Source organism: Sminthopsis crassicaudata, chromosome 3 (genome assembly GCF_048593235.1).
Source record: "Sminthopsis crassicaudata isolate SCR6 chromosome 3, ASM4859323v1, whole genome shotgun sequence".
NCBI classification, from domain to species: Eukaryota; Metazoa; Chordata; class Mammalia; order Dasyuromorphia; family Dasyuridae; genus Sminthopsis; species Sminthopsis crassicaudata.
The window spans coordinates 216286416-216408311 of record NC_133619.1 but is presented as its reverse complement, the minus strand read 5'-3'; the positions used below and the strand labels follow the sequence as shown (position 1 = coordinate 216408311).

Below are 121896 nucleotides of genomic sequence, written 5' to 3'. Positions count from 1 at the left end.
ATTTATTTCAGTGCACCTAAATCTTTGACATAGGATGGAAGGAAGGCTGTAGCAGCTGGGGAAATCAGAAGAGGGTTAATGTTAGAAAGTGGTGATTGAGCTGAAACTTGAAGAAAACAGGTGATTCTAAGAGGTGGGGGTGAGGATGTTATATATTCTAGGCATGACAACTTGGGATTTCATCCTCAAGCTGAGTTGAAAGGCTTCTGACAAATGGCAAACTAATTGACTTTATCTAGCTTGCCCCAAACTATTCTTCATAATCATCCACTTTCAGATGTCTTGGAATATTTTGTCATCAACTCTACTCGACTATTTATCTCAACTCCTAAGACTCCTTGCTATAGGAACTGAATCAAATACAACTCCAACAATAAAAACTACTGCAAGGCCAAAGGGCTACTCTCCTCTCCCTCTTCTAAAGACTCAGTATTGTCTTGTCCAAATAGGTTTGTTCTGAGAGAACTTGACCACTTAAAACAAACTTATATTAAGAAAGGTTTATTTTATTTTATCTTTTTTTTTTTTTTTTTTTTTTGCTGAGGCAATTGGGGTTAAGTGACTTGCCCTGAGTCAAATAGCTAGGAAGTGTATCTGAGACCAGATTTGAACTTGAGATCTCCTGATTTCAGGGCTCTCTCCGCTGCACCATCTTGCTGCCCCGTAAAGATTGATTGATTAGACAGGCACTACTAATAACTTAGATCTTCCTTTACAAAGATCCTAAGGATGTTTTCACATTAATTAAAAATAATCTATAAATAGGATTCTCTTCTCTTTCAGGGGATGTTTTTCTTCTTTCCTTTAAAATATAATGAAATACTTCCTAGCTGTGTGACTCTGGGCAAGTCATTTAACCCCAATTGCCAGAGCAAAAAAAAAAAAAAAAAAAAAAGGAATTATAACATGGGGTATTGTCACATCTTATGTCAAATTCATTTCACAACTCTTTATCAAAGTCTATTTAAGAACTGAATAGGTGTAAATTGTATGCTGATAGCTAGAACGCCAGGTAATTAATATTGCCACATAAACACCTTACCAGTAGCATATAATGCACAGAGAATTGTGCTAAGTCTTGGGATAAGTACAAGATACAAGTTTAAGTCCCTGTCCTAGAGTTTAATTAAGATGAAAAATGCAAATGCAAACTATTTCATGTAATATATGATAACTGATTTATATATATATATATATATATGAAATAAAGTGTTATGTGAAGCAGATATCAACATTAGGAAAATCTTTATAGAGGTTTGGGGAAGAAGGGGTAGGGAGGCAGGATTCCTAGAGTAAAACTCACTATTCTTGTTTGTCCTTTGTTCTCAAAGAGGAACATTACATCAGGGAGGTGATGCCATAACATGCAAGAGAATTGGATTTAGGGACAAGTCAAATCATTTGCCTGAATAAATTTTCAAACAGACATGTCCTTAGAAGCAAAAACTCAAAATGAGTTTAGTTCTTCAGCTTTTCAATTAATACCCAGTGACCTTTACAAAAGTACACTAGACACAAAATTTACCCAGAAACAAGCTTTCACCATAAAAAGAAAATACTAGAAGTATAAAAAAAAAAGTTAGAAAGGTTTTTAAATGTACTAGTATCAAATTTCTATAGTATATGTTGTTTTATTGTTATTACCTTTTATCATAATTGTTTTAAGATATTTTAGTAAAACTGGCAGTAAGAAGTTATTTTGAATATTCTATAATCTCAAAATTAATGTGATAAATCTTTTTACTGAGATAAAAATTCTTACATTCTTCAAATTCATGTTTATACCTTTTAGATGCATTTTGAATTTTTTGACTCAAATTTAATCATGCTATGTTCTTCAAAACCATCAAATGGCATGGATGGGGAATTAACATTTATGCAAATAATATTCAAATACATGCCTCTCTTTGCCCTCCCTAGTTGTCATCTTTGTTGTATAAATCAAATTTTAACCTAAGTAGGCCAGACTCCCCTTGTTTCAAACCCCCAAATCAGTTTAGTGACATATTTCAATGCCATTTTGGATCTGTTCTTCAGTGTAAAATGACACTTTCTTTCAATTCAATGTTACTTTTAACTATTTATGCCATTTGTAGTATAATGCTATCATTTTTCACCCTTCATAAAATTCAGGAACATTTTCCTATTTTTGTTACTAAGATATGTGTTAATAAAGTAGTTGTTTACCAAATGAATTACTATTACATTCTTTTGAAAGGCTAATTTCATTCATTTATAAGCCATTTGCGACGTATTCAAATTTAGAGATTTGATTAAATATTTCTCCTCTCTGTAATTTCTTTATTCTTTTTCTAATTCTCTAGTCTCCTCAAATTTAAACATTGAATACATGATACTTTAATTCACACAGTTCATATATTTCATTTGAACTGCTGGCGGATGTGATTTATATTCTAACTCATTGTTCTCTTTCAATATACATTCTAATATCACATTGTGCAGTTCCCAGATTTTCCCTAATTTCTCTAAACCATCTTCCTTTTTATTTATGGAAAAATAGATTTATATAGTTTTTAATTCACTACAGATTCTTACAAAAACATGTCACAGTCATATGTAATGACAGTCATAAAGCATCTATCAAGAAACTAAAGAAGGAACTTATTTATCGAAGAGCAGGAGTCCCTATGTTCCTCAGTATTCTGCATTTTGTTTTGTACGTGGTACATGCTCAAAACCTTTTTTTTTTTTTAAGCTGCTAAACCATGGATCATAAATAAATTCTTCTAGAGCTTACAGAAAAAAATAGCATTCCAGAATTCCAATATAGCTTTCAGTCCCTCTGGTCTCTTTTAACCATTAGTTAACAACTGTTTCTCTCAAAAATAATTATGAGACATTCCTGTAACTTGTTTTGTGTAATTTCCTCTTCCTTCTTTCCCTATCTCTTATTCCTCTGGATGCCATTTTTTTTTTCCACCACAGAAGAATGGATCACAGGATAATACATTTAGAGTTGGAAGAGATCTTATATGTCACTTAATTCAGACTCATCCTACAGATGAGAAAACTGAAATCCAATGTGGTTAAGTGAGACTAAGGTATGACTAAAATCAAAGAGCTATTAAACATGGGCAAAACTTGAATATGCATCTTTCTGATTTCAAATTTTGCACTTTATTCACTAATTTACAATACTACACTATCAAATTTTTGTTTCTTGCAATGTTTTCCTTCATTGCTTTTTTGAAATAACTTTTCGCTCAATGAGATTTTCAAAGTGAAATTTTGAATTTCAAATGGAATTATACAAAATCTCAAGGAATTCAATATACTTCAAGCTATTTCAGTTGTATTTCTATATTGTCCTACCAAGAGTTATTTTAATTCTAGATGATTTAAAGATATTTTAAATCAATAAGAATTAAGATTTGTATGGGTAAACCATTTAAAATAATATACATCTGAAGAATATGACATTAAACTTCTGAAAATGACATTTCAATGATGCATTCCAGTTGACGTTAAATTAACAAGACTTCAGTTATAAAGTTCTTTTTTAGTCACTTTGCTAATTAGATTATATTCTATAAACACATATATCACATTCCATGCAAACCTGAAACTTAAAAGAGTTTCTTAATCTTTTCAGTCACTCCCTACAAAGAATTAGTTTTCAGGAAATCTGAAGTGGGGCAATAGTGAAGGTTAGATGTCATAGTTATCAAAATTAAATTTAAAACAAACATTAACATCATGTGATTTTTGATAAGCTATTTTTTTTGTGTAATACTAAATATAAGGGAATCAAAAAATTAGGACTTTTTTATTTTTCCAAAGGGATCAGCCCCCTCATGATGTAAAACAAAAATAAAACACAAATTATTGGCAAGTTAAACATTTTATGTATATAACATTTAATTATTCAATTTCTGAGCAGCTAAGTCTGATTCCAGCTGAACCTCTGCTACTTTCAAAGTAATTTCTCTGTAAATAGCACTGCTCAGTGTTAGATTCATGCCCCACGTGATTTGTTCCTTTTCTTGTTGAAGCTGTTCTCTGATCCACTGAACTGTTTCCTCTGTGCCCGTGGAGGTAACCTTTGGCATGCTGCTGCTGTTAGTGTTTTTCTTGACTGTTTCACACCTTTGTGCCAAGTTGCTTTCAATTTCAGATATGGCTGAAGAAAAAGAATTCTTAAGAGTAATGATTTCCTTCTCTAAAAATAGAGCCAACTGGTTAGTAAGGAATTCCTTGCTTCCTAATTTTAGTTGCTTTATCACACAGTTCAAAGGGAGAACTTGGGTGAGATTATGAAGGCACTGGAACAAAGTTGTTTGATTCCTGGAATAAAGAAAAAATATTTTATAAAAATCATGAAGCTGAGTTTCTTGTACAACGTCTTTAACACATTACAAATTTTCAATTAGTAATTTATAATCAATAATGAATAGAATTAACATCATATACTTGAGGTAGGCTGCTAATAAGACAAATAAGACCCACAGAGATAAAATCCAATTGAATTTTGCTATTGATTATCTAACAAATGACTTCCTAAACTCTGAATCAGGTAAAGTTAAGTAATTTACCTTTCCAGTTATATGTAAATGCTTTCTGATATAAGCTATAAATTCATAAAATCTGGAAGAAAAAAATTCACATCTTTGGAAAGTATTTTGTTTATAGATTTGCTCCTCTCCCATTTTATTCTGTATCATATTTGTTTGTATAAATGTCTTTTAAAAATACTTAAATAAGCATCTTACTTTTTAAAAAGTTCATCTATTAATCTCTAAAAATTGGAAATGTTTTCCTCTTTCGGCTTCACTAATTTCATCAATTTCCTTTCCCCATCTGACTATGTGTTAGCATTAATGTACACTTACAAAACAAAAGCACATTCAGAACTTAGAATATAGAGTTCATTCTTCCTTCTTTTTAAAGTGCAACAGTACCTACTCTTTCAATAGATATAAATTGTAATAACTTTGGTGTTTATTATATATCTTGGTTTAATATTCAATTTTCTGTTCTAGAAATGGTTTAAAAGAATTTAAAGTTGAAAAATAACTGACAAATTCTGCTAAGTATTTCACTAAAAATGTGGTGGATGTGCTTGTACATATAAGTAAATTAAAGAATTAGGAACAACAAGGAATAAACATAATTTTCATTCCTGGTAAATTTATCAGGCCATTTCACCATGACATGATGCTGTCTATTCAATATTAAACAGATATTCTGTTTAGTAAAACATGTTTTTAGGAACTCATGTTAGTAGCAGGTAATCATAAGCAAATATACATATACATGAATGTATGTTTCAATATTCAAGTAGACAAGGGTCAGGAATTCTGGTTTATTTTTTTCCCATGTAGTCATTATTCTGGTCTTTTTGTGAGTATCAAGAATATATAAGAATTGACATAAACACAAATTTAAAATCAATCTTTCAATTGACTGGGATAAAAGATTATCACCCTTTTTATTTAAAAATGAAAAATACCATTTCCCCCAACAGTGGATGAGATAGGAAGAAGACAAGTTTAATTTCTTCTTACTTGTTTCCTTTAAAGTTTTGTTTTCAAATAATGACTTTTTTTCCTACATAATATTTATGTTCAAATATATTCCTATCTTCCATTCTTTATCTAGTCATCTTTTTCTAGAAACAAAAGGTTTACAAAAGAAAAAATAATTTAAAAAGACAACCAGTACACATACAATGTCAATCTATGTAGTATTACAAATATTTACAGTACCTAACTTAGAGCCAAGTTTAATTTTTAAGCATCCTATTACAAAGGAAGAATATTTCTTCATCAATAGCAACTTTCTTAAAATTAAGGAACTTTCTTCTATCAATAATCACAGGCCCATCAACTTCTAGTGGGACAAATGGTGGGTAAGAAGCACTCTTATCCTGTCTCTGATCCTTTCCTTAAGCAAAATAATTGTAGCCAAGCAATGTTAATGTTTTATGTTATCTCCTTTCTGGGTTGGTTCCCCTTCAACCTCTCATTATTTTTAAGTCTTCTTTGTTGGATCTTCCTCCAGGTCACTTTCACGAACAATTGCTACTCTCCATATCTCCACTAAGCACTAAAAGTCTAACAGAGATCTGGAACAGGATGTCTCACAGACAACTCAAACAACACATAAAAACCTGAACTCGTTATCTTTCCCCACAAACTCTTCCTTTTTTTTCTAATTTCCCTATTAATAATCAAGTATATCACCAATAGTGTCTTAGTCACCCAGGCTTAAAACCTCATGTCATCTTTGAGTCCTCCTCATTGATATCTAACTAATGTTTATCAATTGATTGATTAATCCCCATAAACCTAATATATTGTTAACTTTTGTGTCTACCTTCAGAACATCTTTCATATACGTTATATGGGCTCCTCACCTCATGCCTGAACTACTGCAGTAGACTGCTGGCTGCTGTCCCTTTCTCAGGTCTCTTTCCACTATAATCCATTTCTTATTCATCAGCCAAAGTTATCTTCCTAACGTACAGAAATAACCATGTCATCCTCTCTATTCAATAAATTCCAGTAGCTCCCTGTTGGCTACAAAATCAAATAGGAAACCCACTGTTTGGATTTTAAAGCTCTTCATAACCTAACCCTTTCCTACCTTTTCTAGTCTCTATAATTTACTCTGCTCCCAATCATAGTGATTTAGAACATTTGTTCCATATGACTATAGATAGCTTTGGTTTCTTCTGAAGACCATCAATTCATATCCTTTGACTATATATCAACTGGGGAATGACTTGTATTTTTATAAATTTTACTTCATTCTCTATATATTTGAAAAATGAGGTTTTTATGAGATAATTGTTGCAAGATTTCCCCCCTAGTTTTCTGATTTTCTTATAATTTCCATTGCATTGGTTTTGTTTGTGCAAAAACTTTTCAATTTATATAATCAAAGAGGATTCTGGGAAGAGACAGGATAGGCTGGTAAATTTCAAGCTCTCAAATTTCCCCCCAAAACAGAACAAATTTATGCCTGGTAAAAAACTAAGACGACTTGGGGATAGAACATAGATACTCTAGATATAACCCAAAAAGATCCCCCCCCCAAAAAAAGACCCCTAGGTTGAAGATTAAGGATTATGAAGTGCAAAAACCTCCAGGTTAGCTTCACAGAAACACCAAGTGGAAAACCCTGGGGCTACCTGGGCTTAGCTGGAGGCTCAACAGAACCACAGAAATTTGTACTTCCCTGATAGCTGAGGAGTCCAGGGAACACTGAGGGAATCAGAGTTGCAGCCCTGGGTGAGGAACCAGTACAGCCAGAGAGTGCAGAAGCAGTTGGGGAGAGACCCTGATGGTTGGGGTCACCTGCAAGAAGGGGGAGTTTTTGGTTTGGGGTTTCAGGTCAGAAGGGAGAACAGAAGTGAAGCCAGAGGCACCATCTTCCCATCTCCCATGCAGAGGTGATTATACTAATACTACTCATTTAAAAAAATAAATAAATAAACTGGCTAAGAAGAAAAAACCCAACCACAGAAACTTAATATAGGAACAGGGAAGACCAGGGTTCATCTTCAGAAGTCACAGAAATAAAAGAAGCTTCTTCTATCCCAAAGAATAATGTTAAATTGCTCCCTGCCCAAAGAGAAATTATAGAACTCAAAAAAGAACTTAAAAATCAAATGAGAGACAATGAGGAAAAAACTTTTTAAAAAATCCAAGTAAAACAAAAAGATTGTGGGGGAAAAAAAAGTTAACCAATTAGAAAGAAACATTGGAGCAGCGTTAAGGTAATTATAGTAATTATATTATATAATTGAGGTATAGAAGAACAGATACAGAGGCATTAGAGGTAGGAGGGCTTGCAATTCTGAAAGCCTACTCACTTTGGGAATGGGTTAAATAGGCAAAGCTACAGATATACCAGGAAGGGTATAGTATCTTTCAAAATCTGTAAAGAAATAACGGGGAAAGGATGGGTGAAGGAAGAACCAAAGGGTGGGGGAAGAAGACAAGGGAATAATCCATGGGTTGAGGGAAGTTTGAGTAAATACTAAGGCAAGTTAAGGAGTAGAATTAAAGCAAAGCGTTAGCAGAGATAAGAAATATGTGTGTGTGAGAGTATGTGTGTGTGTGTGTGTGTGTGTGTGTGTGTGTGTGTGTGTGTGTGTGTGTGTGTGTGTGTGTGTGTGTATACATGGGGGAGATGAGGGAGAAAGGTATGCATATGTGTATGTATTTATCTACATATGTATATATAAATATATCCTTGCTCAACCATAGCCTGTTTGGAGGAGGTGAGGGAGATGAAAGGGGAAAAAAAAGGATAAAGTAAAAAATGTGTACAGCACAGAACAAAAGAACAACCTACAAAGAAGTAAAGAAAAGACGGACACTTATGAATATAATTTCTTCCATTATTATATATCATTTCTTGAACCAGTAATTTGGTTTTTTTTGTTTGTTTTTGTTTTTTGCTGGGGCAATTGAGGTTAAGTGACTTGTCCAGCTAAGACACTAGGAAGTGTTGTGTCTGAGGCCAGATTTGAACTCAGGTCCTCATGACTTCAGGGCTGGTGCTCTGAGCCACTTAGCTGTCTCAAACTAGTAATCTGTTGTTACATATTTTGAATTTTCTCTGATGTTCTGCTGGGTACATGACAATGTTCTGTTTTATTTTGTATTCCTTTTCTGTTTCTTTTTTTTTCAATAGAAGAAAAAAAAATTAAATATATAATTGAAATTATCTATTTTATATTTTGTAATAATCTCCATTATTTTCTTTGGTCCTAAATTCTTTCCTTACCCATAGATCTGACAAAGAATTATTCTATACTCTCCTAATTTGCTTATGGTTTTATTTTTTATGTGTAAATCATGTATCCATTTTGATCTCATCTTGGTACCTGGAAAGATTTGCATGAACTGATGTAAAGCAAGTAAGCAGAACCAGGAGAACACAGAACATAGTAATAGCAACTGTTCGATGAAGAATTGTGAATGATCTAACTAAAACAATCCCAAAGGACTAATGATAAAGCATATTATCCACATCCAGAGAAAGAATTAATATTATTGGAATACATACTGAAGCATGATATTTTTCATTTTTCTTTCATTCTTTCTTTTATTCAAATCTCCTACAAAATGACTAATATGGAATTTTTTACATGATTGCACATGAATAACCTATATCTGACTGCTTACCACCTAAGTGAAGGAGGGAGGGAAGGATAGAATTTGGAATGAAAAACTTAACAATTGTTTTAACATGAATTGGGGGAAACTTATACATACATACACACACACATAAGCATACACACCTATATATGTGTATGTGTGTGTATATATATACATAAATATATATATATATACACACATATAAACACATACAAAAATATATACATGTACACACATACACAGACATATTTTACATCCCTCCATGTACTTAGTGATCTAGTGATACTAGCCAACTAAGCCTTTTTATTGGCTTTCCCCCATATCTGGAGTTTTCCCTTCTAACTTTCACAGGCCTAGCCTTCCTTCTCAGTTCAAATCCCACTTCTTCTAAGAGGCCTTTCTTGGTTCCTTCCTGCTACTCCCCCTAAAGTTAGAGTCTTCCCTCAAAGATTATCTTTCATTTACATTGAATGTGTCTTTTACATACATAATTGTTCACCTGAAGTGTCCCCACCAAGAATGTAAGCCATCTGGGGGCAAGGAATTGTGTTTCTGTTTTTGTTTTACATATACTTAGGCTTCATAGCTCTTGATAACACATGTTGTAAGTGCTTAATAAATGCCTGTTCACTGACTAACAGTAGTTGCAAAGATCGAACATATGTAAAGTCTTTCGTATACCTTAAAGTACGACATAAATATTATTTATTGTTTTCTATTTTATAAATAACACTCAAAGCATGTAAATGTCAAGCTTTATATTAATTTACCTGCAATATATGGTTAAAATTCCTTCAAAGGGCGTTTTTTGTTTCCAGTTGAAGATTGTCCCATGCAAAGCCCCTAGAATTGTACAAAGGAAGTTATCTGGAAATTCTTTGATTGTTTCACATCCCATGTGTTCAAAAAGCCAGGTTTTCACTGAAGTCAATGTATAATCAGGTGATGTTATTTGGAAACAAAATTTGTGAAATACTGCAAGAAGTGCAAAGAGATCTTCAATAGGTTCTATAAGAAAAAAAAAAAAAGGCATGAACTAATAATCTAAATTATTAAGCTTTTAAAATGTTCAGTCACCTAGAAAGATTATGAAACATGTCCTAATAAAAAAATTACCTTTAAAAGATTTGCTTTTCTCTGGTAAGATTACTGAATGTTTTCCACTGGAAATGTCTTCCATACTTAAAGAAAGTCTCCCACAAGGCACAGTACAGCTCTCTCCAAACTGGCTGTGGGTTTTTTCCCACCTGGCATGTAGCAACACAATACAACAAAAATTATGGAATGCCAAAAGTGGTGAAAGTGCTGTAACAGCTGTAAATACCTGGATGCACTCAGACTCTGATGACTGTTTATGAAAATTGTTTTTTCTTTCTTCATTATGAAGGATCAATTTAATTCTTTTTGCTCCTGATTCAGTTTCACATGGAGATGACAATGTGGTAGGAAAAGACACCTTATCCAACTTGATCATACTGTTTTTACATTGAATAAGTGGAGGGTTGGAAGTATAGGCTTGATCCATTAACAATGATAAAGTTACATCTTTTAGAAATCTGTAAAAATCATAAAGATTTGTTGTAATCCAAGCTCTTTTTATTTTAGAAAAAGCAAATAAAAATAATGGAGAATTAGGCAAAGATGTATTCTGACGTTCTGGGGCTGTAGATTTTTTTTTTTTTTCTCTTTTCTTTTACTGAGAAGTGTTACTGTAAAGTATGTTAACAAGTAAATAAAATAGAAATACTAATCAAAACACTAATCATGCCTTATCCTATTTTCCCTATTTTTGTTGAAAGCTCACCCAGTTTCACAATTTCAGTCATCCTTCAATTTTCATCATCCTTAGTCCTATCCTTTTTATATACAATTATCTATCAAATCTTGTCAATTTAATCTCAACAAGTCCTTTCCCTTTTCTCTACTTACATAATTACCACCCTATTTTGGGCTCTTGCTTGGACTACTAAAATTATTTCATTAGTCTCCTTGACTGAAGTCTCAATTCTTCCTATTCCACATCCATACTTTCACACAATTGTCAAAATAAAGTTTCTTTTAAAAAACAGATCTAACTGTGTCACCGCTAAATAAACTTTGGTGACAGTTTATTACCTTAATACAAATTCTTATTTGGTATTTATAGTTCTTCATAACCTAGCTCCAACTTACTCTTTGACTTTATTATACATTAGTCTCCTCCATGTATTCTGTGACATAAACTGGCTAACTTGTTTTTTTTTCTCTTGAGTACATTTATTCTTATCATAGAATGCATAGCTAAATTAACATTACATAATAAAAATTTTAAAGAGATAACAAAAACAGATCAACAGCCTACTGCACTCCTGGATATTCTCCCATTTCCCAAGAGTATAGAAGTTGCTACAAACCTAGAGGTTGTAAGAAAGGCACATTTTTGGCTTCTCTTCTGAATATACAAAGGAATGTTATCGACTCAGTTTTCAAGGACTATCTGGCTCAAGATAAAAGATGCAGAACTTCTGTATTCAGGATTTTATCTTAGACTAGGGATACTAGCAAAACTTGATTAGTAACACTCAAAATATTTTATATAATGGGGGCAGCTAGATAATGCAATATAGTAGATAGACGGCCCTATAATCAGGAGGACCTGAATTCAAATTTGGCCTCAGACACTTAATACTTCCTAGCTGTGTGATCCTGGGCAAATCACTTAACCCCCCAATTGCCTCAGCAAAAATAATAATAATTATTTTTTTTTAAATTCTGGTATATACTGCAACTCTTTTTCCTGGTTTTAAAGAAGGATGTATTTTCAGTTTTAAAAGTCTATTGCTAGGCTATTCATAGCAAGAGAGGTTAAGAATGAAAGCAGATAAGTGTAACGGACCATAGACTAAATTATAATAAACAAGAGTTTATAGTTTAGGCAATCACAGAAATAGGGGCTGGAAAGGCCTTCAAAAATCATAGAATTCAATCTCCTAAATTTATGGGAAACAAATACCAAGTGACAGAGTCAATAAAGGCTCCTGATTTCTACGTCAGTGGAGGAAGTGCTCCCTCCATTAACCACACTAGTTGTTCAGGAGCTCTCCCTCTGTCCAATTTAACAGAGGCAGACAAAGAAGAGAAAATTTTCTTTTTCATGGCTACAGATACAATATTATTTTGATAATTCTTTTGCATTTCTGACCTATCATTAATATCTTAAAAGACTACTGACATCCCTGAATGTCCTAAACAAATAACATTTGACTTTATCTTTGTAGTAACATTATTACCCCACTTTTCTAGGCAAGAAGTAAGTTGACTCAGCAATTTCCAAACATGTGATGTATCTAAAAACTTTATGACAAAATAATTTATTCCTAGAACATTAAACAATATAACATGATGATATCATATCAAAGTTTATATTAACTTACAATATAAAAGAATTCTTGATTTCTACTCCAACAACCAAGTGGTCATCCAGCACACGATACCACATTTTCTCTATTATATGTTTTGAATCATGAGATGTGTCTAATAGTTTTTCATCCAACGAATGGGCAATGTGTTTTTTATCACCACAGAGAGAAACAAGAATGTCCTTGGGGGGAAAAAAACACCTCTTTATAGTTTGAGTACATTCAATAAAAAGCAACTAGTTTGTTCAGGCCTTAGAATTTACTTTTTTATCTAATATTTTATTTCCTTAAAAATTTTCACATAAGTCAAATATATATCTCTTTTAGAGTGAGAAAACTAAGTCAACAGGGGAAAAGGAGAAAGAGTATGAAAATTTGATGACCTTTTTTTAAACCGATCAGGAAATCTAATATAAATACAAAAATACAAAAAGGAAAGATTTCTCCACATAAGTAATAATAAATGGAACCCCAAATTCCAATTTTGATGAGTGAGAGACAGATTTTAATTTTCAGAATTTTAACTATCAATTTATTTTATAAAACTATTTTTCCATGTAATTACCTTTCTATTTGCCTAGGCCTCTCCTTAGATCAATGTCAATTAAAACAATTTCTTAGAGGTAAAACTTATCTTACAAGCTAATCAGGCCTATGAGACAAAACTATCTAAAATAAAATAGGTCCAATCCTCAAATTAACACAAAAATATTTAAAAATTCTTAAGTAAGCCAATAAGGCACTATATCAGAAATCCTTAGATACCATGTCCTTTACCAAAACTATCCTGAGATGAACAACATATGTGCAAAGTGGGAAAAAAGCTGCCAAGGCTCTCAGGTAATGTAAATAAAAAAGAAAAACAAAATGGTCCCTACCAAAGATGTACCTTAAAAAGTTCCTGTTGGTTTCCTGGCTACTTTCTTAGCTTCCTTTCAATCTCCCAAGCCTTGCAGGGGGTTGCTTGAACCTACAAATTTAGGACCAAAGTGAGTTTTATAAATTGATGTTATATTTTATGGTGCCTTAGAAGTCTCTGATAGGTGTTTGCTCTCATGTCTATAAAGAATTAGTTTAAAAATGTTACATTATATAAAAATGTTAGTGAAAAATTTCTTGAAAGATTATTTTTACATTTGTCTTTATATCCCCAGACTTCAGCACAGATCCTTTAAAGAGGATAAATTAATAATGTTTAATTAATAATAATGTTTGTTGGACTGGAATTAAGAGATAATTCTTAGATAGATAGAAAAATCTATCTTTTCAAGAAATAGTCGAGTTTGATTTAGCAGTCAATTTATGCTACACAACTCACTTTCTGCTGAATTTGTAAGATTAACCAACTAACAAGGCTGGGGAATCTAAGGACTGTGCCAGAATAATTCAGAAACTATAGTTTGGCCAACTCAAAAAAAAAAACTAATTATGAAAAATCACTCAAAAGATCCAGACATAGAAAACTAAACAAAATGTTTTAGGGAAGACTGACTTAATATACCTATTTATCTTACTGAAAATTCTCTTTATAATCATGATGTGACCCAGAGCATATTTAATACAAGGTTACAAAGATTACAGCAATTGAAAATTTAATCCTAAAAGCTACCAGATGATAAATTCATGCATTCTATCATTTTTTAAGTTCCTAAATTTTCTGGGCAGAAATTAGTTTTGCAGGTTGCAGATTTTTTTTCTTTTTAAGATTTCTGAATTTAATTACATAGGTTATAACTGTAGAAAGCAAAAACAGACTATAATATTTAGGGGGAAAAGACACAATTTAATTAAATTGGATATACATAGCAAACAACTTTATTTTTCTTGAAATGATTAAAATCCAGAAAAGCAAAACAAAAGATAATTCAAAAGCAATCAAAATGGCCCCTATACTAAAGCTGTCCTAAATAAGGGACCCTCACTCAAGAGAACATTTTACTTTCTTTATCCACAATCCTAATGTGTTTGGTGCTTTAAAAAAAAAAAAAAAAGTTATTGCTGTGTTTTATTTTTAAATCTATTGTTCCCAATATATTACTTTGTCATATCCCTCCCTGACTACTATTCTTTAAAATAAAGAATAAGAGGAGTAAAAAGTTAAGCAAACTTAAACAACAATCTTAAATCTATTGTTTACATGCATGCTTGATTTATAAGTCCCCAAGAGATTTAGAAACAACAGAAATTAGAAAGTGGGAAGGGAATGTTAATAAGCAAGCATACTAATAGCATCATGACACTAATAGCAAAGAATGAATCACCAAAACAATAAAAAGTAGATGCAATAAAGAAAAAAAAAGTCCCCACAATCTTAGGCCAGTTACTGTAACGGCAAATGAACTTACAGTACAGTACAGATATCATTTTAACAAGACAAGTATACACAGAATATATTTTTATTTATTTATTTTTTTGCTAAGGCAATCAGTTGGAGTTAAATGACTTGCCCAGGGTCACACAGCTAAGATATGTTAAGTGTCTGAGACCAGATTCGAACTCAGGTCCTCCTGGCTTCAGGACTGGTGCTCTATGCACTGTACCACCTAGCTGCCGCTTTTAAAAAATTTTTTAGCATATATTTTAAAAAGCTTTTTTATAGTAACAGGTAAAAGGGTTTTTTTTAGGACTTAATTGAATGAAACCTCAGTTCTTCAGTAAATTTGATTATTTCTAATAAAAGCTTTCTTGAAGGTTCTGCAATCATAATGCATTAATATTTATAAGTTACTAGTAAAAAGTCAATAATTGTCCTCTTAGTGAATTGTGCTTCCGTAATGTATAATTTTCTAACATATACTCTAAATAATACTTCACCTAAATACTACAGTTTTTTCATATATATCTTAATTTTCCATTTTATAAAATGTCATAATGGTGATATGATTAATCTTACCTCTTCTTCACATGGTGGAATATATTCTTTCCTTTGAACAAGGCCTACTAAAGCTTTGCAAGATTTTGAAATAACTCTTTCCTTAAGTAGGAGATGCTTCTGCAATTCTTGAATCGATGCCAAACCAACCTGTAGAGTTGAAATAAAGTTACCCATAGTTAATCGTTTTTAAATTTTTATTTGAAATTTAAATACAAAATGAGAAAAAACAAAACAGAAGAAAGAAAAAGGAAAAAAAAATGTTATGCATCCAGAACATTAGGAGGGATTCAAAATATGTAACAAATTTCCATTTCAAGAAAGCATATATATTTTAAGGCATTATATTCATTTTTCTCTCTTCCTTTTGAGTTACTCTTCTATTTTCTGTTGTACACTTTTTGCTTTATTCTGCATAATTATAATCTGAATAGAAGATAAAAGTATTTGGTCAAAACTAAGAGTTCAAAAGTCTTATTACATCATTTTTCAAACATTTCCATATTTAAAGAAAACCTCTATTTTTCCAATCATTCAAGTCATCTTTGAAGAGTCTTTTTGTTTTGCCAGTCAAAAATTTGTCAGTAGAAAAGTATTTATTAAGCACCTAAATATAACAGATACTGTGCTAAGTGCTGGAGATTTAAAAAAAGAAGCAAAATGATAGTTTCTGCTATCAAACAGCTTAAAATCTAATGGAAAGATACAAAATGAAAATAACTATACACAAACAAGTTACACTTTGTTACACAATTTTGTTGTTGTTTCTTTTTAACAGAGGGAAAGTATGAAAATTTAAAGGGATCTGAAAAAGTTTCTTGTTGAAATGGGCTTTTAGCTAAGACTTGAAGGAAGCCAGGGAAGCCAAGAGGAGATGAGGAAAAAGAGCACCCCAGGCATGGTGTGGGACAGCCAATGAAACAGAGAGCATGAAGGAGAGGGAGTGTGAGAGGGGGTAAGGAGTAAGATTGGAAAGGAAGGGGATTGCAAAGGCATATCATGAAGAGTTTTGAACTCAACAGAGGATTTTACATTTGATCCTGGAGATGACAGGTAGTCAGTAGAGTTAACTGAGTAAGGGAGTGAGTGACATAGCCAGAACCTGTGATTTATGAAAATCATGTCGATAACAAGCTGAATGGAGGATTATCTGGAGTGGAGATGACACTTCTAAGCAGAAAGATTAACTTGTGGGTAATTGCAATGGTCCAGGCATGAGGTAATAAGGTCTGCACCACAGTGATGACAGTATCATTGAAGAAAAGGGGCACAGCTGAGCAATGTTAGGAAGGTAGAAAGGCCAGGATTTAACATTTGATTAGATAAAGGGGGAGGGAAGGAGGTGTTAAGGATGATTCTTAGGTTTTGAACTTTGATGAATGGGAAAATGACAGTACCCTCTGCAATAACAAGGAAGTTTGGAAGAAGGGAAGATTTAGAAGAAAATAAAATGTCAAAATTTCAGACGTGGTTAGTTTAAGATGTCTAAAGGACATATGGTACAGAGAAGTCCAACAGGGAGCTAGAGATGCATTTCTGGAGATCATCAGAAAGATTAGGGTTGAGTAAGCAGAGGTAAGTGAGGTTCATAAGCAACTTAGAAATAGTACCTGAGTCCATGAGAACTGATAAAATCACCAAGTAAAATAGCACTAAGGGGCGAAAAGGTCTAAGATAGAACCTGTAGTGTTAGGTTCTTACTAAGTGCTAATGAGATAATGAGATATTAGGTTCTTACTAGGTGCTAAATCGGAACTTAACAATTCTCTAGTTCTGGCCTTTGGGGGGAGTTTTACCCCTTTGAACTTCTGGGGAGGAGCTTACATGCTTAGGAGGAGCAAGTTCATTGGTTGAAGTATTTTTTCCCAGAAGCCTCTGAGTTATTCCATGCCCATTCTCTGGGAGGATAAAAGAGGGCGGCACTCTGGAGGAGGAGAAGTCTCTATTCTGGGTCAGAGTTGGTGGCTGAGAGATTGAGTTGAGACAGCAGATCTCCTCCCAGAGAACGATCGGCAGTTTGTGGAGACAACAGAACATTACACTGTGGGACTTGCATGGTTGGGGGTAGGGTGGTTTGGATGAGGATCAAGCTAAGAAGAAGGACGTCTGATAGGTAGGAGGAGAAGGAGACAAAGTGTCACAAATTTAGAAAGGAGAGAATCAAGGAAAAGAAGATAAGAGTCAAAAGGCTAAAGAGAGGTAAAAAAGGATGTGGATTAAAAAAAGTCACTGGTTTTGGTATCTAAGAGGTCACTGTTAATTGTGGAGAGAGCAGTTTTAGTGGAATGATCATCCAGTGGATGAACACTGGAAAGGGTTAAGACAGTGAAAGAAAAGGAAGTAGAGACATACTGTATTAGACTTTCTTTAAAGGAGTTTAGCCACAGAGGGCACAAAAGATCTAGGACAACAGCAGGGATGGAAGGATCAAGGGAGGATGTTTTAATAAGGGAGATATGGGTATATTTGTAGGCAGTAGGAAATGAGCCAGTAGACAGGGAGAGACTGAAAATAAGTGATAGAGTAGAAATGGAATGGAATAGTTTAGCCTTGGTAAAGATGGGTGAAGAAAAAGAGAGTGGCATAAGGTTATCTGGGAAGCTACAAAAGGAAGAATGAGCACTTAGTAAATGGCCTTCATCTTTTTCAGTTAAGTAAAGGGCAAGATTCTTAGTTGAGAAGTGGCGAGAAGATAAGAGTTCTGGGAGGTTCAAGGAATTAAAAGATTTGGAAGTTGCTATGGAGAATGGAATAGTAAATTAATTAAGATGGTGTAAAAGCATGGCCTCATGGCAGGGACACCCCAAATGAGGAATGTAACACAAATTTTAAATGGCCAATTAGCAATTTCATGATTTTCTCCACCTTCTTTCAGCAGCAGGTGAAAAGGAGTGAAGGCAGCAGATGGTATGTGTAAGCCTAAACTGAGTTTTAGCAAGGTAAGATGGGTGATATGATAAAGGGCCTAGAGATTCAAGTAGACAGTGTAAAATTTTAACAGGAATGGGAAAATGAGGACAATGTTTAGCGAACAGTTGATGGCCTAAAGGGTTGGAGGAGCCAATATGAATAGTTACCAGTATGCAAAGCAGAGGGAGAAGTAGTACGACTCTAGATTGTGATTAAATAAGGAAATTTCAGAGATCATGAATATGAAAATAGTGCATTTGTGGGCCAAGGCTAGATCTGCATGGAGGAAGAGTTGGTCATGTGAAATTAAGATGAGGAACTGTGAAATTAAGACATTTGAAAAAGTTATCAGTTTATATATTGAAGTTCCCTTTTGTGAAAGCAGAAGTTGGTGAAAGGCTGTGAGAACTCACTGAGGAAAGAAAGGGAGTGTCCTAGAAGTCAGCAGTTGCTATCAGAATTTGGATGTGTGGTCCATATAAACTGAGTAAATCTCAAAGGAGCAGAGGTTACTGGATGAGAGTGTTGAAGGAGAACCAGGAAAGGAGAAGAAAGAATATTCCAGCTCTCCTACCTCAACCAGTGTTGGGGTATTGAATTAAAAGTGCAAGTAGTAATTAAAGGGCAGCTAGGGATGCTGCATCATCAGGAGAAAGCCAGTGAGAGCCAGAAAATAAAAAGGAGTGGAAAAGAAACAGATTTAAGGTTTAAGGTTAATGACATAAGGTTTAAGGTTAATGTCATTTAAGGCAAGTTTGTTACCCATGGAGTAGGCATTCCAGAGAACAGAGGAAGAAGAGGGATAGTGAAAAGCATGGGAGTAGTGAAGGGGATGGAAATCAGGGATTAAACAGTGACAAGAAAAGATGTTTCAGCATCCCTGAGATTGCAAGGCATAGCCAAGGAAAATTTGTAAGGGGAAGAGTTTTGAATTTTTTTTTTTTTTTTTTTTTTTTGCTGAGGCAACTGGGGTTAAGTGACTTGCCCAGGGTTTCATAGCTAGGAAGTGGTAAGTGTCTGAGAACAGATTTAAACTCAGGTCCTCACAACCCAGCTGCCCCTGGAAAGATTTCTAATTCCATAGGCTTTGGCCTCAGGACAGAGCACTCTTATGGCCTTAGGCAGTTCAATCAAAGGAACCAGAACTTGGAGCTGAAGGAATGGTATTACTCTCCTTCCCTCAAGTAGGAAAGCAAGACTTTAGGGTGACAACTTCATGGAATGGTATTCCTCCTCTTCTGAGAGGGAGGAGTCTGGTGCTTAATAGAATCACGTTTCTTTTCTAGCAAAAGACTGGTCACAAAGAAGGCATGTTGCAATGGCACCCTCACAACAGTGGCAGGAGAGAGTACAATAAAATGGCAGCTCTCCTCTAACCAGAAAGGCTTGAGGTCATTTTCAAGTTAAGATTCAACCAACTTATGACTACTATCTATACTAGAAACTATATCTCCCAGAAACTGTGCCCTTTCTTCTAGTTCTGCTACCACTATCCTTTTTGAGGTGCTCATTATTTCTCACTTGCAATAGCTTCCCAACTGGTCTGCTTGCTTGCTTCTTTTTCCATTTCAAACCACCTTTTTGCCTATGTCATTATGTTACTCTAAACCTTTAAATAGTTCCTCACTATCTTGACATCCAAGGCCTTCTGTGATATGTCTAGTTTATTGTTCCAATCTTATTTTCCATCACCATCATTATCTGTACCATTTCCTCTTCCCAGAATTTTGGTTTCAGCCAAATTGAATTGCTTATCTATATCCCAAAATTTATCTCTCTATTAGTGACTTTTCTCCAAAAAGTCAGTGAAAATCCTAAATCAAGACCCAGATCAAAAATTTAATCTGCAGTTTTCTCTAATTTTCCCTTACCTTCATTCTTACATTTCACACAACTCTCACACTATTTGTCACATTTTATGTATTAAATTGCTGTGTATGTCTTATTTCTTTTATTAAACTGTACCTGTTTGGAGCTCTTAACTTGGTTATCTGCGAACTTTTAAAAAATATTTTGATAACTATATTTTAATACAATTAATTTAGTTTGTATAATTTTTTTATGCATTTAAAAGCACTATTTGGTGAAGAGATCTATGAACTTCACTGGATTGCCAAAAGGAGTAAAAAAAAAAGTCAAGAACCCTTGACCTAGAGAAGAAGAGGTGAGGATGAAACCAGAGGAAAAAGATCTCACTGGCCTTTAAATTCCAAATGTTATCTAAAACACTAAATAAAGTCTTGCAAAAAGAATATACTCAATAATTTTTTTTTAATTACTTAACATCCTCAATATCAAGGAGAGATTGATTCTCCCCTCCCCCCATACTAGTAAGTAGGAGTGAATAGCTGTAATTCTAATTTTTTTTGCAGTACAGCTGATTCATGAAGATTTTTCTCAAGGTGGAACAAATTTATTTTCCACAGGAAAATTGAAATAAAGCAAGATTTACAATTAGGTCTTTAAATTAAAAATACTAAACTTTTTTTTTTTTTTTTTTTTTTTTTTTTTTTAAGGGAAAAATAGAGGCAGCTAGATAGTGCAGTGCATAGAGCACCAGTGCTGGAATCAGAAGTATCTGAGTTCAAATCCAGACTCAGACACTTTGAAACTTAATAGCTGTCCTGGGTCAAGTCATTTAACCCCAATTGCCTCACCCAATACACACAAAAAAGGGGGAAATAGTATAAATATCTATTAATAATATCAAATATGAAAAAGAAGTCTCCTATATGCTCAACAAAGTTCTATTAATTTCAAATAAATAAAAAGTGGAACCACAATGTAAGAAACTATTTTAATGCCAAAAATATGCTTCCTCATCTTGTCATACTGTAAAAATCATGAGTAATGACTTGATATAACAGCAACATCTTATAGAGATTCAATCAGCAGCCTGATTCGTAGAATCAGGAGATCATAAGTATTTTTACCTACAATAAAAACTGACATTTATATAGTTCTTTATAGTTTTCAAAACTTTTTTACATATATGATATCATTTGAGCCTCTAAAAGTTTAAGCAACTTGCTCAGTCATATAAGTAATCAACAGCAGATAAGATTTGAACTCTAGTTTTTGGACTGCAAACCTAGCAAAATAGTAAGATCACATCAATTCCTTTCCTAGGCCACAGGAAAGATAGTGTAGACTAATATCCACTGGAGTCCACTAAGAAGCTACATTTCTAAATGGTCGGACAAATTTTATTTAATTAAACAAGAAGTATTTATCAAGAGTCTTTGTCAGGTATGATGCTTAAAAAAAAAAAAAAGTCTGTTTTCATTTTTTTGCAATTCTTCTATACTTATTTCCACAATTATTATGCTACACAAGAAAAGTCAGATCAAAAAGGAAAAAAATTGAGAAAAAAGAAAATGCAAGTGTGAACAAAAATAATGTAAATACTAAGATTTGACCCATAATCAATCCCCACAGTCCTTTCTCTGGATGCAAATGGCCCTCTCTAACAAAAGACCATTGGAATTGGCCTGAATCACCTTGATGTTGAAATGAGCCACATCTGTCAGAATTGATTATTGAATAATCTTGTTATTTCTGTGTACAATGTTCTCTTGGTTCAGCTCACTTCACTTAGCATCAGTTCATTAAAGTCTTTCCAGGCTTTTCTGAAATCAGTCTGCTCATCACTTCTTATAGAACAATAATACCCCATTACATTCACATATCATAACTTATTCAGCCATTCTCCAATTGATAGACATTTTTATGCAAATAAGCATCTAGAGATATAAAACTTTTCCTAAGAACTGCTTTGGTTGTATTCCATAAATTTTGCCAAGTATCATTATCATTCTCTTGAATGAAATTACTGATTGTATCTATTTGTTATTTCACCCATTCATTCTTTAGGATTAGATTATATAGTTTCTGATCAATTTTTAGTCTATTTTTCCCTAGTCCTTTTTTATACATGTAATTTTTATTGCATCATGATCTGAAAAAAGACGCATTTCCTATTTCTGCATTTGATTTTGAGAGTTTTATACTCTAATACATGTCAATTTTTGAATATCAAGTTTATTTTCTTTCTTGACATAACATTTATATGTTACTAAAAGGTTTATAAGAATATCAGTTTTGGGAAGTTGATGGTATAAGTATGATTTTACTGGTGATGAAACTGAAGGTTAGGGAGGAAAAAGTGCTTTACCAATGACTATGACTTATATGTTCTGAGGATCTGCTTTAGAGTCAGCAAGACCTGAGTTCAGATCTTCAGATTATGACACTATGATATTTCTCCATAGGCAAATCACTCAATATTGTCAATGATCTAGACAATTCTCTAAGACTCTCAGTCACTGAGAAGCTGAAAAATAATGATCTTACAGTAGGGGTGCTTTCCATATTGGGAGTTCCTTTCCACTACAAAATCCCCTGTCATTTTTCCCCCTACCCTCCTTTGCCCTTGCCAATATTTTCATTTACATTACAGGCCAGATTATTCATATATATATGAGAGAACATATAGGAACACACACACACAAAAAGGAAGCTTATAGACTAACTTGCAATCTTCTTTCCAGAGCCTGGATTGTAAGAGCATAATTTTCTTGCAGGTTGTCTTCAACTAAATTATTTTCCATGGGATCAAAAGCATCATTCTAAAAAAGAAGATAGAGTGAAACCATAAAAACTACATTAATACACATAAAGCAATTTGCTGGTACAAAGAGTTTTATACGGCTCAAATGACTTTTCATAACCTTGTTAAATCAGTTCTCCAAATATTATGTACTCCTAATATTATTATACCCATTTTATGGATGAGGAAATAGTGAAAAAAATCTTAGATGTTATTATACAGATACAATCTGAAGATTAATCTTGCAATTTCTTGTTCATCTGCTGGTCCCCAGAAAACAAGTATTATAATGAATGTTAGTAACAACATATATAACCATGAGCCTTTATGACAATTACTCCAAGTATCAATAAGGTATCAAAATGTTATCAATTGTTTTTAAGTCAAAGAGGGACCAATGCCTGTATAATTGCATCACTACACTAGGATACTATTGCTAATGAGTAAATTTTACTGTTATTCTGGTGTCCACAGTAGTTTTCTTATTTCACTTAAGATTATTTTTATAACGTATCACAATGAGAGTCAGCAGAGGGCATCAAGTAATGTTTACTTTAAACATGTTTTTTAACAAATTTAAGCTTCTCCCCTTACTATTAAACTATCAACACTTTTAGAAAGAACATGAACATAAAAGTTTAAAAATACCAATAAAGAGAACTTACCGAATAGTTCACATCACTAAGATCTGTTATCTTGAATGAAGTCAGACAATTTGTATTGAATGTATCTTTAAAAACTAGCAACAATTGTTCAGTTCCAGTGCCAATAAAGTCATCTACCAGGACTGATTTAACTTTTTGCCACTTGGATGCAACCTGCAAGGGGAATTCAGTGAGATGATATAAAGAAACAATGGCTAGAGACCATTAAGAGCAGTCAAAGCCATGAGGGCCTTAAAAGAGTCTGTTGATAGAGGCATGGTGTCCACAATGAGGGAGGTGATAATTTCATATTAATTGCATGATATTTGATCAACACGGCATAGTTTTTTTGCTTCTGGAACTCACTTTTTATGATAAACATTAACAAACTAGAGTTCAAAGGAAACCAGGATGGTAAGGTCATATGAGAACTGGTTGAAAGGATACAGGATTTTTAGACTGGAGAAGACAAGACTTGGCAAGGGAAAGTGGGAAAGGTTGTCATAAAGAAATATTATATATAAGTATTATATGTGTTTTGCTTGAGAAGATAGGAGATAGGGGACACTTGGTAGATTTAATAGTTCATTTTTATTTATTTACCTCTGTAGTAATGCACGGGCTAAAAAGAAGTTTAGTTGCCTAACTCGCATTTAAAACAATATCACATTCTTACTTAAAACATTTAATATTTACCATTTATTGTTAAAAAAAAAATTACTTACCTTATGTACCAAAAGCAATGTGAGGTTATTTTGATTAGTTATGATATACCATAATTAATTATGATTTACTATAAAATAAATTTTGTATTCTTTACAAGTTTTTTTTTAAAGTAAATTAAGGCAGTTAACATATTTGTACTCTTAAAAAAGCATTTGAGAACACTTTTAGCATCTTCAGAAGTCATGAATTTGGTTCAATGGCGATTATCATAAAGTGAGTTGTAAAGCTAGTTTCTAAGCAGTAAAAGCTTTTGCTTATTACCATCACTAGGAAAATATACTGACAAAGTAAAAATATGTAGTTGGAACTCTCTAGTTTATCAGTCAATGATCTTCAGTAGCAAATTAGAGTAGATTCTGAGGATCAGATTTAGGGGTAAAAAAAACTTTGGGTGTTATCTACTCTAATACTCATTTTGTAGATAAGGAAACTGAGATCTAAGAAGCATTGACTTACTCAAGGTTCCAAAAATGGTAGAGATTAAAATCAAATCCATGTTGTGAACCTCCAAATTCAGCACTCTTTCTATTGTCACATGGATTCTATCAAAGTTGCAAAGTGTTCCTGAATGATAAGTTGCAGAAGATAATATCCTATCATGTGCTCTGTATTTTGCCTTTTTTTTTTTTCTGGGGTACATGGGGGAAGTTGTATGTAGTATGTCTTACATTGTTTTGGGGATGTCAATTCTCTAGAGTAAGACGTGCTTTGCAAAATGCATAGTTTAATTCTGTAACACGAGAATGCTTAAATATTAAGTGTGCTGAAATAAGGGAAACAAACACTTTAGTACGAAGCAGAAGGAAATACCCAAAATACACCATTTTACTTCTCTATTTCTCTACATTTGTACACAGCTATTTAATTTTTAAAATTTTTTAAAACTAACTTCTAAAGAGAAAGATTATATTTTAGCCTTTTGTTAAAAACAGAAAGATGTACAGATAACCATTAAATAGATATATAACTATTGACCATCATTTTCTAAGCAAAACAAGAATAATGAAAAGGCTCCTGGTAAAGTTTTTGAAAAATATTTAACATTAACTATCACCATAAATAACAGATTATACAATAAATTTCTTTAGTTTTCAATAAATGTCTTACATTCAGAGAGTACAGCAAAATAAGTAACTATGTAAGCTGATCTATTGAAAATTTTTAAGCTAGAATATGACTGACTTTGTTTCCATAACATGGTTTCTATAATAGGTAAATCCATATGGTATTTTCTTATAAATAAAATAATCTACTATCTTATAAATAAATGTTTATTATATTATAAATGTTATCATGTTATTATGAAAATAAAATAAAATGCATTTTATAAATAAAAAACTTAGAAATATGAGCCCAAATTCAATGCCAATCAGTTATCTTTTTTGAAAAAGAAAGTCATATAAAAAAGGACAAATTTATTTTTGAAGAGGCAAACTGTTCATTGAAAATATATTAAGACTAGAAGCAGCTAGGTGACATAATCCTGAAGCCCTGAAGTCAAGAGGACCTGAGTTCAAATTTGACCTCAGAAACTAAATATTTCCTAGCTGTGTGACCCTGGGCAAGTCACTTAACCCCAACTGCCTCAGTGCCAAAAAAAAAAAAAAAAGATATAAATTTAAAAAAAAATCTATCAGTATAAATGAGCAAAATAAATAAAATTTTATAAGAACAGTTATTATACCTGAAAGCTTTTTTTCCAGATGGCACAAACATCATTGGATCTAAATGATACAATATAGAGTAAGTCTCCTCCACCTGAAGCCATAACTTGTAATGCACAGGGATCCTGAAATGGAAGCTGACATAGTCTTTTAGGGATACCATCTTGGAACCAAATAAGTTGATTCTTTTCAGTTAAAGCAATCAGTGAAATCCTTAACATAGTGTTCACTACTTTAATTGTACAAATATATATACATGTTACCACACTGGCATAAGCATGAGGCAAAAAATATGCACTACTTAATATTTTTTGATCTTCAATAGAATATGCACAAAATTCAGTACCCCAAATTATATAATCTGACTCTGAAAACCTCTGGCTATTTTCTCTCTTAGTGGAATGAGGTTCTTCTACTCCAAATAAAATAATACCTAGATTTTCAAACTCTCCTGCCCACTTGATGGAAGAAAATTTAACTGGAACACTGATAATTCTGTCATTTTTGGAAGAAATATAAAAGAAAGTTCTGTTATGTCTCCATAAGATTGATGGGCTATTAAGTATCTTTATGTCATCCTTCATCTCATAGTCTAATGTAAAATTCATTCGCTGTTCAAACTTATTAGAATTGTGAAGTAACAATAAAAAATATTTGAAAATACTTTTCTTTTTGTTTCTTCTTATCAAAACACAAGGGAGATTAATTCCTGTTCTGAAGTCTGCTGCACAGCTGCAACAGATTATTTCAAAACTTGAACGTTCTCCATGAAAGCTAAATATACCAGTGGACTTCTGAATAAATGCTCTTGTGCTTCTATCAAATGTCATTCTTTTCACATGTAATTTGGATGTTTTTGTAATCCCTTCTTCTGCCAAGTCTCCTTGTGACAGTTGAAAAATAAGGACTTCCCCATTGTAAGATAAAAGATTCTCTTGCTCATTAGATGACATTGCTCTTCTGCTGTTTTCTTTCAACAATGTCAAATCTTCATGTGAATTTGATTTTGGGGTACAAACTGTCCCAAAGAGGATTCCAATCTTAAAAAAAAGAAACATTGACATCAATTAGAAATATTGTTTTTTAAAAGAATGTTAAGTACTCCCTATAACAATGTTCACATTTACCAGAAAAATAAGATCCATAAAGTTGTTATTGTAGTTTCTATCTTAATTATGTTTTTTAAACCTTTAATTAGAAGACAAACTGACAATCAGAAAATGAGTTATGACAAATGAGTATATATGCTTAAGGAAATAAAGTTTCAGCAAATCCCTAAGAATTTCAACATACTGATATTTATATGTTAATGTTATAATTTTTATGGTTATAATAATATCAGTTACTATAATTTTTAAAAATCATAGTAGAACCACAGGTATTTAAGTGAATGAAATGTCTTGCTTTAGTCAGAAAATAATGTCTTTAGATTTTGATGTTAATGATTAGCCATTTGTAAATAGAGAAAAAAAAAGCTGACTTTCCTGTGTCAAAGGGAATTCATTATCATGTGAGGGAAAATCCAGATACAATACCAAGCATTATTAAATGTTTTTGGAAAGATGATGTCAAGAGAGAAATGGGATAAATGAAGTGGATAATTAAATTCCAGTTTATTGCATTTATCTGTTACTTTTTATTTTGAATGTTATCCCCAGTTACTTGTAAAAAACAGTTAACATTTATTTAAAAAAATTTGGGGGTTCCAAATTCTTTCTCTCTCAGTTGCAAAAGATATTTCTATATTAGGTTGTGAAAGAAAACACAGAACTCCCCAAAAAGAACAACAAAAACTCAATTGAAAAATAGTATGCTTCAAACTACATTCAGTTTCCATTATCTCTCTCTGAAGTTGGATGGTGTTTTTCATCACGAGTCCTTTGGAATGGTCTGGGATCATTGTATTGCTGACATAACTGAGTCATTCACAATTGATTATATTATTACTATGTACAAAGTTCTTCTGGTTCTGCTTACTTTACTTTGAATTGGTTCATGTAAATCTCCAGGTTTTTCTGAAATCCTGCTCATTTCTTATAGCACAATAGTATTCTATCACAATCATACACCACAACTGTTCAACCATTCCCCAATTGATGGGTGTCCCCTCCCTTTCCCCATTCTTTGCCACCACTAAAAGAATTGATATTTAAAAAAAAACAAAAAAACAAACAAAAAAAAAAAACCTTTTCCATGAGGAAAAAAAAAATGAATGTAACGTGTTGATTTACATTAAATTTTCAAAGTTTTCTTTCTGGATGCATGCAGATGGCATTTTCTATCCAATGTTTATTGGAATTGCCTCACTGAACTTCTGAGAAGTACTAAATCTTTCATAATTGATCATCACACAATCTTGATGTAACTGTGTACAATATATTCTTAGTTCTACTTGTTTCACTCAATATCAGTTCTTGTAAATCTTACCACGCTTTTCTAAAATTATCTTGCTGTTCATTTTTTATAGGACAATAATATTCCATTTCTTTTCATAACATTCCATTCCATAACTTATTCAGTCATTCCCTCAATGATGGACATTTACTCATTTTCCAATTCTTTGCCACTACAAAAAGTGCTACTACAAACATATTTTTTGCACATGTGCATCCTTTTCCCTCCTTTATGATTTCTTTGGGATACAGACCCAGGAGTGGCACTTGGGCACAGTTCCAAATTGCTCTCCAGAATGGTTGAATCATTTCAAAATCCTACTAACAATGCATTAGTGTCCCAGTTTTCCTGTATCCCCTTCAACATTTATCATTATCTTTTCCTGTTACCTTAGCCAATCTGACAAGTGGGAGATAGTACCTCAGAGTTGTTTTAATTTGCATTTCTCTAATCAATAGTGATTTAGAGCACTTTTCACATGACTATAGTTAACTTTAATTTCATCATCTGAAAACTGTATATTCATATTCTTTGACCATTAGTTAATTGGAGAATGACTTGTATTCTTATAACAATAGTTCTTTATATATTTTAGAAATGAGACCTATATCAGAAACATTGACTGTAAAAACTTTTTTCCCAGCTTTGAACTTCCCTTTTAATCTTGTTTGGGTAGGTTTTGTTTGTGTAAGCATTAGTTTTAAATAACACATTTGCCATAGGCTTGCTACATATACAGAAACTACTTGATAGATACTTTCTTATGAATTGTGAATATAGCAATTCTCAAAATAAATTAACAAGTTTAATTTTTTTCCATTTAAAGAGCTTAATATAAAAAAAGATTCCACATAATCATAGAATTCTCACTTTAAAAGACAAATTCAGTCATCTGAATTCTGAATATTATGTTAGATGCCTTAGCACATTTAACTTGTTTATGAAAGTGAATGCTTCAAATTTTCTGTTCATAGCACACTGACCATTTCAATGCTTAAGGAACATATAAAACTGAAGCTAAAAAAAGCAATTCTTCTGCAGCACTGGTTGGAAGGCCAAGGGTTTTACAAATATCCCTCAAAATTAAAACCCCTTAAGTTAATGCTATAGTTCAAAACACGGAGTCAGAAATAGCCTAACTTCTCGAAAAACACTAAGTAAAACTTAATTCAAAAGTCCATAACAGAGGCAACCTTTATTGTTCTGAGGTTGACTTTCTGGATAATAGGCCCTCTCTGTTCTTCCCTATTCCATTAGTAACAAAGAACATATAAAACAGAGAACATATAAAACGAAAATCTAAAATCTTTGCTGCACAACTAAATTCTATAGCAAAAACCTTTGAGAAGTTAAAATAGGTGTTGGGGAATAACTGTGAAATTATTATCAAGATTCCTTCTATTTTTCATGACTACATATGCCCGTTGATAATGTTTTAGGTGGTAAAATGAAACTAGGAACAGATGTATGACATTTTATTCTTCAGTTGATCAATGGTCAAAGTATATGAACAGTAAGTTTTCAGAAGAAATCAAAGCTATCTACAATTATATGAAAAAAATCACTAAGTTACTATGGATTAGAGAAATGGAAATTAAAACAACTCTGAGGTATCACCATACTAGCTGATATGACAGAAAAAGAAAATGTTAAGTGTTGAAGAGAATATGGGTTAGGACACTAATGAACCATTGGTAAAGTTGTGAACTGATCCAACCATTCTGAAGAGCAATTTGGAACTATGCCCAAAGACATTTGCAGCAATACTACAACTAGATCTGTATCCCAGAGAGTGGTTTTTGTTTTGTTTTGTTTTAAAGGGAAAAGGACCTACTTGTAAGAAAATATGTATATCAGTTCTTTTAGTGGTGGCAAAGAATGGGGAAAGGGAGGGGACACCCATCAATTGGGGAATGGTTGAACAGTTGTGGTGTATGATTGTGATAGAATACTATTATGAACCAATTCAAAGTAAAGTAAGCAGAACCAGAAGAACTTTGTACATAGTAATAATATAATCAATTGTGAATGACTCAGTTATGCTCAGCAATACAATGATCCCGGACCATTCCAAAGGACTCATGATGAAAAACACCATCCAACTTCAGAGAGAGATAATGGAAACTGAATGTAGTTTGAAGCATACTATTTTTCAATTGAGTTTTTGTTGTTCTTTTTGGGGAGTTCTGTGTTTTCTTTCACAACCTAATATAGAAATATCTTTTGCAACTGAGAGAGAAAGAATTTGGAACCCCCAATTTTTTTTTAAATAAATGTTAACTGTTTTTTTTACAAGTACTGGGGATAACAATAAAAAGTAACAGATAAATACAATAAACCGGAATTTAATTATCCACTTCATTTATCCCATTTCTCTCTTGACATCATCTTTCCAAAAACATTTAATAATGCTTGGTATTGTATCTGGATTTTCCCTCACATGATAATGAATTCCCTTTGACACAGGAAAGTCAGTTTGGCATTAAAAGTATTGGACAGAAGTCAAAAGACTAGGGGTTTATATCCTAGTTTTTTCACATTTTAATTATGTGATCCTGATTACTGAATAATTAGGACCTCACCTTCCTCAAGTAGGAAATGGCAAAAATTACTGGAAGAATTGGAAGAAGACAATTATCAATGTGAAAAAAATGAAAGAAACTAGGTTAATGACCCCTAACTATATATAGTATCAATGTGAAAAAAAAAATGAAAGAAACTAAGTGAATGACCCCTAACTATATATAGGCTGAGTGACCTAGCTCTAACTACTTATGAAAAATTGGTGAATCTTTGGAAAATAAGTGCACACACTTGGACAACACGGGTGGTAGGAAAAACAATGAAGCTAGGAGTCAGATAATACAAGAGTTCAAAGTTTGGTTCTACTACTTAATTACAACCTGCTAGGACACTGGGAGAATCTTATAACTTCATCACTTCTGTTTGTTTCCTCATTTGAAAAATGTGAATGATCTTAGTCTTTTCCAGTTCAAAATTTAATGAATTGCAGAGTGATGTACAATCTTTTAAAATACCACTTAAATCTAAATTAAAGAATTCAATTCCACAATATTGAGCATCTACAATGAAAGGCAATGAAGAAAAACTGATGGTCTTGGAATTTAGGAAACCTGAGTTTTAATTTTGCCCCTGATACTTATCATGACACTATGGATAAGTCACAGCCTTTCATGAGGTTTCTATACTACTTACTTCATAGATTTGTAAATGTCATTTTGACAGGGTTCATATACATGCATGGTCTGGAGACATGCCAGTACCCTGATATTATTCTTATATTTTAGCATTATATGCACAAGTGATTACATTAACTTAATTAAATAAAAGTATTATGATGTAAGCATCTTCACTGGTGACTCACACTGAAAGCATTCTTGGTATAGCTCCAGTTGATGACAGAACAACAAGGATGATGTATACACCTCAGCCTGTTCCCACATGACTTTAATATCTCTGATGCATCTCTAGATTTTGAAAGTTTTTCATTTCATGTAGCTCGAAAATTTTAAGTATTTGGAATGGCAACATTTACTAAAAATCATTGCTTTTAAATTTTCATGAATTAACATTATGTCCAGGTTATTTTGACTAATTAATTTGGACAATGAGAATGGTCAGGTTCTAAACAGTTTACAGGTTGAATTCTCCAGCTTAAATTTGTAGCATGAAAATCTGCCATGAATGTTCACATATGACAATAAGCTCTTAATTTTAACCACCAGTTAATGTCATGCTAGGTATTAAAAATAAAAATTATTTTTACAATTTGCAAAAAAGTTTCCAGTATTTTATTGTATAAATTTCACTGATAATAACCCTTTTATAATTTATGGTGGCAATGACCTGATACTTGTCATATTAATTCCTTCTATTTGCACAAATCCATATGATTCAACCATTTGCTCAATGTTTTTTGTTGTTGTTGTTTTTTGTCAACATATTGTCTGTGTTCATGTGGATATTGCCCATGAAAGACCTTTTGATTCCACTCTTAGATTTTAGCTATTTCATAAATTCCATCCTGGGATAAGCCATTTTTAGTTAGATTCAACAAATCCAATGTGTATTTTAACAAACTTGATGCCGTGGTTCAGTAAAATGATATATACAAGTTCCAAACATAAGACCTATTTATCTTGAACACTAAAAATGGATATTTATCCTCTTCTTTTTAGTAAAGAAATATTCATCTCTCTACATCTACCTCAAGGAATGGGTTTCGTGGTTCATTAATACTATAGGGATTTTTGTAAAGATAGATAGCTTCTGTTAAGGTACATTCTCCAGTTTGAAAAAAATGCATTGAATGGTATTGCATCAAGTATTGATTGCTTTATAGGTACTCTTCCCACTCAACTTTGATTTCAGGGTTCTTTATATCTTATAACATGTGTAACTTGCCTGAAGAATTCCAATATACTATTGTTGTTCTTATTACTATTCTCCTGACATGGGAAGTCCTGTATGAAAACTTCCTCTTCCAGTGCAGATAGACAACTGTTTTATGACTTTCAATATTAGAAAGTAGCCTGATGTATTGAAATGTTAAATAATTTGCTTAAGTCACATAGCCAATTTGTGGACTAGAACTTACACCTTCCTGATTCAAAGGTCAGCTCTCAAAACACATTTTTTTAAAGCAGGAAACTGTCTGAAAGAGTGTTATATATCTACATAGTCAATTTAAAAAAAGAAAATAAAACATGGGATATTTAAAAGTACACTAACAAAAATATAATTTCACTAAAATCATCTCTAGTCTAAGAGTATTTTATATTTAACAATACACACATATCTGTTGAAATGAATAGATAACATCTAAAGAGTACATTCTGAATGAAGATCTGATGTGCATTAGCTTCTATTACTTCAGTGTAGAAAACATAGCATTTTATATACTTTCTGATATATGTGATATATGTCTATAATATTATTTAAGTATCATAATACTTAATGCTATCTTTGTATCAGAGAATTTCTTATAATGTGAAGGTTGCTACAGCAGATGATCCAGTTTTCTGACAACACCACCCAGGTGAAAGCAGGTAATTCCACTATCTGGCATTCTTTCAAGGGAACCTAGTAGCTTTACCTTATTAAAAGCAATCATTAAACAAATTATAATTTTATTTAAATTGTAAGAATATAGAAGGGCCTTGTATCTGGGCCTAAAGTTAGCAAAAATGACCCTTTATTCTTCATCATGGGCTCTTATTGACAGGTCATATGTCATTGCCAGAGGTTGCCAGAGGTCTAGAGATCAGAATAGAGCAGAAGAGATTCACCATCTTCTTAGATAAAATGTAGCAGATAATTTTCTCCTCATTCAAGATGAGTGAGCAGCCATGTCTACTTGACTATGGAAGAGGCAATGCTGAAGGAGTCTGGCCAACTAAGAGGAAGAAAAACTGAAATCAGATTCTGGTTTCTGTCAAGCAGTATACAAGGGGGAAAGCTTAGCATTTAGACAGACAGAGATGAGGAATGTCCTACCACAAACGGCCCTTGAAATCATTTGCCAAGGCATCTGCAGGCAACAAGGAGCTAAAAGCTAGGTAAAACTTCCAGTTTTACCTATATCTATAAGTTGACATTTTTGTATGGCCCTCAAAAGTTATAAATATCCAAATGGCCCTTGATACAAGAATGAAAAAAGAAGGGACTATTGGAAAGTCAGTGGGGAAATGAAGGGGTGGGGTAGGTCAATATCTGCTTCTTCTGAGCCTGCCAAATCTGATATGGGCCAGGAGAGTCCATTTAACCAATGCATGAAGGTGACACCTGTAAAGGTGATACCTATTTGTTATTCAACAAACTTGATCTGTCTACTGAATATAAAGTACTATATGAAGCAATAGTCAATCCCTCTTCTCATGGAAATTATATTTTATTTTTACTAGTATACTTACTTATTAGTGTACTTATCATTATACTATTTTGTTTTAAGTAAAAGGAACTATAAACATTAACACTGTTGTTTCCTAATTTTTTTTAAAGGCAATGAGTATATGCATCCAAGTATTGTTTTATTATAAAATACATTTCAGATTTTATATTTAAAATCTTATAGGTAAGTCATTACATGTTTGTAATGTAAAACTCATAGTGTTTGCTACTACTCCACCATATCCATTATTTTAGAGGGATTCAGCAGTGTTAAGACAACTAAAACTTAAGGGACAGGAGAGACCAGAGTTCCAAATTAGCCTATGACATTTACTAATTTCGTAATCATGGGCAAATCATTTATCCCTTTTGCTCTAGTTTCTTCATCTATGAAACAAGCATAAAAACTACCTATGATATATATTACACTGAGCTGTTTTAAGGCTTTACTGGGATAATCTACTTACATAAGAGTGTTTGAAAGTACTTTATCTATGATTTCATGTGAACAGGATATTTCAAGTATGAAAAATTCCTTTATTGATGTAGATCAGCAACCCATTGACAAACTGTAGTCTTAAGACCTAGAATACAGAAAAGTTAAATGACTTGCCTATGGTTACCCCATAGGCTGTGTCAGAAACCCAGGTCTTCCTTACTCCAAAGGCCCACTTTCTAATGACTAACCATGCTGCCTTGTTAAAAAGTACAACTTATATAATAGTTTATAAAACTATTTAAACTATTGTATTCATCATTATTATTCCTCTATGAAGCCTTCCATGTATCCCAAATAAAAATGTTTTTCTCTCAGCAGATTAAGTTCCATTTTACACTTCCATGCAATATATGCTCTCTTTGTGGACCTAACTGTATCTTTGTATGCACTGTGCCCAGTAGAAAAGAAAGTTATCTAAAATTCAAACAGAATTCTGGGTGAAGCACTGATTTATTTGACACTAGGTGATGAGTTGGCTGACTACCTAATAGGAATTCTATTGAAGGGATGCCATGCTCTGGGTAAAGAATGGCCTCTAAAGACTTCTCCAATTCTGAGATTCTACGTGTGAATTTCGTTATTATAATCAAATATAGCTTAACAACAACAAAATTAAAACAACTAGAGCATAAATCCTGGGTCCCATATTTTTATATACATCTATGTGTCATAGACACATTTATATATTTACATAAATGCATTTATATATGTAAATATATGCATAAATTATATATAGCATATACATTGTATATTATAAAATTATATACATATTACAAAACATATAAGTCGTATATAAGTATGTGACAAAATTACATACAATACATATATATGCAGGGTCCCAAAATTCTTAGTGCAGTTATGTTTCTAAAACTATTCTGTTTTAATATTTCTAAACATATTTACATTTAAAAGAGTCGTTTACGTTCTAAGAGATTAATACTTAAAACTGCACTAAGCCTTTAGGGCCAGCTTTATTCTATCTTTGTATTTGAAAAGTGCTGCCCCGCATACAGTAGGCACTTAACGAATGCTTACAGACTTTAGAATCCTTAAGCGTTTACTTTCCTCCCCCGGACACTGTGAGGTAAGCAGGGAATTCTTAGCCTCATAAGGAAAGAAACCGGAAGGAGGGAGGAGAAGCGGCAGGTCCAGCTCTCCCTCTCCTCCCTTCCTCTTTCCTCACCTCCTCCCCTCAGGATAGGTGAACATCATTAGATTAGTTCGAGATAAAGTTTCCCGTCGGCAAGGCAGCGCGAGCTAAAGTCCGGCCCTGAAGGTGGATAAGAACGGTGGAAGTCCGATGTCCATTACCAATCCGGACAATGGGTATACAACACGGCCAGGGCGCGTTTTAGGGCTGACAATCTGCCTTCCCCCCTCACTTCAGCTCCTCTCAACACCCCTCCGCCCCCAGATACACTTGGGGGCAAGAAGTTAAGTTTTCCCTCCTTCGTCCACAACACCTACCTCGGGACTCACTAGGGCTCACACTTGCAACAGCCGCCTCGCACACTGAAAAGTCCCGCGCCCACAAAGCATCCTGGGAACGAGGGGAGAAGGCGAGCTTTCCTAACCCGGAAACAAAGCCGAGAGTACTGGGAGGAGTTCATGAGGGGGAAACGGAGGAGGATGGGGAGTAAGACTACAAAACCCAAATGCGTCCAACGCCCGGAGGAAGAGGGCGTGGCCAAATCCGGCGGAGGCGGGGCCGGAGGAAGGGGCAGCGTCTTACTTCGGGATGGGGTTCTGGTTTTTGGAGGAGGAACCCGAGAGGGCCGAGATTGAAGGAAACGCGTTATGGTCCCGCCCCCACATCTGAGGCGGCAGCCATGGATTGGACGACTTCTCAGGAGCCTCCTCCCTCTCCCTCCCCACCTTGAGCGGTGTCATGAGACCCGCCCGCTCATCTCCTCCTCTCCCTCCCCTCCCTTGCCAATCTTCGCCTGCTTCGCCTCCGCGGACCCTGGGCTGGTGATGTGAGACCGGGCGTCGGCGACAGCGACTGTGGCGGCGGCGGCGGCGGCAGCAGGGACCATGGCCCAGGTGAGCAGATGCCGGAGCCGCTCCGAGCCAGGCCGGGAGTCGGTGCCTCCCGAGGCCTAAGGGACTCTTCTGGGAAGGTCGAGGGGAGAAGCCGGGGAAGGATGGGAGAGCCCAGTGGAAAGGGCCCTATCAGTCTGTCTCAGCTTCTGTTCGTATTCTTCCCCAGGTTCCTTCCCAGGAGAAATCTAAGCTCGTCAGCGAGACTCGGAGAAGGTTTGAAGCCGAGTATTTGGCAGGTGGGTACCGGGAGGGTATGGCGATGTCACTGCCCCCAATTTTCCTCGGTGCCGGTCGGGGTTCCCGGGAAACTGCTCGAGCCCCCAGGCTTGGAACGCTTTTCCTCCCTCCGAGTCTAAATTTCACGCCTTGCTCGCACCTAGTCCCCGGAGTAGGTGTGTCCGGTTTGATAGGCTCAGTTACAAGCAGTCCTGAGGTTCCTAATCCTTTTGGGCTATCGTGATCTTCCTGGGGGGGGGTCTTAAAGAAACTTAGGGACCCCCTAAGTCTATGAACCCCTTTGGAAATCTAATTAAGCCTATAGATAGATCCCTTTTTAGGTTCATGTATTTCAATGTATTGAAAAATAAAATTATTGTTAAAATACACAGGGATGCAAAATTTAAATGGACTTGTCAAGATACATATATATTTTTTTTTATAAATTTGTGAAGCCCACATTCCCAGAGAAGAAGCCCAAAGGGTGAATCCTGATAACACCTAGAACAAACAAAGTCTAGATTAGAGTTTGCCTGCTAGGGCAGTGCTGATTGGACTTGACCATTCTGAGGTGTTCATGTAGAGATTTAAATAGACAAAATTGTGTTTGAGGAGTTTTTTTGTTGTTTGGGGTGTCTTGGTGGTGAGTGAGTTTTGGTTTTGTTATTTGCCCTCTTATTGGGGTGTGCCTGATTAAGGTAAGCAGTTGTACCAGTGCTTCTTGTTAGAAGACTTGACACTAGTCAAATGGTTTCTGTGCTGATAATCTCATCAGTTTACAAGAACAAAATCTGTGGTGTTATAAAATAAGACATCTCTAAATGTTATACTTTTTGGATGGAAAGCCTGTGTTTTTCTATTGCCCATGGTTCTTTTAGATGCTTAGTGTGGAATGGTTTTGTCCTGTTCTAGATAGCACCTGGTAATGAGGGAGCTTGAGTTTTTGTACACTTTACAAAAAAGACTCCAGCAGTTGTGTTTGTTTTGAAGTACGAATGATTATTTGGGTCCTTGTAAGTAGTGTGTATCTTATATACAGGAAATTATTCATTGAAACTGCTCTGGTTAACTATTTTATGGGTGGGGAAATGCTCTAGGAGCTTGACACTAATGTTGAGTGGTTGTGTCATGTTGTTAAATACAGTTCTGTGTTAGATGCTTGCTAATGACCTAGAACAGGTGGTTGAAATCTTCATAACAATCTTCATATTTCAGGAATATTGCATATTCTTCTCATTATCTATTCTCTTCATACCCCAAGTTTTAGCCAAGAGAGTTGGAAGAACTTTAACCCATAGATCTTACTATAGATATAACAAGTGGCCCTAGAGCCAGTAAACAAGTATGTATTAAGCAATTACTATTTCAGACTGTGCTAAAAGAAGCAAGAAAACCCTGTTCTCTTAATATTTTTGTTTTAATGGGAGGGACAGCATGTATAGATAATTCCAGAATATATGCATAGTTAATAGGAGATGATGGTCTTTTGCAGAAGGTGGAATTTGAGCTGATTTGAAGGAAGTCAGAGAATCTGAGTTTAGAGATGAAGAGGTAGAGTGTTTAAAGCGTAAGAGACAGTACAAAGGAGATGTAGCATTCTATGTAAAGAATAGCAAATATACCAATGTAAGCAGGCTTCATATAGTGCTTGAAAGAATATTAAGTGTAAGGAGTCTGGAAAGGCAGGAAGGGACCAGGTTAAAAAGATCTTTAAATACCTGAGTATTTATCTCTTTCATATTTTCTTTCTCCATTCGTCTCCTCTCTATATGTAAGTTCTTTATAATGTTAAATATGCCAGAAAGAGGACATAGACAACAACATACTATTTTCACTCTTTTTGTTGTTATTTGCATGCATTTTTGTTTATTTTTTTTCCTTTTGGGTCTGATTTTTTCTTGTGTTGCATGATATTTGTGGAATATCCTGGAGATAGTCACTGGAATTTTTTAAGTATGGAGGTAACATACTTTAAGAAAATAATTCTGGAAGCCTAATGGAGAATGAATTGGATTGGAGAGAGACTTCCAGCATGGAGATCCACCAGGAGGCTTTTGCAGTAGTATTAGTGAAAAGGTGTATAGGTTGACACGTGAGTGAAGAGTAGATGTATATACAAGAAATACTATATATAAAGTTGGAGAGGATGCATAATCATTTTATGTTCTTTGAAAAATTGCTTTCACTTATGTCATGCATAGTTAAATATTTTGTTGAATTTTTTTTTTATTTTAATTTTTAAAGGATCCCAGTTCTTGATTTAATAAATCATGGCTGTAATTTTTAAGTGATGCCCTGGTGGTAATGACATGTAACTTAATTTAATCCACCATTCAGTAACAGATTCATAGAACTTTAGAGCTGGAACAGTGCTTTAGAGATCATCTAATAATATAATCCAATGTCCTTTGGAAAATGAAGGGATTGAATGACCTTCCTAACTTTCTATGATCTAGGTCCCTACAGATCATGATTTAGACTTCCAGTAGGTCTCCTTTCCCTTTTCATCCATTATGTACAGGTAAACTATACTATACTACTATAATTTCTTTTGCTTAGGCACATAAAATAAGGAAAATGATAATCTCTCATGTTCCCTAAATGTGTATGTCTTTGAGTTATTTCCTGAAGTTTAAGTTACTTAAAGAACATAAAAAAAGTAGTTTTGATTGTCTACATAGAACTAGATCCATCCCTCAGTTTGTCACCTAGAAATTCTTAACTGTCCTCCATAATTTGCTTTTCTTCTTCCTTTGCCTTATTACCATTCCCATTACAATTTATATGTTGTCTGTACAGTCTCTATATGAGCAGATGGGTAGATGCAAGTTTTCTGAGCATCTGTTATTAGAATTAATAATAACAGGTAATTGAAAAACTGCTTAGAATCATAAGGTATATAAAGTCTGAATTAAAACTGGGGTGTGTTCCAAATGTTTTTAAGTCCTTTTGAAATGTTTTTTAGTAGAAACAAAGATTGGGTTTTAGTCTTGTCCATTGGAATCATGTTTTATCATAATTGGCTAAATTCTACTAGAGCATTAATAGCCTTCTAGTGTTTATTTTTTTCCCCATAGGAAAAGATAGATGACATGTGTTGCAAAATAAACCTGAATCCAGCCAATCTGATGGTTCACATTTGGTTTCTGAAATGAAGTGAGATATTTGGAGATTATATAATGGTTAACAAAATGAAATTTACTTAATCTTAACATGAAAAAGATAATCAGTATTGATAGCAATGATTTTGCTGAACGTATTTTCCCTATCTATGTGTTGAGCATGTAGGAATCTTTCAAACCCAAGAGAACTCCTGGCCACCTTTTGTCGTTGGGCCACTGATAAGCTACATCTATAATTGGTGTAGACACCAGTAATGTGTCAGCAATTTCACTATTTTTTTTTATTTTATTTTATTTTTTTTTTTTGCTTAGGCAATTGGGATTAAGGGATTTGCCCAGGGTCAGGCAGCTAGGAAGTGTTAAGTATTTGAAGTTCTCCTGACTTAAGGGCTGGTGCTCTATCTACTGGGCTCTACCTCAGAGTTGGTACTTTATCCACTGCTTCACCTAGCTGCCTCCTACATTCACTTTTATAAGATTTTGAGTTCCAATTTTTTTTTTCTGTGTCCTTTCCTCTATTCTTCCCTCTTCAACTCAAAATAGTATACAATCTGATATGTTATACATGTACAGTATATTAAACATTTCCACATTAGCCATGTTTTAGAACAACAATCAGGAGAAAAGGGAGAAACCATTAGAAAAGGGGAGAGGAGTTGAAGGAAAATTGTGTGCTTCAATCTGCATTCACCCTCCACAGTTCTTTTTCTGGATATGGATAATATTTTCCAGCATGAATTTTTTGAAATTGTTTTAGATCACCGTATTGCTGAGAAGCTAAATCTATCCTGGCTGATCATTGAACACAATGTTGCTGTTACTCTATACAATGTTCTCTTGGATGAACACATTTTCTTTTTATAAAAACATTTTTTCCGGTTATACATCTACATTCTTTAAAAAAAAAAATAAACATTTCATTATGAATCATGTTGGGAGAAGAATAATCAGAACAAAAGGGAAAAACCACGAGAGAAAAAAAATAAAAAAGGGGAAAAGAAAGTGAACATAGCATGTTATTTACATTCACTGCCCATAGTTCTCTCTACAAATAGCATTTTTCATCCAAAGTTTATTGGGATTGCCTTGGGTCACTGAATCATTGAGAAAAACTCAGTCTTTTACAATTGATCATTGCAATATCTTGCTATTACTGTGTACATTATATTCCTGGTTCTGCTTGTTTCCCTCAGCATCTCTTCTTGGAAATCTTTCCAGACCTTTCTAAAATCAGCTTTGAACACATTTTCTTATAAGCAATTTTAAGAGAAGGTTTTCTCAATTGTCGCTTGTAATTATTTTTAAGTATGTGCTAGAAATTCAGCTGAGAATAGGAAATTGTGTGTGTGTGTGTGTGTGTGTGTGTGTGTGTGTGTGTATGTATGTGTGTGTGTAGGAGAGCGTTCTGAACTGAGAATCAAGAGTGGTGTACAACTAGTTGTATAATCATGGGCAAGTCACTTAATTTAACTCATAGGCTTGTAATGAGGCTCAAGTAAGACGTTTATTTTTTAGCTGATACACACCATGTTAAAAGGTTTAAATAACATAACTGTTACTTTGAACTTGAATGAAATAGACCTTTTTTTTTTTCCCCAGAAACAATGCTATTTGTTTCATCCCTATGATTTCTTCCAGCTTTCTCCACATCTGAAAACTCATTATCTTCTTTTTCCTTCAGGTTCACAATAGTGAGATTTCTCTCCTCATTTTTAGTATTCTCTATTTCTTTTTCTTTGCTTAAAATCATGCCAGTATGAAAAACTAAAACTTTCTTTTGATCTTTTTATGCTCTTCAGCTACTACTCTAACTTTCATTTGACCTTCTAGAAGTTGGCAATGCTCATATTAGTCACTTAAAACCTGACTTCCCTCCCCGCTGTTGTATTGAAACAGCTAAATGGAAGTTAGTTATTAAAGCTAAAACTCTCAGTTCTTATAAAAGAATCAGATTTAAAGTTGGAAGAGACATTTAGTGATCACTTAATTCATGGATTTTTTACCTAGGATCTGTGAACTTAGTTTAAAAATAAGTTTAGATAACTATATTTTAGTATAATTTATTTTCTTTGTAATACTTTGTATTTTATTCTGAGTATGTCATAGGTGTTAGATTGCCAAAGCAATCCTTAACTCACCTTATGCCTGGATTCTTTCAACAGACTACTGGTTGATATCCTTTCTTCCAAGTCTTTTCCCATATTAAGTTTGTCTTCCACTTAACATCAAAATGATCTTCCAAAAGTTCTGGTCAGATTTTGTCATTCCCTACCATTCTTCTTTTAATTAAATTCCAGTGGCTCCCCATTAACTCCAGGATCAAATATAAAATCATCTTTCTGGCTTTTAAAACTCTACATAACTTGGTTCGTTTTATATTTTTCCAATCTTCATACACCTTACTTATATACATACATGTTATATTCCAGTGATGCTGATCCCTATCCCTTTGCACAAGGTACTGTATCTTACCACTCTGCATTTTTATTGATTGCCCCCCATAATTGAAATTCTCTCCTTGTTTCCACCTCCTGGCTTTCCAGAATTCCTTTAAGTTTCACCTAAAATACCACCTTCTGAAAGACGACTTTTTCAGTCTTCTTTATTGATAGTGCTTTCCTTCTGTGATTATCTCCAATTCATTCTGTATCTATCTTCTTTCTACATGGTTATTTATGTGATGACTTCCCTAATAGTTTATGAATTCGTTGGGAACAGCTTTTTTTTTTTTTTTTTTTTTTTTTTTTACATTTCTTGCTATCCCCAAGGCTTAGCTCAATGTTTGTCACATAGTAGATGCTTATTAAATGCTTAATATTTGCCTGCATTTTCCTTCTCAATAGTCTCTATCCCTTGGAAATCCATTATTCTATTCTATTCCATTTTTCCTCCTCTTCCAAATATTCTGCTTCTTTTTCTGATACTTTTTCCTTCTAAATTGGGGTATCTCCAAAGGTGGCTTCTTCTATCCTTTGCATTTCCCTTCCTCTCTTTCCTTTCTTTCTCCCTTCCCCTTATCTAAATTTAAAACCACATAATTCGGTCCCATCTTCCCTTTTCTAGTTTTATTACACATTGCTCCCCTCAACCTCTTCTACAGTCAGTCAAACTCGCCTTCTTGCTATTCCTAACACAGCATTTTCATTCCTTTATCCCTTTGTACTGTCTGCTCTCTAAGCCTGAAAGAGGAGTAAGTTCTTACTCTGACAACTCATCTTTCATGTTCCTGCATGCATCCCCTGAGGGACAGTAGTCAGGTATCAGGTCAACTTTGGTAAGCATCAGTGCCACTTCTCCTGCATGTAAGACTACCACTTCCTACTGGGCCTGCCTGATCTCCAGCCTTAGACCAGAAGAGACCTTGGAAATTTCCTTTGACTATAACCACATGCCTTCCATTTTCTGTTGCTCATGTCCTGAAAGAAGGAGCCCTGAAAGAAGGCTTCTAGAGGCCAGGAGTTCTACTTCCATATGCACCAGCCCAAGACAACTTCTCCCTCTTGCCTGCCTAATCCCTCGTGCAAGAAGAGTCTTCCATCTCTTCATCTATTTCTTGAGGGAAAGGAAAGAATATCATTGGAAAGCACAACTTCTAAGAGGAATGGCATCTGTCATTCAATTATGAATATTTTCATCATACCATAGTGGAAAAGTGAAAAGTCAAAGAAGATAGAGAATAATTCTGCCTTTTCTTTAGAGAACTAGTGAGAAGTTATGTTCAAGCACAGAATTTCTACCATTGGGAATAGAAAACTAATAGAGACTTTTGGTGTTGGCTTTTCTCATCTTTCTCTCTTTTGCACTGTCTTCCCTCTCCTTATTCAGACTTCCATTTTCCAGTTCTTCATGATAGAAGCTATAGCAAGTAAAAAGGCAAAATGCTCCTGGAGCTCTCTATGTGGTCATCCTCCAATTATCAATCATGCTATTGTCTGTCCCTGCTTGTTTCCCTCACCTTCTTCTTGAAGTTTATGACCTTACCCATTCACAGTCTTAAGATTGTAGTTTAGGGGAGAATGAATTCAGTTTCTAGACTGGCCAGATTTATCAGAACAGGGGAGGTGGCTTTTGGTAAGAAGGATGAGAGTTGTGAATAAGTTTAGCCTCCACCCTTAAGAATCTTAAAATAGCAAGAAATGTCCAAACTTAAAACAAACAACCAAAACCTGAAAGAGAATTTCCTTCAAGAACTCTTTCCCAAGCCCTTGAGGATTGACCCTGAGAAAATGAGCACAAATAAAAATTTAACACCATGGAAAAATCTGGCATTAAAGAATTTCATAATAAAATTCCAAAAAAATAATTCATCAATATTTATCATGTTGTTGTTCAGTCTTGTCCAGTTCTTTATTACCCCCATATGGAATTTTCTTAACAAAGATACTGGAGTAGTTTGTCATTTCCCTCTAAGGCAAATAAAGATTAAGTGACAGGAATTTTCATTTCATATTATAATGAGATATTTCACATTATATTTTTTCCCCTTTTTTTATTTTATGCTATTGTTTCTTAATGTCTCATAGAGCCATTAGTTTTTACTTCTCTAATGCTAATTTTTAAGGAATTATCTTCAAACTTATACTGTTTGGCTAATTCTGCTTTTTTAAGTTGTTTTCTTCAGTGGATTTTTGTGCCTCTTTTTTCTGTTTACATCTGTTTTTTAAGGTGTTATATTCATTTTTTTTGTGTGATTGTTTTTCCTTTACCAAGGTGTTGATTTTTTTTACATGATTTTCTTTCATCACTACTACTTTTCCCCATTTTTTCCTTTAGCTTATTTGATTTTTTTTAAGTTCTTAAAAAGAACTTAAAACATCTTAAAAAGCTCTATCTGGGAGCACTTTTGAGGCCTGAGACCAATTTACATTTTTCTTTTAGGCTTTGAATGTAAAAGTTTTGACTTTGTTGCCTTTATTTTTTGAATTTTTGTTTTTATCTTCTCTATTACTATAGTAAATTTCTGTGATCAGGTCTTTAGTTGGTAGTGGAGATGATGTTTGATCATTTTTCCAGTTTATTTCTTGACTTTTAAATGTATATTAAAGTTGGATGTACAGAACATTTGTTCTGTACATCCTTCCCAAACTTCTGATTTTATGTGTATCTTTTCAGAGATAGTTTTGGGGGTCTCTCCAAACTGGTATGATCAAGATATTTACTCTTCTCCTGGCCTTGCTAGAGTCTGTGAATGACGCCAAGAACACTTTCACCACAGAACTGTGATTAGCTACAGATTTTTTTTTTTTTTTTTTTTTTTTTTTTTTTTGGCTGAGCCAGTTGGGGTTAAGTGACTTGCCCAGGGTCACACGGCTAGGAAGCGTTAAATATCATCAAAGTACTTACATACTTTATACTTTTATATACATTATGCTATGTATTTTATATTCCATATTAGGCATAAATAACCTTAATAAAATTTAATAGTTTATGGAAGTATCTTTAAAGACTTTCTTTAATGCAAGGATATAGAAGTACCAACAAGAAAGCAACCAACTAGAGCAAAATAGACAACCCCAAAATCTTGCCTGGTAATCCTATAAATTGAATTCCTGTTTCCAGAGAGCTTTATTAGATCATTGTTAGGGAAGGCAGTGTGATGTAATGGGAAGAACATTGAATTAAAAGCCAAGACGACATATATCAGACTTTGGGACTTACTGTGTGTTTTGGAGTAAGTTATTTTTCCTGTTTTTTCAGTTTTCTGCTTTATAAAATGAGTTTTTTAAAATGGGATACCTCTAAAGTCCCTTCTCAGTTCTAAATTTGTTTATCTTGAATGAGTTTAGGATATATGAAACCTGGACTTGCACTGAGGATATCACATTAATTGAAACTCTTTCCATCTCAAAAAGTGATAAAATTTCTTTTGAAACCTGTTTTCCCATTTCTCCCACTCTTTATCCATGTTGCTTTCATCTATCTCATTTTCCTTTCTAAACTGTTCTTTACCATTATCTTTGAGGATTTCATTATACATGTTGACAATTCCTGTAATCTCAAAACCACATAATTTTTCAATTTGTTCAATTATCTCCTTTTTCATTTCACTTTAACCATCTAACCAAGTTGGTCTTGCATAGAATCATTACTATCTTACAATTCAAGATCCTGAATTTTAGAAATCTACTCACTAACCCTGGATCTTAAAGTTAACTTCTAAAATAGAAATAGATGAGAATAAACATGAATGCTTCTAAGATTTATTTATAAAATTAATAAAATTTGTGAAGGGGAAGGCGAAGTATAGACATACATAGTTTTGACTATAAGTTTACTCTTGAGGAATCCATAAAAAGTGAAGAGGAGAAACACATAGGCTCCTATTATCTGTCCATACCCCTGAACTGGCAAAACCTGCTTTGCAATCAGACAAGGTATAAGCCAAACATTAAGGATAACATTAACTATTGAACTCCTATGCTCTGTGATCTAGCAAAGATGCTCATTAAAATTATCCATCATGAACAAGTGCTTTGGTGAGTACTAGCAAAAGCCACATAATGGAAGAAATATACATTAGAGATTATTTAGGCTAACATTTTACTGCTCATTTTACAAATGAGGAAAATAAGACCAATTGAGGTACTATTTGACATGATAAAACTTAAGCATACATACATTTATAAATTGTGATATTAATATCTTTTTATTTATTTTTTTCAAATAAATGTGTTTATAGATAGATTATCGCATTTAGTAATTATGAAAACATTTCGAGATGAGCAGAGCATGTATTATTTCTGTTGAAATTTTCATTGGGGAAATGGGCTTCCATTTATCTTCCTTAGTTCATGCCTTTAATTGGAAGTTCTAAGACTGGAATCTTTTAACATGCTGCACTTAACAGTAGCATAGGCGGTAGCACACTCTCCATTCAAGGATGTTAAATAGTCCTTAAAAGCCATTATCATAAATTGATCTGTAAAATGGACTTGTGACTTGAAAACCCCAAGGTAGCATCCTATCTTCAAGGTTTTTCTTTAAATAAACATCAGAATACTGTGACAACAAATCAGGTACTCAGGGCTACTGGACTTTAAGCAAAATCTGAGTAGTTTGTCTTTGGTGCTCTTTTCATCTGTCCCCTTTTTATCTTGACTCCCAAAGGGAGTCTTTTTACCTTGCTTCTGATTTTCTAGCTCATTTTCTAGCTTGTTTTATTATTAGCTCAATGATGTGGTATATGTTGGGGAGCGAAGATAAAATTCTTAGTAAAATTTAAAATATAATAAAAGGCAAATTATAATAAATCTTAGGTCTTCCTTTTCATACAGCCAGACCTTGGTTTTCTATATCATTATCTTAGGTTTCTATATCATTATCTTAGAACTTAGGTTGAATTTGATCTTCACAATAGCCTTTGAAGAAAGTATAATTATTTTCATTATAGATATGAAAAAAAATTACGTAGTTTGCCAGAAGTCACCTGTAAGAGTTAGTTTAGATCAGAACTTTGCATCTGTGAAACCACTATACTTTTTATCAAATTTAAAAGCTTGCCCTTTTTTCTTTTTCTTCTTTTTATACAACAAAAGCTTTTCATTTTCAAAATACATACAAAGATAATTTTCAACATTCATTCCTGCAAAATCTTGTGTTTCAAATTTTTCTCCCTCCCCTAGACAGAAAAAAATATGTTTAACGTGTGCAATTCTTCTGTACATATTTTCATATTTATCATGCAGCACAAGAAAATTCAGAACAAAAACAGAAAAAAGAAAAAAAAAAAAGCAAGCAAACAAAAAAAAGTGAAAATACTGTTGTGATCTATATTCAATCCCCATACTTCTTTCTGCATGCAGATGGCTCTCTCCATCACAAGTCTATTGAAATTAACCTGAATCACTTCATTGTTGAAAAGAGCCACTTCTATCAAAGTTGATCATCATATTATTTTGTTTCCGTGTAAAATATTTTCTTAGTAATAGTCACTTCACTTAACATCAATTCATGTGAGTCTCTCCCAGATCTTTCTGAAATCATCCTTTCTCAGATTTTAGTAGGAAGAAGAAAGTTGTAAGAGAACTTAATGAATCTAAATTAAATCACTTGAAACTTTGACTTTCAAAAACTTTTTGTATCTGGCAATTTTTATTACTAGTAGTAAAAAGATTTTTTCAAAAGAAATATGTAGAATCCTACCAAAATACCTTTAAGGATTGTGTAAATATAATTATAAAATATTGTTAAAGAAATAAAGAATTACTCAATTAGGATGTTTGTTAGTCATGGTTAACCATAATTGATTAAATAGGTACCTAGATTTTGCCCAATTCTTACATTATGTGTCAAAAATAAGTTTAATATGAATAGGCAGCATAAATGCAAAAGTTTAAATCATTTAAAAAGAAACCATATTAGGTACCCTTTTTAGTTATTGATTGGGCAGGGGGGTACTTAGCCAAAGGAGAAATAGAAGTCATGAGGGATGATTCCTTGTGTTATATTGGGAAAAGATTATATTTGTGGGAAGGTAATTGAAAAAGATTAAAAACATCAGTTTAACATGATTTGAAGGTGAAAAGAAAAAAGTTCTCCATGAAAATAGAAATACTCAACATTTAGCTTGACATATTTTCATTCAAGGTTTGCTTGGTAAAGTAATCTCTTCATAGTGAAACAAAGGAAATAAATATTTAGTTACAATATGCTACCTCTTGTTAAAAGAATACGTATAAAATATTAAATTTAAAGTGTTGTTTTTTTTTTGAAATATATACAAGATAGTGTAATTCCACTTGAGAGATATTATGATATATTGGAGAAAAAACAAAACAACAAAACTGGATTTTAGGTCAAAAGAATTTGGAATTGAATACTAGTCACTTTGATACTTTCTATCTGTATGACCTTGGATATGATACTTTACTCTTTAGGCTTTTTAGTGCCTTATCTGAAGAATGAATTTGTTGAACTAGATTAATTTCATGTTGCCATCAAGCACTAAATCCTATGAATTAAATATATGCCTTTTGAAGAGTTTTGTACTTTCCACATTTTAAAATGTTCATTTTACTTTATTTTTTTGGCTGAGGCAATTGAGATGAAGTGACTTGCTCAGGGTCACAACTAGGAAATGTGTCTGAGGTCAGATTTGAATTCAGGTCCTCCTGACCTCAGGGCTAGTGCTTTATCCTGCACCAACTAGCTGCCCTATTCATTATATTTTTAAATTTAATTTTCATTTGCATTTATAATATAGTTAAGTCTGGATATTAAGTCTGTATCGTAAGATATAAATTTGTCCTCTACAAATAAAGTTCTAATTATATTCACTTTAGCATCGGTAAATTTAATTGTGCAATATGCAATTTTTCCCTTTTTAAGATATTGTTTGTTTCTCAGATAAGTCAGATAAATACGATTCACGGGATGTGGAGAAACTACAGCAAGATGATACTTGGGTTGAAAGTTTTTTGTGTTGGCGACATGATGTGGTAGATGAAACACTGAAGATGATTGATGAAAGTTTTCAGTGGAGGAAAGAATTTGCTGTCAATGGTAAGCTTATTCAAGTATAATTAGGTTGTCTTATATTATTTATTTAGCATATTTGCAAATGTTCCTTATGTTTGTTATAGAAAGTAGAATATAGACATATATTTTTCATTTGAACCTGGGGAATTTTCATGTAAGATGTCTTAGTGGTACCAAGAATAATAAATAGCTTACAAGGAAGCAGTAAAAACATGATTAAGATGGTTAAAAAAGAAAGAAGTTTGATCTGCAACTTAAAGTCCCTCAATCAAAGAAGGATCATAAATAAGGGAAATAGCTTTATAAAGTAAGCTGGATCAAGTCAAAAAGTGTTTGCCTCATTACTAATAATATAGCAAAAATAATGCAAAGAAAGCCATAAGGGAAATGTCTAGGCTAGGGTTATTTACTAGAAAATTAATTCACACTTATACATGTGCTTCTTGAGATAGGAATATTTGAATTATGAATCCCTAACTTAGTAGACTTTCCCTTGAATGCCACAGATCCAAAAGTATTCTCACAGCCAAGTAGCTTCTACAGAGAAAGATGTAGTAGTGACTTAATAAATGCTAGTTGTCTTCTATTTTTGTTGCTGGTGATAATTAAAAAAAAAAAAATTATCAGACCTGATGACCACAACAAAAAGGGAAGGAAGAACATATTTCTTTCTGAAGGGTGTTGGGTGATAGACATATGATCTGAGGGTTTGGAGTGTAAATGGAGGGTCATCAACGAAAGGGAAGCTCACTTCCTAGCTCTTCTAGACATGTATGCCCCTACTTTCATTAGAACCTTTTCCCCCTTTGCTTCTTCATCTTACTTCCCATAGTTGCTCTAGTTGGCTCTTTGTTTTCAGCTTCCCTTCCTTATTTGTAAAATAAAGGACTACAGGGACTTCTAAGGTCCCTTCCAATTTTAAATTTATAATTCTAGGGCTTTACAGCTTAATAACTACTAATATGATGCCTTATTTTTTGGTCAAAAAAGCCCCTCAAAGGTGATCAGAAAATGAAAGTATAGCCTCCATTTTACAGATAATGAAACAGCAGCTCAAAAAGGTTGAGAGTTGTCAAAGATCCAACGCTATCCCACATAAGCCTATTTCAGCTACACAATAGCTGTCTACATTTAATATTATTACAAAGGTAATATATTTTAACTATATTAATGAGTCTAAAAGTAGAATTTTGCAGCTTAATCGGCATTCTAGGCTGGTTCTGACTCTGGCAGTCCTCTAGTAGTTTATAAGATAGTGGGGGGGGGGGGGAATGATACTGATAGGTGTCAGTTAACGAAAAGAGATTAACAACAATTAACAAAAGGAGATTTACTTAGCCACAGAAGGAAAAGGATATTTAATAAGCATAGGTACTTCAAGTTGATTTAGTTAAATGATGCTCTCTTCCTTGCATTATCTACCTTTGCTCTACCAGCCATTAGAAAGCTAGCCTAGAGTTTCTAGTGCCTGTTTTATACTCAAGTGACAAGAAAATAAGTCTGGACCAACCAAATATTAAGAATAGTCTCTGTACCTTTTATGGAAATACTACCCTAAATTTCATGAGATATGTGGAGTTAGTATGCTGCTCCAACCACATCTGGAGATAGTATTTGCAATGTTTCTGTGTAAAAATCTTTAGGCATACCTTTATCTGGCTTACTGCCTTGCAGAACCCAGCTCATATATCTGCTACAGAGAATATAAGAAGAAAGAAATTAAGCTGGGTTAGAGAGAAATAATTTCTGGCACTTGAGATTAATAAACATTGGAATGAATTTATGAACTTTTTAAAAAAAATGTGATTTCCCCCCCAAATATAGCTTGCTTTAAAATATCATTCATTCTAACAAGTTGCAGGTAGAAAAATTGTAAAATTGCGTTTTGTATTATTTTCCTGTTATAAATCTTTAATCTAAAGCCAGGTTTCATCAATCACAATGCCAAAGGAGACCTAATTAAAATAAAAGATTAAAGTTTGTACAAAATCAACATGAATATTTTTCCCCCTGAAATTTGACTCAACTATAAGCCTTCTTCTATGAGTCTAGAAGAAAAAAAATATATTCTGATTGCAATTCTAGGAAATTGCAGGTAGGTTCTTTAAAAAAGTAAACATTTGAAAGCCTTTTTTAAAAGAAATCAGGCATTAAGAAGCAGTCATAATATTAAATTATTATCTCTGGAATACTTGCTGAAGATTGAATTAGAATCAATCTTTTCATTTATATGTGAAATGTGTTTTATTTAGATAATATCATAGTAACACAAAGCAAAAAATTTTACAAATTCTTAGGAAATGGGAAGTTTTTGTACTTATTAGATTGCTTCCCTCAAATCATTTTCTCCCCCTCATTTATCTCTGATATCATAATCTCAGCTCTTCAATCCATTATAGATTTACTTCCTGCTTAATAAGTTATTTCCTCTTGATCCAAGATAATACATGAATGGATAGGTATAATTTTTTAAACTCCAATTTTTAATTAGGTAATGTCCTTCTCCTCTAACTCAGCATACCAGATTAGGAGGCATACTTTGTCAGCACAAGACAAAACTAAGTGGTGGAAATGTAGGACTGCCAACAAAAGATAGAGTAGAGCAGATGAAATAACCCTAGGAACTAGTGGCAAAAGGGAAGAATATTGAATAGAATAATCCTTTGGTTTTAAAGTATGAAGGATTTTATATGATTTTGTTAACACCTGTTTTATAAAATATGAGACTCACTTTAAAAATTTTAAGGAAGAAGAAACTTTGACATGTAAAGTAATATATCTTGCTAGGGAAAATAGTGGTTTTCTTCAGTTATTATTAAAAAAATACTCTGGCTCCTCTTATTTTTTGCTTTTCATGATCTAAAGGTCAAAATTATCCCATTTCATGAAAAATCACTATACCATATACTTGACCTCAGTATAAAAGATTAGAGGAGAAATGGAAGGAAGTACCTTTTAAAATTATGGCTTAGGAAGAATTCTTAGCCAAACAAAGCTAGATAGGGGTTATCATAAAAGCTACATAAAATTTAAAAGCTTTTACAGGAACAAAATCACTGCAGTAAGAATAAGAAGAGTGCTCCTATGTGGAAAATATCTTTAAAATAAATAGATCAGTCTGTGAATAAGTATATGGAAAATTGTTCCACAAAACTAATAAGAAATACAAATCAAAACAACTTATTTTGCCTCACCCAGTAAATTGATGAGATAAGAAATGGCCACAAATGGATTAATTGAATTTTGTCCATACTTAACACTGCAGCTATCTGAAGTACATGTAGCATTTAGATTGTTATTTTTTTTAACAGTTTAGCCTGAAGGGGGAAAGAAATCCATCTTTCATCTTATCAAATTCTTCCCTCCTATAGACATTTCATGAAAGCCATCCATAGTATGTCCACACAACATGATAAAAGCCTTTCTTTGGGTAATTTAATATTATTTGTTAAATATACTAGTGTGGCACATGAGCTATCCTCTTATCTCTTATTACAATAGCTCATCTCTTTTTCTAGTGATATGTCTCTGAAATTGTTTTTTCTGCTACTTAATTACATACAAGTTGTCATTGCTAATATCCTGAAAACTATGGAAGTCTACATAGGCATTTCCATCATCTTTAAGTAATTAAAAAAGTTTATAGTCCAAGTATACATTTGTGATTTTTTTTTTATTTTTATAAATTTGAAAGAATGAAGAAAGCATTTATTAAGCACTTACTATTTATAAAGCACTATAAATTTGAAAAAGATTATTGATTATTCAAGATGCTTTGTAAAATCGTCTGTCTTGTAAGTTTTCCATTTTTTTTAGGACACTAAAGTACAACCCCTGATAATTATTTTTAAATATTTTAATTATTAGACCTGAATGAATCTACTCTTCCAAAATGGCTATTTGAGGTTGGTGCTGTGTATCTACATGGGTATGACAAAGAAGGCAACAAATTGTGTAAGTATATATGAGTTTCAGTTTCACTTTTTTGCCTTTTAAACAATCAAAAAAATTGGTAACCACACCACATCACACTATTGATGCACTTTGCCAAACACTAAAAACTTTTTATCTTTTTTTTTTCTTAAATGAACTGTTACCTACCATGTTGCCTTTGTTCTGTGTAATTGAATTTTACATGTCTTTATTAAAGACAATCTATTTTTTGCATTTCAGTTATGAATTGTATCTGTCACCTAACAGGTTAACTATTTTCTTCTTAGTACTTTGCTTTTATTAAGTTGGTTCCCAATAAAAGTTTTTCTGAAAAATAAAATCTGAGGATATATAATTTATTATTCAGTGATTTTGTGTTTGTTTTTAGTAATCTGTGGCAAACACAGTGTTGGGGGAATTTGGAGCTTGACTTCAATAGAACATTTTTTAGAAAAACTACTGAAATGAAAACTTTTGTTAGAGTTAAAATGCTTATCAGTGGAAGAGAAGTATGTACCTATTTATGTTATAAACACTTAGTAAAATTAATGAAACAGAAATTAGATGTTTTTTTAATGTTCTGAAGCAGTTAATATTAATTTATTATTATATATTACTTATACTAATTTTACATATTAATTTTCCTAACAAAATTGAGTTTACCATTTAGTACATTTCAGTTGACTTTATCTTTGTTTTATAATATGCTACCTTCACTAGAAAGAAATAATATTTTTCCTCTCTGTAAAATTGAAGCAACATTAGTTAAATTAAAAACTATTGACATTAATCATTACTCTTTTTGCATTTGGAAAATTTTAATGTTTCTACACAATTTTTCTACTTTTTCTTTGGCTTCAAGTCTGGTTCAGAGTGAAGTTTCATACAAAAGACAATAAAACTATTTTGGACAAAAAGAAGCTTGTAGCCTTCTGGCTAGAACGTTATGCTAAAAGAGAAAATGGAAAACCCTTAACAGTGATGTTTGATATGTCAGAAACTGGATTGAGTAACATAGTAAGTATTTTAATTAACATTATAATTTTAACTTTCTAGGATAATTGATCTATTTCATGATGTTGAAGAATTTTCTTATTTACTGATAAACAGTGATACAGTGAGGTTTATGGTTATAAAGGAAAAAGCTTTCCTTTACTTTTCCCCTTCATAATAGCTGTGATATAGTACTAAGTTGATTTACCTTAAACTATGATTTCTCAAAAATTATTATTGCATAATATTATAAATATTATAATAAAAACATTGTAAATTATAAATCATACCTAAATAAATTAATTCAAACCTTATTATATTGTTTCATTGTGTCAAAATGGAAGACTTCATAAGAAAGCTTACCATATAAGATCAAAAGATTTATTTTGTTTCCTAAAACACAAGGAATTTCTAATACAAGATAGATTTGTTTTAAAAGTTTTCTTGCTTGGCTAAACTAATAAGTAAAATACATGTCTCCTAATAATAATGATATTTAACCAATCAACATGGTAAATAGAGATAAGGTTCAGAAAAAAAATATGAAGACTTTTTATATCAAGGGACAGTATCTTCCTTTGATTGTAATATAAATTTAAGTTTTTCTAGGCAAATTTCAATAGTGGTAAATTGGCACACTCTCTTTAGTTACTTGACAGGATTTCTGCCCAAACTTTTTTGGGTTGGCTCTGATTGTGAGCTTTTCTTAGGTCCTTAGGTCCTGGTGTTTGTTTATTTAATGTATAAAGCCAAATCTGAGTATAAATCTCAGATTTAGTCTTGTGTTGCCTTATAGGCAAAATTTACAGGTACCTTATATGCCCTAAAGGCATTTGAGATCAACTGCCATATTTTGAGATTTTTTTTTTTTAATGTTAAAGAAGTTTTAAGATAGTCTTCTTTGAAAGTTTCCTTTGTGGTACTTGACCATCTAGGTTGTTATCCTATATTGAGCATAAGATAAATGTCTTATCAAAATTAAATTCTATGTGGTGTCAGTTTGGGAGAGGTTAAATAAATATTCCTTATAATCTGTAGTTTTATGGTGCCTGAAGACATTAATTGTGCATCTGCTTATTTTATGTTTTAAATCTTTCATCCTGAAACCAGGTTTAAGAAAAATGTCATTGTTTTTATACCTAATCGCTAAAGAGGGAAGGATAAGAATTAGGTTTTATTAACTGGTAGTAGTATCTTTTATTAGTCAATCTTCCTCTGTATTTTATCCTTTTAAAGTTATGTTTTATCTATATTGTATCTAGGATATACTATAATATATTTATGTATAAGACTGCTTGCCATCTAGGGGAAGGGGTGGAGGGAGGGAAGAGAAAAGTCGGAACAGAAGTGAGTGCAAGGGATAATGTTGTAAAAAATTACCCAGGCATATGTTCTGTCAATAAAAAGTTATAATAAAAGAAAATAAAAATTGCTGAGAGCTGCCATTCTGCTGGAGAATCAAATATCAACCCCCTCTCCAAAAAAATAAAGTTATGTGTTATCTTGAGAAAAGTATTAATGATTTAAGCCTTTTTAACTCATAGAATGGACATACAGATGACAAAATAGACCTTTAAGACTAGTGTAGTAACAACCTTTCTTTTATAGTTGAAAGAAATCAGGTAATATGTTCAAGATGGGGTAACCTCCTGTGTGTGTTGCCAAGACTGACAATAAATCTGACTTTTTTATACAGTATAATTTAAGAGCTTAAAGTTTATAGCACACACTTTACATAGAGTATTTCATAACAGTTTTGTGAGATAGGTATGAATAAGTTATTACCTATATTTTACAGATGAGGAAATGGACTCTGAGAAGGTTAGGTGGGTTTTGTGTTCAAACACCAACTCACTTGTGAAATGTATAATGACATCTCAGAATTGTTTTTTTTTTTTCCTCAAGTATGGTTAGCACATCCATTTTCTTCTGACAGATTACATTTAAGTTATATAGTGTAGAAATCTTCATTTATTAAATATAATCTTTATTCTAGGACATGGATATTGTTCGGTTCATCATCAACTGCTTTAAGGTTTATTATCCTAAATATCTCAGTAAGTAACTGGTTTCTTTTTATAGACTTTAAATATTTTTGCTGTAGAAGATGTTTTTGGCTTGTAAGAAGAGTTTGACCTATGGAATTTTTATTTTTGTAATGAAATATTTATTTTGTAATATTTTTATATTCCTAAAATCTGCCAGCATTTCTGCAAACTTCAAAATAAAACAATTATTAAATTTTATCCTTTATAAAAATAAATCTACATTTATATAACATACATACATTCGTATCTCTATAATAAATATATACACCACATGTATATATCTGCATGTTTCACAGAGTATATCTATTCATGTATGTGTACATAATTATCATAGTTAACTATTATTAAAATTATTCATTGTCACAGTGCTGGTGTTTTGTTTTTGCATTGAAGAAAGAATAGATAGTATTCCACAAAATTTCAGTTAACCCCCTAGCCACAAAATATCACCAAAAAATGCTTGATCATGGGATCTAGTATGCAGAAGTCATATTTTTTGTACTTTAACTTTAATTAATTCTCTAAAAGAAATAAAATCTGTAGCACTTTAGGTGTTTTTGTTTTATTTATTGCATATGTCATTTTTTTCAGCAACTGGATGCTAACATTTTTTAAGTTAAGTTAAAAAGAAAAGCCTTTTTAAAAAGGACAGATGGGAAAAGGCAGGATCAAGAAATTAGTTAAAAACTTGCCAACCACCTAAATCCTTGTATATTACCATATAATCAGTGTTCTTTTGGATATTATTGCCCAGATGCTGTGATGACTTACTTCCATTTCCCCACTAAATATTGATCTAATATGAAATAAATGAAGAAGAAATAGATTGAGAAGAAATCTCTATGATAATATTTCTCGGTTACTTAAGTTTTTGAATTCATAATTGATTACTATCCTGGTTACTGAGTTGTGTTTCCAGGACAAATACTGGTAATATCCCTGTTCTAAGCAAAGGGCCAGTTTGACTCATATCTAATATGGGGGCCCACAGTTTTGAAGTTGTTTTAGCTTTCTCTTGACTGGATTTTATACATTTGATTTAATAAGCTATGTAAATCATTATCAGTGGTCATTGTGAGGCTATGTTGATTTATTACTTGGCTATCTTGTTTTCCTGATTTTTTTAAAAAATGGAAATAGTAAACTATAGTGTTTTAAGCTTTCCAAGGGACTTGGAAATCTTTTGATTAATTATATTTGCCTGCTATTTGAAGTAAAGAAAGCACATTTAAAAGCAAAGAACCTTTGCAAAAATGAATTTGAATGCCAGTGACCTGAATTAAATTGAAAGATTAATTTATAATTGGGGTGAGTGTATGTGTATATTAATCTTATCAAAGTTTTAAGATAGTCTTCTTTGAAGGTTTTTTCTATACAGTATTTTTTCAATTATCTAGATTCATTTTAAAATGTTTTTTATACCCACCATTTAGTTTTGCATGGATGCAGTATTTTAAAAAATAATTTTATAAGGTATTTGCACCGTTAGTTGATGTATATGCTTAGAACATAATTGTAAAATCTTAAACTTGAGATTCAGTTTAAATTTATCTGAAAAATTTAACTACAGTGAGCTGTCTGCAGAATATTTGCTCTTTATTTGTAATATATGTTTGTACTTCAGGAACTCTGCATGCTTGGAAGAATGATGGTCTATTTTTATTCATCTGAATTCTAAGAGTAGAATTTATAACAAATCCCTTTTGTATTTTCTGGCTCTTTCTGTCTGCTTAATATCTTCATCCCCATAAGAAACACATTGTGTTTGGAAGTATGGATTTCATTATGTTAAATGTATCACTTATGGGGCACCTAGGTGGTGCAGTGGATAGAGCAACAGCCCTGAAGTCAGGAGGACCTGAATTCAAATGTGATCTCAGACACTTAACACTTTCTAGCTGTGTAACCCTGGGGCAAGTCACTTAACCCCAATTGCCTCAGCAAAAAAAAAAAAAAAAAAAAAAAGTGTGTGTGTACACACACACACACACACACACACACAATAAATGTATCGATTATTTTTCTTTGCTTGAACATATTCATTTTAAAATAACCATTAAAAGTTAACACAACTAATTTCAATAAATATTTTAAAAATATAACCCAGATGTGGAAATCACTTTTCAAAAACTCACTGGCTCCCAGAATTTAGTAGACCAATTTTTACTCCTCCCTCATTATTGATAAACATTATCTTTTCCTTCTTTTTCCTTGCCCCCTCTCTCCCTCTCTAATCTTTATACCTCTTTTTAAACTCCCTGTACTCCTCTCTCCTCACCCATTTACGATTTATCAATAGTTTGCATTAGTCTGCTAACTACTCAGTGCTTTCTTACATTTCTTCATGTTTAGAAGACAGCAGCAGTAGAAGAACTAAAGGTTGAGAGAGTTGCCAGGAGACAGTACTAGAATCATATCATTATGACAAGTTGGTTTGCCAATACTGTTGGCACTATATAGTCTGTACTATACATTTCACTAGTAACAGACTATCCAGTTTGCAAGTTTCACCATTTTAGTTTTAGCTTCTTGACAAATTATTTTTAGGATTGATGTAAATAGTTAATTTGTATTACTATAGAAGTATTAAGCTTTATTAAATTCATTCTTTTATCTTTCAGCAAAAATTGTAGTCTTTGATATGCCATGGATAATGAATGGTGAGTTTATTTTCCTTGAGAATTTCCATAGAGCACAAAATACCCTTTACTATCCCATAGTCTCTTTGTTTTCTCTTTATCCATAAGTTTTATGAACTTCCTTAGAATATAAAGCCCTATAGAATATTGAAATCCCTGGACTATCTGTCTAGATTTCAGAGATAGTCTTGGAAGTCTCTGCCTGCAAACATCAGGGAAGCAGAGGCCTTTGTAAAGGGCAGAAAAATTATTTCTTTTAAAGGCCTTTCATCCTCAAATTGTAAAGATTCTTGCTCTCTACCAAAGTTCTTTAGGACTAGAATACTTAGAATAGACTTTAAAAAAGACTAATTAGAAAAGTTTATGAAACGCTCTTGACAACTTCGCATCATATTTTCTTATTTTAGGCAACAGTAGATTTTAAAGATATGAGACCTTAGATATTAGTCTAATCATTTTGTTTGCCCAGTGAGTGAAGCCATAAGACATAAATGATTTGCTTAGTCACACAAGTGCTAAGTAATAGAGCTGGGATTTGTCTGTGTCCTTTGACTGCTACTCCAAATGTTCTTTCTACCATGATATGAAAAAATTTTAGAATGAGTTTCTTTATCTTTGTATGTAAAAATAAATGTTAGTGTTCTGTTATAGTAGTCAGTGGGCATAATATAAAGTTTAGGCATGAATACATATACAAACATATGATACACATGCCTATACATAATTTTACATCTATAATCTAGAGAAAAAAAATCATAACACACATTTAATCAATGTATAAAATGCCATTTTTCCTTCTCCATTTCAGATTTGTAAAATTAACAGAAATGTTCCCCTAAGACTTTTGTTAAAACTGTTATGGAATGATTGATTGTAGGCTGGTTCAATTCAGCAAGCATTTATGAAATGTCTATATACATGTCACTGTTAGGTCCTGGGAATACAAAGACAAAAACAACACTCTTGCTGCCCTCAAGTTTACATCCTGTTATGGGCATAAAACACATACCAAGTTTAGTGTGAGAAAAAATGAGATTGTGGGTAGCTACATATACAGTGAATAGAGCACTGACCTTATAGTCAGGAGGACCAAATACAATCTCAGATACTTAAAACTTCCTAGTTGTGTGATCCTGGGCAAGTCACTTAACCCCAGTTCACAAAAAAAAAAAAAAAAAAAAAAAAAGGAAAAGACAAAATGAGATTAGAAAGAAATGGGAAGGTCTTGGAAAGCTTCCTTTACTTCTCTGTTGTCTTCAAAACATTGTAGGAAACACTGTAGGTTAACAAATTAGTGAACCTTGAAGACGGTTTTTGAAAAGGGGAGGGAAGAGGGAATGCATTCGGACATGAGGAACATCTTATGTAAACAGAGGTAAAAGAATAGAATGTTGAAGTCAGCTTGTTCAGTTCATGAAGTCCAGGAATTAGTATGAAATAAATCTGGAAAGGTTTTTCTTTTTTTAATCACACTCATCAAAGTGCCATAGATGATGAAAGATAAGAAGAGTCAGTTTTGGGGGAGCTAAAAATACAGGTACATTGATGCACTGTTGGTGAGTCTGAATTGGTCCAGACATTTTGATAAGCAATTTGTCATTACAATATGCTTAAAAAGGTGGTGACAAAAATTTCCATATACTTTGACTTCTTAGTGGTTTATACCAAGCTGTGGGATCTCTCAAAAAAAAGTAAACACATATCAACATGGAATTCCTTATGGTTATATTCTGAATTACATTTTTTTCACTTGCTTTCTTCAACCATCCTGGTTCAACCTACCTTACTTTAAAAATTCATAGAATATTTAATAACATATATAAAATATATTTAAACCTTATAAATTATAAATTTTATTAGCATGTATATATTATATATGTCATCCCATTCTAGTACATCTTAGGAAATATATTTTAAGATACAATATACATTAAAATAGATTTTAAAACTATATAATGTTTAACTGTAATAAAATATATTTTGAATACATAATATTTAAATAGATTTGAAATATTGAAAATATATTGAGAAAGACAAGGTGAACTGTAGTGAGTTAAAGAATACATGCATATAGATACTACATTTTGGTTATGTATTTGAAATTTATTTTAAGATATATTAAAATACATAAAATTATATACAAAGAAAAAAGCCTCCAAAGTAGACCTTAACGTATGTTATATAAAACTTTGTAAACCTTATTTATATGTCAACAGGGATTACAAAGCTCTTTTTCCTCACCATTTCAAAGATGAACTCAGATAGGTAACAAATTTACATGCCTAGTAATAGAAATATATATTTCGTTATTTCTCACTGGATATGCTTTGCTGTTTAGATCAGTTTTTTAAAAATCTATATTAACTAAATCAAAATGGAAGCTTGTAGAGGAGATTTACCAGATAGCCACATTGGTGGATGTTTCATGGCATTTTTATCCCTTTTCCATAGATAATTTGTTCTTTGCCCTCACAGGTAAATAAGTTCCACAAATGTGGTTAGTAGGTCTTCTGGGAAATAGGTTTAGATGAGAGAAAATCTTGATAGAGGTAAAAAATTGGGGTCCCAAATCTTGTCTTCCCAGATTGTTCACAGTGTTTGACACACAGTAGGCACCTAAATGCTTGTTGGTTGATTGTGATGTCAATCCAGTATACCTGAGATACTGTCTTGATATGGATGGTATCTGGCTCTGACTATGAAGTTAACCTACACAGGCTGCTCCCACATGGGTAAGCAGTGCCAGTGAAAACATTGCAGTTTACTTAACAGATATTAAACCATTTGTCCATTTCATTCCACACTTGTGATTAGTGAGCCCAGTCTTTGAGAATGTAGCAGCTGGAGTCAACATAAATTTCTGTAAGGTCCAAAACCTTGATGAAAATGGCTTTCTGAATGTCAGGCATTTAGAAACTATAAAGTACAACAATGGTATCACTCTCTCTTAGCATTAGAAAATGTTAATAAATACATCTTTTAAGAAAAAAAAATTTTGACTATTAAATTCTTAGACCAGCCGTTTGTAATGTGTACAATAAATAAGAAACAATTTAATGAAATTATTGTATATTCTCTAGCTGCTTTTAAAATTGTGAAAGGCTGGCTTGGTCCAGAAGCAGTGAACATGTTGAAGTTTACTGGTAAAAATGAAGTGCAGGAGCACGTCAGCATAGAATACTTGCCCCCACACATGGGTGGAACTGTAAGTATGGTGGTTGACAAGTCTAAAATATTTGTAGATAAAGTCTTGTGTTTTTCCTTAGTTGGGGGGAGGGGAGGGACCCTTAAGAATTTAGCAGTGGAAAGTAGAATTATTACATTGAGTAAGATCATAGGTACCCAGTACTCATAAAGCAACAATTTCTTAAAATATAAATATACATCATGAAAAGAAATATGTAATACTTTAACAAAATTAATTTTAAATTTTAAGCCAAATGGGTCATAGGCTTAGTGATGAAAGAAATATTAGAGATCATCTAGTGGGGAGTCCAACTGTCTCATTTTACAGGAAATTGAAATATTTTGTGAACAGTAAGGCAATAAATAAATGTAAGGACCAGGACTAGATCTTCTTATTCTAGATCCAGTCCTCTTCTCATAACACCACAATGTCTGTATTCATATTATGACTGGATGATTGGCACTTGGGGCCAAAGGAACATCAATTAAATACTATAAATTATGTGAATATTAAGCTGTAACCACTTATGCTGAAGACATTTTTAAATGTAATATTTTGTGGAGTAATGTATCAGTTACACATGCAGTGACTGTTTTTAAAACCTTATTTTTCAATGAACTTAACATCACATACTGATTATTAGGCCAACTTGGACTTAGTCATCAAAGTTGAATCCAAAAATCTATACAATATGACTTTTTGTTCATTGTTTTTGAATCTTTAAATTAGAAACAGTGTAGCTTTAAAAAAAAATTCTTATTTTTTATAGTCATTTCTCCATAGGATTTTTATAACTGAAAATTTAGAAATTAAAAAAAAAACTTTTAAAATAATTGAACTTAATATATTTTAAATACTTAGGGGAAATAATTTATTTCTTTTCCTTCCTAACACCTTTGTGATAATGACAAATATTTTATTCTTTATGTTTCAGGATCCTTTCAAGTATAGTTATCCACCACTAGTGGATGATGATTTTCAAACCCCTTTGTGTGAAAATGGACCTATTACCAGTGAGGATGAAACTGAAAGTAAAGAGGATATAGAAACAGATAATAAAGAAACTGGGGAAGCAAATTCCAGTGAAGAACAACTTATGCCTAGAAAGGTAATTTTAAAAGTAAGATGAAATCAGGTATAAGAGATGGGGGAAAAAAATATGAAAACATTTATGTATCTTAGATGACTTGTACATTAAGCATGTACAATCACAATTTGCACTGCTTTTTTGTTTCTTCTTTTGGCTCTTATGTTCAATAAGTAATTTATTCTTCCTAAGCTGATTATAGTGTTCTGATTTAAGTAAAATTTAAGGGGCTGTTGTATGATTTTTTAAGAGTTCCTAGAGATTGTAAATCTTTTGAGGATGTTTTGAAGTTTTTCCATATCTTTGATACTTGTCACATAGCATTACTTAATAAATGTTTTTAATAGTGATAGTGATAATAGAAAAATTGTCCTTTGATAGTATTTTCAGTAGAATAACTTGTTTAATTGTCAATAAGTTGATTACCATCAATTTCTTTATAATTATTGATTTTTCCTCCAATAGATTAGTTCAGTAGAACAAACTTCCAAAATAGAAGAGTCTGATAAAGTGGATTCAAAGATAAAAACTTTGAAGAAATCATTAAGCATGTTTAAAGGAGTCCTATTACACATCAGGTAAAGATTTCAAAATTTGGTTATTCTTAACTATATGTATTCATCTGTATAAAGTGATTTTAACAGAGTTGTGAAATGTAGGATAGTCCTATATCGCTCATCGCTTTTTTTAAATATAAGGACAAGGAGATAGAAAATGGACTCGTACGAGCTACCCAGGATCGCAGCCAATATATCAAACATAGAGCTGGAACACAGGTCTTCCTGACTCCAAGACCAGTATTCTATCCAGGCTAGCTCCCCATTTGAAAAACAAGACTAATACTACATCAAAAGTTGATCAAGAGGATTCTTGTAAAAGAAAGAAACAAAATTTTTGATATTTTTTGAAAACTTCTCTGACACCCAAAAATACTTGATGCAAAACTTAAATGTGAATGATTGATAGAGTGGGGAGAGGAGGGAGTTTAAACTTTTTTTTTTTTTTTAATGAACTGAAATATTGTGAAGCATATTGTCCTTCAGAGAAGCCTAATGCAGTTTGACCAAGTGAACTCTTAATTCAAAAGTATTATTGAGTTCTATTTTAATGTTGTCATTAAAGCAAAGGGGGAAATATAATTAAATTAGTTCCAGATTGGAAACCGCATTCTGTCATGGGTTTTTCCTTGCAAATTTTAGCCAAAATTTTATTTTAATTTTTTTTGTAGTGCTGAAATTGTCAAATTATTAAAAAAATAACCCCATATCAAAAATTTAAACTTTCATTTTGATCACATTCTGTTCCTATAATTATCTTTCAAATTATTATTTCTTGTTACACTCAATTTTTATAATAAATTACTTTTAATTATCTTATAGTTGTAATTTTCAATTCTTGAATATGTTTGATCATTTTTGAATAAAACCTGCCAAGAAGTTAAATGTACTTTGAAATCACACATTAAAGAATTGTTGAACATACCCCTCCTGATTCTTTTCTTGGCATAAATAAAAAATAGACTATGATAGAGAAAAATGAACTTGAAAAATAATTCATAGGCTTGAGTTTTAGCCCTTATCCTTATTATTATGGGGAAATTACTTTTCCGAGCCTTATTGTTTGTTTGTTTGTTTTAAATTTGCAAAATGAACGATTAGTCTTATATATCCTGTCTCATAGACTTATGGAGAAGCAATTTCTAGGGCTGTATAAGTGTGAGCCAGCATTATGATTTTCTTGTTTTGCACTTTAGCTCAGGACAAATCTTAATACTGTATAATTATATAAATTGTGTTTATAAAGGTAGAATAGCATCTACTTTTTGTCTTTTTTGAAACTTTGTATCAGCAGACTTATGTTTCTGAATACAAATACTAAAGAAAAACATTTTGTGTTATTGATTGGGATTAATTCTAGGTATAGGATTATTTAAACTATATTCAAAGGATTATTCAAACTAAATAGAAATCTTGTTTTGTTTACATATAGCCCTGCTGAAGAACTTTATTTTGGATCCAAAGAAATTGGAGAGAAGAAATGCTTAATAGTTCTCACAAATGTAACAAAAAATGTAGTCGCATTTAAGGTAAATTGCTTAAAATCTACAATCATCACAAACCCAGTCTAATTTTAAGGAAGTCATCTGGTAAGCATAAGGCAAATTTTGAAGACAGGCTTTGGGAATCATTTTAGTAAATACATTCAAAAGATTGATGATTAAAGATGTAGTATAAGGGTCTTTGCATAAATATAAGGCATGTCATAACTCTTCTAAAAACTCTTGTCTTCTATCCACTATTTTAGAGTTCTGCTTTTTAAACATATAGAATTATAATTTATTTTTATCCTATCTAGACTTTGATTTACTCTAGTATTTTTTTTCAGAACTTCTAACATTGAATATTAAGATAATATTCAATATAAATTAAAATACTGGGAAATCTTTTTTTCTTTTGGTGTAAATAATTTAATTTATCAGATAGAAAATATATTGGAAAATGCCTTTCTTCATTGGAAAATGCCTTTTTTCAATGTGCATATTTTCAAAGTTTGGATTCAACATTTAGCTCATTAATGAACATGATGCTCATAACATATATAACCATAACTGTATGAATATGTGTATAGATATATGTTTATGCATGTATATTTAACTTTTATAGTCATTGTGCAGTAATGTTTTAAACTTTAATATTTAATATACATTAAATTTGCCTTTCTGATCTTAGGTATACTGTTATTATCTGAGGTTTACTGGTGAACAGGCATATGTAGGATCTTTCAAGTATGCAGTTTTGAGTTTTAAAGAATTAAATTCTTTTCCTATATTGTGTTCTTTTTTTAATCTAAGTATTTATGATAGTTCAGCAAGGATCATGGGAAATACTAGGTCACTGGATTTGATGTATTAAGATTTTATATGCCTATCCATCCACATTGCTTTTGTAATTTTCTGGATTTTTTAAGTAGAATAGGCAGTCTGGCACAGTGATTGTCGAATCAAAAAGTGCTAGGTTTAGATCCCACTTCTGACATCTGAGTGAGTCATTCAATTTCTCAGTGCTTTGAGCAATTCTCTGAAGACTCCCAAGTTTCAGAGCATGCTAACTGTCCGTGGTTGTAAGAGTTTTCTTAGTGTAAATTTACTATACCAGTGAAATCACAGGGTCATTCCACCCTAATCCCTTCAGAAGAGCAGATTATTAGCTTTAAGATTATTTTTAGTTTATTTCATATTTGAACTATTTTTAGAGCATATCTCATTGGGTATGACCATTTTCTTTCTCTCTGATAATAATGCTGTCCCACTTACCTCTACCCTTAGAAACTTTCACTTTCTTTAAGGCTCAGATCACGTACCATTTCCTACATGTACCCTCTTACTATTCTTTCTCCTTCCACTGAAACTATTTTGTATTTCTCTCTATATATATTTTGCATATCCTCATATGTATATATGTTTCCTTGAGGGGAGGGATAGTTGCATCTTTTTGTTTACTTATTTATTTTGACTTAGCACAGTGCATTGCACATAGTAGGCATTCAATAAATGCTTATTGTATTAGTTTAAATTGACATAATATTAAGTGAAGCTAGAATTTTTAATCTATCAAGTATACTTACTGTTTTAGGTAAGAACAACAGCTCCAGACAAATACAGAGTTAAGCCAAGTAATAGTTGCTGTGACCCTGGTGCATCATTAGAGGTAGTGGTGTCTCTTCATGGGGGTAAGTGAAATCAAGTCACTTCCAAGTGGAATTTTATTAGCTACCAATAAGAGCTGAATCTTTAATTTTTAAAAGAATCTCTTCCTTATTAAATCAGCACTTCTTTTACTCTTTTCCTTTTCTAGTTGTTCTAAAATTGTGGCTTTTAGTCACATCAGTATTCTGCGACTTTTAATAAATTGAAAAGTAAAAACATACCTTAATTCAGATAAGCAAATGACATTTTTCTCTTTTGTTTGCCTCCTTCTTGATTTTCTTTTATTCTTCCTCTTCTACATTTTTTCTCCCTTCCTCATTGCTGTGCTGAATTATTTGTGGCTGAAGGTTTCACGATTTCCCCTCAAGATCGTTTTCTAATAATGGCTGCAGAAATAGAACAGCCTTGTGGTACAGGAGCAGCAGATTTGACACAGTTCTGGAAGGATACACCCAGAAACAAAATAATGGAACATAGGTAAGCTTGGGTTCCAGGCATCTTTATGTACAGTTAAGTAAAAAATAAATATATGCCGTGTTGACTGAGACATAAATCATAGTAATCATAGTTAATGTCAGAGACATAATTGAAAAGAGCTAGAAAATGAATTAAGTTTTGTTCAAGTTCTGAGTGTCCTTACATGGGACTTCCTTTTGAGAATAAACACAGATCAGACTTATCTATAGTTTAAACATCAGACTATCAGTTGAACAACAACAAAAAAAGGTGGAATTATATATTACTTTTTTCCTTAAATTAGGATACTTGAAGTCTGTTAAATGTGCTTATCTGTTAAAACAACTATTAAATAGAATTAAAAGTTTTCTTTATTATTTGAAATAGAATAAGTATAAAATTTTAAAATAAACTAGTATAACAAATCAAGACTACTTTCATGCATTTGAAAATATATTAATTGTCCCAATTTTGTCCAATTGATTTCTCTAAAGAAACAAAAGTCAAATGGTATCATAGATTCATTTTTTTGCCCTGTTTCTACTCTCTTATGTATCTTATCAATATTTTCAGCATGATTTAGCTAGTATGTTCACTAAATGCCAGTCAGAATAAAAAGGTAGAGCTTGCCTATTAATAAATTTTTATTACTAGAACAGTCAGAAATATTGGAGATGAGTGACATGGCCTTACTACTATAGGAAGGAATTTTGCAAAATTTTAAATGTTTTGAATTATTTTGCTGCATACTATATACTAAGATTAAAGAAAATTTTCACAGGTTAAGATGCCACGTTGATAGCTGTAAACCATCTTCTCTTACATTAAAAGAAAATTCTTTTAACATTTCATCCAAAAGCAGTGAGGACATACATTTACAAGTAAGTTTTATTCCTTTCTATATTAGTTGTTAAGATCAAATTCCAACTCTACATTATCAACATTAGAAATACATTTTTCCCAAGTTAAAGAAAAAATATTTTATGTTGGAGATCTAAAAAAGTGTTGGATTGTTTCTTCTTGAGGAAGGCCTAAATAACCCTTAGATAGAATTTCATTTTACTTTTGGGAGTTATAAATCTTTCAAGTCCCAATCTTTTTTTTTTTTTTTAATAGTACAATGCACAGAGTGCTTTGCAGAGTTTTGAAGAAAGTTGACAAAGCTATTGCCTTTAGGGTCTCTACTATCTATTAGAGGGAATTACTATTTAGTACAATAAATTAGTTTATAATATTTCTGCCAGTCAAATGGATTTATGGTGGTACTATATGGCCATTTGAATTGATGGTTGATGGATGGTCACAGGGCTGATAGTATAAGAATGGTGGCATATTGTCATAGAAAAGACTTCACCACCAGTTACGAAACCTAGTTTGGAAGTTTACCTTTATCCCTGATTATGGACCTTGGAGAAGTTATTTCACTTCTGTGCCTCAGTTTCTTGTTAAATATGGAGGGTAGAATTAAATAGTTTCATTCCCACTTTCATATTCTTTGAACTTGAATAGCTCCTAGTAGCTAGCAAGTTTCTCTGTCTCTAGAAGTTAGTCCCCCCCCCCCTTTTCTATCAAAATGCAACCCTTTTGAATTACAAGTAATTAGGCACACTCACATCAGAAATATATTTTGGTGCTGCATATGTAGCTTTTAATCAGTTTTTATCTATCGTAATTACATTACTTAAGCATGTGGATTTCAAATTACATTACTTAATTGTTTACATTTAATTGTGTTACCTAAGTGTTTGGATTTCAAATGTGCCTATTCACCATTCACCTGATAAATATAATATTTTATGGATGCAGTGTTTCATCTCTTTTTTTCTCAGCTCACCTGTTTACTAGACATCAGTAGGAAACTTCAAGATGAAGTTGATCGTTGTCTCTGGTTTCAACAGCTGCTGTTTTATTTAACTGTGCTCTTACTTGCTTTTGCTACTTCTTGCTTCTATCTGCTGTATAATCAAGGGACAAATACTCTGTAAAAGACATAGCTGGCTCTCCTAATTAATGCGAAGAGGAATCAGACCCAAAATTTATCCAATTAGAAAAAAAAGTCATATAAACATATGCTCCCTGGAGACCAAAGTACAGCGCTCTGATATTCTTTGACATTTAAGAAGTGAGTGACAAAGAGGAGCCAGTCTGTCATGGGAAGAGAAGAATATTAGAATGAGGATCTACATTAAGAAAACAGAAGAAGTTGACTATAGATGACTAGTTATAAGTGAAAATAAAACCATGGGATGTTATTATTCTGAACATAAATTATTTTTTTTCCTTTTGGTTGAAGTACTTTAAAATATGACTTGTTTCAGTTTTATCTTTTTCTTGAATAAGCTGAACTGAAAATGCAAGCATATGCTTTGTTGCAGCCAAAAGCTATAATCTGTCTTTTTTATGAAACTGAATTATTGTAGTTGAGCCAAACGCATTAGCTTTTCTATATTATGTATATAAAGGAAGTGTATATTGAGTAAGAAAACGTACTTATACAGAATAATTTATGTAATCATGATGTAATCATGACAACTACTAGCAGGTTATAGTCAATCTTCTTTCAGAATGTAAAACTATTTAATGCCAAACCACCTTCAGCCTTTGTTTCCTATCAGTATTCCTTGAAGACGACTTGCCTTCTATAAGTTTAGGGCTTTTCGACTAATATTCTAATTTAGATATAATCAGTTTAAAACTAACCACTTCAGTTTTGTGGCTTTTACTTTAATATTTTTTTTCATAAGATGTTTTCCCAGAAAAGATTTTTTTAAAGCAACTCTTGTTCACTTTACTATAATACATTTAGACAAAACCTGTTTTGTGAGAGGTAATCTGTTGTTCCCATATTCAGGTTTTTGTTTTTGGTTTTTGGGGATTTTTTGTTTGTTTTGTTTTGGGTTTTTTTCTGGTCTCTTACAAAGGCCTGATTAGCCATTTGTAGTCCTGAAATTCGACCAAAACTCTCCATTTTCCCCAAATAGAGGAGGCACTTGAATATTCCCTGTAGAAGTCATTTATTCAGAAAGATTTTTGTGAAAGCTTTAATGTTTGAAAAATGTAATGATATAATAATAAATTCACACACATTCCTGGCTGAAATGAGTTAGAATTAAACAAAACTTAAGAAATATGGGGCATCTCTGTGGGCACTTTGCCAATTCTTTTTAAAAGAGAGAGAGCCTAAATAGGATCATGAGGTTTTTAATGCATATTTATTTGATATGTTTGGTGTTCTGCCTTAGTACTTGAATTATTGTATAATTAAGATCAGAAATTTGATTTGAGGTTTATTTCATTGGGAAGAGTTTCAACTCTTAGTCCTAAGTATATAACAAATATACTTGTCACATAAAGCTTGAGATTTGATCAAGGGCTATTTGAATTTGGGGTTTAGGGTGGAATTTTTTTTTTGTGCTTTTTTTGTTTTGTCTTGTTTTGTTTTGTTTTTACTCTGCTATAAGATGTGATCTGTCTTCAGGGGTTGGCGCTTTAGAAAATTATTTATGAATATTGGTATTATAGAGATTCTTCAGATTGGTCTAGGCATTAAAGCATTAAAAGGACACTGCTGTGATTTTTTTTTTCTTAATTTAGTTTTTCTATTTCAGTTTTTGAACTCCAGATGTGAAAATGACTGCTCTCCACCTTACTAAGTACTTTTGATTTTCTATTGATGTATGTTCACAGTGGGTTTTTTATGTATGCTGTGTTATTGGTTTAAATAGTTAAGAACCAAGTGTGTATACTTTGTTTTTGCCAACTTAAGAAATCATCTACTTATATTTGAAAATTATTTGTCCTAACAGTGTCCCTTTAATGTTTCAAAATGCAATAATGTTGACTGTTCTTGCTTGAAATTTGATCAATCGTTCATTATTGAATTCAGTGGTATGTGTTAATGTTGATGAGATGATTAATTGTAAGTTAGCAGAATTACTGAAACTATACTATAAAAATCAAATATTTCAGCACACTTACGTTTCATACTTAATCTTATATCTATATGTGTTTGATTTCATCTGATCTTGTCTCTTATATGTACTGTCATTGTTTTTTGGTTCTATACAATTTGTCTTCTAAGTGCTTTTATATTCAAAGTTGTCATTAATTGTTCATTAACAGATTATTGAGGTACAACATTAAAATTTTTTTTAAGCAGTTGTCATTTTGGAAGCTAAAAAATTTATCACTGACTTGATTAGCTAGTTGTTTAGAATTGTGGTAGCTGATGAACCTAGCCTCAGTTTCATAATACAATAACTTTTCAAAATTTTGCCACTAATTTTGACTGGATTTAATAGCACTTTATTGTACAATTGCAAGAAATATATTCTTAGAATTGTTGCCAGTGTAATTATTCTAATGTTCTGGTGCTTTCATATATTTTCAGTATTTTTATTACTATATTGGTATTTTCTTTGTATAATTGATCAGAAGAACATGTTTTCTATTTTAATATGTTTTAGAGGAATAACTACGTTTATCAAATAAATATCATTAAAAAACTAATTGTTTTTACTGTCAAAGACATTTTTGAAAAGTTAAATGATTAAACATAAAATTAAGTATTTTTCTGATTTTTAAAAATTTTACATTTCATCTACATCTGTTTTTTTTAACCATGTGAAAGAAGAAAAGAACAAGTTTCTTTAAAAAAAAACTGAAAAAAAATCTAAAGAAAACATTTAGAAAATATTATTGAATTATAATCAGCTCTGTGGTCTTCTTGGCTTAGTCTCATCTTCACTTGCCACATAGTCTTAGTTAGTACTGTCACCTCTCACCTGGATTATTTTAATATATGCCCTCCTAATTCTTTCTTTACATTGCTGTCAAAGCCATGTCACTTCTTTCTTCAAAATTTTGTAATGTAAGGTAATCTGATATCTGGGAACTTCTTTTTAAAAAATAATTTTTTCAATATAATTGGGTTTCCCCTGTAATTCTTTACATTTTGTTTCATTCATTTAAAAACTTTTAAGAAATGGTTTCTAGAGATCTCAGAATGCTAGAGTTCCATGAAACACAAAAGGTTAGATGGCTTTTGTTTCCAGAAGGATAAATTAAAATCCCTCTTAGCCATGTATTCTATTCCACTCAGACTATGCTGTTCTCTGATTTTGTCCAGTTATCTCTACCAGTTGAAATCTTTTTCTTATCACAACCCATTTTGGTACTACCTTCTTCATTAAATGTTCCTTGATTTCCTTTACCTCTCTCCTGTAGCTGATCCTGTCCTATGATCTCTCTATCCTTGTTTGCATAAAGCATTTTGCATATCTTCTTTGATCCCATGCCCTTTTTACTTTAAATTATATTTACCTATATCCTTTTTCCTCTATTTACAAGCTCACTTAAAACCAAAATTATGTTCTCTTTATCTCAGCATCTAGGACCATGCCATTCTCATAGTCATTATAGGTCTAATCATTGCTTTCTCCACAAAAATAATCAATACCTTTTAAAAAATGTAGAACATGGTTGGTGACACATTTAAGGGGAGGAACTACAAATCAAAATAAAATAGTAATCTTTGTTGGTTGGCTTCCTTATAAGGAGCAAACCTTCCAGGGTAGAAAAGAAAACACCTTTCAGTGTTTCATCTGTCATCCTGATGTTAGTGAAAAACCTCTCCCCAAAATCCCTAAAAGAACAAGCTTTGAGTTGAATCTTTTTTTTTTTTTTTTTTTAATAAAGTCGAGTCCTCCATTAGATGAAAAAGCTTTTGGAATGAATAAAACTAATAAAGATAGAATAAAGAGAGAAATTATAGAATAAGAAAATCATGACACAGCAAGTTGGATGTTCAAGATATATAGAAAATTGAAAAATATCTAGTACTAGAAGGCATTTCCCTATAGATTAAAGTAGTCTGAGAATATGAAAATAGTTTTCTCAAATGATTAATTCACAGAAACATACTCCAAATTACTAAGAGAAATACAAATTAGAACAACCCTTATTTAAATCCTTCAAATTGTCAGAGCTGATACATTCAGTGTAAAAAGGGCAAGTTGGAAGGCAGCTACTCTTGAAATGTTGTCAGTTCTGTAAAACCATTCTAGTTTCACTTTGAAGTTACAGAAGGAAAGAATTTTTTTTTCTTTTTCCGCATAGCAATTCCTATCAGGTATGTACCTTTATGAAGTAAGTCAGAAATAATGATCTAATATCATAAAATGTTCCTAACATTCATGATACCAAAAAGCTGGAATTCTCATTGGTAGGCTATTAGGGAAATTTGGTATATGCATACAACATACAATCAGTGTTATAGTGAATAAGAAATGTTTCATATGTAACATGCAGAGATACCTAGATTTTTTGCAATGCTAATCAAACTACAAAGGGATAATAATTCCTTTGGAGGAACCAAAATTTAGAATCTAAAGGAAGTAAAGAAATAAGAAGAAATGAAGCACTTCCAGCTTTCTAATTATGCAATGAAACAATAATCATCACAACTATTTGGAACTTGTGTGTGAATATGTGTATATATACACATATATATATGTGTATATATACACAAAACATATTTGTATGTGTGTAATATGTATCTGTGTATGTGTATATATGCAACACATACACACATCCTATATCTACAAAGGCAAGTTAGTAGAACCACCAAAAACAGCAGAATTTGATAAATCCAGGTTTTTATAAACCTAAGAATGTTACTTGGTGAAAAATTCCCTATTTGTCAGAAATAGCTATTAAAACTAGAGAGCTGTTTGGCAAAAATTAAATTTAGTTGACCATCTTACACCAATTTTACAATAGGCTCAGAATGAATTTAAGATTTAAATAACAAAAATCATCATTTAAAAAAATAGAATCAAAATTTGTAACTATTGCTAGGAGATTTCCTAACTAAAGGAAAAGAAATCATAAAAAACAAGTCATGATTTTTATTTCATGAAATTGAAAGGCTTTTCCTTGAACAAAATGAGTATCTAGAATAAGAGATGTTGCTTGGAGGAATCATTTATATCAAATCTGTCTAGTAAGAATATTTCCAGAACATATCCCGAACTAACAAACATACAAGAACAAGAACCATTTTCTAATTTGTCAAACAAGAACAAAAATATGAAAAATTGATTCAAATCACAAGAGAAATGAAAATGGAAACAATTCTAAGATTTCACCTTATTCCCATTTTCAATGACCTAATGTTGGATAGGTTATAGAAAATGAGTAAAAATGCTCATGCATATATCTGGTAAATAAAAACTATTAAAAAAAATCTCCATGTCAACAACAACCACAAAAAATAAATAAAAGTACTATAGAATATTTAAAAAAAAAAGAAAAAGAAAATGAGGCACAATAGAGCAGTGAATTCATCCAATTATTCTGGAAAACAATTGGAATTAGATTTTTTTTTTAATGGAACTAAAATAAACTATTCATTCCATTTGCCCCAGAGATCCTGCTGATAGGAGTATTTGTAGAACAACTTTTAATAGTGACAAAGAACTGGGAACAAAGTAGAAGCCTACCGACTGAAGAAGGCCAGGTAAATTATAATACTGAATATGTGAGTGGTTATTACTGTACTGTAAGAAATGATGACTAAAGAATAGAAAACATAGGAAGCTTTATATAAACTGATGTAAAGTGAAGTGTGTAGTTAAAAGAAAAATATACACATATACATATGTAAGAACATATGTGAGAACATATAAAATATATCCTTTAAACTAAAGGAAAGTATAAAAAATGCATGATATTAAATCCATTAAATTTATATATATATATATATATATATATGTATATATATATATATATATATGTATACACATATACATACACATACGTTTTAAATTTCATGGATTTATATATCTACATATAGATAGATAAAATTTTTCTCAACTATAATAATGTAAACAGAAAAATAAAACAATAAGAGAAACTCGACTGAATGCTTTGTTCTTCTAATCTTTAAATTTGACTCCAAAAAAGAATGGGACAAATATGCCTACTTCCTTTTCAGAGGTCTTGAACTATGGATGTGAAAAACTGCATTATATTGTCAGTACTGAAATGTTATTTTTGTTGATGTGCTCCCTCCCATCCCTTTGTTACAAGGGCATGACGCTAGGTACAAGAGAAAATAAATTAATATGTCCTTTGGAAAATCTAATTTACCAGAAAACATATTTAGAAATAAAGAGGAGGTAAAAACAAAACAGAGCAATTAAAATTTATTTTTATAAAATCTATCACCCATTGTTAGTACTATAGTATGCCATAGTGCAAGAAAAATAGTGTGGAAAATGAGGAAGGCAGCAATGTGTGGAGAGGAAGAGGAGAGTAGCCCTTCAAAACCTGTAGTTTTGGGTTCCACAAGCTAAAGATAGCATACTTTGTAATAGGTTTTAATTTTATTGGCAAGATATGCCATTTTTGGTCTCTGTATGTTTATATTTTTCAGATCCAGCTTTTTAGATTTGTCACTCAAAGAAATTGAACCTTGCAATTTTTACAATAAAATAAACATTAAGTGCCTACTTCTATGGGGCAATTAGGTGGCACAGCGGATAGTGTATCAGGCCTGGAATCAGGAAGATCAGAGTTCAAATGCAGCCTCTGGCACATGCTGAGTGACCTTGTGTAAATCATTTAACCCTGTTTTCCTCGGTTTCATCATCTGCAAAATGAGCTGAAGAAGGAAATACTTGCCAAGAAAATCTCAAAGTAGGTCATAGAGAATCAGACATGACTGAAATGACTGGACAACAGCAACTTGTATGTGTGGAGAGCACAGATAGGCACTTGGTAGAAATAAAAAATTTAATTAGGGGAAGATCCTTGACTTCAAGAAACTTACTGTATATTAAAGTGATAAGATCCAAGGCAAATAAACATTCTATTTTTTTGAAGTACTTTAGAGAGCTAAAATATGTTTTGTGAAGTATGGGTCTTAATTTCATTTATACAATCTGAATTCTAGGTACCTGTTTTCTTTGAGATTCATATCACAGCCTACTTTTAGAAGCTCTTTTCAAAGGCTGGGAAATAGAATAAGTAGAGACAGAATTGCTGCTACCTATTGGTAATTAATTAGCCTTCTAACATCCTTTAAGCTTCAAGAGACTTTTTTAGACTTTAAACAAAACTGTATTTGTTTTCCCTTGGTAACTGTGCTTTGAGCTCAGCTTTTCTTACTCTTTTGGAAGGTTTTTTGTTTTGTTTTATTTTGTTTTGTTTTGAATAATTTTGATAAATAATTTTCTTTTTGTTGAGGAGAGATACTTTAATTTCTTTTAACAAAGATTTATCCAACGAATGATAAAAAAGGGAAATTTGAAATACTTGGAAGTGTCAGTATACCTGCTAGCATTGTCATCTTTGGAAAAACACTGGAAAAACAACAAATGTTTATTAAGCACTTGTTTTGTGCCTGACACTGTCTTAAGCAAAGCCAGCAAAGTCACCTTGATAATCATTAGTCTTTTATTTCAGTTTCCTTGCATCAAATGAGCAGGTTAAACTAGATGATCTCAAAATTCTTTCTAACACTATCTTCATGTCCTTATTTTACAGATGAGAAAGCAAAGACAGAGAGAAATTAAGTGATTTTCCCCCAAAACTTAAATAGAGAGTAAGCACTACATCCAGGATTCAAATCCAGGTCATTCCAAATTAGTGATCCTCTCAATTATTGCAAATAAAACTTGCTTTTGTTACACTATAATTAACAGGTTTTTTAAACATAGAATTGATGGTTATGTAGTAGGCTGTTCAGTTCAGATTTTCCCAGATTTCAGAATAGAGGGAGAGGAAGGAATTTAGCTGAGATTTGAAGGAAGCCAGGGAAGTTGAGGCAAAAAGAATGGGGAGGGAAGTTCCAAAAAATAGGGAACAGCCAAGGAAAATTCATGGAACCCAGAGATTGTGTATTTTGAGTAACAGTATGTGGTGTGGGACAGGACTACTTCAACTTTTTCCACTAACGACCCTTTTTCTCCCAAGAAATGTTTACATGACTCCAGATAGTTATTTAGGTTATATAGTTACATAGGTTCACAAATCAAACATTTATTGACAACAAATCATAACTTTATGATCCCTCTCCCACTTTCTTTTTTTTAAACTTTATTTTTTTTTATTTTAGTAATTTTATAATTATAACTTTTTAAAAATACATATTCATGGGTAATTTTTTACAACATTATCCTTTGCACTCACTTGTGTTCCGAATTTTCCCCTCCTTCCCTCTACTCCCTCCCCTAGATGGCAGGCAGTCCCATACATGTTAAATATGTTACAGTATATCCTAGATACAATATATGTGTGCAGAACTGAATTTCTTGTTACACAGGAAGAATTGGATTCAGAAGGTAAAAATAGAAGAAAAACAAAAATGCAAACAGCTTACACTCATTTCCTAGTGTTTCTTTTCTGGATGTAGCTGATTCTGTCCATCATTGATCAATTGGAACTTAATCTTCTCTTTGTTGAAGATAAACACTTCCATCAGAATACATCCTCATACAGTATCATTGTTGAAGTGTATAATGATCTCCTGGTTCTGCTCATTTCACTCAGCATCAGTTGATGTAAGTCTCTCCAAGCCCCTCTGTATTCATCCTGCTGGTCATTTCTTACAGAACAGTAATATTCCATAACATTCATATACTATAATTTACCCAACCATTCTCCAGTTGATGGGCATCCATTCATTTTCCAGTTTCTAGCCACTACAAAAAAGGGCTGCCACAAATATTTTGGCACATACAGGTCCCTTTCCCTTTTTTAGTATCTCTTTGAGATATAACCCCCTCCTACTTTCAATTGAGCAAGACTCCATATGGAGTCCCAAATCACAGTTTAAAAAACTGGGACATAGGGAAGGGAAAAAGCCACATAAGGAAATGTAGGTCTGTAAAAACTAAACAGAAATTTTTACATTTGATCCTGGAAGAGAATACGGAGGAATAGGGAGCCATTGAAATTTGTAAATGGTAGGAAAGGAGGTGACATTGTCACATTTGTGTCTACTTCAAGATTGTCATTTCGATGATTGGGTAGAAGACAGACCAGAACAAGAAAGAGACTGGAGAAAGGAAGGCCAGGCAGCAGGATATTGCAGTAGTTTAGGTAATGAAGAGTCCCCCCTAAACCAAGTTAGTGGCAAGTCAAAGGAAAGGAGAGAGTATATAACAGTTTATTGGATAAGGGATTTCAGGTGTAAAAGACTAAGGGGTTAAGGGTGAGAACTAGGAAATATGGCCCAAATAATAAAATTAGGAAGAGGGGAGGTTTTGAAGTCGGAGAGGAAGATGAGTTTAATTTTGATATGTTGAGTTTAAAATTTCAATGGAATATATAGTTTGAGATGTCTGATAGGCAGATGCTAGACTAGGAGTCAGCAGATAGGTTAGGGCTGGATAATAGATCTAAGAATCATCTGCATAGACATAATAGTTGAATCCAAGTCAAGTAATATAAAGGGAGAGGAGAAGAGAATCCAGGACAGAGCCTTGTGGGATATCCACAGTTGAACATGACCTCTCAAGATCCAGTAAAAGAGACTGAAAAGAAGCAGTCAGGTAGGTAGAAGAAGAATGAGAAATTAGTGGTGTCATGAAAATATAAAGTAAAAATACTTAGGAGAGGATAATTGTCAGTGGTGGCAGAAGGATGAAGACTGGGAAAAGACTATTCAATTTTGCAATCAAAGATCATTGGTAACTTTGGAAAAAATAGTTGAATGATATTAGAAGCTAGATTACAAAAATTTAAGAAGATAACAAATTTTTTTAAAAATTGGATGCACCAAATATAGCTTCCTCAGGAATTTAGTCATAAAGGGAAATATGGAAGGATAGCCTTCAGGATGGCTGAATTAGGTGAAAGGTGTTGATGATGGAAAAGAATTGGACATGGAAATCACCAGAAAATAGGACAAGATTGAAGTTTGGTGAAAAAGTAGAAATGATGATAGGACAATCGGACAGAGAAGACAGATGATTGTCATGTTAAGACGGGACATTTTGTTACATAAGATGGAAAGAAGATAGTAAATACGAGTCATCTGAAATTGTGAAGTGATGTTTTTAATGAGATAAAGTTCTCATCTGAGAGGATAATAGGTAAGGTAGGAAGAACGCTATGAGATTTGAGAAGGAATGAAAAGTTGAAAACAACCTCAGCAGTAAGTGTTATGATGGCACAGAGAGTATAAAAGAATTGCCTTGCTACGTTGAGGATCTAATTGAAATTATAGGAAAAAAAATTTTTTTTTGGAGAAATCAGTCAGCCATGCCTTTGTGATGTTATTAAGTTTTATTCAGCAGCATGTGAATAGGGATGAAAGTAATCCAAGTTTGGCAGGACAAAATCTTTGATAGAGTAAGTGGTCATTTGCGAGATGGCAGTGTAAAATTCAACTGGTTCACTATGTGTCAAGATGGGAAAGAAGAGAAAAGTAGCCAGTGAAGAGGTTGGCATTGGGGGGGGGGGTAGAAAATGGCTACAGGATGGTTAAGGTTAAAGGGTTATAATGAGAGCAAAGGATTTCAAAGTTCATGCATATATGGATGTAGAACTTTAATGAGGATATGACTGTCATGTGTAGCTGTGAGTCTATGGAGAATAAGTTATGGGAAATGAGTAATTTGAGAAAATGGGAGATTAGGAAGTTTGAGGGAGTACAGCATGAGAGCAGGAGTTAAGAAAACTATGAGCAAAGCATTTAACAATTGAGGAAGTATAAGGAGTGTCCAGGAACTAGGTACAAAACAGCCACAAGGCTCTTGACTGGGTGATCATTATAGATTGAGTAAACTTTAAAGGAGGAGAAGCAATAAATAAGCTTTCCATTGACAAATTGCTGTTTTATAGACCCTTCAAGTACATGAGTCACACATAGTCACAGCAAAGTATGGGAACTCACCCAGAGAAGATAGAAATGTTCTGAATAGGCCACATGTAAAGAACCTTCTAGATCTAAGAATTGTTTTAGGAGTTGTCCCTTATTATTGCAAATCTGTTTCTATTATTAAGCCATTGAATGATTTCACCTGCATTTACTTAAAAGAAGAAAAACAGAATGAAAGAAAAGGCCAAATTGTCTTAAAATTCATTCAGAGCCATTTGAAAATTGATGGACCAGCAAACGTGAATAAGTTTTTTAATATCTAGTCTTCTGCCTCATGAGTTCACTGGGATTGACCTTTTTAGATGCAGGCAAGCCTTTCATCCTTACATAAATGCCAGTCTGTAGGGCTTATGAATAATCTTGTACCAAGAGAATTATAGTCACCAGAAACCTGTTCATTTGCCAAAACAGCACTTAGAGCAAGACTTGCTCTCTCAGCTTTTACTCAAAAAGCATAAAGACTGTATTTGAAGCTAGGTTGCAAATATGGACTGACGATTATGAATTGATCATTTTGATCGAGGAAAAAATTAGATGAAAACAAATCCTTTGTCCAAAAGCAATGCACTGAATGGTGAAAGACAAAAGTTAAATGTGATTTCTAAGATACTGGGCCATGTTCAAGTGGAATAATAACAGAGCTTGGATCTTCTACTAGGCAACATATATAAACCTTGAATTGTTGAATCAGCCTTGATTGCCTATAAGTGACTAGTAATAAGAACAAATGACAGAAAATATAAGAAGTGACATGAGCCAAGAAATAAAGTAGTGATTTTAAAAGACTTATCTACTACACACACACACACACACACACACACACACACACACACACACACACACAGATTGGAGCTTAAACTATTCAAATTAATATCATCCTAGACTAAGACTAATCCCACATAGAACTAGGAAGCAATTGATGCTGTCCAGTACAAATTGCTCTGTGGCCATGAAAAACACTATTTAATAACTTTGGACATATAGGTCAAGAATAAAATTTGGAGTTAAATTTAATATATGTATACATATTTATACAGTTATCTTATGGCACAAGAAAAATCAGATCAAGAAGGAAAAAAGCTGTGAAAGAAAACAAAATGTAAGCAAACAACAAAGAGAGTGAGAATACTATGTTGTGGTCCACACTCAGTTCCCACAGTCCTCTCTCTGGGTATAGATGGCTCTCTTCATCACTGAACAAGTAGAACTGGTTTGAATTATCTCATTGTAGAAGAGAGCCACGTCCATCAGAATTGATCATTATATAGTCGTCTTGTTGCTGTGTATAATGATCTGGTTAAGCTCATTTCACTTAGCATCAGTTCATGTAAGTCTCTCCAGGCCTCTCTGAAATCATCCTGTTAGTCGTTTCTTACAGAACAATAATATTCTATAGCCACCATATAATATATAATAATACAATAATTTATTCAGCCATTCTCCAACTGCTGAGCATCCATTCAGTTTCCAGTTTCTTGCCATTACAAAGAGAACTGCCACAAACATTTTTGCACATGTGGGTCCCTTTTCTTCCTTGAAAATCTCTTTGGGAGACACTACTGGATCAAAAGTTATGCACAGTTCGATAACTTTTTGAGCATAGTTTCAAATTGCTCTCCAGAATGGTTGAATCTGTTCACAGCTCCACCAACAATGTATCAGTGTCCTGATTTTCCCACATCCTTTCCAACATTTGTCATTTTTTCCTGTCATTTTAGCCAATCTGACAAGTGTATAATGGTATCTCAGAATTGTCTTAATTTGCATTTCTCTGATCAATAGTGATTTGGAGCACTCTTTCATATGATTAGAAATAGTTAAAATTTCATCTGAAAATTGTTCATATCCTTTGACCATTTATCAATTGGAGAATGGCTTGAACTGTTATAAATTTAAGTCAGTTCTCTATATATTTTAGAAATGAGGCCTTTATCAGAACCTTTGAATATAAAAAGGTTTTCCCAGCTTATTGATTCCCTTCTAATCTTGTCTACATTAGTTTTGTTTGTAAAAAAACAAAACAAAACAAAAAAAAATCTTTTTAACTTAATCAAAATTATCTATTTTGTGATCAATAATGATCTCTAGTTCTTTGGTCACAAATTCCTTCCTTCTCCACAGATCTGAGAGGTAAATTAGCCTATGTTCTTCTAATTTGTTTACAATATCATTATGTCTAGATCATGAACTCATTTCAACCTTGTCAACATTTACTTTTATAAGATGATGATTTCCATTTTTTCTCCTTCCCTCTCAAGAATGGATAGTAATCTGATATCGATTATACAGGTACAATCATATTAAATGTTATTTCCACACTTGTCATGTTGTAAAAGAAGAATCAGAACAAAAGGGAAAAACTACAAGAAAGAAAAAAAAAAGTGAAAATATTATATTTCTATCAGCATTCACATTCCATAGTTCCTTCTCTTTCATATGTAGGTAGTATCTTCCATCATGAATCTTTTGGAATTGCCCTAGATCAATGTATTGTTGAGAAGAGCACAGTCTCAAAGTCAATCATCGCATAATGTTACTATGGACACTGTTTTTCTGGTTCCATTCACTTCACTCATCATCAACTCATGTAAGTCTACCCAAGCTTTTCTGAAATCCACCTGTTATTTCTTATAGTACAATAGTATTTCATTGCATTCTTATACCTCAATTTTTTCAGTCATTTCCCAATTGAAAGGCATCCTTTCAATTTCCAGTTCTTTGCCACCACAAAGAGATGTGCTCTAAACATTTTTGTACATGTGGGTCATTTTCCCTTTTTATGATCTTTTTGGGATACAGACTTAGTAGTGGTATTGTTGGTTCAGAGGGTGTGCACAGTTTTATAGCCCTATGAACTTAGTTATAAATCACTCTTCAGAATGATTGGATGAGATTACAACTCCAACAGTGCGTTAGTGTTCCACTTTTCCCAATCCTCTCCAACATTTATCCTTTTCCTTTTTTCTCATATTAGCCAATCTAATAGGTGTGGAGTGGTACCTCAGAGTTATTTTAGTCTGTATTTCTCTAACCATTTTTTCACATACCTAGAAAGAGCTTTTTTTTTTTTTTTTTTTTTTTTTTTACCATATTTCAAGGGCAGTTCAATTTTAATGGAAGTAATTATATGTACATAAAAGATATACACTTATACACTGATGAAATGAGAAATAGTCTCAGATGAAAGGCATTGGGGGGATGGAGAAGAATAACCAGGAAAGACCCCTTGTAGAAGTTAGAATTTGAGAAGTGAAATAGGAAGAGGGACACCATTCCAGCCAGGGATGAAGAACAATCAATGAAAAGTCAGTCAGAAATAGTGTCATATGAGAACATCAACAAGAAAACCATTTCCCCTAGATTACAGATTATGTAAAAGGGAATAAAATGTAAGAAGACTAGAAAAAGAGAAAAAACTAATTTGTGAAGGACTTTAAAAGCCAAATAGAGGATTTTATAATTGATCCTATAGATAATAAAGAGCCACTGTCATTTATTTAACAGAGGGTGACAGGTGACTTGTTATTCCTGGAAGAAGAAATTAAAGTCATATTTTAGTAGTGACTGATTATTGTATTGAGTATACACAAGTGTATCCTAACAGGAAACAGGAAGAATACATAGTTGTCATGAAAAAAGTATTTCTCTTTATATAGTTTCCTTACTAGCATCCATTATCAAGGCAGACACTTTAGGAACATGCCATTAAGGAAATAAGAGTCTTGTCAGCCATCAAGAAGTCTAGGAATACATCTTACCTCTCCCAAAGAAGACACGTGTTGAACATCTAAGGAGCACTGATCCCCGAACAAAAATCTTGTGTGATCAAAGCTTCATCAGGAATGTAAGAATGGGATTTTCACCATACTTAACCAATTTTTGATCTAGAGCTGTGTTTAACCATTGATTCATGTTTTGGAGCCTCAAACAATGAAGAGAAAATGCAATCATTTGGTTGAAATACGTATGTTAACTAACCATATCTTTGGTTCAGAAAAACTCTGATTAAAATAAGTGACAGGATACCAAAGTTCATTGAAACGAGGAGTTCTTCTGAGAAACTTTGGTATTCAAGAACCCACTAATTAACTATTCTTATACATAACTATTCATGATTAGTTGTAGGAAGACTGGACATAGTCTGTTTAAAATCTAATTTTAGAAATTCACTACAACCACAGGACATTTGAATTCCGTGATGAGCAAATAGAGACAAGTGTTACACATTTACTACAATAGGTTCTAAATAAAAGAGGTGACCCACTAGTTGCATAGAGTCAAACTTCAGTAAAGAAGATAAATGTTTTATTACAAGCAGCCTTGTCATAGTCCAGTTGTACAAAGTGATATGGACTAGGCCCAAAGGCAGTAACTTTCCAGCCTAGAATTTAAGCAATAGAGACTTCTAGGACCTGCAAACATTCACAGTTAGCCTGGGTTCTGTATTCAGGTTTATGAATAGTTATTAACTATTAATTTTCAAATGCCTATAGATAGATCTGCTAGATAGCAAGATCAATCTGTTTCTATATTAACCTATGATATGACAGGTGAAGCAGAAGAAGAAACAGATAGGTGAAACACAACATTAATTATATCCTGAAAACAGGTGACTACACAAATAGTCAAGTGACAGCCATTCTAATACATATAATGGTCACCCATGCCTTGCAAATAATTGTGTATACTGATGAACATCGCACTGGAATCATTGTATGTCCCCATTATGCTAATGACCAAATATTTTTCTATTTTTATTTTATAAAATACCAATATTATGCAATTTCTGTAACTATATGTGGCTGTTAATTATCCATAAAATTGCTTTTTAAAATTTTGTATATGCTAATGATTAAGCACTCTTTGTTACATTCTAAGCCTATTGTTTTCTTATTAGTTTGCATTGATTTGCTATTATATTTTATAAATATGTTTGTATTGCTATGGCATTTACATGTAATATGTCCTACTTATAACTTAGACAAGAACAATAAGAATAACAATCTGTAATTTAGACAGTTAATCAATGAAACAGCCTGCCAAATTATTTGCTATGTGAGACCCTGAGGTGATTATTTGGAGCACTGGACAACTCATTGTTAAGTGTTTTCTTACTTTGTTACTTCTGTATATTGGCAGTTGTCAGCTCATGTGATTGATTTTTCAAATATTCTAACACTGGGGAGGAATGCAACCCACATTCTGGATCTTTGTCAAAAGACTTGGATACAAAGCAAGGGACGATGGGAGCAGTGCTCTGTTATTGAGCATCCCCTCGCTTTCCAGCACTCTGAGTTCAGAAAGGATTTCTGACTTTAAGCAACAAGCAAACTACCCTGCATCCTTGGGATACAGAAACCAAGTGTAACAGGTGAGAAGAAGAAGTAGAAACCATGGCATGTAGGTGGGAGATCAGAAACAGCTATGGGGTGTTCTAAGCCAGAGCATTGAGCCAGAGTACACATATCTGGAGGGAATGAATTTTGTATTAAGGATATAGTCCAGTCAAGAGAAACAATTATGTTCCTGCTTTGGTAGCTTAATACCATGGCTACCTCTTTTAAAATTATCTTTGTAAATTGTGCTGTTTAAAATATTTTCATGTATGTATAATTATGTATTAAAAAATAGATGGCTATTTGAATGTGTCAATTCTGCTTTCTTAAATGCTTACAAGTGAGAATGGAAACGGAGGGAAGATACCTGGAAAAGATGCACAATTAAAGTACTTCCACAACCTCAATTTGGATTTTGTCAGAGCATACTGACAGAGGTTTGACTTGTATATTTAACAAAGAATATAATTAATTAGAAGGAAAAAGCAAATAATTTTGAGGGTCAGAATCCTCCTGAGGTACAAACCCATAGTAATCTCTAGCATTAAATAGGCAAAATGCTTTCACTTTTAAATTGCTTCCAGGCCATCATTTTTGGCACATTAATGGTATTTTAAGGGAACTCCGCTCCTGGAGGAATGAGTGGAAAGAAAGGCTTTATTTCTGTTCAACAAGAACACAGAGAGTTTCTTCATCTATTTCATTGACAACTTAGCCTGCCTTGCTCATTAGCACTAGCCACTGTTTATATAGAGATCTGCATTTTTGTTGTTTTTGGGAAAAAACAAAATTGAATATAAAATAAAGATATAAAGATACAAAAGGTACAATTTCTTCTGTTTCTCACTAACATCATTGCATTCACTGTTCTGATTCCCCTTTCTCTTTGGAACATTAAAAGAGAGGAAACCCAGCTTTTTTCCATATTTATGTTAGTGTTGAAGTCCTAAAGGGCTTTCAGTTCAGTGACTTCACCCCAGACTAGTATTGAAACCTCTTCAAGTTTCTCCACAACTCCTACTAGACTAGTCTCTATAACAAGTAAGTGTTATCAAATGAGAAAATATGTTTAGTGACTGAGCACGTAGTAGATGCTCAATAAATGGTTATTCCTTTCACTTCTCCCTCCAAAATGCCATTTTAGTTTTGCAAAGCCACTGAAGTTAGTCTCCACAAGATTGAGTACCCAGAGCACCCACTCAAAAACGAATATTTATTCTATGCCTATTACATGTACATGTACATCATGGATCTATAGAAATATAAATCATGTTACATCCTTTAAGGGACCTAGTCATTATTTCATTCCCCTTCAGAAGAGTTCCAAAGTTAACTTCATGTTACTGTATTTCAACTAAAGTGACTCATGTTTACAGTAAGATTTCAGGATATAATTAATATATCATCTTCATTTACATTCAATTTGTGAAGAAAGAAATATTATTACAACTCAGCAATCCTTCTAAAACCATATTTTTTTTCTTTTAACTCTTGATGTGTTAGACTCACTTTCAAAAATATAAATATTGGAAATATAAATGAATTTAGGAATAGAAATATATTTTATTTTAAAATTATGACAATTTACAAAGGATGTAGTTCTTTAAGGGATGCAACAATTATATAAGTATCTTTAAGAAATTCTTCATGGTAATTCCAAGCAAGAACTTCTATCCCATTCTTAGAGCACAATTCAATTAGAAGTAACATTTTGTTTTTCAAGTAGAAGAATAACTTTTTAAAGCAGTATTTTTTGCTGCTTGATAGGTGTTTGAACTTATGTCCAACTTTGCTTAATTTCACAATTTCCCCAGTTCTAAAATAATTCTAGATATATTTTAATCTAAATTCTTGAACATGGATTTCAATGTTTCATTACAAATTAGGATTGACTGTTTTGAAGTTCTCTTTCCTCAAAGTCTTACTTCTGAAAGCCCCAGGAGATAAATTATACAAAAAATGGCTCTACTTAGCACAGTCATGCAAAAATGGTTTTTTGCTATTTGGAGTAGAACACATATCATAGTTCAATCTGGAGAAATCAACCAGTGACCTTTGTCTTCCTGCACTGATAACTGGGGTTCTTTAAAAAAAAAAAAAAAAAAAAAAAAAAAAAAAAAAGGATGAACAACAATCACATCCCCTCTTTAATTATACTCTAGTTTCTCCCTCATCCAAACCCTTCACAGTTCACTCTTGAAAAGACAACTTCCATTTCTTAGTTAAGAGGATAGATTTACAATATGAGCAGTCTCAAACATCCTCAGTGGAGAGGAGGTAGTATGGTAAAAAATAATGACTTCAGAATCAAGGTGAGCTGAGCTCAAATTCTGTTCCTGGTGATTTCTATCAAAGTGACCTTAGGTAAACCACAAACTTCTATATACCTCCATTTTTCCTCCTCTATAAAAATGAAGAGGTTGGACTAGATGACTTCTTAAGTCTTTTCCAATTCCAGAATCATAATCCCTGTGATTCCCTACAGAATTGAATAGAAGACAAGAGCTAGAGACAATTTAATTGTCAAATTGTAAACCTCTCAAACCTTGTGAAGAGTATATTCTGGTGGTGTTTTAATAAGTTCAGTCCTTTTTAATTCAATCATTTAAAATAATTTTTCTTTCATTTTGAAAGTAAACATAGTGCCTGATAGTAAATTAGCATGCTAGGCGGAAATGGTGCTTCTGGTAATTGTGAAGAGCTTTTGTAAATTAAACACTTGCAGATGACTGCCCATTCTCCATCATGTCAATAGAGCAATAATTTGCTAGAATGCCAGAATAATCTATTCACTCTGTTTATTTACAGAAAAATCCTCAAAAGACAACTTTTCTTCAGCAGGCAATGTATTATGAAGCTCACTGAATGAAAAACTTAAATGTTTTGACAAAGATGAGTATTTAAAAAGTCTACATATACTAAGACATATCTTTGCTTCCAACATTAGTATTTAATCACTTTTCTAATGTTTTCTCACTCTCACAAATTCCATAATTTCCTTCATTCTTCTAGCGTTCCCCCAAACCCCTTTCTCTGCATTACGAATGGAAATATAGATGCCATGTCTTTGTATGCAGAAGGCACTAATGATTTACATCAAGTTCTGTAATGCTGCAAAGCCTCCTGATTGAAATCCCAAATCATAAAATTTGGTCTAGCTACATTTGTAGGAAAAAATAATTAGAACAAAATGTCTTTTTCTAGACTATGGTCTGCAGTTAGATGAACAACTCAGACCTGGTCCATTAGTACAAATGTCTTGGACTGATACTGCAGATAAGGAGAAAAAAGGGAATAAGCATTTATTAAACATCAGTTATGTGCCAACCACTGTTCTTTATAAGTATTATCACTACCTTACAAATATTGTCCATACCTTCAAAGGCAGGTAATGAACTAGATTATTTGAGAGGCTGCCCAACTCTTTCACTGACTTTGAATTTCTTCCTGAAATAAAATCAAGTATTTTTTTAAGCATCATTGATCCCAGTGATGCTACATGTATGTCTGCTAATCGTGGAATATCATAACACTCAAGGAATCAACATTGCATATCATTCAAGTGATATAAGAAACATAGTAGGCACAAATAATCTTCAGCAATTAAGAATGATGAATTATGAAATATAAATTATTTCAAAGAGATAAGGATTTGGGAAAGGAGGCGTGTGGTCATACGAGAGTGAAAGAGAGAGATCCAAAAATCCCTTTGTAAAGAACTTAACAAAATATATCAACAAGGGATGCATAGTATATGATGTGAATAGCTTCTGTTCTTTATTACAGCAGAAAAACATGAGTTGAAGTATATTTCTCTATCTTCAACAAACTTTCCAATTAAGAAAAGTACAAAATAGGGGAATACTAGAAAGTCTCTTTCCATAGCAGAATGGCAAAAACTAACCAAAGCTTTAACACCTACTAAAATTGTCTATACTGTGTGCTCAGTAAGATGATGTGGATTGAATCAGTGCATTACTTGACTCATTTTCCTTTCCCAAATACACTTTTTTTTAAAGGTTATAGTAGTATTATCTAGGTTCTATATACGACATGAGATGACATCTGTGTCACATTTGTGAGGAAAGAAAAATGTATTATAATTCAGCAATCCTTCTAAATCTATTTTATCCCTTTTAAGAGTGTAAATATTGGAAATGGAAATGAATAGAATTATAGTGTACTTTATAAAAGCATATAACCTTAAAAGTTTACAAAGGATGTGAGATGAGACTCTGATTTCTGTTTGTTTGTTTTTTAGTTGTGGCTTCAGTGTTTTTTTTTTTTTGATTGAAGCTTTTTATTTACAAAGCATAATTTTTCTAACATTGACCCTTGCATAACCTTTTGTTGCAAATTTTCCCCTCCTTCTCCCCACCCCCTCCCCTAGCTGGCAGGTCATCCAATACATGTTCAATATGTTGAAATACATGTTAGATCCAATATATGTATACATATTTATACAATTATCTTGTTGCACAAGAAAAATCAGATCAAGAAGGAAAAAGAAGAAAAACTGAGTTCAAAAACATTTTGAATGTGTTGGAGACTTCTTCATTGGTAAATTGATTTCAAAAATTAAAAATATGGTATCCTTTCTCATTTTCACATTTTTCAATCCCTTTTCTCATTTTTCTTTCTGCCTTCCTTTACCTCCCCAACTCCTTCCCCTAAACTCTGCATTATTTCTCTAATCTTCCCCTTTATCAGGTAAAGAATTCATTTTACAATGTATTATAATTCAGGGATACAATACAGGGATATTTATTTGGGGTGGTGATTATGATATTACATTTTTATAAAAACTTTGGAAGATATAACAAAGGAATGAAATTCCAGTAGTAAAGATTTGGGCTCACAATGTGTGTGTAATCTTTTGTTTGGCAAAGGATCCCACATATTGCTGATATGTTTGAGTCACTTATAGAGATATACTAATTTAGCATCCATAATATATGGAGTTTAAAGGATCTCAGGAGAGATGATATCTCATTGAAAAGATATAAAATAAGGATATAAAGCAGAGATGTTATATTTATCTTTTCCCTTTATCAATGAGATTACTATTATACAAATATTTTCATGATTTATCACTTCTGCTACAAAATGAAAAAAAAAACTTCATTTCTATTTTACCTCTGTCCACTGTTGCTACCATTTATAGTATAATAATGTCATAAATTAAGAGCCAAAAAAAGTTTTTTTGTTAAATTGCCTCATTTTTCAAAAAAGGGAACTCAAGAGAGGTAGAAAAATTTATTTGAACATTGATCATATGTCAGTGTTCTTTACTGATGAACAATCAGTTGTGTCCAACTATTCATGACCATGTTTGGGGTTTTCTTGATAAAGATACTGGAATGGTTTTGCCATTTTTTTTCTCCAACTCATTTTACAGATAAGGAAACTGAGGCAAGCAGATTTAATTGACTTGCCCAGGGTCTCACAGTTAATAAGAGTCTGAGACCATATTTGAATTCAGGAAGATGAGTCTTCCTGACTTCATACCTGGCACTCTATCTACTGTGTCACCTAACCACCCCTATTGAATAGAGAATGTTGAAATGGATAGAGTATTAAATTGAAGTCAGGAAGACCTGACTTCAAATCTCCTTGGATTTTGAGTTAGAGGACCTGGATTTGAATATCCAGTTTGGATCTCTTTACTATGCATTTTGCAAACCTTTAAAATATAAATACTAGCTACTATTGGAAATAGAGCTCATTTTTCACTTTACCAGCCTTCCTCTCATATTTATATAGGGTTTTCTATTTCTAAACTTGCCCTCAGGCTTAGGAAACATGTGTCTGATGTTAAATTAACTAATCTACAGTTCTTTGGAAGAAATTTTTCTGGAAATGTACATTAAGGCTTTAGTTCCTGGGCCAACCCCTATCCCACCAGAAAACTGCAAAGCTTTCTCTCTTCCATATGTATATTAGAATACATCATGTGGGATGAATTCACATACAATCTAATCATTTACATTTCTTTTCAAAAGACAGGGCACATTTTTTTAAACTAGGTGTGAGCAAATTTTATCATCTACCATTCCATGACATTTTCAAAGCCTTCTAAATCTATTACTAAAGGTCGCCCTGGGTATTCTAAAGTCCTATTTTCATCCTCCATTCTTATTTATAAGTAGTTAAGACCTTCCAAGAGAGAAAAAGAAAGAAGAATGAGGATCTCTGGACTGATTTTTTTTCTTAACAATTGTTCTTAGATGTTAATTTCATTTTGTCATGTTCACTGTTTTGTCACAATGAAGAGTATATTCAGCTACTGGGAAATAATCCATAATCTTTACTTTAGGTTCAATAGTTTAAATTTTTGGAAACTTTGTTTTCAATTTAATCTGGGTTTTTTTTGGTAGAATTTAATCTCTTTAAATAATTCTTATTGGGAAATAATGCATACTTGAAAAAATATCATACTGAGTACAGTAGAAAGGACTTTAATTTTGGAACCAATAGAACTGGATTTTTCCACCACTTAATTACTTAGATGACTTTTAACAATTGTTTTTTTTTTATCTCTCTAGGCCCTAGTTTTCTGCTGTAAAAAGAGTATGAAGCAGGGTAATAAGGAACCATCCTCCTTTTCTCCACCCCAATCCCTTCTTATGGGAAAGGTGGAGGGGATGAGGTAGAAGGTATGGACAATGACAGCCAGAGTTATTGATTATAAACCAATATACTATTGATTATACACTATTAATTTACAGTATTACTGTAAAAATTAGATAGTGTAATAGAGGATTGAATTGAAACTTCCCTTTGAAAAAAAAATCAAAATAAAGATAGAGCCAAAACAGAGATTGGGGGGGGTAAGAAGGAATGAGAAAGAGGAGGAGAAAGAGAAAAGATAAGAGGGAGAAAAGGAGAGAGAAAAAGAAAAAAACAGGGAGGATGAGAAAAGTTAAAAAGAGAGAAAAAGAATAAGAGCAAGGGAGAAAAAAGAATGAGGGAGCCTGGGGCACAGTGAAAAAGAGAGCAAGAGATAATGAGGGGAGAACATGAGATGAAGAGGGAGAAAGGGAGATAGAAAGAGAGGAAGATAGAGGAAGAAATGGAGTGGGATGAATGGAAAGAGATGGAGAGGGAGAGGTGGAGAGAAAGAATATGAGACAGAAAGACACAGAGACAGATACAAAGAGGAGAGAGAATATACACAATATATACAATATTGAGGATTCAAATATAAGTGAGCAAGATAATCACTGGGATAGCTAAGTGTCACAATAATATATCAGGCCTTGAGACAGAAAGAAAGACTTATCTTCCTGAATTCAAATCCTGCCTCAGATAACCTGGCCAAGTTTGCCTCAGTTTCCCCATCTGTAAAATGAACTGGAGAAGGAAATGGAAAAGCACCCAATTATTTTTGCAAAGAAAACCCCAAATGGGGTCACCAAGAGTCAAACTCAATTGAAACAATTGCACAACAAAAAAGACAGTCCCTGACCTCAAAGAGTTTACATTCTAATAGGAAAATATAATTCAAAACGAAGTACTAATGCTGGAAAAGCACGAGTAAGGTTACGTATATTTGAATGAACATGATGAGGCTTCTGTGGAAAAGCTTTAAGGAGGTTTAGATCAGAAAGATAAAGAGTTTGCTGTCATTTCTGAGAGAACAAAGGACAGCAAGTTTCCAGGGTGATGTCATGGTTAAAAAGTAATAGGCCCATGATGAGGCCATCATAAAAAAGTTTCATGGAGACTTGAATCTTGTCAAAAGAAGTCAAACAGCTCATCTATCAAAGCAGCAACCGGACTTCATAGGAATTCTTTTATATACAGAACTCTGATGAGGAAAATACTTGTTTCAAATCAAGCTGGCACATTCTTAGCAATCTAAAGAGTAGGTAGCCCAAAGCACTGAGATATTGACTTTGCCTATAGTAACACAACCCATATGTGTCAGAAGAAATATCCTCTATTCACTATATTGTGGTCAGCACCAAAAAAAATTTGTACTAAAAGGATGCTAACAGTAGTTATAGACAAAGAGAAATGGGTGCAAATGGCATGACTAACATAAATATAAAATTAATCTTTTATCTCTCAAGCCTCTAGGGATACAAAATAAGTAATACAACCTCTCCCCTTTTCTTGATCCAAAGTGCTTTATAAATATTATTTCATTTAATCCTCATAGCAACCATAGGAGATAAAGGCTATTATTATTCCCATTTTACAGTTGAAAAATATTATTTCATTTAATCTTCATAGCAACCATAGGAGATAAATGCTATTATCATTCCCATTTTACAGATGAAAAAACTGAGGTTAAATGGTTTTTGCCCAGGGTCACACATCTAGCAAATATATAAGACCATATTTAAATTCAAATCTATCCTGACTTCAGGCCCAGTGGAACACCTAACTGCCTTCAAATATCTCCTTTGTAGGTCCCCTTGTCAAGTAAAATTTATCCATCCACATCACCTCACAAACTAGCCAGTTAGACTAAGTAATTAAAAACATCTTTTATATCAAAATCAATCTCCTATCTGGTACAATTATATACCTGAGTACTCACACATACACTTAAACATTCTTGCCCTAAATCCTGAAGAATCTAAGAGGTTCTCTAGTTCAATACTCTTATTTAAAAAATGAGAAAAATGACACATGGAAAGATTAAATTATTTATCCAAACTTGTAAAATAGTAAGTAAAAGAATAAAGATTTTAGTTGCTATTCTCTGACATAATTTAATTCAATGCAATTAGCATTTATTAAATGGCTACCAAACATTCCATACTGTGCTGAGAGGTGGACAAAGAAACAAAATGAAAGTTTCTGCTCTAAGGAATTTGCATTCTATAATAACATGCACAAAATGTATGTCAGTGAAATCAAAGGAAATGGATCATGGGCTCTAGCAGCTAGGAGGCTCCTTTAGGAGGTGGCTTTTAACCGGAGCTTTGAAAGAAGCTAAGAATTCTAAGAAGTAGAGCTCTTGGAGAGAGTGAATTGTAGATATTGGCAACAGTCAGTGCAAAGACATAGAGAATTTGATTAAATGATTGCTTCATACACTACAGAAAAGGGGATGGGCAAGTTTTCCCTATACTTTTCATTGGATTTGTGTAGCATTATGCAAAACTTCCAAGTTGAGTTATAAAATTTCAATGTCCAAATTAGTGGAAATTCTTCATAAGAGGTGGGAGATTATACTGCCAAAACTCTAAGTTGTATGATTGTCTTGTGATTTTATACATTCCATATATAAGATTATTACAGGTGGTATCATAAGTGTTTTAAGAAAAATGTATCAGACAAGATTTAAAATCTCTGCATTTTTTAAATGCCTTCTATTACCTAAGGTGGAACTATTATTGTTAGTTGTTCCTTCTCCTTAAAGAGGATTAATGATATCACAAGGATAAAGTTTTGATTTTAAAGTCTTGATTTGTGAGTGAATTGTGTATATGAAGAGAAGTTGTGCAAGGTCTTCAGCTCCATTCTTTCCTGCAGTCAGGGAAGTCCATTGGCAGGACAACTGGCTATGGCCCAGGAAGCAGTGGCTGACCTTGGCCTTTCTAAATTAAGGTCTTTCCCAGGTCTCATTAATTAATCATTAATTATTAATCACCATGTTAAACTGTTTAACCATTGATTGTTGTGAGAATCCTTGCCTCAAGTATATTTCTCCAGAGTTCTGGCCCATTACAGATTTTGTATTCCCACAAACTTATTTTTAAAATTTAAGCCACTTAGATAAAAAATTCTTTTGAAGAACTGCATATGTTTAACCTATATTGGATTATTTACTATTGGATTATTTACTATCTTAAAAGTGGGGAGGGAGAGAAGGAAAAAAAAATTGGAACACAAGATTTTTGCAAAGGTGAATGTAGAAAACTATCTTTATGTGTATTTGAAAAAAAAAACTATTTAAAAAAAAAAAGAACTGAAAAAAAGGAAAAATCTTCTGAAATGCCTTTGATATTCTTTATACAACCTGGCTTTCTACTGACACTCAGAGTGACGCCTGAGCTATTAGTGGTTTGAATGTTAACTTCGGGAAATATATACCTATCTTATCCTGCCTTTGAATCTGAATCTGTCCACTCAGATATGGGTAGACTTCATTTGCATGACTGGGCCCTACTTGGAAAAATACCCCAAAATATTCAAAATCTAATATATGAAACTACTGAAATATTTTTCTCCCAACAACTACCATTACATTTAGAAATGAATTTAATGATTTTCTTTCTCTGGCTGCATTCCTCTGCAATTATGTGATGCTCTTTCCCTAGTTTCCTTTACTGCAATCTCTGATGTTTCTCTGAAGACAGAACAGATATTCATCTTTCCCACTGGGCACCTCACTTAGCAGCATCTCCTGAACAATAGTGTCCTGTTACTCTCTCCTTTCTGCCTTTGATTTCAATTTTTAAAGAAGTAACCTTTGCTTTATTGGATCCTTTAACCCTTCAGCTCTTCCCCTAGACTGACAATAAAAAAACTATATCTAGTTTTATAAAAGTTTCCCAAAAAATTCCCCCTCCCCAAGCTAACTTTATAACTGCATTTGATTTCCCACTGGCAATTCTATATACTACCTATTGAATTTAATGTTCTTTGACTCAATTATAGGTGAAATTACCTTGTTCCTTCTCTTGCTCAGGGGATTCATTATTCAATATTTTATTTTCCTACCCTCAAGTAAATAGCATGCATAATAGCATCCTTCTGTTTGCAGTTTAGTCCCTAAACAAACCTTACTTTTTATCAACTGGGCTGAAAGTTCAGTATTTTATATTTTTCACAGAAGGGTAAAGAATGGAAATGTGTTTTCCTCTCATCTTAGCAATTCCCATGAGCAACTGAATCAATTACAGAAGATATATAGAGGTACCACAGGAAATTATGTCTTAGGATGGGCTCTGGTTAATTTTCTAGATCAATATTGCAGACCTTGGCATTTGTAGGGGAAACATTTCAAAGGTTCCTACAACAGGGAAATCCCTCTGATAACAAAAAAAAGAGGAGAAATCAGGGACTTGTGGAAATATGTCAATCTCTTTCCTATTATTTTTCTTTTCATTCTTTTCCTTCTCCTAACTAAGAAGATGAAGCAATTGTATTGTGTAAAGACAAACCAGGCTTAATTGAGAGGCTCATCTGTGTTATACTAAACTCTTATTGATTGACATGTGAATCACATAGAATTGAAGTCAATGATCTTCTAGATTAATTTCCTATGGTTCATCTCAAGTACCCACCATTTACAGCAGCTATTTTCATTGGCACATTAGCTATCCATGGATTTCTATGCAAGAGGGTAACATTTGTTTTTTTAAATCCCCATAAACATCTTGCCTTTTCTCCTCTGTATCCAAGCTATTCATTGACATCATATACCATTCTATCTATCTTCTATGTCAAATGTCCCTTTTCCCAAATCCAATAAATATTCCTATTTCCTGATGGTCATGAATAAAAGGATTTCAAGATGGTAGGGACCTTAGAAAGTTAGTTCCAAATCCCCTTATTTTATTAATTATCCCTGATATTTCCAAGAAATTTAAATGTATCATTCAAAACTTTAATTTTAAGGAGTAGGAGAAACAGGATTATAATTCCTGTTTATAATGAGTAAACAAATTTAGAGTATTAAGTGAATAAGTGTACAAGTCACAGTGATACTATCATGCTTTGGACCCAGATCTTATGGATTCAATGCTCACTCTATCAAATAGTTCCACAATAAGATGTGAATTTGATTAAATTAAATATTATTAAAATAAAAAAATATATTAAAATCATCTGATGGGCTAAGATGACAAGAAAAGATAATGATAGATTTTGGGGGGGCGGTAAACTGGAACACTAATGCATTATTTGGTAAAATTGTGAACTGATCCAACCATTCTAGCAAACAATTTGGAATTATGCTCAAATGGCCCTAAAACTGTGCATATTCTTTGTTCCAGCAATTTCACTACTGGGTCTGAATCCCAAAGAGATCATAAAAGAGGGGAAAGGACCCATTTGTGCAAAAATGTTTGTAGCAGCTCTTTTTGTAGTGGCAAGAAAGTGGAAACTGAGAGGATGCTCCTTAATTGAGGAATGGCTGAATAAGCAATAGTATCTGAATGTAATGAAATATTATTGTTCTATAAGAAATGATGAGCAGGTTGATTTCAGAAAAGCTTGGAAGACTTAGATGCTGAGTGAAATGAGCAAAACTAAGAGCACATCGTACATAGTAACAGGAACATTATGTGATGATCAACTATGATAGTTCTTCTCAGCAATGTGGTGATCCAAGACAATTTCAATAAACTTCTGATGGAAAAATGTCATCTGCATTCAGAGAGAGAACTATGGAAATTGAATGTGGATCCAACCATGTTATTTTCACCTTTTTTGTGTTTGCTTTTTCTTTCTCATGTTTTTCCCCTTTTGTTCTGATTTTTCTTTCACAACATGACTAATATAGAAATATATTTAAATTGATTGTGCATATATAATCTATATTAGATTACTTCCTGTCTTGGGGAACTAAGAAATGAGGGGGGAATTTGAAACTCAAAATGTTACAAAAATGAATGTTGAAAACTTTTTTTCATTTTTATTAGAAAAATAAAATATTATTAAAATAAATTTTAAGGCAGACTTAGGTTTCATGATAAAAACTTTAATTCTAGAATAGACTCTCTTAGGAGCTAATGGTGAGACTTCAGCCCTTTGGTAATAATGGTACTAAATAAGCTTTATTATCTTAGGGCATATTATGGAAACCAAAGAGTTATAGACTAAACATTGGAAAGGATTTTTAAATCTTTAAAATCATAGGGTCTAGTACCCCCACCTCCCAGAAAACTAAGACTTTGAGTGACTCAAGGTCTTGTTTGGCCCAAGATCATATAACTAACTTGCAATATAGCCAGATCATCTGATCATAAATCTAGTACTATTTCAACTGCATCATACTACTAAATATATCTTAATTTTTTCCAGTTTCACATATTGTATTCTGTTGCCATTATGTCATTAAAATATCCAAGAAATTTCAGTGTTTCTGGGGGGAGGGACTGAATGAATAAATTAAAGGATGAATAAGTGAAAAAAAGCATTTCTAAATGCCCACTAAGAGAAAAAACACCATGCTTAAGTGCCAGCAATGCAAATAGAAAAGTAAAATGATCCTTGTTTTCAAGGAGCTCACATTCTAATGTTAATAATAAGAGTATTCAGCTGCATGTCAGATGGAAAAATCCTCTAGCAAAATTGCTGTAGCAAGACAGATAATAATGTATCTTTTCAATATGATGTCCACTGAGAAAATCCTATTTGTTTCTAATTGGAACTTTTCAGTAAGGACTTGGACAGCAAGAACTTTCCTGTCTAAGTCTAAGTCTTTTATAAGGAGTTGGGGGTCTGCAAAAATAGTTTCTAAATCACATTTCTATAGAGGCTGAGCTCCCAAATGATGTGATGGTGTGACAGTTCTGGAGTTCTTGGACTTCTCTTACCTTTGAAGGCTGTTAGTGGTTGTTAGTGATAAGGAATTTAAGTTCCTTCTCCCTAGGAATAGTTGCCATCAGTGATAACTATGGAAATCAAACTTAGAAAAGGCTGATGGTCTGAATTAAGTAATGTAAGATAGAGATTCACAAATCAAAGAAATAACAGGATTATTCATGAAAATGTATGTATATTAGCCCCATGTTAGGTGTTTTATAGCTATGTACTGCCTATCACCCATGCGGGATATTTTAAAGCCCTTAAAATTGAGCTGTTTGCTCTAATACAAAAGCTTGAGGAACTTTTCCTCCAATGTTAAAGTCTGCATATTGTGGCAGCAAGACAAAATTAATAAAATGGAATGAAACAGTAAAGACACAATTTCTTGAAGGTGTAGTTGCTTTGCTGGTCATTTTAAAATCATCTGAAATGCATTTGAAAATGTTCAATTTTTATATTTCAGTTTCATGTGAGATTGAGTACAAAAAAACTCTTGCTAGCTGAATGAGCCAAGGGGAAAGTGTCATTGGATTTTCAGCTTCATGGGATGTTTCCAAAGTTTTAGTACAGTTTTAAACTAAAATTTCAATGAAGGTGTGATTTCCCTTATTTAAATTTCCTCTTCTCTAATCTCTTCCCCTGCTCCCCAGAACATCAAACCTTTATGTCCTATACAATTCTTTTCTCTATTTACTCATAAATCCTTTAGAAAGGACCTAACCTTCATAGAGAAATATAGAAATATTCCTTTATAGGAATAAACCATAAAGGAATGTCTTCTCCTCCCTTCATTCCCAATAAATGTAACAATCCAGCCACAATAATTTGGAGTCAGTGTAATCGAACTGAAGTAAACACAGATGAAATTTGACCTCACTTCACATTTTTAAAAATCAGATAACCATCAGGTCCTTAGCTTCCAGGAAGAGTTTTTCTTGTGCAAGATGGTTCTGTTGAGATGGAGCTTATGATAAGGGAAATAGGAATTATTTATCACCCTAAAAAATTAGTCACCTCAGTTGTGGACCTTGACATTGCAGGTATAAGCTGATTCCTATATTAAGATGAATCAAAATTTTCATTGATAAGAAGAAAGAGAACAGCAATAGTGAAAACTTTCTTGCTCCAGTCACAAAAGATTGTGCAACAGGAATTGGGTAAAATTTCATATCAGCATTATGATATATTCACCCAACCTCAGAACCTTTTTCTTATCTTAGTAAAATATTTTCACATGCATTTTCTAAACAGATCACCACAAGACAAATACCCCCAAATAATTGTTATTTTGTGCTGCAAACTGATAATTGATAGGATTATTAGCTGATAATGCCAATTCTAGCTTTGGAAGTCCAAAAGATAAAAGTAGCAAGATTCCCACAGGAAATGTCATAACTGAAAAAGAATTAAAGGAAAGAATAAAGTACACAGCATGCATCTGCAATAAATGTATGAATAATGCATTGATGTTTTCATAGTTGATATGAAAATTATTATAGAAAGCAATATTTTCCATATTCCCATAATATGAGTAGAAACAATAAAATCATTTTGTGATTTTATTCAAATGCAATAAAACAAATTTTGTTATATTTGCATATAAAATTTCTTAGACTGCTGTCTATTATCAAAAGAATACTAATAATATTCCAGCATGATTTAACACTTCAAATGAAAATATTCGTAATATCCTTTTTTATTGGTGTTTTTTATTTTTCCTTCATATTCATTTCCAAAGAAATACCTTCCCCCCATTCCCTTGCTTAAGTAGCCTTCCTTTATAATCACACACACACACACACACACACACACACACACACACACACGCATACCCCTTTATATAAACCCAGGAAGAGGGGAGATAGAGAATACTTTAGCAAAATCAACCAGCACAGCAGTTTTATCTGATAGTATGTGCAATATACCCAGGATTCCCATCTCATATCGTCTTCATTCTTCACTAAGATATAGCCTTAATCACTCAGTGAGTGTGCCCTCAGTCAGATTAAGACCTGTTGAAGACTCTAGCTTAAAAAGGTCAAGGTTCCTCCAGGGCCATCTCCAGTCATCCAGATTTATATCTGGCCACTAGCTCTGGAGGGGAAAATGAGGCAAGTGACCTTGCACAGCCCTCCCTTCCTTAAATCCAGTTCACTTGCATGTTATGGTATCATCTCCCTGATGTCATGGTCCTTTGTGGAGAAGGACAAACAACAGCTTGGCCATTAGAATGATAGTGATTTCATTTTATTTTTCTACTGCATAGTAATCTTTAATATGATTGTTAATAGTTTGCAATTTTTTCTTTGAAAACTGTTTATAACCTTTGACCAATTATATATTTTATTAACTCTTGGTCTAATTTGTTTATGTTAATTCCCCCTATATCTCAGATATCAGACTTTTAGAGATTTTTGATATAGAAATTTCCCCTAAATAACAGGTTCGCATGTTCTCCTTCTTGTTTTAATTTTGTTCATAAACTTTTCAATTTTGTTTAATTGAAATTGTCTATTTTATCTTTGTTTCCTTAAGAATTCTAACAGTAATAAATTTATCACCAAAAAAGAGAAAGAGAGCATTACAGAATATAAAATAGATAATTTTAATTTGGCATTGTTGTTGTTTTAGTTGTGCTTGATTCTTCAAGACCCCATTTGGGGTTGTCTTGATTTTTTAAAAAAATTTATAAATTTTATAAAATTGTATAGTTTAAAATTTTTGTTTGCATGTAATTGAAAAAAAAATCAAAATTAAAAAAAATATATTCCAGCAGCAGCAGGGTAAAAGGTATATTTGTCTATTTTCCTCCATCTAAAAAAATGATGTGACCTTTTAAGATTTAAATTGAATGTTCTTTGGAACATTTCCATATATATTAATAGATAATGATTAAAGCCTCTCTCCTTCCTTTCTTCCCTCCTTCCCTCCCCCCGCTTTGTCTCTGTCTCTCTCTCATACCCTCTCCCCAAATTACTTTCTAGTTTTCTGAGCAGACTGGTTCCCTCCATCTTACATAAGCTTGAACTATAGATATTACTAATGGACTCAGTTCCACTGTAGTAACTTTGACTTAGGTAATTGCTCCCTTCATCAGGTAACCTTGGGGACTCCTTCTCTGGGGTCTTTCCTGTATTAATGCAAAACAGTGTGGATACTTAATCAGAGTAACTCGCTGCTGCTCAGATTTCCAGAACTCAAGAAATGCCTTGACCTCAATCTCCTTAGTACCTGGAATTATAGATATTATGCAACTATCATACATGGTCACATTACTCTCTTTTTTAAAATAGTATTTCATTTTTCTGAATACACGCAAAGATAGTTTTCAGCATTCACCTTTGCAAAACGTCGTGTTTCAGATTTTTCTCCCTTTCCTCCCTCATTTTCCTTTTTCCAAGTCAGCAAGCAATTTGATAAGGATTAAAAGTGTGCAATTCTAAACCTATTTCCATATTTGCATTGCTGAGCAAAAAAACAAACAAACAAACAAACAAAACAGATTAAAGGGAAAATAAAACCATAAAAAGGAAAAAAAAAAGCAAACAAACAACAACACAAAAAGATGAAAATATCATGCTTTGATCCACATTTAATCTCTTTCTGGATGCAGATGGCATTTTCCATTTCAACTCTATTGGAATTACCTTGAATCACTAAATTGCAGAAAAGAGCCAAATCTATCATAGTTGATCATCACATAATCTTGTTGCTGTGTCCACTGTTCTCTTGGCTCTGCTTTCACTTAGCTAGCATTTGCTCATCCTGTTTATCCTTTCTTATAGAACAATAATATTCCATAACATCTGTATACCATAACTTATTCAGCCGTTCTCCAACTGATGGGTTCCACTCAATTTCTAATTCCTTGCCATTACACAAAGGACTACTACAAACATTTTTGGACATCAACCCACATTATTCTTAAAATTCTTATATATCATAGAATTAGTGTTAGAAAGCATCTTATTCATATGTAAAGATGCCTACCAAGGCATATTGCCTTAATTTTATAATGTAATGTTATCTATGCTTTGTTGCATTTTTATTTATTTTGTTAACTATTTCCCTAAAACATTTTAATTTGGTTCAAAGAGTAATGATGAGGACTTGTGTTTGTTTGACACCTCTGATCCAATCTTGCTCCATCATTTTACAGATGACAAATTAAATTTCAAAGAGTCCACAATCACATGTGTAGTAAGGGACAGAAATATATTAAATCCTCATTGCCTAACTCCAAATTACCACATCATATTTATTCACATTTCAAAAGGATATCTTTGTTACACAAAACACCCAGAACACTAGATCAAGTCTTGTTTTCCACATACTTCTCTTTCCTGGTACACAGGAGAAGAAATATATGAGCTTCATATTCTATACTACTCTTAGTTCATATATTTCCAAAGGACAAGAACCTGCTTACATGGCTTTGTAGCAACATATTGTAAAAACATCTAAGTAAAGGGCTACCATAAAGGCTTGTTCAAAAGTTAGGATACCACAGCCCAGAGAGGTCATAATATTCCATCTTTTTGTGTTCACTCCTATTAGGATCATGGAAAGAAACATTTGCTCAATCCTTCAGCATAAAAAAGTAGCTGAGTACCCATAATTTATTTTGTTTTTCTCATTAAGATCTTGAAATTAATAATCATTGTGTTTTATAGCTCCACTCACCAATTTTTTTTCCATTTTATAAAAATAGGAAACTAAGGCAAAAGAAGGTAACTTCTGATGGTTTCACAGACAGGAACATGATTAAAACTTAATTAAGTCTCTTGAGTCTGCATTCAGTTGACTTCCTGCTGGAATGTCTCACTTCATTTGAAATCACCACCACCTTTTTGGAGCATTAGCTCCAAGAGAAGGGAAAGTTTTCCATGGCCTGGAGGAAAATATTTTATTATGAATATAGTGTGATAGATCATAAGTAGCAAAAAGAAGTAATTTCTGTTGACTCTAAATTTATAGTGAGAACTCAAGAATAATTGTGAAGTTCCTACATCAGGGTATTGTGCAGTGGACAGAACGCTGAGCCTGGTGTGGTGAGAAAGACTTAAATTCAAATTAATTATGAGAAGCTGTTAAGGACTATGCCTAGGTGAAGGGAGCAGGTCAATTCTCCACAGCTGAGAATCAAAAATCTGAAAGCGTTGCAAAGCAGCCTTTACTTAAGCAGATATTCCTTCTGGATTGGGAATGAAATAAATCAGAGGCAAAAGGGAAGAGAAAAGAAGTCAGAGAACGCAACTGCCTCTCATTCTCCTTTGTATCATCATCCTCTCACATGAAAAGATCTATCCAGAGTCTGAGTTAGACCTCTAGCAGCCACTGGCAGGTAGCTCCTATATTACAACATATGGCGCCCAAATGTGGGTCACAATAACCACAAGAAACAAAGAAGCAGTTGTGCTTGAGAACAGTTCATGAGTAGGGTCTTCCCAGAGTTTGGTTACTCGCAGGGAAGGAAAGGGAGAAGGACCTGGTAAGACTTTTTTTAGTTGGGGTAATTAAATGGACCAGTATATCAAAGGGTGAGCCGGATGAGAGACTTATGAAAAATGCCTATTCTGACTATAGTCCCCTTCTCCTTTTGAAAGTTTGCCTCCATGACATCTCACAATCTTCACACCTGCTATAATGCTGTTTGCACTCCCTAGCATGCCGACTCAGATAGCTTAGCTTGTGGACTTAAATAACAGCTAATACACAAACTTACTTACCCTGCTGTGTGGGGGGGAAATAATCGTGTTTCCATAAAACAAAAGTAGAGCAAGAAAAATCATTGTATACACTAACAGCAATTGTGATGATAATATGATAGCTACATTCATCAATTCAATGATACAAGACAGTTCTGAAGGATTCATGAGAAAAATGACTTCAGAGAAAGAGAAAGAACTGATGAACTTAATGCAGACTGAAGCATTTTTTCCCCTTTTTTTCTTAGGATTTTTTGGGAGGCATAGGGGACATGGTTCATTTGGAAAGACATGTATAATGGATATCATATTTGCTCATCTTCACAATGGATGGAGGATGAAACAGAGGAAGGGAAAATATTTGGAACTGAAAATAAGAGTTTTTTAAAAGGGAGATAGGTCCTCAGACACTTAAAACTTACTATCATCCTGAACAAGTCACTTAATCCCAATAAAATTTACAAAAGAATAGGTTTAAAATTTGAAAGCAAGTCTTAGAGACTTGAATAGGAAGTCTGAGAATAATAACAGTTAGCACTTTATAAGTAGTACTTTAAGGCTTACAAAGCTTTTTATATGGTATTTTAGGAGATCCTCACAGCAACTTTGTGAAGTACAAACCTTATTCCCATTTTATAGAGGAAAAAATTAAAATTCAGAGAGGTTAAGTAATTTGTCAATGCTCATACAAGTAGTTCATGACAGAGCCAAGATTGATAATAATAATTAATAATGATCATTTATATAATATGTTAAAATTTGCAAAATACTTATGTTATCTTCCTTGATCTTCACAATAACCTTATGAGGTAGATACAATTGTTTTTATGTTATAAATGAAGACATTGTGGCAGAGAATATAAAAAGCTTGTGCAGGGTCACTTAGATAGTAAATGTTTGAGGGCACATTTGAACTTGGGTCTTCATGACTATAAGTCTAGCACCTACCTACCACTCAGAAAAGTAATAATAGCTAACACTTGTGTATTACTTCAAGGTTTGCAGAATGTTTTGCAAATATCTCACAACTCTGAGAAGTGTATGCTATTCTTATTCCCTCTTTATAATAAAAGAAGCAAAGGTAGACTTCAGAAATTAAGTGGCTTACCTATGGTCACACAACTAATAAGTGCCTGAGGCCAGTTCTGAATTGCAAGTATTTCTGATTCCAGGTCCAGGGTTCCATCTATTATATCATTTAGAAAATCCTTATTGGTTCTGTGCTGCAGTATCCTCATGTTACGTATCATAAAGAGATATATGATAACCATAATTCACATTTGAGCACTTGAGGTAGTTCATGTGACTATTCTTTTCTCTATTCCACTTTTGAGAAACTGAGGCAAAAAAAGTTGTTGCTAGCTCAGAGCTGCAAACCTTGAACTCAAATATAGATTTTATGACTATAAATGGATATTTCATTTGATTACAAGACATGTCTTTATTACACTTCCTCTGTTACTTAGAGAGGAATTTTTTAAATCTTGTTATCATTCACAATTATCTAGAAAATCTCCAATCTGTTCCTTCTAAATCCTTTACTATTCTTCCTTATGGCACTTGTAACATAGTGGTATGATAAACAATCTATGGATTGTGTCATGTGATTATTTTCTAAAGCTAAATCTCATTTTGAAACCATGAACATTTTACAGTAAACACTTCTTTACTTCTTCCTTTAGTAACCATCATCAGCACAGGATAAAATAGAAGTTGATTTTTGTTGGGGTTCAGTTATCAACTTACCAGCATATAACTAAGTCATATTTAAATAAAACAAAGCAATGTTTTAAAATAGATACATATATAGATTTGTCTATAGGCTGCCTTTAATGATTGCACTTATTCACACTTAGATTTTTTCATCTATTCCAGTTAATTCAAAATGATAGAATGATGTTTTTGCACATGGTAGAGTTGACTGGCCCATTTATGTTTAGGAATGTCTGCTTACCACTTGGTCTAATTTTGCAACTATGTAGTATGTGCCTGTGAAAGATTTTACATATTTTTCTAAAGTTCCTATAAATTAGATTTTTTTTCAGTATGAGATGTTTTAGATTGAAATAGATAGAAATAATATGTGTGTAAAATAATAACATTTTGCACAAGATAAATCATAATTGATCATTATTACAATGGCCATACTTAGTTTCACATTTTCTACATTATGTAAAAATGTAGGTTGTGAATCAATACATGAATAAAAGAATGTATTTAATATCTTACTGATTTTCAATCATGTCTGACTCTTGTGACCCCATTTGAGGTTTTCTTGACAAAGATATTGGAGTAGTTTGTCATTTCCTTCTTCAGTTCATTTTACAAATGAGGAAACTGAGGTAAATAGGGTTAAATGACTTGCTCAGGGTCACATAGCTTATAAGTGTCTGAGGTAGGTGTGTGTATATATATATATATATATATATATATATATATATATATATATATATATATAATAGCCAGGAAGAAAGTTATAGTTTGGGGAGTTTCGGCTCTAATAAGGATTATCAGACCCTTTGTTAGAAATGTTAAATTTGTTTTTTATTGATGTTGTTTGCCAATTTTCAAAGAAGACCAATGAGTTTGTATTGTGACTTATGTCTTCACTTGTGTATGAAGTGGATTTAAGTGAGGAAGAGTTGAGCAGTTGTCAGCCTGATTCTTCCCCAGTTATCTAAGTCCAGTGTCAGGACAAAAAATCAGGGAGACTGGCAGTGTAATACTGCTGGTTCAAAGAGTATGCACAGTTTGATAACTTTTTGAGCATAGTTCCAAATTGCTCTCCAAAATGGCTGGATGTATTCACAATTCCACCAACAATGTATCAGTGTCCCTGTTTTCCCACATCCTCTCCAACATTGCGTATCGTCATTCCAGCCAATCTGACAGGTGTGCAGTGGTATCTCAGAGTTGTCTTAATTTGCATTTCTCTGATTAATAATGACTTGGAGCATCTTTTCATATGGCTAGAAATAGTTTCAATTTCTTCATCTGAGAATTATCTGTTCATATCCTTTGACCATTTATCAATTGGAGATTGGCTTGATTTCTTATTAGAGTACATTCTCTCTATATTTTGGGAATGAGGCCTTTTTCAGAACCTTTGACTGTAAAAATGTTTTCCCAGTTTATTACTTCCTTTCTAATCTTATGTGCATTAGTTTTGTTTGTACAAAAACTTTTCAATTTGATATAATCAAAATTTTCTGTTTTGTGATCAATAATGATCTCTAGTTCTTCTTTGGTCATAAATTCCTCTTCCACAGGTCTGAGAAGAAACTATCCTATGTTCCTCTAATTTATTTATAACCCATTTTGACCTTATTTTGGTGTACGGTGTTAAATGTGGGTCAATGTCTAGTTTCTGCCATACTAATTCAGGAAAACAATTTTAAAGCCAAATGGATGGAATTTTTTTTTTTTTTATGGAGGAAGCACATAATTGTCTTTTTATAAGTTCTGGAGAGAATTATTCTTGCTGGGAAGGAGTGGGACAAGAACCCAAAAAAGATATCTAGCTAGACCAAAATGTTCTGGTTGGTGACTGGATAGGATTTATAGACAGATTGAAATAAACTACATAGAAACAAAGACAGTTTTAAGTAAGAAATTAAAATAGAATTTAAGAATAATTTAATCTGTAACTCCATACTTATACTGATAGATATTGCAAGTAAGAATCAAGAATTATACTATAAATTAGACCTGAGTATGTACTACAATGCTCATATCAGAGAAGAATGTGCTGTTTGATAAAGTCTGTGCCAGTAAAGGCTATCAATAGTTGTGGTTATGTAAATTAAATCTCATTTCTCACTCTATTACAGTTTTGTCAAATATTTTTGATTGCACACTCTAGCTTTAAAAAAATAATTTGAAGCACCCCTTTTTATATGAATTATATTATACACATAATATAATGTGATATATACACATATATATCACATTATATATTACATGTTACATATTTATTATAATATAATATATATAACATATATATCATAATTGTATCTTGTATTACCTATGAAATATATATATATATACTATTTATTTATAAAATATATATATTTGCTACTGTACTAACAATTGTATTCATTACAAAATATACATTAAAATTGAATTTTTAAAAAGAATTTCATAAAGTTGAAATTATATTTGATCCAGGGCAGAATGGAAGCCCTGAACTTTATTGAATAATGGAGTTACTTGGTCAGATCTGTACTTTGGGAAGATTGCTTTGCCAGCTGCATTAAGGATGGATTAAAGAAAGAAGAGATTTGTGGCTGAGATACCAGTTAAGAGGCTGACTCAGGCTAATCATGATAGGCTTCTGAAATGGGGCCTGGCATCTGGCCAGGTTGCTATGTGAGTGGAGAGGAGGGAAACAGATGCAGTAGGTATTGTGGAGGTAGCAACAACAGGATCTGGCAACTGTATATGTGGGGTAAGGGAGAGTGAGCAGTCAAAGATGACAAAGAGGTTTTGAATCTGAATGACTAGAAGTATAGTGGTATCCACAACAATAAAAGGGAAGCTTGAAGGAGAAATAAAATTTTTAAGAGGGTGGATATAAAATAAGGAGCTCTTCAAAAAAGATCACATTCTATCCATGACTCTATTATCTGATATTTACTCTGTTAAATCTAATTTAAAAAGGAGAAGAGGGGCTTTTACTTATCATTAATGCAGACCAGAAGTCCAAGATCTAGAAGGTGTCTGTTTCAATCACGAGTGATATAGAAGGCAGGGGATCTATGTTCTGGAAGGGGGCAAGGGCGGTTCTCAATGGCATTGATGCATCTGCTAGTCAGAGTACCTACCTGGGTAACAGTTAGGTTCTAAATGTCTCTAAAGGACTAATACATTATTCAGAAAGGGGGAGATAGCTTAATGAGCAGTACGGAAATATTGAGAATAATTGTTTTGGAGATAAGAATAACTACTGGCCTTCAAAAGTAGACTGGGGGTGTGATCCTTCTTCCCATTTTCTTATCGATCACATACCTCTTGGGATCAAACAATTACCCCCACTTTGAAGACCACTGCTCCTATCTTATTGAGAAGCTGTGAAGTATATTTGCTAGTATAAAAAAAAGTAGGCTTGAAGTCAAAAAACTTGGGTTAAAGTTCAGCCTCTTACATGTACTAGTTTCATGAATCAATTATTAGAACAATTCACTTAGACTCTGTAGTTTTCAATTTTAATCATCTGCAAAATGGAGATGATAATCTACCTCAAAAGATTTTGATAAGGATCAAATAGAATGTGAAATTTTTTGTATTAAAATTTACTTACTTTTGAATTATTACTAAGACCCTACCCATACTCATTGCTACATTAACCACTTTCAACTTCCCAAAATTACATAGTCAAGGGCTCCAACTCCTTCTTGATAACTCTAAAAGCTTCCAGTAGAATGACAACCACTTGTGTCCCCTGCATCTGCCTCCATGATGATAGAAAATGTCTTAGAGGTAGGGGGCACAGGGAGGGCAACAGCAGGGAGACTTTACTGTGTAAGGGGTAATGTCTTATTTGGCAGCATACCAAAGTTAAGAGTTAAGACTTGTAAAGTTCATGTTCAAATTGGGCCATATAATGTGTATCTCTTAAAGTACCTTGGCTTATGTCTTGCAACATGTGGGAGAAGCATAATACTAGGATTTATTTCTTGTCTTTTAATAAGACAAAAAAAATCTATTTTTCATTTTTAATTAAATTTGATTTCACTCTGAGATTAGCATTCTCTTCTTCCCATCTGTTGCCTATCCCTTATTGATAAAACAAGAAAAACAAAAACAAAATTTGTAGAGGGCTGAAACTCTGAAAAAGGTATGCTTGAATCAGACAACAGAGCACTTAAGGATAATTACCTATTCGATATGAGACAATGACTCTTTTAGCAAATGTTTGGATAAATGGCCCTTCTCACCACTGATGCTGGCTCAATGTTTGATGTTAAGATAATCATAGGCAAGGTGGGGGGTGAGAGAGGCCAGAGACTCACTTTGCAGCAGGAGGAGGAGGAGAAAAGTGTAGAGATTCTAGACTGGAGAATCCAGGAGCTTCATGGCAGTTTGTCTGTCTCCTTCACTTCTCTCCCTAAAGACTAAGGACTTTAATCTATCCTGACTCTGGCTGATCCTGAGGCTTCCAGGGAGCTAGCCTAGACTTAACAATACCATATTATGGAAAACAAATTCCATTATTGGCCATGACTTTGTGTGTGTGTGTGTGTGTGTGTGTGTGTGTGTGTGTGTGTGTGTGTGTGCGTGCGTGTATCTATCTCTCTATATATTTATATCATGTAGATCATATATACATATACAGTATATTTCATCATCTGAAAATAGTCTATTCATATCCTTTGACCATTTATCAATTGGAGAATGGCTTGATTTCTTATAAATTAAAGTCAAATCTCTGTATATTTTGGAGATGAAGCCTTTATCAGAACCTTTAACTGTAAAAATGTTTTCTCAATTTGTTACTTCCCTTCTAATCTTGTTTGCATTAGTTTTGTTTGTGCAGAAACTTTTTAATTTGGTGTAATCAAAATTTTCTATTTTCTGATTAATAATGGTCTCTAGTTCTTCCTTGGACACAAACTCCTTCCTCCTCCACAAGTCCGAGAGGTAAACCATCCCATGTTCCTCTAATTTATTTATGATTTCATTCTTTATGCCTAAATCTTGGACCCATTTTGATCTTATCTTAGTATGTGGTGTTAAATGTGGGTCCATGCCTAGTTTCTGCCATATTAATTTCCAGTTTTCCCAGCAATTTTTGTCAAATAATGAATTCTTATCACAAAAGTTGGGATCTTTGAATTTGCCAACACTAGATTGCTATTTTTATTCACTATTTTGCCCTGTGAACCTAACCTATTCCACTGATAATTTCACCTATTTCTAATGAAAAGACCAGAAATGAACAAAAAATTTGATCTCCAAACACAGAACTCAAGAGATGCATGAAAAAGTAAAAAGAAAAGAACTCTTTAAAAATATATTTCTATTATGGGTATACTTAGAGAATGCAGGTATAATTTTATTTTATTTTGATAATATGAAAAAGAACCTAGAGGTGCAAAGGAGATCATACTGGAAAAAGAGGGAAAATGAGGGAAAATAAGGAAAACTACATCTCACAAAGAAGAAAACCTAACATAATTGAGGGAAAGAAGGGAGAGGGATGAACATTGTGTGAATTTTATGCTCATCTAATTTGGTTCTAAGAGAGAATATCAGACATATTTGGTATCACAAAGAAACTTGTATCACCTTATAGCAAAGTAGGAGGGAAAGAGGGAAAAGAAAGGAAAAGACTAATAGAAGGGAAAATAAAAGAATTAGGGGAAAGGTGTAAAAGGGGGGAGGGGCTCTAAAGGGGTAGGATTGTTTGAGGGAGGTGGTCATCAAAAGCAAATTACTGGGGAGGGAAGGGAGATAGGAAAGAGAAAAGCATAACCTATGGTGAAAAAGTTGGCAAGAAAATACAGAATTAGTTATCTTAACTGTGAATGTGAATGGGATGAACTCCCCCATAAGATGGAAACAGATAATAGATTGCATTAAAAGCTAGAATATGTTGTTTACAAGAAATATATTTAAAGCAGAGTGATATATACAAAGTGAAGGTAAAGGGCTGGAGCACATTATGCTTCAGGTGAAAAAAAAAAAAAGCAGGGTTAATAATCCTGATCTCAGATCAAGTAAAAGCAAAGATTGATCTAATTAAAAGAGATAAGGAAGGAAACTATATCTTACTAGAAGGTAATAGATAATGAAGTAATATCAATAAACATATGCACCAAGTGGTATAGCATGGAGATTCCTAGAGAAGTTAAGAGAGATGCAAGAAGAAATAGACAGCAAAACTATACTAGTGGGGTATGTGCAAAAATGTTTGTGGCAGCCCTTTTTGTAGTGGCTAGAAACAAGAAACTGAGTGGATGCCCATCAATTGGAGGATGGCTGAATAAGTTATGGTATATGAATGTTATGGAATATTATTGCTCTGTGAGAAACGACCAGCAGGATGATTTCAGAGATGCTTGGAGAGACCTGCATGAATTGATGCTGAGTGAAATGAACAGAACCAGAAGATCATTATGCATGGCAGCAACATGACTCTATGATGATCAATTCTGGTGGACATGGTTCTCTTCAGTAATGTGATAATTCAAATTCAGTGATGAAGAAAGCCAAATATACCCAGAGAGACCCCTGTAGGGAACTGAGTGTGGACCACAACATAGCATCTTCATGCTTTCTGTTGATGTTTGCTTGCATTTTGTTTTCCTTCTCATGCTTTTTTTCTTTCTAGATCCAATATTTCTTGTGCAGCAAGATAACTGTATAAATATGTATAAATGTTGGATTTAACATATACTTTTACATATTTAACATGTATAGAACTACCTGCCATTTAGGGGAAGGGGGGAAGGAGGGAAAATTTTGAAACAGAAAGTTTTGTAAAGGTCAATGTTGAAAAATTACTCATACATATGTTTTGCAAATAAAAACCTTTAATAAAAAATGAGAAAGAAAATAAGATGCAAGCAAACAACAATAAAAAGATTGAAAATACTATCTTGTGATCCACACTCAGTACCTACAGTCCTCTCTCTGGGTGTAGATGGCTCTCTTCATCACAAGATTATTGGAACGGGCATTAGTCACCTCATTGTTGGAAAGAGTCATGTTCATTAGAATTGATCGTCATATTATTTTGCTGTTGCTGTAAATCTCCTGGTTCTGCTCACTTCACTTAACATCCATTCATGTAAGTCTCTCCAAGCCTCTCTAAAATCATCCTGTTGGTCATTTCTTACAGAACAATAATATTCCATAACATTCATATGCCATAATTTATTCAGCCATTCTCCAATTAATGGGCATTCACTCAGTTTCCTGTTTCTTGCCACTACAAAAAGGGCTGCCACAAACATTTTTGCACATATGGGTCCCTTTCTCTCCTTAAAAATCTCTTTGAGATATAAGCCAAATAGAAACACTGATGAATCAAAGGTATGAACAGTTTCTATCCCTTTGGCTATAGTTCCAAATCCAGAATGGTTGAATCAGTTCACAACTCCACCAACAATGTATTAGTGTCTCAGTTTTTCCCACATTTCCTCCAACATTCATGATTATCTTTTCCTGTCATCTTAGTCAATCTGAGAGGTATGTTGTAGTATCTCAGATGTGTCTTAATTTGCATTTCTCTGATCAATAGTGATTTAGAACACCTTTTCATATGACTAGAAATAGTTTCAATTTCATCTGAAAATTGTATCCTTTAACCATTTATCAATTGGAGAATGGCATAATTCTTGTAAATTTGAAATGAGGCCTTTATCAGAACTCTTTAATATAAAAGTTTTCCATTTTGGTTTTTCTTGGCAAGGATATTAAGATTTGCCATTTCCTTTTCCAGCTCATTTTACAGATGAGGAACTGAAGCAAACAGGATTAAGTGATTTGCCCAGTAATTTGTAATTAAATTACATAATTTAATTGTGTTAAATTAAGTGAATTACACAGCTAGTAAGTGTCTGAACCTATAGTTGAACTCAAGAGGATGAGTCTTCCTAATTCTAAGCCTAGTGCTCTATTTGCTATACCACTTAGGTGCTTGTGTTAGCTTATATATCATGTCATATGTCTAGTCTCCAGTTATTGTTCATAATGATGAGACCAGAGTAGCAATTCCTGTTTGAAATAAACACGAGAAGTTCACGACTATTCTTTTTGCCAAAAAGGACATTTATTTAGAAGATAGACAAAATGAAAAAGTAAAATAGGCATCAGGAATGAAAAATATGAAATAAATTTAGGAAAGCGATAGAATTACTGAGGCAAGGAATTTGGAAGAATCCATTAAAGGCCTTGACGCCTGAGTATATGCCATTGACTGACAGGTTAAATCCATAGAGGAGTTTCGAAAACTAAACAGTCAGCTTTAATATAGCTAACTATATTAATTTCTCCTTAATATGGAGAAAGACACCATTAAAGAGGAGAAATGAGGAGGGAGAGAGTACCTCATAGTGGGCTTAGTCCTGAAAAAACTTTCCAAAACTATGCATCACACATGCATCTTTTATGGGGAAAATACAAGTCTGGGGGCTTCTCAGGGGAGGAGGGGAACTACCAGGAAAGAAATTGGTAGCTCAGAGAGAGAGATCAAGTCAGATGGAATGTACCTGGAAGACCAGGTCCCAGACCTGTGTAAAAGATATGCTAAAAGTTAAAAATTGTTAGATAATGCTCAGAAGCTGGAATAAGGAGTTCCAATCTTACAATCACTCTGTACAAACAAGATAGTCTGATTCTTGGTTATACCTGATAATAACTATATGGACTTCTTGATAAGAGAAGAGAGTAAGCTCAAAGTCCACGTCAATCAGTAGAAAGAGGGCTTAGTTTCCACCACCTCTGAAATCCCTTTGAATGCTAGGATCTAATAATCTTACTTGTCTTTTAGGTAAAGTAAGATTATTGCCTTTTACCCTTAGCATTCTCAGGAGTGCCATTAGAAATTTTCTAAATCAATTTTCTGTGTCTATAGACATTTAGGACAATATTCCAAATCACTGCGTTGAGGAATCAAAAGCATTAATCATAGTTTTGCTCATCTAATTTCACGATGACATTATATCTGTTGAAACTTCTTTCAAGCATATGGTGGAACTTACATCAAGACATCTATTGTTGATCTGTCCCTTGCATTCACCTATGTTATGCTTATGAGCACAAGCAGCTTGAGCCTTTAAACTCATCCCTGGCTTTGAAACATTCCAGTTTGAAGTCTAAAGTCATATAAAGCTTTTAAGAAAGAGTTGACAAGGGATGAAATCAAGGGTTTCCCTATACTAGATCCCTTGATTCACTCCAGCAGCTTCGGGTCTCTCAACCTTCAGCAGTACATTCAACCTATTGCCTCTAGAATAAATCATACTCTTTAGCTTGGTGTTGGAGACTCTTCTCAACTTCCTGGCCTTATTTTATTCTCTCAGTCCAAAAGAATGTAAACTTCCTGAGGACAAAGACTTTTCCCTTTTGTCTTTGGATACCCAAAGTTAGCATAATTATTGGCACATAGTAAGGGTTTGAGTTCAAACCTGGCCCCAGACACTTGCTAGATGTATGATCCTAGGCTGGTTGAGGAAATGGCAAATCATCACTCCAGTATCTTTGCTAAGAACCCCAAATGGGGTCTTCAATATCAGACATGAATGAACAATGAATAAACAAAACAAAGTCTTGATATGTACTGTTGATTGATTGTTGATATATACTGCTGATTGATTCCAGCCAAAATGGACTATTAACTATTTCCCAATCTTATCCTTCCCTCTCCCATACACCACCCCTCTTCCCCAGTGCCCTGAATGTACTCCTTCCATATTTAAAAGGAGTACCTTGAAAATTTCATCTTTTTTCCAAGTCTTAATGGCTTTCCTTTTTTTCTAAGGAGACTTCCCTGTGCCTTTCTGATTATGATCCCCTTCCTTCAAATGTTCCTGTACCTCTTTTCTGTCTATCAGATTCGAATGTGAAATATACATATTTATATGCATCTATATTTATAAGATCATGAAATAAATTTATTTTGAAATAAATGTAAACTTGGAAAAGATCTAAGAAGTCATCTAATCTAACCCCCTCATTTTATAGTTGAAGGATTTAAGTGACTTGTCTTTAAGAAATTTGCCCAAAGTCACACAGGTAGGGTTTTATTCTACTGGTCCTCTCACTCAAAAGTCAATACTATTTCCAAAATACCACATATTCCTCCTCACTAGATCTTAAACTCCTTGAGAGCATGAGTGGTGGGATTTAACTTTCAATCTCTGCATGAAATACAAGGTCTTGAATATTATGTGATTAATAGTGTTTGCTAGATCAAATTGCTTTACAACTTAAATTGCTGAGTCCTGGTATCTACTGAAGATTGAAGGGTACTAGGAAAAATGCCTTCCTGCTTCGCAATCAACTGATTGTCTGTGTGATCAGAGGATTTTGTGACTATTTGCAATTAGTATTTTAAAGAATTTTGTTGTTTTGTTTTGTTTTGTTTTTAGCTTTTCCAGCTGGAATTGGGACCTTCATTTTAGGCTAAACCCTCAGGGGTTGACCTCATTATCTCCAAGCAGAAAGGTTGCTTGGTTCCAGGGTCATTTTGGTTTTGCTGTCTATTATAGAGTGATTGGGGCAAAAAGAAGCTTCAAGAAAAAAAAAATCAATTCCTAAATTAGCCACAATATCTTCTGTGGGGCAACCTGTTCTTTCATAAACTCATACAATGTTGGGACTAGAAAGTGAGAATTTTAAAGGAGTGTTTGTTTCCATAAATTCAGAATAGCACTTAGCAGAAGGACCAAATAAAAAAGGATGTAACTGATTCTGTCTTGTTCAAGGTTAGAAGATAGTAAAATAGGGTAGCTGTTGAGCTTTGTTTGTTCATGTGCAATTAGCTCATAAATATTAACATCCTCCACAAGAGAACTTAGGCTCATTTTAATGGTAATGCAATGTATGTTCTGGGAGGGGGAACATATCGAGGGTAAGTTAAGTAATAGGTAGCTCTTGGAGTACCTAGCAAATGGGGAAATAGGGGAGAGATTTTGTGGTCAGTGGGAAAAGGATATAATGCTTGATCCTCCTGGCTCCTGATGCATGCATATTCTGTAACTGGAAATGCCTCCTTCTGCAGATGTGTAATAAAATGGACTTAACCACCCCTTTTTGAGTCCAAGAAGTTTTATTTCTTACAAAAGGATTATTCAGCTTTCTTTACAGATGAGAAAACTGAATACAAGAAATGTATATACAAGGTCACAAAACAAGTTAATGGCAGGACTGGGATCAGAAGCCAGTTCTGGCTCCCAGTTTCAATGTTCAACCTTTTGGAATCAATCTCTTGGGACCAGAGCTTTCTGGCAGTGGTCTCAACCGAATCGTGTCATTTCTTCTTAAATCAATGACTCTCTCAGATTATTTTAGAAGATCAAACTCTTCCAAAATGAGAAATCAAAAACTGAAGAGGATATTATTGCATTCTCAGTCATTCTTTTAAAAAGATATTCTTAGTGTAAGTCAAAAGCAATTTAAAATTCAGGAAAGAAAACAGGAAAAAAATGAAATTCAGCTTGTATTATGAAAACTTCATTTATTTAGCTTGACTTATTCTCATTTTGAGGTATAGGGAAAACATATCTCGGTGCCTTGTTCCTTTAGACAGCTCAGATGATGATATGCAAGATTTACCCTCCCCTCTCAACTTCACCTAGCTCATTTATATCCAAAGCACTGACATGGTATTGGAATACCATGCAAACATATGTGAATTTAATAACCTTAGCAGAAAGAAAAATAAGATAAAAATCAAAATCCAGGGTAAGGGAATCTGTCACTTTTGTAGATTTCTCTGTTAATTGAATCTTTAAGTTTAACTTTGTCAGAGATCAGTGATTACAAACCTTAATTTTTTCTAATAAAATCTACTCCTGCTCTTTGTGATTGTGTCTATATATATCTCATGTCCTATCCCTACTGCTTCTTCTACTTTAGTTCTATTCCTTAACTATTACCTAATCTCCCCCACCCATAGATCCCTCCTTTTTTTCTCCCCTCATCCTTCCCCTCCATCTTTATTCTATTTTCATTAATCTATATACCTTATCTCACTCCCATTAAGCTAAAGACCCTTCTATACTCCACCTTATCCTATGCCATCCTTTCCTTCCCTCTTTATCCCTTTCTCATTAATGTACACACCTTTTCCCACTATCTACACACCCTTCTAGATTTCACTTTGTCCTATTCCCACCCCACTGGAACCCCAAACCAAAAGCTCCACTCTTCTGTAAATGCTGGCAGCCAAAAGTATCCCTGCTCTACTACTTCTGTAGTCACAGGATGTGCTGGTTCCATCTCTCCATGGGCTGTGTTTCTGAGTCTAGTTGGATTTGGTGCTTTTTAGTAGTCAAGGTTCCCTCAAGGTTACAAGACTGAGACCCCTAACTCCTCACTCTGTCTGAAAAAAAGTTCCTGTGGTTTGGGGTGAGTTTCCTTTTGAACCCAGCTAGTCCTGGAGCTTCCTGCTCTCTGTGTCTTTGGAGCTAACCTGGAGGTGTTTATACTTCACTGGGATTAAATTAATATCCTAGGATCTTTCTTCATCTTCTCAGGTCCAGGAGGATCCCTGTTCTGCCACAGTCACCAGTCTATATTCATTCTGATGTGTAATTTTGGTTTTTTTGTGAGAGAAATCTGAAGAGGTTAGAATTTTCTGATCTAATCCATCATCTTCCCAGAATCCTCCCCAATCATATCATAATCTCAAAGGTAGAGCCGAGATTTCAAAAATGTTTAAGCTACAATAAATATAGGGAATTAACTTATTTGAACCTCACTACAACTCTGTAAGTTACTAAAAATCTTGTTCTTTTAGCTTTTCAGATAAAGTGATTAAGACCCAGAGAATCAGTTGACTTGCTGTACATCTCTTAGCTAGTAAAGCATGAGAGTAGGGTTTTGAACCCATCTTCCTGATTATAGCCATACAACTCTATACATTATATTTCATTATCACCTAAGATGTTTGCCATGGTCATGAAAGGTATCCTTTTTACAATTCAAACACAAGAAAGGAGCCCCGATTCACCTGTTGCTCCCATTAATAGATAACATTGTACTTATTCCAGTGAAGAAATTACAAAGTGTGCCCCAAATAAATCTATAATAATTTGAGGGAGACTGGTTTAACTATCCACACTGAAAAAAATACATTGGAATAAAAATATAAAAGAACTAAATAAGCATTTATTCAGTACCTGCTGTGTGTCAGTTACTATGCTAAATGTTTTACAAATATTATCACATGTAATTATCATGATAACCTTGGGAGGTAGGTGTTATTATTTATCTCCATTTTACAACTGAAAAAAATGAGGGAAATAGAGGCTATCTGACTTTCTCAAGGTCACACAACTAGTATCAGGCTGTATTTGAAGACAGGTTCTTTCTGATTCCAAGCTCAGTGGTCTATTTAGGTAGTGTGCTACCTAGCTGTCCATAGTACAAAGGGTTTAGACTATGTAGAAGAATAGGCAGGCAGTTTTATTATTCTAAAAGCAGTCATAACTTGGAAAGACAATAAGATGTATTATGTGGTGGACCCAGGGATGAATTGCATGAAGAGAGAATGATAGATCATGTTTATAAAAGCACAAGCTATTTCAATGTTCTTAAACTGCTTTTAGTCCCAGAAGTCTATCCTTTAAATTTAAAAAAAAAATATATATATATTTTAATTTTTTACCCCACCTTCATTTTTTAATTGATCCTTTCTCTTTTGTTACCCAGTTTACTATGCTATGTAAAAAAGGATTTTAAAAAAGAAAAGATCAGTTTTCTGTGCAACAAAATTAAATAGCCTATTGATTGAATCTAATAACATATGCTGTATTCTGATCACATGGTTCTGCATTGTTTCAAAAAAAAACCCAAAAACCTTTCTGCTTCTCTTTCCCTCCTTAGAGTATGTACTTACCTGTGGGGTATTTGGGTCAAAAATTGGATATATTAGTCACTCTTTTTAGTACCATTTCTGTTAATTTTCCAGAATTGTTGAACCATGTCTTAACTCTATTAGTAATATATTGTTACATTTGTCTTTCTATCATCTGTCCAATACTATTTCCATCTTTATATTTTTCCATCTTTGATTTTGTTACTTCCAGTTTGCTAGGATAAAGCCTCATAGTTGTTTTGATTTGCTTTCAGGGATCATTATTGATTTGTAAAAACTTTTCACATGATGATAACTAGTTTAGAATCTTCATTTTTGAGAACTGTTTCATCGTGTCCTTTTGCTACTCACTCACTGGGGAGTGACCTATGTATTGTTTAATAATTATTATCTATTTGAGAATACATGTTGATGGCACTTCTCAACAATGAGATGATTCAGGCCATGTCCAATGATCTTGTAATAAAGAGAGCTTTTTTTATCCAGACAGAGGACTGTGAGAACTGAGTGTGGATCACAACAAATTATTTTCACTTTTTTGTTGTTGTTTGCTTGCATTTTGTTTTTTCTAATTTCTCCATTTTTTGATCTGATATGTTTTATGCAGCATGATAATTGTAGATATATGTACAGAAGAATTGCCAAAAAAAAAGAAAATACATGTTGAATATTAGCTCTCTAACATGATAGATAATTTATTAAGCACTTATGATATGCTAAGAATTGTGCTAATCAGAAATATTTGTTACAAAGATTTTCCTCTTTTTCCAGATTCTTTCTTCTCCTTGCTTCACTAATTTTGTTTGAAATCCACTTTTTAACAAAACAAAACAAAAATATTCTTCTAGTAAATCTATATGATACTAAATTGTGAGATAACACAATTACAAAAGCATGAAAGTTAAAGGCAAACCAAAAGGTATTGGAAAGGTATATAGTAAGTGTACCTAGGTAGCAGCACATTGTTAATTTGAGTGCAAGTATAAAATATACCATTGGCGCTTTGGATAGAGCCAGATGTAGAATCATGAAAAGTCATTTTTTTTTTAAAGTTTGAATTCAGTCTCACTCACTTACTAGCTATGTGACTCTGTACAAGTCACTTAGCTTGGTTTGCCTCAGTTTCTTAATCTGTAAAATGAGTGGAGAAGGAAATGGCAAATCACTATAGTATTTTTGCCCAGAAAATAACAAATGGGGTCACAGAGAGTTGGATATGACTGGAAAACAACTGGACAATAAACAACAACAATAATAA

At 33.0% G+C, this 121896-nt stretch overlaps 2 protein-coding genes and 1 long non-coding RNA gene across 5 annotated transcripts; 2 read left to right on the top strand and 1 right to left on the bottom strand.

The window, feature by feature from the left end:
- Positions 1-3848: 3848 nt before the first annotated feature.
- On the bottom strand, positions 3849-36365 carry FANCB (FA complementation group B). Of its 2 annotated transcripts, none has more exons than XM_074299958.1 (9): positions 36225-36365; positions 25975-26994; positions 23586-23738; positions 22844-22939; positions 15423-15551; positions 12545-12711; positions 10248-10687; positions 9902-10139; positions 3849-4305 (listed from the first exon to the last, which is right to left on the bottom strand). In XM_074299958.1, exons 2-9 carry the CDS (start codon positions 26905-26907, stop codon positions 3879-3881), a joined length of 2583 nt encoding a protein of 860 aa, XP_074156059.1. In that variant the 5' UTR covers positions 26908-26994; positions 36225-36365; the 3' UTR covers positions 3849-3878. The 2 variants fall into 2 exon arrangements, with proteins under 2 accessions (XP_074156059.1, XP_074156060.1); XM_074299959.1 differs by lacking the exon at positions 3849-4305 and adding an exon at positions 7184-7319.
- A 282-nt stretch (positions 36366-36647) lies between these two features.
- Positions 36648-72173, top strand: MOSPD2 (motile sperm domain containing 2). 2 transcript variants are annotated; one of them, XM_074299960.1, is made up of 15 exons: positions 36648-36800; positions 36967-37036; positions 49484-49639; positions 53483-53569; positions 54411-54565; positions 56538-56598; positions 59211-59249; positions 62309-62433; positions 63350-63523; positions 63968-64080; positions 65492-65588; positions 67135-67231; positions 67556-67685; positions 68446-68545; positions 69494-72173. In XM_074299960.1, the coding sequence occupies exons 1-15, from the start codon at positions 36792-36794 to the stop codon at positions 69647-69649; spliced, it is 1569 nt and encodes a 522-aa protein (XP_074156061.1). In that variant the 5' UTR covers positions 36648-36791; the 3' UTR covers positions 69650-72173. The 2 variants fall into 2 exon arrangements, with proteins under 2 accessions (XP_074156061.1, XP_074156062.1); XM_074299961.1 differs by having other exon boundaries at positions 36650-36800; positions 71273-72173.
- Positions 72174-75088: 2915 nt separating this feature from the next.
- Positions 75089-76568, top strand: LOC141561023 (uncharacterized). The gene is made up of 2 exons (XR_012487935.1): positions 75089-75183; positions 76102-76568. It is a non-coding gene; the product is annotated as an uncharacterized LOC141561023 (long non-coding RNA).
- Positions 76569-121896: the final 45328 nt, after the last annotated feature.

Coding starts and splice junctions, on each gene's coding strand:
- MOSPD2 (XM_074299960.1), top strand. Junction 37,037..49,483: donor TGAAGCCGAGTATTTGGCAG/GTGGGTACCGGG, acceptor TTTGTTTCTCAG/ATAAGTCAGATAAATACGAT. Junction 67,232..67,555: donor AGTGGTGTCTCTTCATGGGG/GTAAGTGAAATC, acceptor TTGTGGCTGAAG/GTTTCACGATTTCCCCTCAA.
- FANCB (XM_074299958.1), bottom strand. CDS start 26,907: ATGTCATCTAATGAGCAAGAGAATCTTTTATCTTACAATGGGGAAGTC. Junction 15,552..22,843: donor CTCTGGAAAGAAGATTGCAA/GTTAGTCTATAA, acceptor TCAACTCTACAG/GTTGGTTTGGCATCGATTCA. Junction 12,712..15,422: donor TTCCACCATGTGAAGAAGAG/GTAAGATTAATC, acceptor TTTCCCCCCAAG/GACATTCTTGTTTCTCTCTG.